Consider the following 144,179-nt stretch of genomic DNA (forward strand, 5'->3'; position numbering starts at 1 on the left):
TGTGTGCATTTCGACCGACGTAGAGATTCATGAGAACAAAATATGCGTTAATTAGGTGTAAATCTGATGCGTGGATACGGCATGGTTGCATGTCTGTCTTAGCAACGATGTGATTTAAACATGCAGGCGTTAATTTAAGTGCTGTGGCTGGATACTGGAGCGTCTGGAGTGAAGGGTACGCGGTTACGGATTAGCATTTTTTTGGCACTTAAATGCCCCAAAATCTCAAGTCGCCTTACATCACATTTCAACTCAATCATTCCGATGCCCAAGGAATATCGGGAGATAACATTGAAAAGGCACACTGAGGCCTATCACAACCCGGACTGACCGTACAGGCTCCTACAGGTGTCTCATTGTCGTGTTGGAGGGATCGCCGTGCAAGGCAGTGCATGGCCGCGGTGAACAGACGCGAGTCTCGAGAATCGGCGATCGTCGTCGGAGGCGAGGCAAATGCACGTGGACGTTACGGCGGTGACTTTCACCGACATTCGTACGCGCCGAATATAATTCATTCTCAATAGCGCCCCAACCCCACGCACTCCATTGCGCGGACACGCGCGCACGCCACGTTCCTAGGCGACTGTGCGTCAATGTCGTTTAAAAATATGCCGCGTGTCATTGTCCCCCGGGATGGGCTCTCACAACAGCCGGGCCGGCTACGGTTGCCGGCTTCGGGAGCCTCGCCGTGGGGAACTCCTTACAGGCACACGTCATTGAAGACGTTCCCCTCTCCCGCAAGTCCAACGGAGGCAGTGAAACGGGATCGCGTGTCAAGGCCCCCCGCCGTTAGAGTTAGACCCCCCCCCACCCCAACCCAACCGAAGGGGAATGGCTCTGCTCCGTTTTTGGCAATCGCACAGTCAAGTTGCTTCCAGGTTACGTTGGTTTTATATTTAAGCTCGTGCGATAGTAGATATATATATAATTATTTAACATCATTGGAGCGTGTTCAGCGGTCGTCACAAGCCACTGGTCCGGTGAAGATTTCAACTTTCCGTGGCTGGGACCAACCCCTTCCATTGGAGCAGCGGTGGCCAACTAGCGCCCCCCCCCCCCCCCCCCCCGAGTCACTCCACCACCCGCGGCTCTGTGGAAGGGGCGTAACGTAGAACGCACTATCACGGGGGCAAAAAGATCCATGGATGTCTCTCCTATGCCAAAAAAACTGTATATCAAGGGACTCCTCTACTTACGAATGAGTTCGGTTCCAGAGGTCTGTTCGTAAGTCGATTTGTTTACTCCTGTAGATTCCAAACATGTCGTAACTTCGTGTACACTGAACACGGGGAATAGCTTCACAAATTGTATAATCTCCTGTAGATGCCACTGGCTCTTCATGTTCTGCAGATGTTGATGCCACCACCGCGGGATGGTTGAACTTACGACCCTCGGTTCGAACAGGCAGCTGGACATATGGAGAGGTTTGTTCGTATCTCTGAAAGTTCGTAAGTCGACTGTTCGTAAGTAGAGGAGTCTCTGTATCCACTTATATATACACTTGGCTATTTTCTGAACTCATGGATACTTTTTGGATCTTGGTCTGTTACAGATTGACCACCCCTGCATTTTTATTCTTCGATTCTAAGCTTTCGTGAAAGTCACGTAGAAGGAAAATAATAAAAATAAAACAATAAAATTCTCACTACGTTTCGATTGCAACACAAGCAATCATCATCAGGTGTGAAAACCACAGCAAGAAAATGTTCTTGCTGTGTTGCAATCGAAACGTCGTGAGAATTGTATTGTTTTATTTTTATTAGTTTATGTTTTCCCTTCTACGTGACTTTACCGAAAGAATCAATAATATGGACACCTGCATTGTTGAATTCCTATTAAATGTTTCGAAGCTCACACAGTAGGTCCTCATGCATCATCATCATCTTGGTTTACATGAGGTGTAGCGATACACGTCTGTGATATAGAAATTTAGTGGCAGGGTTGGCGGTTCATACAGAGATGGGGCCATAAAGTGGTTGCGTCATCCGCTCCACGGGGGCGAATGGTTGCCTGTATGTGGCAGCACAGCAAGTAGATTATTGACCAATTTGCGTGGACTTTGAGAGTCTAAATCTCCGTGTATCCGTAGGTAGTCTACAGGCACACTTTAGCTACATCTTTAAGTCTAATTTGTGCAGTTTGAAACAGCCTAAATCGAATTCTTCTTTTGCACCGTACAACCGGCCATTGCTAGCAGCCAGCCCGGCTATGGAAACTCCAGGTTGTCTTTCCAATCCAGAACCCACGCAGCACCGCTGATTTCAGACACAACAAATCAAATATTGAACCCCGCCCCTGGCCCTGCTTGGCCCCGAGCCAGAGTGTGATGTCTTGTGAGGCCAGCTAATAACGGTTCGGTTCTGGCTCAGCTTGGTTAGTAGACAGTGGAAAACCACTCGTGCCATGAGGACCCCGACGCGAGCGCGGTTCGGATGTGGGAAAAGAATCATCCACGTAATGCACATTCTTAATCGTAAACTCCCACGCTCTGGATGTGATCCAAAGTCACAACGCCCTAATGTATCCGATTCTACGAACTGCACTCACATGTAGCCTTCGTGTCACCGACGTTGACTTACTTCTCTTGGCGGCAGCTCTAGCGGAATCTCAAGGAATGTTTTGTTGCTGTTGAGAACGCGGACCTCTGAGGCTCGGTTGTGGCTTCCTGACCCCACTTCCTCAAAGTGCACAATGGCACGAAGCCAACCCGACATGAGGAAACTCAGCTGCAATGGAAACCACATCGTTATTGACTAATCGTTTATTTAAAACTCTCGTTAGGGTCTTCAATGGCACGTTAGATAACATCGAACTGTCCGATACCATATGTTTTATTCTTCCAGCTCTTGCGACATCCACCTAATTACTTTTGTACATTATTTTCGTTGTAGTTTTAGTTGCAAGGATAACTCATTTGTCAACATTCAGCCATTTGTGTAAGAGCAGAAACAGCCCCATACGGCATGGGTCTTAAAAACATGACTTTACCACGTCTGCATGCTGGTAATTTCATGGCAGGGTCGGCTGAGCTAACGTTGACGTTCAGAGCAGAACGTGCTGAGAGAGCGTGGCAAACGTAACCGGAAATAGGAGGTTTTGCGATGGTTCGAACACGTGAGCAGGATGGAGGAGGGCAGACAAAGAGGAAGAAGACTTGAAGCGGTGAGGTGGGGCACTGTGAGAGGGGACCTTGGGAGTCGCGTGTGGTGCAACATTTGCAGGATCTAACGGGAGATGTGAAGCGATGGCCAAATGTGGTGTCATTCTTGGCAATGGCTGTGATGACCTCTCAACCTTGAGAAGCCGCAATCGGTTACACATTTTATAAACATTTACCAAATGAAGGTACTGTTAGCGTGGTGTAATGGTGAGCACACTGGACTTGCAATGCGGAGGTAGCCTGGCTCGAACTATTTCTATGGGCACAATCTCAAATCCCTCCGCCTCTCTCCACCCGGCATGCCACGTGTGGTCGGGTAAAGTGTGGGTATTCCAAGGCGTCTGGTCAACTTGGAAGAGTAGGACACGCTGGAGGGTTCCTCCAGAGCTCCTTCACGTCAAAGGCCTTCGTGCCAGCTGTGGCATGAGCAAGTAATTGCATGGCTGCACCCTACCTTCAACTTACCGTGTAAAGGCCATTCCAAAAATCTTGCAGTTATTATTCCGATTCTTCTTTTTTCGTATGGTTGATATCGATGCAGAACAAAAAACACAATTTCGCAATCAGGTGGTCAAGCCAGACGACCGCGTGAGGAGCAGCGGAGTGTGTCACTGTGATGTCTCATTATTTGTGGATCGGGCATTGCGTCATTATACGTTGTAAGGTCTGTTCTGGATGACCACAGTCGCACTCTGGAGAGTTTAACATGTTACATTTGTGCATCAGGTATCCGCATCTGCCATGGTTTATATGGATACGGTTGAGGGAGAACCATGAGCTTCGCGGAAGATCAAAACCATGGACTTTCTGTGTTGGGTCTCTCACATTATTCCAATTAACTGTGAGTAACGATAATGCCCTTAATTTACTCTGAAAAGCCTCACTCAGGCTCAAGACTCCTTTCCGAGAGGGCCCTCCATTGAATTTCTTGGCCGATTCCATTAATAAGTACCCCCATATTGAAGGACACTAGATAACCCAGAGAAAGCCCCCACATATGAAAGGGTTACACTCAAAGCTGCGTAATGATATATTAATACATCTATCGATTTAAAGCTTTCGTGACTGCAGGGATTCATCTTCTTGGTTCTTTCGGTAAAGTCACGTAGAAGGGAAATAATACAATAAGTATATTTTTCTTATTTGTACTTTTTTTACTTTATTATTTCCCTTCTACGTGACTTTACCGAAAGATCCAAGAAGATTAATACATCTATTGCTGTAATGCCATCTCATGACCACCTTGCAGGCTGGTACATCATGATGCAATATTGCAGTTCACTATACTGGCTTATGAGGAAGAAAATAAATTAGAGTTACATTATGACCTACATTTCGTTTTACTGTTCTCTGTTTTACTTGGAATTTGACGACAGCAGAGACTTGTGTGACAGGTCAAAATGAACATCTATGCCTGCCAAACCCCCGAAACAAAGTGTTCGTCATTTAGAGACAAAGAAAAATTTATTTCTCCTGGCTCGTAATATGGCTTTCACAGAGCATGTCTAGACAATATGCAATAACTTTCTGAACGTCAATCGTTCATTTCAACAGTTTTCGAAAACATAAATAAATCAGGATATTTTGCGCCGATGGAATTTGGATTTGTTTAACCTGCGGTATTGTAGCTGAATGGAACTACGACCAGGATGTTTGACTCACAATCAGGAGGCATGGGTTAAAATAATTCCAGTTATAGTAGACTCGGCTCGTCACCTCTCTTGGGGACAATTAAACGACTGCTACTTTGTGGAAAGTTAAACATTTTAGGTTAACGTAAAGACCGGTCTTTGCCATAAACATAAGGAATGTCCACCACTGGCTCAGTAGTAACAATGGAATTGAGTAGCACAGAATACTGATGACTTATTGGGTCATGGAGACACTGACTTTAATCGAGTTCACAAAAATACATTCAGCAGAATGGAACATTTTACTCAGAACCAATACATTCGTGTGGTCAGTGTTAGTATTCAAGCTGTCATCTGCCGTAGTCTCATTCTTTTGGACGAAAGACCATCACGGAGTGCGCTGGATTAGTGCACTGGAAAATATGATATGCAGTGAAGCAATAATGTAAATAAAACGCTTTGATTATCTTTAAAGAGATGGTGCCACACGTCTGTCAGCCAACTGTGTTCAGGCGAGGGATGGTGGGTCGCACAAATGTTGCGAAACTCAATTCCAGATTTAATAAGCAGACAATACACGTGTCTTTTCATATGGCATAAGAATTTTAGTAGGAAGAAAAACAACCTGTATTGCATAGTTTATTTACAAATGGCTTCAGGCTTTTTTTTTTATCAATTTGGTCCTGTACTATTTATATACACTATATATAAACCATTACAAAACGTAAACTAATTTAAATGTGATTACGTATATATAGGAGGTACAGCGCTGCAATCTATCACAACACCGTTGCCAGAAGGGCCTCCAATATAGACGGCACTCTATGGAGCCCCTCTGGAGGGTATATGGCCTACTCTTCCACACTGGTCAGACGTAGATCTTTGCAGAGGTGGGAACATCCACACTTTTCCCCGTCACACACGACCCGCCTATCGCCTATCAAACAGCGGAGTACCTACTGGACATCTGTGAAACATTTTTACTTTTTAGCTCATCGGATTTCTCCCGTACAATTAAATATTATGAGACTGCTGGGTGGATCGAGGCAGGGGGGGTTTAATAAACGTGTTCATTGTTTCGGCTGCCACGCTGGGAGATAAAACCGGCGACCCCTGGATTACAAGCCCAGCGGTGTGCGAACCATCACACCCACGGCAGCACCCTTACGGCGAACACACACAGTCCACGCGAATATCTACTTGGGCACGGCGTGTTTAGCAATTCGTGAACGGCGCGAGTCGGGTGTGCGGCCTTCATTGTCTCGACGCCAGCAGGGGAAGACGCGAACTGTGGGAGGCGGTGGGTTTTGTGTGAGGTTGTCCTAACAAAAGAAAGGGGGTGGAGGCATACCAAGCAGATGGCTGAGGACAAAACAACATTATTCGTGCACGCTCGCACGTGTCTGTGTGTGTGTGCGTGTGGGGAGCGATAGTGTAGAGGTTAGCGCGCTGCGCTATGAACCTGGCGACCCGTGTTCGATTCCAGCTCACGGCCAACACCAGTGACGATTATCTGAACCGGTTCCTGGGCCTCCCCTAGGTCGACTCAGCCTCAAATTAGTACCTGGTGCGGTGTGTAAACATTGCCACTAGGGAGACAAAGGCGGTCGGGCGTGGTGCTGGCCCACCCACCTCCTCGTGTACCGTTCCGACCTTCATAGGTGCGCGCTAACAGGACTTGCCCCTACAGTCTGTTAAGGCTATATGGGGGATCTTTGTCCATATCCCGTCCTTGGCCGGTGCGAGCGAATAGCGTTCGCTCCTCCAGTCTAATCGGCTGAGAGGGGCGAGTGCCTTCCTCTCTCGGTGTGCGCATGTGATCTTACAGATTGTAGGCAGACAGATCTCTTGTGGGTGTGTGTTGTTTTAGTGGTTGTACCGGGCGCGTCGTTCGGCATGATGTCTGACGTTTCTTCGTTTCCACGTGCTCGGGGACTTTGTGCTCAGTTGCTGAACACTCTTCATTTTCAGAAGAAGCTCCCAAGCAAGTGGAGCGAAGCTTCAGGCATCATGCCGAACGACAGCCCAATAACACATTGGGGCGCTGTAGAGCACAACTGTGAAAACTTAGACCGAAATGTTGCAGACAAATATGTGAAAATCACAGTGCCACATCCAACCTGCGATTGTTTATTGAACTGTGGGTGTTCGTGCGTGCGTGGATTCAATTTAATTTATAATCTTTACCAAGGAAATCAGGAAGACTGCTCGGAATGTGAAACCGATGTTTCAATATTCCCCATGTAAATACGCGCTTGAGTCTTGATTATGTACATGTATGTATTGATATATGAGAAGGGAATTATGGCGCAGTGGTTTCTGCACTCTGCTCAGAGGCCGGTGACCTGTCCTTAATGCCCGGCCATAGCTATCGTTAGCAAGGTGCTTATTTGTACGTAAGTATGTATATATGTTTAACTTATTTCATGAATCGTCAATAATCGTGACGTTCATGATTCCTTTATTATCTCAATCAATGAAAGCATGGTGAGAGCCCTCGAGACAATGTGTTTAACATCACCTGTAGAATACACAATTGGCAATAGGCAAACGCAGAAGCGGTGAAGACACGTGTGTTTATTGTGTAAGTCTCCGTGTCTGTGTGCGAGAGTCTATATTTTGTGCGCGCGTGTCCGTGCAAAATACGTAGGCACATTGTCGCGATAAGGCACAATACAAACGAAGGCCACCCCATGACATGGCATGTCAGTATGTCAGTTGTGGGGGCGGGTGTTGGACCATAACTCATCACCCCGTTCGGGGTGGGCTGGTGAAGGCGACGTCGTTGCGGTAGAGGAGGCCAGCTCCAGTTGGGTAACATCCCTCGCCACTGATCTTATCCGTGACCGAGATTCAGACTCGGGTTGCCGGGTTCATTGTGCAGTGCGCTAACCATTTTATTCGGTATGCCTCCATGTTGCTGTCTCTGTCTGACGGTTTCATATTCCGTGCGGATGGAAATCAAAGTTATAAAATAACGACAGGAGGACCTAGACTCTACTTTGAAGGAGCAACACACTCAGTTAAATTTCCACTGCAGCCCCGACACGCGAATTGTGATCTACAATCTTTTCGCTGCCCGTCACAGCCATTCTCATAGGCGTTTGCATCTCCTCTGAGTGGCCTGTTCACGTGAAACAGTTCTTCTGCCAGTACGTCACCATGTGAAATCTCTCCGATGCTCTCACGCACTCACCTAGCCCCCTGAATGTCCCACTCCACTGCTCTATATTTAGATGCACACGATTTTGGTGTGATATTTAGCACCCTTGACTTGTAATCCAGAGGTCACCGGTTCGATTAAACTTTCTGTCAATTTTTTTGACGGAATAAAAAAATGTCTCCTGTTATTTTGGTTGCCAACCCCTGGCCTAGGTTACAAAAAAGCAACAACGATCCCTGGCTCTCTAACGATGGACTTTTAAGTTGCAATGCGAGGCTGGATGATGGCTGTTTGCTGCGAGGGCATATTTACTGTTGCACAGAAACATGGAGAAATGCATTCTTGAAATGAAAGAGGAAACACGTGGGTAAAGAACATGCATATTGACTACGGTCAAAAGCACGTGGGCTCGAGACATGACACATTGCTAAAAGAATGATGACTTAGAATGGAAATAGAATGGCAGCCGAAGGAGGTCACATTGCCTATAAGATGAATACCTCAGCTTGTTCAGTGTGCGGGGGTGGGAAAGTGGGATGAATAAGTGTTTTTAAGTGTCATTCTTTCGTGATGTGATGCACGTCCCACTGCTTTGTAAATCATCTCGAGACACAGTTGCATATTATAAGCTATTGACAGCTAATCCAAACAATTTTGAAAGCCTTCATTTATCACGCAATATTTAAGCTAACCTATTAAATTTCATATTTTTATTTTACCAGGTAAGGTCCACTGAGCTGTATAGCTCTTCTTAGAAGCGACCTGGCCACAAATGATAGCTCAACGAAGTGGCTTATCACGTGGAAACGTATAGCAGCCGAATACTCTAAACGCATGCCGATTGTCAATGTGGAGGGAGAAAACAACGGGAGGAGCTGGAGACAAATCCACGTGATCACGAGGAGTGGGTAAACGAAGGAGGATGGGGGAGGGGGTGTTGTATTTTCCGTAGCTCAGCCCCGGACAGCTCCGGCTGAAATGAATCAATCTCGGTTCATGTAATCGATGATGACCACGATAATCCCAGATGAAGATCCACCCACCGCACCGCATCGCAGGAGCCCGCCACCACCACCACCAGCCGCTCCATCGACCCCACACACACACAAAGCCGCTCCTCTCCCGGCTGGCTCCAGCCAAATCCCCATCCCCCCCCGCCAGGCAGCCTCCCAAGCACAGAGAGCCCAAAGCCACGCCTCCCCAAGCCCCATGCGTCCCCTCTTGTCTCTCCGTTAATAATAACCCGGATAGCCAGCCGTGAGTACAGCACTCCCTCTCTCCCCCCTTCCTCCACCCACCCGCCGGCCGGTCTACCCGCCCGCCCGCACTCTCTCCCTGCCAGCAACAGCGAGACGCACCGGGCAAGGCACCTCCATATACAGTCGGCGTCTCACCATCATCACCACCACCACCACCATCATCATCATCCCGCACTGCTTCGCCGTCTCCGCTTTCTCGTCGTCTTCCCGAAGCCGCGCGTCTCGGCTCGCCTGACAGAGACCTCCGCCTTTGTTAGGAGGACGGGGAGAAGCAACGCAGCAGCCCAAGGGAGGCGCTAGTGGCGGTGTAAGTTTGCACAGCGCAAGAAGAAGAGGCTGTGGCGTGATGCTGCGAGGGGCTGCCTTTGATTGAATAACCAAAGAGGGGTGCGTGGGGGTGCAAGGAGTTTGTTCCAGCATCGAGTTTAGAGGAACCTTCTTTTTTCGGTGTGTGTGTGTGTATTTGTCGGTGTGTGTGTGTGTGTTTGTCGGTGTGTGTGTATTTGTCGGTGTGTGTGTGTGTTGTGTCTCTCTGTAAGTCTGGTCGCAAATAGCCGCATTGCGATTGTAAGCGGCTCCACCGCCACCACCATTCACGTGCAAGGCGCGCATTGAGTGTGAGGAGCGAGAGACCGCGAGGGATTATTAGGCGCCTCTTCTCCTTGCCCGACGATGTGGCCATTCAGTTTCATCCAGAAGGAGAAGAACTCGAACCAGAACAATAAGTCGCTGGCGTTGCAGGAGCAGCAGCAGCAGCAGCGAAACCAGCAGCAGCAGCAGTGCACGGTGAGCTACAGCAGCAAGGATGTGCCGAGGAAACACAGCAGCGACGCGTCCAAGAACAGCAACGGGAATCTGCCCCTGCCGCAAACCCAGGCGGTGACCACATCCCAGCCCGTCCCGCAGAAAACCGCCGCCGCAACTACCAACACCGCCCATCTTCTGGTGAACCCTCAACCCCAGGCGGGCACCACCACGCAGTCGTCCGTCCAGAACCAGCAGCAGCAGCCGCCGCCTCTGCCGCTGCTGCTCCCGCCGGGAGCTCAGCTCCTCCTGTCCAACGCCCATCCGCTGGCCGCCGTGCCACTGTCGCTCCCCGGGCTGCCGGCTCCTGCCTCGTGCGGGGCTGCCACCCGCGCCGTGCTGCAGCCGAGGAAGAACGCCGTGACGGACGACTTCAGGATCACGGGGCAGGTGCTCGGGCTGGGCATCAACGGCAAGGTGGTGGAGTGCTACAACAAGAAGACGGCGGAGAAGTTCGCTCTCAAGGTAAACGATGGCAACCCCCTCTCCCCCGCCCACCCATACACACACACCAAAGATAAAGATCCCCTCTTCCCCACCCCCTTCCCCGTATAGTTTCGACAGACTGTTGGGGCAAGTGCTGTTAGCGAGCACCTACGCAGGCCGGAACGGTACACGAGGGGGTGGGTGGCCTTTATCTCCCTGTTTGCGATGTTTAATTACACACCGCACCAGGTACTGTCATTTGAGACTGTGTCGACCTAGAGGACCGGTTCAAATAATCGTCACCGGTGTTGGCCGTGAACGGGAATCGAACTCGATTGAGCCGAGTTTATAGTGTCGCGTGCGCTAACCGCTACCCCTCCATCTTCGCCCCAGTGACAGGCATCTCACTCACCCCAACGACCCTGTCTATGATGCAATCTGGCGAGACGTTAACTGCCTCCCTAGGTATACAGGAGGTCGTGGGTTCGATCCACACCCTGACGCCTGCTGTATATTTGGAGTTTGCGTGTCCTCTCTCCCCGTGGTCGCGTGAATTTGTTTTCCTCCGGGTCCTCCGGTTTTTCTATCCACATTTAGAAACGTGTGTTTAGAGTATTTGTCTGATATACATGTCCACGTGAAAATCCACTTCGTTCAGTTATCATTTGTGGCCATGTCGCTTCTGAAAAAAGAGCTCTATAGATCAGTGGGGCCTTACCTGGTAAAATAAAAACCCTTCAGTTTGTTCGGTCTTGAGCTGCAGTATACATACAGTACTTCACACCTTTGCAGTTTGTATTACACGGATTACTTTTTGTGTTACGCAGACGCCCCCCAGCACGATTTATTTAACATAACTAACTGACTCTGATAATTATGAGACTCCAGAAGGTGGCTTGCTTTGCTTGCTTAAACAAATGCTGCCGGGATAATATGTTGGTCTGGAATGCCAGTAGGCCGATTGACTATTTTTTTTTCTCTGTGTGTGGAGACACATGTATGAGCTTTTACTCTACCAGTGGTCGGGTATTCGCTTTATGTATGAATGAACATGTGAAGTGTCTTGTATACAGTCATGCAAGAGCCTACAATGTATATGGGCGTGGAGCTGCATTCTAGGATTGCATTGCATGTGTCTCAAGGATATCTGTGATGCTGAGAAATATCAGTGGCCGGGATTCAAACCGAGCTCACTGACTGCATGGAATGAAAGCCAACAGCTGTGCCCACCGCTCCCCATAATGTGCTAGTGAGCAGTGGGGACAGTGGTAGTCTCCGTTAACAGGCCTGAGTCAGTGGTGGCAATTCCAGGTTCATATTGAGGGGGGGGGGGGGTGACTATTTTCCATCAGACGTCCTCACTGTTGACTTCACGTTTGTATTAACTTCATTGGCCCTGGAGGGATGGTGGTAGGCTGATTTGACCCCTGACCAGAATTTGTCACCGTCTAATAGTGAGATAAATTAGGTCGTTGTAATTAAAGGCATTTGTTAAAGTATTTACCATGACATTGCTCATCTTTCTTGTTGGCCCTGAGCCATTGGTGGAAATTCCATATCCTACAGAAATACCATATCCTACCGAAGAATATAATGATAACTCACGTCAGCATTTATATTTGTTTGGTGTTAGTGAACAAAAACGATTTGGCGGTATTTTTACTGCCGACGAGTGATTGCATTAATTACTATTATTCTTGAATAAAAGTAAACAAAGAATGTTTTCCAAAGAAACCTATTTGGCAGCATTGGCTAAAAAGGGAATAAATGTTGACCCCAAAGACTTAACAAGAGGCACATTTGCGTGATCGAAGTGTCAGAGTGCGCGCACATTAGCTCGCCTTACCCTTGTACATTTGGCTTGTTGGGTCATTAAGCTACCCCCATGATACAGAATTCTCCACGAACATTGCCAAATCGACATAATGCCTGCTAATAGTTCATGTCGATGATAAGGATTCGATTACAATGTTAGCATGGTTAGCCCATTGCAGCACTTTTTATTTGCAGATAATTCCAACAGCCTCGTTTACTTCACAAATGAAAAGGTCGGGAGTTCAAATCCTGGTCGGGGGGTGGGGACTCGGGTTCAACGTCCCTGGGATCCTTTGAGAACATGACGAGGACTCTGTGAGCCACCACCAGCCTCTGAGCCATCAGACTCTGAGAGCCGCTACTCTCTCTGAGCCACCAGACTGTGAGCCACCACCAGACTCTGTGAGCCACCCAGACTCTGTGAGCCACCACCAGACTCTGTGAGCCACCACCAGACTCTGTGAGCCACTACCAGACTCACTCTGTGAGCCACTACCAGACTCACTCTGTGAGCCACCCAGACTCTGTGAGCCACCCAGACTCTGTGAGCCACCCAGACTCTGTGAGCCACCCAGACTCTGTGAGCTACTACCAGACTCACTCTGTGAGCCACCAGACTCTGTGAGCCACCACCAGACTCACTCTGTGAGCCACCCAGACTCTGTGAGCCACCACCAGACTCACTGTGAGCCACCCAGACTCTGTGAGCCACCCAGACTCACTCTGTGAGCCACCCAGACTCTGCACAAAGGGTGAATGTCATAGGCAGCTCTCGAGCAACCTCTGCGCATCTCACGCACGCACCACGCCGTTATCATGACGCAATGTTGTAGTGCCACAGGGCAACGCGGTGGGTAGCAACATCAGCTGTTGTCCTGTACTGTGCTTCTATGCTCCCTGTCTTCACCCAACACGCACTGACCAGCACGGTGAAGTATGGTCAAATAACCCCCACGAACTAGCGTGTCATTGAGAGGTCCTCATCCAGCAGAGGATCGACAACAGGGCTGTGTGTGTGTTGTTACATTGTCCCTTTAACTCTGCAGTGCCCTGCTTTACACGGGAACACCTCTTTTTTGTTGGGAAGGTCAAAAGTGATTGTTTTGTAGAGAGAATGATCCTCGGGGAAAGGAATGTGGAGTTTTCACTCTTGGCTCGGCACCACTATTGGAGATGAGCAGCGTCCGATGTGTGGTTGCGTAGAGAGACGGACTATTTAAAATTCACCCGTCACGTGTGTATGTTGAACTTCTTTCGCACTGTACGTAGCCAACCGTGCAAATCGGAGGTGCGGGGGGAAGGATAACAATCTAAACACAAAAATCAGTTCTAAAGAAATTCGAATTAGATTGATAATGGTGATGATGATTGATGATCGATTATTATGAAGATGATGAAGACACTGCTGTTCGTCATCACGTTGATTTAGTGACAAGTCGATTTTTCTACTCGTGTTCAGACAGTTAAAATTAGCAATCATTTAACTCTCTGTAATGCTACCGATGCTTGAAGGCATAGAAAAGAATGGTCATTTAAATGTTTTCAAGTGTCGAAAACAATTAAAATCGGTGTCGACCACTTTTGCGCACCGAATACGCTTCAGAAGCGTGGTCATTGCCATGGGGGGGGGGAAAAAAGCCCCCCAACAAACTGAGAAGTGTACCACAAAAGCGTGCAGAGACACAGAAGAGGCGCACACGTGGATTAGAGGGCATGTGCAGGTTACAAGGCACAATTGAAGCTGTTAAAAACGCAGTGGGGGACTTGGGCGAGAGAGATGTCACTGGAGGGGGATGATGGCGCACGGTTAAGAATAGTCACCGAGTGACACCAAGGAATGTAACGCGCCAGAGGGCACGCTTATCGAGGAGATGGAGCCGTGGAATCGGCTCGTGGCGCAGATGCTCGGCGGATGGTCATCGCGCGGAACCGTGAGGCTCGTGGAGGTCTCTCATCCAGCGGTGGATTGCCCATCGGCTGAAGACGATGTGCGGGAAGGGGCCTTGCTTGGGTGTGCGTGTCAGACTGCGCCTGCGGTGAATGTGTTTAGAGTGCCAGCATGGGAGGAGGAAATCTCCACATCTCCACACCCTCGGGCTTTAAAACCACAGGGTGTATGTATTTATTTAGTTGCCGATTTTTTTTCTCTCTCTTTCCTTCCCTTTAACTTGATGCCTTTTCTCCACAATTCACGAATGCAAGAATGGCATTGTGCGGGAAGCTTTGGTGGAATTCTTCACATTTTTTTTTGCTGCCTTTGAATGGATTAGGCGATCGCAATCGAGGGTATTGGTGTCTCGGTCAAGATCAACACCGTAAATAGGGCCTCATTGGATGGTGTTAGCTATATATGGTGGTGGGGACGATGATTGCAGATGCAATTATTAAAATAGAAAAAAAATAGGTCGTAATTATCAGAAGCTGCGTATGCAGTGCGGGTTCGGCAATTGGATATTCACAATGGTGTAGTACAAGGTGTTAATGTAGACCGTGTGAAGAATGAGTTGGGTAATTATGGCTAGAAATAATTAAATAATGAAAACTGATCTTAAATATTAATGACCTCTTGCCTGGTTAATTAAAGGATATCAATAACTCATTAAATCTTGGGTAGTCTACAATTTTATTTTATTTATATATATTCATTTTAAGTTACCTTCCTGGGAACATGTTGACCCAACCATTATTGGTCGACACATTTTAACGGTTATGGATTACTACTGTAAAACATTTTTATGACAATTGTAGAGTTTGCATATACGATGATAGGCAAAACAGTATTTAAAGGGGAAGGCAACCCCACATTTTCCATTCGTGCTCATTTCGAAATCATCTGACTGGGTGATACTATGCTTGAAGGCTAGAAGTTGGGATCTCCAATTAAGTTTTGTTTGGCCCATCATTCGCCTGGGTTAAGTAACATGAATACCGCTTTGTGGGTAGTTGATAGCCACTATCCAATAGAGTTATTGACACTCCTCATGGGAATGTTACACTTCCACCATTGGCTCTGGGCCACCAAATGAGGTGATTGCCTGCCTCGTTGCTTTATTGTTTGGACATGAAGCGACAGTTTCACGTTGACACACAACGTCGCGTTGATTAGCGCTGTGCAACCTCGACACAGCCAAACAATGATCGGAGGCATTTGTTTTTCATAGATTTTTACGTTAATCGATTTGTCGAGTAATCAAACCGATTCATCAGCAGAGTTATAGATTACAAAATAAAAACAATCGGGGAACCCTGCAATGTTTTTTGCACCGTTCTGTGCTCACTGCATTCTCAGCTTCTAAGATAAAATGTTCGTATACAAATGGCACGTGACCTTATTGTCCATATGAAAGTGATAACAGATGGGTTACTGTGGCTTGAGAATGGTCTACAGACAGCTGGCTGCATGCTGCGGTCTATTGGCAACTGGCCACTCACCAAAAGAAAATGATTTTCTGGGTTGTGCCAGCCGGTTCTGCTATGAATGTAAACATGAACCACATCAATGTGCCACACACAGACGTGTTGAAACAAAGATTTTTTACGATGATTTGCAGGTTTCAGCTGTTACATTTGAATAATAAGCATGTAATTTGCAACGAGCGCAATACATTTTGTAATTTAAATACGACTGCACAGAAATATGTTTTAGTCATCCAGAGAATCTCGTGCCTCGAGATTTCATTTTTCTAGATGTACATGCATGAGATGTTTGGCCCGTTACTTATTTATTGATATGATAGCAAACCACAGCACCCAGAGAATGCCCACACACATGAAGGTATAACACCCAACGACCCACACAAGACGAACCGGCAACCTACCTGCTGTACTGTCAGCTTTTGGCCAATTTGCAGCCCAGAATTCACAGCACACGATCTCTCCGTGATCCACAAGTCCCATCGCTACAGAGCCAGATGGTCACCGTGGCTGGATCCCCGCCTACCTTTGCGAAACATCACGTTTGTTTATTATTATTCCTCAGCGTTTCAGCTCTGGGCCGGGCGTCATTGCTGTTGCCGGTGACGGATGTGCTTGGCCATGGCATCCTTAATCGACGGCCAGGCACTGAGTGCCTGAAGTTTTAAACAACGGGACTCGGATCGCCCTCTGCCCGATGCAGTTTCGGGATGCATCGCACGTTGTTTGGCCATCGTCCGACGTTTCGCTCCACGTGCCACAAACAACACGCGGCACGCCTACGGAAACGCACCAGAGGAGTTGCGCGGCCCAACTCTCTTCTCGTAATGGGTCTCAGAAACCACAAACTCTGTGCAGCGTGCTTGTATTAGCATATCTGTGGGCTTCCCAATGGAACCCGTAGGGCCTTTGAACTGTGTGTTGCCTCATTGGCCATCCCCACATTAAAGATTAGTAAAATAATTGCGTGTTGGCTAATCCTACCCCCTCAGGGGGTCTCTACACAGCTACTGCTCGCAGCGTGTGTGCGTGCGTGTGTGCGTGTGTTTGCGGGAGACAAAGGCAGTCGGGCATGGCGCTCGCCACCCACTCCCTTGTGTGCCGTGTTGGCCTTCATAACTGCACGCTAACGGCACTTGCCCCAACGGTCAGTTGAAGGCTATACGGCAGATCTTTGTTTTTGTGAGTGTGTGACCGCATGCTTTCCTGATGGGGCCGCCCACAGAGGCGTGTGTTTGATTTAAACTTTGGGAACTCGATAATGAGAAGCTGTTCAGGATGAGGAAATGTAGAGGGGTGCGGTTTTGAGTGCAAAAAAGGGAAGAACACATTTTCAACATCATTCTGTCCGACATGGACACAAATGGAAGAACATGTACCAGACATGTCCTTGTTTCACATTTGCAAGCAAGTGACGATGGGCTGTCGTGGTGAAACGGTGAAGGCAGCTGGCTGAGTCCAAGAGAATTGGAAGGGAAAGTTACCGGACGAGGTTCACGGTGGCCTGACGAGACCAATTCTGGCTGCACAGTCATTCCCGTACTGTGCTCAATCTCGTGATTGTCATCGATGCCGCTAGAGTTACACGTGTACACCATAAGAGGGACGTGTGACACAACGCACTGACATTCCTTGTTGGCATTAACATTTATGAAATCGCACGCAAATGCTATGTTTTTAAACCTGTTTCCTTATCAGATTCGACTCGTACAAGTCGTATCTGTTACGTTTGTAGGGGTTCCCGAATTTACCGCCAAAAGGCGGTTTATTGTAACTTTTTCAGCGCGTATAATTTTACATCTTTGCTATTTATGCACCGAAATAGATTCCAAGCACACAGGATGAGATGTTACTATCCTTTGTGCAAGCACTTCCAAGAGTTCCTGAACAGTGAGCCTGGTGAAGTTTGGGGAGCGCATCGTCAGTAGTGAACCTTTGGTTCCTAGGGTGTTTCGGCCTTTCACACTATACACCCTCCCCAAAGGCGGCCAGCGACAGGGTGATCAATTCTACGCTTGCGTCCCATTCCCAATTAGTCATAGAAGTTGCCTTGTTCTTGATAGCCAAATAAAATTAGGCGTCGTAGAGAAAAAATGCCCCACAAAAATGCAAAAATGTTCCCTCCATGAGCACCAAAGCCACAGGTTCAGCCCTGCAATTGCTTGCTCATCCCACTGCTGGCAGACAGGCCTCCACTGTAGCTGGAGCTCTAAGAGGGTTCTTTGGGCCCTACTCTTTTAACGCCGGACAGACATTTGAATAGATGGGAGTACCCCACGCGTCAACCACGCCACACACACGCGGCCTGACGTAGCCGTTTACGCTGCTTGGCGGACAGAGGCAGGGGCGGATTTAAGAAACTCGCCGATTGATCAGACTGGCGACCACTGGTTTGCAAGCGGAGGGTGATACGTGTCTTTGTCTCGGGTGGGCAGCGATTCCTGCGTACGCGGTGTACGCACGTTCTTGACGGTAAATGATGATGATAATTATTTTATATTGCGTGATTCATGCTAATTGCATCCCATTCATGTGGGTTGTTGTCACACACCCCGTTGCAGTGCGTGGTACTGCAGGGAAACAGCGTCTTCTTACCTGACGTCTATCCATGGAAATGGTGCACTGGCTAAGTGACTGGAAGAATCAGACCCTCGGTTGTTAGAGGCATCATAACTAACTTAAGCTGCTACCCAATGGTGCAGAAGATGTTCAATATATTTGCATACCTTAACAGGAATTTCAATTTCGATTTAAAGCTTTCGTGACTGGAGGGATTCATCTTCTTGGTTCTTTCGGTAAAGTCGCGTAGAAGGGAAATAATAAAATAATAAAAATAAAACATAATAAAATACAATTCTCACGACAACGCAAGCAGCCGTCCTCAGGTGAAGAACAAGCATGTCGGAAAGACAGCGTCTGAATGAACTGAAATATTATTCTGCTAGGCAACTGCATAAAATTGTGGCTATATACTGCACATATAGAAGCAAAAAAAAATGAAAATTTTAATTGTAAGTATAATAATAAAAATAAATTAACGGACATCCCTTTGTCATATCAGTGCTGGGTGATGAATACCTCCCCACTCCGGGTGAGTGAAGGGGGCCACTTGACCATACTTCACCACGCTGGTCCGTGTGTGCCGGTGAAGGGATTTGAGATGCATTTCGCCACTGATGTTTGCAGTGGCTGGGAATTTAACTCGGGTTGATGGGGTCATGGCACTATGCGCCCACCGATGTGCCACTGCTTCTTAAGTGAACGCACTTTCGTGCTATACTGTGTATAAAAAAAGAGTGATAAAAATAGAACCGTTTCCAACAACAATTGTATGGATTATAATCATGAGGAATGTTTCATTTGTTGAGCTTACGTTTCCACACGAGTGTGTGTGTGTGCGCGTTTACAGTTTCTCAATAAAAAGGGCAGTGAATATATTACACAACCTTGGGAAAACAATTAGCAATATGCACATTGACTGTTACGTCGAACTCCTTTCGCGCCGTACGTAGCCAGCCGTGCTAATCGGAGGTGCGAAGTGTGCCGCGTGACAATAAAATTTCGATTCACACGCGTGTTGTTTCATGGAGGTGGCCATGGTGTAATGGTTTGCACACTGGACTTCCACAATCATCCAGCAGTTGCCTGTTACTGGAAGGAACCTCCTGGTTACACCAGCCCACAGGGGATTATTGTGTCCGTCCGTCGTGCATGGAGGGGCTAGGTGGGCAGGGAGGGGCTGGGTGGGGAGGAGAGGGGGGAAAGGAGCTGGGTGGGGAGGGTGGGGCTGGGTGGGGGGTGGGAGGGGTGGGGTTGGGTGGGGAGGGGCTGGTCACCCCGTGGTGCACTTATAAAACTCAACGTTTAACCTACTCACGCCGGCTTGTGCCCGCCCTCACAGTCGGGCATGTTTGCGGAATACACCACGCCGCCGTTGACCCTGGCCATTGACCGAGCAACCCAACGTTCCTACCAGCTCCTTCCGCAGGAATGTGTTTAAACTCTCGGTGCAGCCGTGGAAACTTCGGGATAGTTTCTTAAAGCCCGGCCCCCAACTTTGGCCACCCAGCAGCATAAGTGTGGGCAGGATGGGGGGGTACAGCACCAGGTCGCGTATGGTGGGATAAAGTGTGGGTACTCGCGCCTCTTCCAAGATGTGCGGTCAGCGTGGAAGAGTAGGCCAACATACCCTCGAGAGGGGGCTCGAGAGCTGCCTGTCAACCAGTAAGTGTCATGCGAGTAGCAATGACAGGGGCTGCTTGCTTTTAACATTTACAAATGTGTGGAACAGTTTCTCCAAATGTGAATCCGGATTTGTTGCTACCCGTTGCTCATTGTACCAGGGCAGAATCGTCGAATACAAATAGCTTTTAGATTACAGCATTGTACGTCATAACAATGCAATAAAAACTAATACAATATATCCCTTCTCACAGCCATTTTTAGAAAACAAATGCCTTTTTTAAAATGATCGTACAATTGGCCAGAAGAAAATTTAGTGCGCGTAATAAAACAAAACACAAACGTGCTTAGTCGTGGGAAGTGGTCGGGCACAAACGAAGGAAGGAAGATGGGTCCCGTCTGGGCAGGTCTGCACGATCCACACGAGCCCTGGCTTCGCCCCGATTCATTTCACGTGCAAAACCCCAACGGCGAACTCCAACTCTGAGCGCCCCTATAAACACAGCGCGGCCTGCCGCCACTGCCCATATAGACGCAAGCAGGAAGCGCAGATTCGCAAAGCCCACCACTTTCTCCCTTTACCTACCTCCCATTCCCTCACCTACCTCCCTCACCTCACCTCCCCTCACCTCCCTCCCCTCACCAACCATCCCTCCCCTCACCTCCCTCACCTCACCTACCTCCCCTCCCCTCACCAACCATCCCTCCCCTCACCTCCCTCACCTCACCTACCTCCCCTCCCCTCACCAACCTCCCTCCCTTCACCTACTCCCCTCACCTCCCTCCCCTCCCCTCACCTACCTCCCTCCCCTCACCAACCTACCTCCCTCCTACCCCTCCCTCTCTCCAGTTCTCACCCCCTCCCACATCCCATCCCCGTAACGGGAAGAGTTCCGATCACACGTGGTTATTTTGGTTATTTGGCTGCTGTACATTTCCACGTGACAAGCCACTTTGTTGCGCTATCATTTGTGGCCAGGTCGCTTCTGAAAAACAGAGCTATACAGCTCAAGTGGGCCTTAGCTGGTGAAATAAACAAAATGATAACGTTGCATTTGTATATATTTTTTGTGATTTGCTCGCCTTTCCTATACTTTGCACTCCTATCGTGTTTTTGTGCTGTTTGTTGTAGCGTTCTGACCCTGTGCCCCTACTGGACATCTGTGAAAAAGAGCTTTATAGCTCATCGGATTCCTCCAGTCTCAATACTTATTCTGATTATTCAGACGGCAGAATGCAAATCGGAGTGATGGTCTGTCAGGATTAAAGCAATTTAGGAACGTGAAGTGGAGCACCAGAAATTAGTGTAGTTTTTTTTTGTTGTAAACCATTTGGTCGTGCTTAATTACAGGTTGCGGTCTGTGAGGATGATGATGTGTCAGTGGTTTAACTAATTAAAGCTAAAGCGGTAAAGTTACGGGTGTTAATTGTACACGCTGTAAATTATAGATTCACTTCATTGTTGCAAAGATATGGCACGGTTGGCTACGTACGGTGCGAAAGAAGTTCAACGTACACACATGTATAGGTTATCATACAAGTTAAGATACTGTGGCCATAGGTGTAAAGACAAAAACTACATTATACACGGTCCAAACACACCAATCCACCATCATTATTAACACTGTATTAAATCAGGAAATTTCTTGTGGGTTAATGTGTCATGCAATGGCGCTGTTTCGTGAGCTCTATCAAGAAGGGTAGTTTACTGAACAGTAAATATATTAATATATCGTGGTATTAATTCGGTTGGTACTAAGATGCCCTTTACTTCATTAGGTATCTGCAAAGTGGATCGTTATTATTATTATAGTTATTGATGTTGTTTTGGTCATGAAAATGATGCAATTGCATAGCACGGCAAAGCACGGTCGCCGTGTCTTCAACAACTGTTTAAAGCGCACAGCAATCTTAGATAATTGCGTGCAGAAATGACCGGGCGGAGGCGGGATTTGACCTCCTGACCTTCCACACGCTCTGGCTGGCTTATCGTGGCAGCCTGCTCTAACCTCTTGTCAATCGGAGGCGTCCCACGTCATTGGGAGCATTCGCCGATGTTATTTCTGTGTGTGTGTGTGCGAGTGGCAAGGCTACAATGCCGCGGTGATTGCGGGCTCTTGGGGTCAAGTGCTGCCTCCGCCAGCGTTTTCGTGCGAATGGTCGACAATCACCGTCGTTTCGGAACCGATAAAAAAATAAGTGCATTTTCAACTGTAGATTTCAAGAGGCAGCGATAACAATGCGCAATAATGATGACCTGGATTTAGTTGAGGGGTGCGCAATCTATTGAGGGCTAATGACAATTTTTGTTGTTTTGTTAGCTCGTATTCATGAATGATGATCACACTGAGCAGTTTTCAGCTTGTGTATAATTTAATTATTTACCAGTTTGTTATCGAGTCACAGGTGGAGCAGTGGTACAGTGCTTCGTGAGGTGTTCCTTGACACAAGAGAGCAGCAGGCAGTCGGCACAATAAGCAGTTTATTTTGTGCTGTGGTCCAAGTCTAATAATAACACGCGTACACAATAAGCTGTTTGGAAAAAAAAGTGCTGTTAGCGGAAACTCATTAAAGCTGGCCTGACGCAAAGAGTGGCTCAAATCACGCCTGGCTGATTTTTAGCTCAAGTGCTGATGTCTGTACACTACACCACGTGCCCATGTGAGGCCGAGTCTATTGAGAGGAGGCCCATGGCTCGTTCAGATACTGCTCTTCCAGACACGTGTGTGTGTGTCGAGAAAATGGATCATCAGTTTAATGACGCAAATTATTTTGTGCACAAGTAACGAACAAAACTCGGCACGGTCATCAAATAGCATTGCCTTAGAGAAAGAAACATGTACAATAGGCAACGTTTCAGGCAATGATCCTCCTTCTTAGTACATTAATAGAGAGGTGGCGTGGATGTGATTTGGAAACTGCATTTTACACCATGGGGCCTGATAAGATTTACATTTGAAGAGTTTTCTGATAACAGTTTATAAATTTGCATATCAATAATTACCGAGTAATGGCGATTGAGTCACAAACAACCCCTTCCATAGATTGTGCACACGCACACACTTCCACTGGACTTTCCAAAGTATAGCGGTGGACTTGTGAAGAGTTAAGTAGTACTAATCACATACCTGCATTTCCCATAAATATGCTAAATTCCTCTTGATATGCAAGGCGCCCTTCCCCCCCCTTCCAGCCCAGCTTAAATATACGCACCAAGCATGGTGGTGTTTCATTCAGACGCTGTCTCCTCGACAGACCTGGTCTTCACCTGAGGACGGCTGCTTGCGTTGTGGCCGAAACGTCGTGAGAATTATTTTATTATGTTTTATTTTTATTATTTTATTACTTCCCTTCTAGGTGACTTTACCGAAAGAACCAAGAAGAGTTAATGTTTTATTTTAATGTTTTTGTCACTTTCCCCCCAAATTTATTCCAATTGAGCAATTGGCTTTATGTAATTAGAGACAAAGAATACATTAAATCTCACAGCGGTGTAACCACGTGTGTAATACAACAGTTTGGGACAAAATTGACTTTTTACACTTTCCACGGTGGCCCAAGAGTGAGGATACACAGGGTTATTTAATTTATTTTGACGCTGACACGAACACATTTTAATTGCTTATTTTTAAGTTAATATTGTATATATTATCATGATAAATATCTATTTTTATTTTTGGGGTCACCTCAAATCTGTCGTTTGCAAAACTCGCCCAAGAATCATTAATTGAGACCAAACGTAATTGATCAATAAGATTACACTTGTAATCTTAAAAACCAAATCCTATATTCATTTAAAAAGATAATGAATGGATGCATTCATGATAATGGGAGTCGGTGTGAACATTTGTAAAACATAAATACCCTTTGTGATTTGTTAAAATAAATGTAATAACCCTATGTGTCCTGAATTTTCGGCCACCCTGTCGATCATAGGTGGCACGCTTTCGATTAAGCTCGGCTATGATAATGGTCACAAATCGGTGTTGTGACTTGAAACAAAATGTCACTTTGCTATACGAGTTCGTGTGACAATGTCAGAGCCTAGAGCACTTAATGAATGGAGCTGATGTTAAGTTACATTGTTTTTGTGCATTATCTACGCGGAAATATTACGTGTGCTTTAAATAAATGTAACATAATTTCCTCAAACATTTAATCAAGTCATCTGTGCGTCAGTATTGAGTAATCGGGAAAGTTTCCTTTCAACTGGCAGCTGTTGATGACTATTCAATTCAGTTGCACACACAGGCGCACCGACCCACAAATGCACGCATGCACACGCAGATGCAGATCTGGTTTGACCGACTTAGATTTGTCATATTATTTACCAACACTGACTATATTATGGAGAACAACGATATTGCGTTTAATCCATTGGCAATTCTACATACCGAGTTATTTGACCCGAGTCGTGTTTATTCCAACAAGGCGAATGCTGGACTGGTTTTGACTTCACCGATTTTCATGTTAAGTTAAATCCAAGTGCGTTATGGGTGGGAGCCGTTGACACATATATTCCGTACACTGTATAAAATGTATGTTTGAGGTACGATTCAACCGTATGTCTCATATAACTTGAACTCGGGTATCTTGAGAGTTGAGCCCTTAGCATTTCCGAGATGAATACAAACGAACACCACTTGTGTGGGATGTCCAAAGTGGGTCATCCCCCCGGTCAATAGGCTGGCCTCCACTGTGAGAATATGGAACCTCTTTCCAACCTCTCGGGGGCTATCCATAGAGACGGCCACGAGACACTTTGTCTTGACTGAGACAGACTTGAATCTGGGCTAAGGGGCGGTCCATAAATGACGTAATGCACCTGGGGGGGGGGGGGGTCAGACATTTGTGACGAGGGGGGGGGGGGGTTGAGAAATGTGACATCACATCAAAATGCGCAACTTTAAATAAATATAGACAACACGTTCTACTTAATTAAATATACTTTTTAATAAATGTTTTCTCCAACATCAGAGTGCAGCGCCACATTAAATACGCACTACAATGACAATAGTTTAAAGCGATTTGAAGCATGTTTTATTTTTTTGGGGTGGAGTGGGGGGGCAGAGCTTTGTGCCGTCATTTGAGGGGGGTCTGCTTTTTTGTGACGCCGTGTGACGAGGGGGGGGGGGTCAAAAATCGTCCAAATCGCGTGACGTCATTTATGGACGGCCCCAAAGGCGCCATCGCATAACGAGACCCACCCCCCACCTTGCGATTGACCCTCGCCGACTCTTCGGCAGGGTTGCCGTGATCCAACGACGCGGCCTCCGGGCAAATCGAGCCATCGGACGACCGACAAAATTGTCGAATTTGCCGTCACTTGGAGCGTCGGTGGGAAGCTGCGGAGCGAGAGAGCCGTGCTGCGACGAGCCCCCCGGGTTTGACGTCACAGAGGGTGCTTGCGATTAGCCCCCCCCCCGCCCCCTTTGACGCGCGGTCTCTTGGCTTGTGTCGCGTCCACTGCCTTGGGCGTGAGGGCCCCTCGGATGGGGATTTTATACCGCAACTGCGCGTGTGCATGCACCCACACAGTGGGGAGCGGTGGTGTAGCGGTTAGCGCGCTGCACTACGAACCTGGCGTCCCCGGGTTCGATTACCGCTCACGGCCAACACCAGTGACGGTTATCTGAGCTGGGCCTGCGCCTCCCCTAGGTCGACTCGGCCTCAAAATTAGTACCTCGTGCGATTTGTAAACATTGCCACTGGGGAGACAAAGGCGGCCGGGCGTGGTGTTGGCCATCCCACCCCATCGTGTGCCGTGCCGGACTTCATAGGTGCTCGCTAACAACACTTGCCCCAACAGTCTGTTACAGGCTATACGGGGGACATTTTTATTTGTCTTTCTTTGCATGCACACAAAGACAAAAATCCCCCGTATAGCTTCACCAGACTGTTGGGGCAAGTGCTGTTAGCGAGTAGCACCTATGAAGGCCGACACGGCACACGAGGTTTGGATTTGCCAGCACCACGCCCGGCCTCCTTTGTCTCCCCAGTGGCGATGTTTACTACACACCGCACCAGGTAACCATTTGAGGCCAAGTCGACCTAGGGGAGGCCAAGGAAAGGTTCAGAAACTCGTCGCTGGCATTGTGCGGTAATCGACCACACGGTCGTCGGGTTCACAGCGCAGTGCGCTGACCTTTACACTGCCGCTCCCCCACGACCGCTCGCACACAACAACAACCGTCATTCGCCACTAAGTGGCGGTGACGTCACCACGACGCTTGTGCCAGGCCATGTGCACCTTGAGGCCACGTGAAGTGTCGAACGCCCGCTGGCAGGAGGTCACGGGGCAGAGCCAGGTGCCATGGGTCGACTTAGATGACTGGCTGATGCACCACCTGTGCCCCCTACTGTGCCAACTCACACACAATACCACACACACACCACACACACCGCACACACACCGCACACACACGCAACACACACACAGCACACACACACGTCTGCGCAGGCTAATCAAGTCATTGGCAAGACGGATGTTGGTAATGGGCTCATTTGGCTTCATTGCGTTCCGTTTACAACCACTCATTCACATTCATTTATCCACTCTCACACGGACTCTTCATTCATTGTCCCAGAGATAGAAGATTAAGTTTAGCTTCATCGCAGTACATAACTGCTTCACTCCTACTCATTTACCTAATGGAATCCTTGCCGACAATGACAATATCATTCATTATTTCGATTTAATTTTAGTTGACAATCTTATTTCCACGAGACCCAAACCTGCTTACACGCAGTAATGTGTAGAGCTATGGTTGGTGGATCACACAGAGATTGAACCATCATTTGAATTACCCATTTATCTGCAGTGTGGTGCATAGTGAAGGCAGTACAGAAGTAGGTTTCAAACCATGCAGGTGTTGTGTTATTTCCTCACCTAGGACAATATCACATTGATTGATTTTACCCCGTAGTCCTCCGTTTTTTTCCCTCCACATTTAAAATTCACATTTGGCCGCTCTAGATATTCACGTGATTAAGCCACTTCACTGGGCTACCATTTGTGACCAGGCCGCTTCTGAAAACGAGCTGTGTGGCTCAGTGGGCCTTACCTGGTCAAATAAAAATAGCTGAATAGCTAAATAGAACCACGCTCGCCGGTGAAGTGGCATGGAGGCTGGGCTGGTTTTTAGACATCGGTCTTCCACTGATGATAGCTGATGGGTCAAGTCGATGGGTTCGTAATACAAAGTGTAAACCATTGTGCCATCACTGCCCTTCTAGGGCATGAGATATACGCTACTCTCACGATGGGGTGGTGTGGTGGGTGCAGCACTTATCTATAACTACGTGCAGAATTATTGGATGCCTTTCAAGTGACGTTTCTCTATGCATCCCATTGTTTCTCATTTACAGGAGGAAGGGGGGGGGGCCCCCTTCGCTCTGGCAGTTGTTGGCTAGGAGACGGGGAATGAATACCATGTATCTGTGACGCCAGCACAGCGATCGGTGCATTTCCACACCGCTGGCTTCAGTGGCCATCGGTGCAAATCCAATCTCGGCCTCGTGATAGCAAGGCGACGCTCCCCATTTGACCGCTATCGATCTTCTGCGCCATCTGACGTTGGTTTGCTTGGTCACGATATCCCAAGGTGCCGTGCGTGAGAGTGGTCCCAAAGTGTGCCGATGTTGTGGTCAAAATTGCAAAGTCGCCAAGAGTTGCTATTGAAGTTGTTCCTTGGTGTCTTGTGGCGAGCATTACCAACATGACGCAACGCCAGAACAGCGGTGTGTTGTTTACTAATCGCTGAAGTGTGACTTTTAGTGGACTTCCCCATAGGTTGATTCGGCATGAAACGAGTACCTGGTCTTGTGTATAAGCATCAGCACCGCTCCAGCTTCTATAAGTACTCTCAAACACCACTCAACTATTACAGACATCTTTGTCTATAATTATAGTCACTCGTGTTATATAGTTATATATCTGAAGGAGAGAAAGGCACATTCTTGGAATAAGGCACCTGATGAAATAAAATTGTAATGACGTCATCACACATGCATGATGGAGGAGATGATGTCATTGTGTTACCTGCTCGAATGTCGTCACGTAGAGATTGTGTTAAGCTCTGCGGTGCTAAATGTGCAGACGGGTTTTATTTTTTTCTTGTTAAAACAGCAAATCCAGCCCTTGGGGTGAAAGAATAAAAAAAACAATCTCAATCTTGCAACCAAATACGAATCTTGTATTTGTTGCAAACAGTTATTTGGTGAAAGGGCGAAATTCAGCACTGGCATCTACAATGTGTACGAATTGTGACACACTTTTTGAAAATGCAAAATGTGTCAAGGCTGTCTCGTGAGTCATTTGTTCGGCACAAAGAAAATTTCTCTCTTTTAAAAATACTGCCCCATACACATCTGCCTGCTCTCTGTGCGTCAGTGGCAAGGAACCGCCTGTTGGCAAACGATAAGCAAATGCATCATTTAAATGGGATGCATTGTTTTGACTTGAAGCTTTCGTGACTGCAAAAATTAATATTCTTTGGGTCTTTCGGCGTTTCGATCGCAACACAAGCGGTCGAAACGTCGTAGTTTTTTGTTATTTTCTTTTGAACCTATCTACGTGACTTTACGGAAAGACCCAAAGTATATACGTTGTTTTACTTGCCGTTGAGGTGAAGGATCAATTAATTGTTGCATGGGATTTATACTTTATGAAAACATTTGAATAAGCGCCTTTGTAATACTGCGGGAATTGTATTGCTATTGTAGATGTAAGAGCGAGAGAAAAAAATCTATGAAAGGTCCTATTGTCATTTTTTTATTTGTGCACGGGAAAATATGATGTGGATAGAATTTGTAATTTCCGTGCTTTTGCAATGGTATGGAAAGAACATTAACTGTTGTGTTGGTTTTAGGCTGTATATAAATGTCAAATGACATTTATTATTCATGTTAATGTGTGCTTCAGTCTGACATTGCATAGCGCATACATCAAGCAAACAAGTGCGCAGATCTCCTGCTTGGCTTTTAATAGACCACAGAGCCACAAGCAGACTGCAGGCACCTATAAAGACCAGCATAGCACATAAATGGTGGTGTCATCTGCAGCATGGCCTCGCCACCTTTGTCTCCCCAGTGCTGATGTTCACACACGACATTTAAGGCTGAATTGACCTTGGGAAGGCCCAGGACAGGTATGTTGTATACCGCTCTATGTTGTTCAGCAGTGGATTGCCTGAAGGCTCTGCATTATTTTTTTTACAGCTCATGAATAATGGATGCATGGACGATTCATGTCAGGATTGATGGCACAGTGGTGGATAAGAGATGCATAAGAGATGCATAAGAGATGGATTAGAGATGGATTAGAGATGGATCAGAGATGGATCAGAGATGGATAAGAGATGAATAAGTAAGCGATTAAATGGCACGGCATTTTTTCTCTCTCTCTCTCAAATCAATCAATCTTTATGGACATTTTGAACTGGGTCCTAGTTTTTCTTCTTGCGCGCCTCTCGCATCTCCGCAAGTTACATGCGCACGACAGGGGCAGAGTTGCTATTATTAATGCCCGGTGGATTACGTAACGAATGTAATAAAACACGCGCTTCCCGACAGACGCGCTGTAACGGGATATAATGAATCCGCGGCGGAATGATCACGCACGGATCGAGCCGTGGTATTTTGAACACCTGTTTCTGTGTGCTCCAGCATGGGCTAAGCAGTGTTGGAGATTTTGTTTGGTAAAAAAAGAAATCGGTCGATTCCCCGTTTATTTGAAGATTGTTGGGTCGTTAAAATACGTCGATTCCCGTCGCGGTATTCCTCACGTGGGTAAAGCCACGCGCCTGGATTATTCCATACGTGGGCCTAAAACGTTGACCGTAATTTATCATTCATTCTGTCGCGGATTCATTTCGTCCTGTCAGAGCACTTTTTCCGAGGCAGTGGCGCTGGTCGTGCTTGCTAATGTGTTCTCCTCGGGGGCATTGGAGGCGTGAGCATTCATGCGACAGCAAGCTCGAGGAGTGCTGTGGCACTGGAACACGAGATTGATTTTCTGTTAGCGGCAAGTGCACTAATGCACGGTCCTCTGTGCCATTTGTCAATGAGGGATTTCCGGTATAAAAAAATATTAATACAGTGTGTGCCTGGTAGGAAGGCCACATTAATAAACGTGCATGTTGTCGTTGCGCATTGGCTCACTTGTATCTTTGCGTATAAATGTGCAACCTTCCGCTCTACTTTCCATTCACGTTTTGTTCTACATTTAGTTTTTTATCCAGTTGAGTGCGCGCCGTGGTAAGAGCGTTTCACTCGCAATCGTGAGATTCGCGGTGGACTCGGGGGCACGCTTCCAGCGTAGACGAAGTTGAGTAATGTACCAATGTTGTGCGAAGTCAGAGCGGGTGGACATTTGCAAGGAAGGAGTGGGGACCGCAGTCAGAAAGTGGAGTTTCCACCACTGGAACATTCCCCGCGTGCAAGTTTCTGAGCACCAGCCTCTTGCTCGTTTGAGCATAGGACGAGGTTTTACTTTTGGTGGGAATTTGTCGTGCTTTTGCTGTCTCCACTCCCGCTATCTCCACTCCCATGCATGCTCCAAGGCATTCACTTTAAATCTCTTGAAGCCCAAGGTTGGCACAATTGCGCCGAAACGACTCTACTTTTGCGACACATCCAATCTGTGGCTCTTGATGAATCGCAACGAATCAAAACCTACCAAACTCGCTCCCCTGCGTTGTTTCCGCCTCATAAGCTTAACGCTTGCATTTGATGAAACGAGTGTGAACCAGAGGACCATCTACTTGATATTAAACAGGGTACTACCGGTAGCTGCTGAGGTCTTTTGGACAATAATAGCCTGGGGCTGGGTTGGTGGATCAGTGCAGGAGAATAAACGTTTGTGAATACATTTCCTGGGCCTTGAGTAGTATACCACATTGTGCGTGGGGTTTCTCGGTGATTTGCTTTGATCCCACACGCAAAAAATATTTTAGAAAATGTTGAGCATCATTTGCATGGGTTTTTTTTTCACGTACGTCCATTCAGTACCGTTATTGTATCATTTGTCCAGTTAATACGTCAAGAGGTGAACTTTATACCGGGATTATTTGTTTCCGCCGACCTTATTCACCTCGAATAACGTACGTTGTTGTCTACATTACATTTTAATTCAGTTAGGTTAAGAGTATCGGGACCTACAGATCTGTATCTAACTAATCCTGGGATTTTCAGTTGAGCCACCTGCCAGTAAGATTATACAGATGGTTTGGAAGGACTGAGATTTTGAGCAAGGCTTAAAACTTTACCTAATTTACAATGTAAGACGATTATATCCACAACTCGAGGCCTGTGCATTGTGTTCTCGTAAACCTTGACTGTGTACCGGATTAGAATAACAATGTAACAATGGTTAATGCATAGAGTGTAGAGCACGTTATTCACCAATTCAGAGGTACAGTAGTAATAATATTGATGATTAGTTAAAAACTAAATTGTTAATCCACTGCTGGAATAAGACCCAATTCGTACTGTGTCAGTCAAAGTGAAGTTGTTTTTTGGTATCATACTTCACCGTGCCGGTCAGGGCATGGTTGGTAGTGGGGGGGGGATTGAAAGCAGGAGTCTGTTCAGGAATCGCGAACTGCCACTTGATTCATGCGAGCCAGATCCAGGATCCAAACTCGTTGTGGTTTGGCTCGGTGCACGGACAACTAAAGTGCATGAGAACCAAGTGTCAAATTCTGCAAATTCTTTTTCGCATTTAGACACAAGTGGGTTGTTGTTGTTCCCCGGCCTGACCCGAGCTTATGCAAATCGCATTAGCATACTTGCAAGTGCGAATATAAACGCACACAGACGATTGCTTTGTTACGACCTGCTGCTTGATCTGTATACCTCTTGTCGCTGCTTCGCCCACCCCCCACCAGAGCCCAGGCAACACAACAGCATTGTTGTCATAAGTTTCGCACCAAGTGTGGACATGCGCCATTTGATTTGGAGTTCATTCCGTGGTTGCTTTTAGAAGTTATCCCAAAAACGTGCAAAACACACGTTGATATTTGCATACACTGTATATATAAACTACATATTTAGAATCGGGGCAAGCGCCCCACAGGAGATACGTATCTGGCAAAGGAAACATGTGGTGCTGAAATGCAAATCATTTCTAATAAAAATGTGACGGTCAAGGTGCTGCCCTGCAACGACCTGCCCATGCCCCTGCTGGCAGAAGGGTCTCCAATAGAGAGGGGGGGGGGTTCTAGAGCCCCCTTCTCGCGGGTATTTTGGCCTACTCTTTCACTAACTGTGGTTGTACTGATGCTGTGTGGACAGAGGCGGCGCGTGGGGATTTAAAACACACGTGCAGTTCCGTCGTTTCAACTGCCGCATCGGGAAAACGAACCAGTTTACCCCTCGATACGAGCGGTGTGCCAAAAATGAACCATAGCATCGAATGCAAAGTAGGAGCGACGTTAAGCAAAACGACAATTGTGCACCACGTCGAGCTGATTTGTGTGTGTTTAGTCCGTCGTCCTGCCCCGCACGTCCGAGGAGCGAGCAGGGTTGGCTCCGCACGGTGCGAAAGACGCTGAGCGTGCACACGGCGTGCAACGGTGCGCGGTGGGGAGGCGGTGGTTCGCATGAATTGCATCTGTCCTCAAAGCAGCTTTTTAATGAATGAAGCGCTTGCTGCCAGCCCTGTGCAGCAGCATCCCCCCCCCCTCGTCCAGCTAAGCCGCTCTTAATCCCTTTATCTATGCCAGACAGCTGGCCACTGACTTCCCAAAGAGATAAATAAATAAGTACATGAATAAACTAAGTTTAAATCGGTAGAAAACTTACGTTTGTGTAATTTCAGCGGTGTGTGTGTATAAATATACGTATCTGGCTGAATAGCATGGTAGATAGAGGAGTCGACCTACAATCAACAAACACGCTCAACACGTGACTCAATATAACTGCCCTGAAGATAAAATATATACATCATAAGCTACGTGTCAGGCCATGGCCCGTGCTCATGTCATTGGTGTGTGCCGTTCCCCGACCATTCGGACTTGAAGATGGTTGGGGAGAAAAAGTCTCACCTCAGTTCTGTCATGAACCTGCTGGGTCTCTCACGATGGCGAGGCACCATGAGGGGGTTGCCACCATAATCTAAGGGGCCAGAGGCTTCTTCTCCTTCAGATTTACTGCATCAACTGGCTGTGACGGTCCCACCTGATGACGGAGACTTGTGTTGCCTCCGAAACGTCGTGATTTTATTATTTTATTTTTATTAATTTTTATTTCATTTTTTTACCTACATGACTTTACCGAAAGAACTAAGAGTATGAATCCTTGCAGTCACGAAAGCTTCAAATCTAGAATTCTTCTCCTTCGTAGGGCCGACGTTGGTGTAGATCAACAAACTTTAATTTTATACCGAGGTGGTCGAGCTGGGTAATTGGGTCAGGAGCAGCGGAGTGGTGAATCATCGCTGTGATGACGACGATGCCTCCTCCTCCTCTTCCGTGTTTGTGAATCGGGGCACTCAGTTCCAGGTTCCGTGGTTATTCTGTTCTGGGTGGTGACTACAGTCGCCGCACACTGCCGGAAATTTAACTTGGGGCTCGAGTAATCGACTTTCAAAATATTTAGTCGATTGCAATTTTTCGGCGATTAATCACCTTCATGGACTTATCGTCCCCAGCTCCTAATTGTAATATGCAATCCACTGCTGGATGAAGGCCTCCCCTAAGCCGCCCTCGTTTCTCGTGATCCTCCTGCGGCGTAACAATGAACATCTTTGCATCTCCACAGTATTTTACTTTGAGCTGCAACTCGCAGAATCCTGTGTTCCCGGTGGGGGGGGGGGAGCCAAAAACACATCACGCGTGGAAATCTGTGCATTCCTAACCCTGGAAGAAAACAAAATCTGATGAGCAGATAGGAAGGACCATCAGTCCCCCTGCACCTGTGAATGCGTTTAGAGTGTTTAGAGAAACGTGCGTTCAGAGTATTTGGCTGCTATAAAACTCCACGTGATTAGCCACTTCGTTGAGCTATCATTTGTGGCCAGGTCGCTTCTGAAATAGAACGATACAGCTCAGTGGGCCTTACCTGGGAAAATAAAAATTGTAGTAAAATGTCATACTAAAGTATATGGGATCCTGCCATGGTGTCATGGTTCGCACACCGGACTTGCAATCTAGAGGTCACCGGTGGCCCAGTGTTGGGTTCCAAGTGGGATTACCGCTTTGCGACTATACTACGATAGATCGCGCGATATAAGATCCGCGATCGTCATCGCGGATACAATTAAAATGGTTTCGTTTTCCTTTGGAATTAAAACTTCATGGCAGGGTTGAGAAAAGGCTGTATTTGCCGTACACTCTTACTTTTGTGAGCTTATGTCGATGTGGCGAACGCTCTAAAGCGGCGTTTGCGTATGAATTTAGTTCACCCGTGTCAACCTGAAAGGGGTTCAAATCCGCGAGACCCCGAATGGGAAAACAAAACTTTGGGGAAAGCCCAAGAACTTGAGAGGGAGAGAGAGTCCCTATGAACTGAGAGAAACTCGAGAAACCGAGGCACAGAGATAGTTAACTGTCATGTGGGCAAGGGCTCGTCTCATTGAATTTGTGTAGCAGCAATAGGCGAATGTAACTGAACCACTTAGTGCATGCGCCCAGAGTTACATGATAATCGCCTTGGATAGGTGTGGTTTAGTCTTGTTTTGAAGCTTTCGTGACTGCAGGAATCTATACTTTTTGATTCTTTCACGTATGTATTCTCACCTGATGACGGATGCTTGTGTTGCGCCCGAAACGTCTTGATTTATTTAATTTTATTCCTACGTGACTTTACCGAAAGAACCAAAGAGTATAGGTGTGATTTCGTTTTTCAGGGTTTATTCTCTGAGAGAGGCTGTGAGTTAAGACACGACTTTTGGGGCAAACCCTTATTACACGACCTTTACCATCGCCATCAGCTGCTGGTGAGACCAGTGCACTAAACAGGGCTGCACGAATTATTATCAGGTGAACGATATAAAAACACGAGAATCCATTGCGCGGCCGTGAGACACCCGACCCTGAAAAATCGTGAGTCTCAAGGGTGATGAAAGATTACTTTATAATTTTTGCATACCTTGTACATATTTGTGGGAAGCGCACTGTGCTCTTAACCGGGCTATCTGAATGTGAGTTGCGTCCATGCCTAGCGTCTGTGGCGAGCGATGATTGAGCCGGTTCCCCCCCTGTGTTCTCCCCTTTGCCAACCCGCACTGGCCAACGCGGTGAAGTATGGTAAACTTCTTGACCAGCAGACGATTATAACCAGGATTAAAGGAATTGCACCAAAACAAAAAAAATAGCTATTGCGATGTTATTTTGCGAAAGAACGTACAACCTTTTTTTCTCTAAACATAAGCGCTCGCAAAACCGGTTGGTTTAACTTTGGCAAAATTTGAAACGTTCACGAATAAAAGAGAACCCTTATCACATCTGATGTTCTTTATTCTGCCTTAAACCCCAGAGGTTGTGAGAATTTCTTTAAGACAGGAAATTAATTCTTAAAAAAATGTATACCATGTTTCACACTAAAGAAGTCACAAGCTTATGCTTCTTTTGTGTTGGAAAGCGATCGTACAAACACACAATGTTATAACAAACTGGGATATTTAGTAGTTGTATCGTTATGGTGCAAAGCTATATTTTTATTTTTAAAATCTAAGCATGGATTATCCTAATGAGGTGAATAGGCAGAACATATTTTTTTAAGTTATCAAGGTCTTCTTTGAACAAGAAACTCGTTGTCCAATTGGGATAACGCCTGGTCGAATTAGTCTATCGGTCAGTTGAACAACGAATAAAAATGGGCACTACTGTGTGGTTAGTCTTTTGGAGTGACTTGGTCCCACCATGGCAATGGGCAATTTCCACCGCTGGCTCTGTACCACCAGTGGAGTTGAGCATTGTTCCGAAGCTTATCGGAACAAGAAGTTGGTTTCATGGGTTTACTTGGATTACTTGTAGTAAAACTGTTTAGGTTGGAAATTATAATTGAAGACCACACATCATTACAGTCCAATCAGACGCTTGCGGTGCCACTTATGTTTATATTCAGTTGATGCCACTTTTTTTCATTAGGCATTCGGTGCATGCATTTTGTAAGTAAGGTCAGTCGACTGAAGTTAAATTTTTTTGTACTATTTGGAAATTGTTGTATAGAAAAATATCTGTGCGTTGTGATGTCGCATAGTGAGAAATATTTTTTTGGTTTATAAATAATGAAGCAGTGCAAGCCTCTAGTTTTAATGACATTCTCAACGCTTTTTTTTACTTTAACCTTGCAGAGAGATGAGGCTTCGACATATCATCTACCATTTTAACAACCCATACGAATGCACAATTTAGTGACCTCAGAGCCAAGCAAAGCCAAGACAACCACGAGTTGTAACAACAATTTCTCACCTTTCCACGATACCACCAGAAAACATCGATGCCAGCTCACTGCATACACATGTTCCACTGGCTGTATTAGTATATTTTGGAGCTCAGTCCACCACCCCTACTCCTAACCCCCCTTTTCCTCATTCTATTTCTTGGTCGGAGCGTGTTACGTGTTCAATGCACACCACCATTGCCCCATTTAACCGCCTCCATCTGCCGTTCTTTACAAATTCAGCTTCTCTGAATAAGGCTTCTTGATGAGAGTGGCAGGCCCGGCAGCTGCCGTTAAACACACATTGTGCAGGGCCTTCCAATCTGCGAGTTATTACGGTCAAGATAAATGCTGGATGCTGGTGACCTCTTTCTCTCTGTTTTATCTGTGTTTATTCTATTTGCACTCCCTAACGTTTGCCGCTTGCAGAGTGTGCAAGCGCATCTGTTTTAGAGCTGCCTTTATTAGTTTACATCCTTCAATAAAAGTGAAATCAGCATATAAACAGGTGGGAGTAAAGTTAAAGCAAAGTTTATAGCGGTGTGATGGTTTAAACTAGATATAACCGTTCCTTAGAAAATAATTAAAGTTGAGCAACTTGTTATTTTTAAATTATAAATTGCTGTAATGTATGTTAAGTTTGTCTATTGAGATCTATGAATTGTATTCATAGCCACGTGAAATCCACACAACACACACGATTATCATTTTTATTAACATTGACATGGAACATTTGAGTAATTTGGGTCTCATTTGGCATTTTAATTGGCATTTTGCCAGCAAATTTTTCCAAAATGTTAAGTAGTTGTTTTCATTCAAAAGCATTTTACAATAAAATCCAAACATGCAATTATTATTTAATTGTGTATAAATGATACATTACCTAGATCAGGACTCATGTTTTCAAAATCAGTGCATGGAATAAAAATTGCACACCACAAACTAATATTTTGAATGTAGTTTAAGAAAGATGCCATTAATGTTTAGCATTGCAATGCAATTCTGGCCTTACCCAATCTTTTCTTAAACCTACATTAGGATTTCTAGACAATTATTTAACGGCTGTTTAATTTTTCACTTACATTCTCTACACATTAAATATACGCTCACAATTATTTTGTAACGAAATCGATGTATTTTTTTTCAAATGTATCAATTAAAGACGGAAAGTAAAATCGAGCCAAAGTACACGCAAAAGTCATGGACAGACTGTCATTGTTTGCCTACGGCATGCATTGCCGCAATCCATAATACGCAAGGGATTGTCAAATAATGTATTCTTTCCGCTGGGTTTGAGACTGTGCGTCACTGGATGATGTAGACGATGAAGGGCATGCACAGTTATTGACATTGAGAATGCCAGCCTCCTGCGTTGCCCACTCGCTCGTGTGACGGACAACGGTGAGCCATCACCGTCTAAATCCTCGCAACCTTTCCCGATGTATTAATTTCCGGCCAATGGAGGGGACATCACCTGTTGTGATTTGCACGTGGAAATCTCTACCCACGGATGACCCGAGAGTGATGGGATCCGTGGCACGTGACCGCTCGACGTGGTAGAATGTGGAAGATGAGAGAGCCTTGTGTGCGAGATTGTGTGCGGTGTGGTGGGTGGCCTGCATAATGTGTGTGCACGTGGGTACATGCGCGTGTGTGTTGTGTGTGTGCCTGCGTGTACAACAGGTGTGGGGAACGGTCGTGTTAGCACGTTGCGCTGCGAATCCGGCGAACCGAGTTCGATTCCCACACACGGTCACCACCAGTAACGATTATCTGAACCGGTCTGCCCCCCCCCAGGTCGACTCGGTCTCAAATGAGTACCTAGTGCAATATGTAAACATCGCTAGAACTGGGGGAGACAAAGGCGGCTGGGCGTGGTGCTGGCCACCCACCCCCACGTGTGCCATGCCGGCCTTCATAGGTGCTCGCTAACAGCACTTGCCCCAACAGTATGCTAAGGCTATAAAGAGGGGGGGTGATCTTTGTCTTTGTCCAAGAGGTGGTCTCGTTTGCTCCTACAATTGCTTTTGATGTGTCAGACGTCTGCGCATTCGCAGGCAGGCAACCGTGTCGCCCCTTGTCCACGTCTTTAGGTCTTGTATTTGCCTCCACGTATGCACGCAAAAAGCTGAATTAATTGTCGTCCATCAGAGAAGGGTGCTGTCCTGTGCACTGCTGCATCTGCTGTAGATTTTACGGAAAGAGGTGGTCAACGGGTCTACGTTGTAGATATCCGGCTGAAGTTATCGTGTTCAAGCAGGGGCGGCCCATCCATGAAGGCAAACCAGGTGGTCGCCTAGAGTGCCAAGTTAAGTGGGGTCCCAAATTAGAGAAAAAAAATACAAACAATATAACGATGATGTAATTATTTAAATTCCCGTGTGCGTAGAGAGGGAATATGAATTATAATTCATTTCTCAACATTTCTAAGAATGTATTGGTTGGACGGACGGACGGACAAACCGAATGATTATGTCTTTGTTTAAAAAACATGCACATAAGAACATTAAACGGAAATTAGGGGCAAAGCGTTCTCCAGTTTACCAAAAACCCCAGCCTAGATCTGCCCTTGGGGTTTGAGGGTTGGGGGGGTGCCAGTTGCTGGCAGCTAGTGGAGGGTCATTCACATCTTAAATCATTTCGATATTAATGATGTATTGCATTACAGATGACTGCACTCCTTTCAATGGCTGGCACACACGGAAGTGATGATGTACATCAATTATTCCTGGTCTTAAACCTATTGTAATATTTTATACTATAATATATTCATATTACATAGACTTAAGAAAATAGATAAAAATAAACCTCAGCGCTGTGTGTCAATCCTCTGCTGGACAAAGGCCTTTCAACGACATGTTGGACATGGGGGTTGTTTGACCATACTTCACCACATTGGTCAGTGCGGATAGGTGCAGAGGGTGGCCCAGGACTGGATAACATGTCACTTGCTACTGATGCTAGCCGTGGTTGGGAATGCAGCTCTGGTTGCCTGCTCCATCACGCATTGTGCTGACCACTGCGTTAGCTTTTCCCCTGCTGCTACACACACACACATGTATATAGTATCAAGACATCGAACACAATGTTGTTTCACACCTAGTTTTCATAAATTCACTCGTAACTGTATTGCATCTAGAGATATGGGAGGGAATGATTGTCTTTTGGGCCTGAAATTAAACACAAACTGAACACGACTGGTCATGCCATATACGGATGAAACCAGATTGTATTGTGCTGCCAAATATACGGCGTTCGGTTTAAAACAAATCCCTCTGCCACGAATTATTTTTTGCGCATGGGGATTTTTTTTGATAGTGACGCTGAATGACTCGAGTTTTTTTTTCGCACGAGATTATGAAAGCGCTCTCTGTTGCGGTGAGAAAACGGAGCAGATGCGTGGAACAAGGGAAGGTAATTCAGCCTATGTGAGAGCAAGCACGTGGCATATTCTTATTTAACTACACGTGAAGTGTGTGATACCAGCGTGATCAGAGAAGAGAGTTATCAATCATTGCATCATATAATTTTCTATGACCGTAAGGGTCAAAAAAACATGGACACTGAAAAACTTAAATCAAAGTTGAAACGTACCCAAAGCAGCATTGACAGCCACATTCTGGGAATTACGCTGAGAAGTAGAAATAGACAAACATAAATCAGGGAACATGCACATCATAGATGTCATATCATCGCCCGTTAAAGGATGTAATTGGGCTTGAGCAGGACACAATGCAATCGAGGCGATGGCCTTTGGATGAGACTGGTGACAGTGGCAGCAAAAGGAGAGAGAGAACTACTGCAGACACGGAGCGATGAGGTCTGCTCGACGTGTTGGAGTGAACTGAAGGTTTGCGTCGCTACGATTGCAACAAGGAGAGACAACACTTCGATACGAGGAGCATGATAATTGTATCAAAATGTCACGAAATTGCGATTATCCTTGCCCGTTGTATTTTTCATTACTTTTTATATTCCTGAGTAATTAGGTCGTACTCCATAAATGAGCACTTTGCAAAACGTTACCAGAGTAATTGATGACATGACTGTAGTATGAAATCATAATTTTCCGAGTCCACCTAATTATTTAATGGTTTCTTGTGTAAGTGATAACTGGTGCATTATGGGAAACTGATATCGCGATGCTCTTCTTATCAAGCACAATGACGGTGGCAACCCTAGCCATTGCCGGAACGTGGGATATTTTTAAAAAGTATGGGGGAAACCTTCATCGAGCAGCGGATAGAAAATGGTTGATAATGATAATGCAATTTTAAAACCATAAGAAGAAGACTCCATAGACAGAGATGACGGTGGATGGACGGACGACACATGCTCAAGGTTTCGGCTACTTTTATTGGGAATTGAACACAGACATTCTGGATAGAGGCCGTTGTGCTGGTAAATACGGATCCTCTTTATGTGATGTTGAAAAATCTGAGTGAAACCACTGGGATATTAGGAAGCCACTGGAGCTATGCACTGTTAAATCTAGATGGGAAGATAATTCCTTTAGAACTGCTTTTCGTGTTTAGTTTGTCCTCCCCACACCTCCGATTCGCACGGTTGGCTTCGTTCAGTGCGAAAGAAGTTCAACTTGCATCCAGCAATGGACCTCTTTACTAATATGATGATCCATTAGCTACTGACTGCGACGGCTCCGTTTCGGGCAAAGTTTGCAGACCCCATGATGCCAGGGTCGATTGACGGGACAGGCACAGTGACACACTTGCACATTTCTTTCCCATTTCTGTTTATCCTTTTCAGTGACAGAATCCAGGATATGTTTGAGCAGTGGCTGATATTATGGGTTAAAAGTCTCGGGTGAAGGTTAACTATGGGACCTTTGTCAAAGATGTTTAATGCTGCTGGTGCCCTGCTGGAATGCTTGAGATGCCATTGCCAAGTTGTCTCCTTGATTTAAAAAGTGCAGTGCTGTAAGTACTAAGTAGGTGGACTCGCACAGAGCACATTAGAATAGAACGACGAACAGCAAGAATTCCTGTCCATCGATCCTGCAGCGCCCTCCAAACATGCGTTTGTCCTTGCAGGTATTTATCACATATTGCATTTCAAGCCGTACAACGAGATGATGTCACCGCGGCGCATGATGGCGTGACATTGCAAGTAGACGTGGCATGCAATAACGTCTCGCTGAAGAGGGTGGCGGTGGGGGCGTTTTATCGAGGTTTTGAAACCCTCCGTTCGGTTCAATTCGGCTAGTTTTTTAAAAGGGGCAAGTTCCCTATAGCGACGCAACAGAGCGACGGAAGGAACGCATTAAATGTGGCCTTCATGCGCTAAAGGGGCAATTGGGCACTTTTCGATCCCCATTTGGTGACCCTGAGCCAGCGATGGATTTTCCACGTTCGCGTGCCGAGGGCCAGTCTCCCCACACGCAGGACGCGCAATGTTCACTTGTCACGGGGTGGTATTTTTTTTTTCATTTCATCAAGCTGAGACTGATTTCAACTCGTGACCTTCTGACGGTGAGTCAAGTGGTCTAGCCACAGAACCACCCAGATGGATTCACTTCCCCCCCCCCCCGACAACAATACGACCTCTGTCCGGCTTTGAATCATACAACAAATGACACTGGCAAGTCTCACTCTCACCAATGATGCTCAATGTTTCAGCCGACTATGGCTTCAGGAAAGGGCATTGGGCAACACTAAAGAATTGGAGAAAAGTAGCAATATGTCAGCAAGTAAATATTACCGGTTATACACTGAACGATCGTATACCAATGCCACAACACGAACAACAGTGTATACTCGTATTGCTATATAATGCACGGCACCTACTTGTGCATGCTTTGATAGAACACATCAACAGGCTAAAGAAAGAAACTGAAAGCGGGACTGTATGCCACAAAACTACAAATTCATATTTGCAGGTCGTGCGAAAAATAATCGTGTAAGAAAAGAGGAGGGGGGGGTGCAAAAACTTTTTCATCTGTTGAATTGACAAAAAAAAATGTGCTGTCGAATTTACTGGGATAGGAGCCAAATGTGGTGAGCGTCCTTGCTTTAAAAGCCGCTGCATTTCGTTTACTTGCCGCTGCTGGACAATCAATTTCACATTAATACTGAGAACCTGCAGCTTATTGACGTTCATTCGACATGCTTCTGAAACAGCCGCAGGACCCAGTGGAGTATGAAATCAGTGTGTATTCGATCACCTGTTACTGACTTTTTGGTAGGTGGGGAGATGATGAAATTGTATTGTGCACCCCTCTCGTGTCCACTGATACTATTAAAGCGAGTGGTCATGAGCTTGGAGGTATATCTCATTTACAATTTGCCCACGTGCACACTGAATTTAATACAGTGTAATTTTTTATCTTGATATTTCAAATACCAAAACAATTCACGCTTGCAGACACCAGTTGCATAGGAAACGTACTCATGCAAAGACTAACGTAATGCTTGCAAATAAGACAAATTTATTTTGGACTCTTCAGGAATAATAATCTGTATGCTGTTTAATGAAAGTGAAAGGAATTGCTCATCGTCATTGGATTGGCAGGGGGTGGCACAGTGGTGACGCTTGTGACTCATGCCAACGAGTTCCTGGGTTCGACTTCTGACTGGTGCCTTTCTGAGTGGAGTTTGCCGGTTCTCACTCTGTGCCGCTTCCTCTGTGTATCCGGCTTCCTCCCATAGCTCAAAAAAAGAAATAAAAACGGCAATGTAATTGGTAATTGGGCAAAACATCTCAATGCTGAAAAATGTTCTGCAAATTACTCTATTTGGATTACACACAGCAATGTCCCCCCCCCCAGCCCCATAGTGAAAGCATTTAGTCTCCAAGTGCATTCATTCTTGCTTCCGTTCGGTCCTCTTCGTTAGCGTCCGATACTTGAGGTTTTCCTCCCCTTGGCCAATGGTCCATTCGTTTTATTTACGTGTTGCGCAGCGCTTTGAGTACCTTGTAGAAAGGCGCCTCATCAATGCAATGTATTATCATCGTCTCTCGCCCAGCACAAACAAAAGACAAAGATCCCCCGTGAAACCTGTAAACAGACTGTCGGGGCAAGTGCTGTCAGCGAGCACCTATGAAGGCCGGCACGGCACACGAGGGCGTGGGTGACCAGCCCCACTCCCGACCGCCTTTGTCTCCCCAGCGGCGATGTTTACACACCGCACCAGGTACTCATTGGAGGCAGAGTCGACCCAGGGGATGTCCAGGACCGGTTTCAGATAATGATCACTGGTGATGGCCATGAGCGAGAATGGAACTTGGGTCGCTGGGTTCACAACGCAGCACGCTAACCGTTACACCACCACTCTCCACAGCACACACACGCGCGCGCGCAGCGTTGCTGTGTTCTGCATTGAGTATGAGGATAGGCGAACAGGGCAGCAGATGACGTCAGCATTTGTACAGATGGCCCTGGGATGAGAAGAGGCTTGGCTGGCTGAAACCACTCCAGCTCCACATTTCCGGAGTGGCGCTATCAAAGGGTTCACGGGGCCGTTTTATGCGGTTGAGTTTCGCTCCCATTGCGCACAGCTCTCTCGCCTTGTTTACTGAATGACCGGAAGGTGACTCACAGCAGAGGCTGCTTGCTGCATTTGGCCAAATCCTGGACTTCAAACGTGTAAAAAAAATAAAACCCCGCTTCTTCTACACGCAGGGTTATGCGGTTGACGTATGCTTCTTCCCGTGTAAGTTACAAAAAAAATTTCCGCTGTTTGTTATGCGAGGAGCTTAAATAAAGCTGTGCTTCCCTTCTCGATGTTGGGTCATGAAAGCATTACGCCATTGCTCAGAGTTGTGTTGGGAACGGTGTTGAAAGACAACGGCGCAAAGTTCATATTTGTAACCACAGCCCGGCCGCTAGGCTTGTTGCCAGTGGGTGATTTATTCAACCACGAGAAACATTTAGCGTCAGTGTCGGTATGAGTGAGATTCTTAAAATTCATTCGTTCAACTAAAACAGAAGCTGCTAATGGTTACATATTGTAGAGACCGTCACGCTTTCTAGATTTTAAGTTTTCGTGACTGCAAGGATTCATACTTTTTGTGTTTTTCGGTAAAGTCACGTAGGTAATAAATTAAAATAAATTAAATCACGACGTTTCGGAGGCAACACGCTTGCACTGCAGGTCGAATGCGAATCGTACATCGCTGCAATAAAGTGATTGTGTGTGGCACACCCACTACTCCTGGATCTAAGCTACACTGCACACCTGGCCAATGGAATTATCACAATACACTTTCCGCCCCCCCCGCCTTCATATTTACATTATAGAGCACGCGTGTTTATGTTGGCCGATGCATTGTCGCGATTCAGCGTTTCAAATCAAGAATCCGTTCTTTTTGACATCGTGATGAATCTTAGCACCTCTAGTGGCTGCAGGGGGTCACGTGAACTCATTGCACAAAAACAAAACATTGTTTGGAAAACGTGAAGTCTTGCGCGTACGTGCCGTTGTGACGTTAAGCCTCGAAACGAATCAACGGATCGATGTATCGTTCCACTCGTCGTGCTCACCTTACGTCTCACGTGACCGTTTCATTTCGTCTGATTCGTTGCTTGACTTTCTATGTTCTTCATCTTTTTTGGTGACCCAGTTTTTAAGTAGTGCAAAATGAGAGGATCAAAATAAAAGTTTCATTTGAAGCCTTTTTAAGGAGACTGATGACCGCCATAGGCATGTGGAATTTCCACCAGTAGGTCTGGACTGCCTAATTGGGATGCGTGCCACCCTTGTCCTCCAACGAGCCTGGAGACACTTAGGACTGACTGGATGCACCCAACAGCATCACCTGCAGTATAAGGTTGCATTTTGGTGGATGTTTGTTTTCTTGTTAACTTACTCAATGTGATAGCTCTTTTGTCTTTGCCAAGACGTCGTCTTTTCTTCTTGAAAAACAATTCCTTTCAGTTGAAACACTGAAACTTAAAATGTTCTTAGTCCTCCAGTCATTAACGTTTTGAAAGGCACAGAAGCTAAAAAAAACATTCCTGAAAGAATCTGAGCTTGATGCAGAGAGCTACAACCGAGGACTGGCAGCCGATGTGGTTTTTGGGTCTCTGAATACAAACAGGCTGTGAGGCTGCCACTGGGTTAATTCACTTGCCATCTGCTCTCCAAAACAAAGGGGGTTCATGGCTTGAAAAAGGCATCTGGGAAAATGGTGCGTGTCAAGAACAATTAACAAAAGTAATTCGTTTACAGATCGTACGCATTTTTTGCTTTGTAAATGATCACCAGAGGCTGCTTGGGGGAAACCTTTTTGGTTTCATTTACGATCGAGCCTTGGAACAAATACGTAAAATCCAACGAATCCAATCGCTGTTATTGCGTAGATGATGTTCCTGCAACGCGTCTCAGGTTTGTGTGACGTGAGCTGGATGTTCTGACGATGAGGAAATGAAGTTTAAAAACCCACCGTCAAGATTGCTCTCATGATATCACTGCAGTGTCTGTCTTGTGCTCTCAATGTAGAGGACCACGTCACGTATCTGACTCGCTGGGGACTGAGTGTAGGCAGATGTGTGACAAGATCGGATATGAGAACCTGTATGGGAAATCACTTTTACACCGTGCACAAATGAATACTACACTGGATAAGAGTGGTTAATTGTTCAGGCTTAATTGTGACGGTCGGATATGCGATATTGTAGTACATTAGTTAGTGAATCGGTCCCAAAATTCAATTCTTGTGAGTTGAAATCCTAGTTATGGTGAACTTGAAGCTTTATCAAGCTGGGATGCAAGAATTGATAATCGTCTGTTCAGCACCGTTTATATTTGTACTTGGTATAAACTGATCACTGCCATAGCCATGTGGAATTGCCAACACTTGCCTGGGACAAATATAGTAAACTAGCCTTTTGCCCGTCCAAGGACCGGTGTATTTCAGCAAATCTGAAACTTGCAAGCAAAGAGCAGACCGCAACGTGATATTCATTGCATCCATTCGTGTGCGATTTGTAAGGCCGCGGTGACACAGACCTATTTCATTTAAAGGTTATAATCCCTTGTTCATCACGACGTTTTTTTACTTCTATGTCTCAACAGCGTTACGGAGATCGCGTGACGTGAGGGTTCTGCCTTTGTAGTGAGGGTAGTGAGTTGACGCCGAGGAGGGGGGAGAAGGCACCTCGCCCCCCCATGTGGAGTGACGTCACCCGTTCATGATTATTAATGAGGGGGGGTGCTACATGTGGAGTGACGTCACCTGCTCATGATTATTAATGAGGGGGGCTGGCCGACGTGGAGCGACGTCACGCGCGGGACACACTGACATTCTTGGCTCATTATCGTAGTAAATAACTTGGGCACAATTGAGAATTAGTACACTTAGGTCTCAGGCCGTATATTACTCCGTTGCTCAAGTGAGCAAGAGGAGATTGCCCAAGTTGATTGGCAGCCCTCAGCCAGCGGTGGAAGTTCGACATTTGCGTATCCACAAAACTACCGAGTACCCTCCCTGCAGACGGCACCTATTTTACCGAGCGAAAAAAGTGATACTTTTAAATCTCTTCAACTGCAGTTTCATTAAAATACCTCCATTTGTGTCAACTATGAGAGCTCACCCACACGACACATTGACGGATGAGTGATGAGAGCAAAAGTTATTGAAGTCTCTGCCGTTTGTAAACGTGACAGACCACTCCAGATGCCACAGACGAACGGAAATGTCACCCCCGCCCCCCCTCCCCCACTAGCACCCCGGGCCAGAGGGCAGCGGTGATGCGAATACCAGACAATCCAGACCTTAACCGCTCAGTCACGGAGGCCCCTGGCTCCCTTAATGCATTAATAGGCGCTTACCTCACCCTGGGGCTGCATTCAGCTCGACCATCCGTGGGGGTGATGCTCGCGCGCTCATCGCCCGCTGGGTAAGGGGCAATGCGATTTGAACGCCGTTGCGATTGGTTAGTTGGCACAGTTTTTTGTTAATGTTGAGATGCACATGAGGTTTTTTTTGGGGGGGGGGGGTTATATCGCAAGAATATATAAATGTGTCGTTAAAACCCGTCACCGCCCGACACAGCCAACTAGTAAGGGTTGTCACGTAAACAGAAGTGGGCAATTCGTCACTAGTACAGCACTAACCGGTGTGTTGGAGAGCCAAGCCACAGCATTTACAATCTGAGTACTCGGATTGTAATCTGTTTACGTGACAACCATTACTCACCACCCGGCTGTGCCGGGTGGTGGCGGGTTTAACGACACATTTATATATTTACGCGATCTAACCCACAAACAACCTCTTATGGGATGATATTGGTCGCGAAAGCCTCCTACTTGGTGTTAAACAGAATGTTGGGATGCATAGGGTTGGCATCTGCTGCTTAAGGGTAACACAAAAAAAAACAACCGGGACATGTCGTGAAAAGAAACATATCTCGCAGCGCCGGAATTGGGGGAGGAAAATTGTCCCGAGCGGTGAGTTATCGTGAAAACTGACAAAAGCCCACCCGGCTGTTAACGTCCCTGGGAGACGTGACCTTAGCCAGGACAGCTGCCTCAACAAGAGGGGCAGTGCTGTGAAAGCCAGGACAGGTGGCAACCCTGTGGACGCGCAGTTACGGAGCCAGGAAACTCACCGGGGTGGCACGCCCGCAAACGTGATGCGGTGGTAACTATCGATCGTTTATAGCTGTATATTTTTGTTGTTTACAAATAACGTGCAAAAATGCATACTTTGACTAATCGAAGGAATAATCGATAGACACATTGGTTACTTCGGTAGTCGATGGTCACAGCTCTGATTATCTCAGACACTTCCAGTTAATGGAGATACCCCCTCCCCCCCCATAATAAACAATAGGGACACGCCCCATCCCCCCATATAACAGCAGTGCCTGCCCCCTCCACTGTGACCCCCCCCCCGCCATTCAGAGGCGGTTGAAGCTAATGAGGTTCATCGTGGTCATTTCCTTGGATGCTACCAAACCTTGAAATCGCTTCGTAACATTTTGGCCAACTCTCACATCAGTGGCATGGTTCACAGCGGACCTCCTACGTTTTATTCTGGCAGTCTTATCGGACTTGAGGAGTATTTGGGAATTTACGTTGTGCCTGGGGATATGGGCACTAGACCCACCATCGCTCACTCTTCCCAATTTACAAGGTCCTAAAATCGTCACTGTGTCCATCATGCTCACAATTGCTTGCAAAAGTTAAACTCGAATCAAAACCGCAATAGGGCAATAGTTGACTCCTTGAGAAATTGTGGTGGAAATTCCAGATTCTGTGGCATGGAGAGGCCAGTTTCTCCATGCCATGGCAAATGTTGACTTTCCACAGAGCGGTCATAATTTTTTTTATCGACCTGGCAAGAACGATGGACTGAGTCGAACCCCCAGCTGGGATTGGAACGTTGGTCACGGAGTCGCTTTGACATTGACCGTAACGAACCCAATCGACGCTGGCCCCCGTGCTCACAAATTGTTTCTTCGTGACCGAGTGAAATGACTTCAGCCCAGGTGTTGGCAAGAAAAAAACTGATGCCGCAGGGCACTGTGGGATGGTGACCCCCTCCACCCCCACCGTGACCCTCAAGTGCCGCCGTTATTTATTCTGGCAGAAAATGTCCCCCTCCCCTCCCTGCCCGCCACCTCCGGGCGTGACTCTCGTAGGCCGAGTGGGAGCGGTGTTTTGTTGGCACGCTGTTTGCGGGTCACACAGAGGCTGCGTGTATAATCTTGGCCCTCACCTGGTGCTTGGAGAGTGGCGTCATGGTCACCGCAGGTGGTGTGCTGTGAACGCCTTGATCACTGTAACCGAGCGCGTCTCAAGAGCTGGTATCGGTTTGCGTGGACGGGGGGGGGGGGCGTGAGAACAACAACATTTGTAAATGAGCAGTAAGTAGTCTTTTGCAGGTGGGTGCATTTTCAATGAGTGGCTAAATAGTTGTGGGCTGCGTTCATTGGCATTACTGCCTCTAGGTGACACAATTCACAACATTGCACATTGGTAATAAGAGCGTACAATTGCTTGGGTGCTAGCATACGTCGTTACAAATTCCGATTTAGTTGAATCGCTGCACTTGAATACGTTTTTTTTCTGCGAGGGTTCTGCTCGTGAAGTTTAGCAAATGACGTAATGGAGTTATTTTCTTTTTAAGATGTCGATGAGACACCAAGTTCCTGGAGAAAACCTAAACGCAAGAGAAGGGTGAGGGTAGCACTTTCAAGATTTCGTACACTTAAATCGGCAACCTACTTGCTGTGATGCCATCACCCTAACCTATTGATAGATGTCAAGGAGAAATATGCATGATCCACAAACCCACCGACCACCACATGTTTATATTTTTCACCCACGGTGGCTAGATGTTACCCTCCTCGCCTGTTATGCAGGAGGTCGTGGGTTCCATTCTGACACTGATGCCTGTATTTGTGGAGTTTGCGTGTCTCTCTCCCCTTGGTCACATGGATTTTTCTTCGGGTCCTCCACATTTAGAATCAACGTGCGTTTAGAGTAGCTGGCTGCTATAAATGTCCACTTGGTAAGCCACTTCGTTGAGCTAGCATTTAACAACCATAAACTATTTAATCATCGTTTATAGTTGTTAAAGATGTGCTCTTACCACGCCAGACAAGATGCTAATTAATTAAGTCTGCCGGAACTTTTCTGGCTCAATGTTTATACTGAGGGCATGTGGGAAAGATTTTCATTTAATAACAATTATAATTTTACAGCCATTTATTGTCAATCACCGACTGTCTGAAGGCCTCCCCCATGTCATGTCAGACAGGGGAGGTATGTTTGACCATACTTCACCACGCTGATGTACCCAAGACCTGTTCAGAAACCGCTTGCCACTGATATTAACCGAGGCCTGGAATTGATCTTAGATTGCACGGATAGCAGCTTGAATCGAAGTGCCCGTCACTCCCCCAAAGGGGTCTCATTGGCCCTGCGGCCGTGTCTTAGTGTTGCTCTCTTGCCTCTCCCTCACTCGTGCCCCTAACCCACTCGCCATCCCGTTACCGTCTCCCAGAACGGGAGTAATCTTTTGAGATGCAGTCGCATTGAGATGCAATGTTTAATTGAAATTGGTGACTTGCTGTAATGTCAAATGATTGTACATAATGGCCTAACGTTTTGGGCAATGGCCCTTCTTAAGAGGAGCAGCCCAATAGAATGAACCCACAGGCATGGGGAGTGCTTCCTGCTTCTCGAGCAAGCTGTGAATTTCATCCTTTCATCTCTCTTGGCCTGATTTGTTTCAATAATTCAAAGCATTTTTTTCTGATGGTTCTCGGTCTGTACCTGGTAGTTTTTTTTTAAATTAGGTTTTGAAAAGGAGTAGCAGGAAAATAGACATTTGATGGAAGAAGAGATGGTCAAAAAACACATTTCATTTTACAGTTACCTTTGGGGGGGGGGGTGCATGTTCACCTTCAGAAGGAAGAAAAAAGTTCCACAATTTTTCTATTGAAATTGAAATGGAACATTGAGGATTGCATTTCCATCGGTGAATACGCTCACAAGCATAATTGCGTACGTTGCGAACAATTCCTTTCAACGGCATATCTACAAAGGGATGACATTCAAGGCATGTGCCATGTGATCTGCTCAAGCCGCCGCTGCTCGACACTCTGTGTGCTAATTTCCAAGGAGAATATGTAGGTCACTGAACATTTGGTCAAATTGAGGGAGAAAGGGTTGGAAGTTACAGATGGGGAAGGGAGCGGTATCGGAGCGGTTAACGCTCTGCGCTACACGCCCAGTGACTCGAGCTCAATTCTCGCTCACGGCACACACCAGTGATAATTATCGGAGCTAGTCCTGGGCCTCCCCTAGGTCGACTCCGCCTCAAATTAGTACCTGGTGCGGTGTGTGTAAAATTCATCGGCGCTCGGGAGACGAAGGCGGCCGGGCGTGGTGCTGGCCACACCACGCCCTCGTGTGCCGTGCCGTACCGGTCTTCATAGGTGCTCGCTAACAGCACTTGCCCCAAGAGTATGTTGAGGCTATATGGGGGATATTTGTCTGTGTGTATGTACACATGATGTAATTTTCTACTTTAGCTATGTAGTAATCTCTGACACATACTTTTTTGATTTTTCCCACGTAATCGAGATGGGGAATTCTTCCCATTCTTTCCCTATGAAGGCACTGGGACATTATCGTGAGCCATCGGAGCCGCTCCAAATTCTCAGTTAACGCAACTGCAAACTGCATGCACACATTTGTTCTCACTGGTTACTAAGCTACATGTGCGCATGCACAAACCGCATTACAGACTGGAGGGGCAAGGTATGTTAGTGAGCAACCTCTGATTCACCACCGTGTATACCACGGTGGCAAATGTTACCTACCTCGCCAGGTATGTAGGAGGTCTTCTGGCCTGAAGACGTACCGGTCACGTTTTTTTAATTTTAGTTTTTTCTTCCGATTCCGTTCCGATGACGTAAACGTACGTTGTCTTCCAATGACGTGCGTGTACATCGTCGGAATGGGAATGGGTTAATGGGCCTTACCTGCTGAAATATAGACCGAGTCTGAACACAGACATCCATAGGTATGCACGCAGCCACACTCACTCGCACACATCTCGCACTAGTGCGGACACACCCGCATCGTCGCACACGCAGCACCCGGGGGGGGGGGGGGGGGAACAGTAATCGTAACGTTTGACAAACAAAATCCCAGCGCTTGTGAAAAGTCACGGGGTTCCCGATGGCGAGGACTTCTTATGAAATCCCAATCTTTATTAAAACAATTGAAGGACAGGGTGAGCACATTGACGTTTGGAGTTTCCTCTGTTGACAAAACTAACCAAGTGTGCATCCTCGTACATTCGCTGTGCCATTCCCAAAACACCCACTCGCATAAAGCATGCGTCGCACTGATTGGAAACGTCATGGTACGCATTCTCCATCACCGGGCCATACGGCGATAGAGACTGTGGGTCACTGATGCTTATCCAAGTGAAAATATTTTTTTTAAAATGCTCGTTAAAAGGTAATCATTAATCACTGTCTACCAGCCCTTAATGTAATTGAGCGCTGCAGGTTTCCATTGCCTTGGTTCTTGAATCAAGATATGATTCGGTGACACTTTGACTTCCTTCCCTGCATGCTTTCAATTCTCTTTGGCCTCCAGCCCAGATGATGCACTATTTAACACAACCCAAGCTGAAACCGAGTTGTTGGGGCTTTGTGGGAGCGGAACTTGTAAGTTTGGCACCGACGCCGCGACACTTCCTCGATCGAGTGGGACAGGCACAAGCGATGGCAAGGTGCGGCGACAATGATAGCATTGGTCGCAAACGAGTTTTGATTCTTTACCCGTACCCGGCCACACCAGGGTCGTAAATGGATACCCGTACCCAGCCGGGTACAGGTAGCCGTATTATACCCGTACCCATACCCTACCCGAAATGAGTGACAAACGGTTACTCACCAGTGACTCACGGCCTACCCGTACCCGTACCCAGCCACACCAGGGTCGCAAACGGGTAGCCAGGTATCGGGTAGGGTACGGGTATCGGGTACCCGATTGCGACCTCTGATTGGTCGTGATGAGCTGTTGACCTTCACCGCATGCTCTGATAGAAAGTGATACTATTAATATGACGTCAGGTCATCGGACCCTCCAGATATATTCGGGGCCCACGCAGACCACATCCGACCGGAGGCTTCATTTCGAGGGCCTGCCAATTCGAAACGGCTGGCAAACAAACGAGAGACATTACTACTATAATGAGCCAAGAATCAGAGGTGTGGACTCGAGTCATGTGACTTGGACTCGAGTCAGACTCGAGTCATGAATTTGATGACTTGCGACTCGACTTGGACTTGCATAACAATGACTTTGTCCCACCTCTGCCAAGAATGTCTGTTTGTGTGTAACGCGTGTGACGTCACTACACGTGACGCACCCCCCCCCACCCCCCCGTCATTAATATTCATGAGCGGGTGGATTTTAACACTCACGCAGAAGAAGCTCGAGCGGAAATATTTTTTCTTTGCAAATTCGCTTTGAGTTTGACGATTCTTTATTGAAAGTGAATCTAATAAATAATTCTACACAGCAACAAAGTGGATTTGGTGTCTTTATTTAAGTCTAATTTATGCTTCTACATTATGGTAAAATAGACATTTCTGGGTGATTTTCCAGATATTGTGTGATTTTTCCAGATATTGTATCGATTTCCAATTTATTTCAACCCCCTGCGACTGAAAGCAGAAGAGAATAAAGTATCAGAGCAGTCCATTTGAACAAATTTAAGGTCATATACAGTGCTACAGTGAACTTCAGTGAAGTGTTTGATGACTTCGTTTTGTGGCAGATTCACTGCCATTAAATTTACACAAGATACAATTTTACGCTGCTCAATTTTTTCGTAAATATTACAGCTTCCGACGGGCAAACAAGCTAGTCCCCTAATAATTGACCGTGTCGGCGTGGTGGCGGGTTTAACGACACATTTATATTCACGCGATCAAACACAAAAAAAAACCTGTACGTGTTTAACTGAGAGATATCCCTCACTGCAAGCGTCTTGGCCACGCCGATTGACCTGGCAACGCTGGTTTCTAGTTTGGTCGTTCTCTGTCACTCCTGCCACTGCAAGGGCCTCTTGGAGTGACGGTCTTGGCCGAGGTTGCGTTAATTTGTTCAAAGCCATCTTCGGCTCCAGGCAACACTCGCAAATGAGACTCATCCTGGGCATCTTGAGTTCTCAGCCGGTTAAACAAATATACTTGAACTTGGCTGTCGGTAATGAACATTCCCAGCCCCCCAATGTTTTGTTGGTTGATCTATTTGCTCTTTTCCAATCACAAGACCAGCACACCCCTGGACACGGTAATTAGTGAATGGGCTTGCCCCGCATCGCAGCAAATAATAATTAACAAGCGCCAAAACGGCTGTTACCCATCATTCGGAACTCATCACGATCGCTGTTGACCCAGCGACTGGGGCTGTTTTCCTGGGGTGCTGGAGAGATGTCCCTCATTGTGTGCGGACATCAGCTCGTGTCAACATGGGGAAAGGGTGGCTTGACAAATACAAGGAGTTGGGGGGGGATGAGTTTTTTAATGGAATCATTAATCATATCTCTCTCCACGTGTTGCGATGCCTCATTAGTGTTTGTGCGCACGCCCTTTAGGGCGTTCCACTCACTGCTAACAATTCCTTACAACAGAATATCTACAAAAGTAAGACATTCCGGGCATGTTGCCATGTGTTCTGCTCAAGCCGCCGTTGCTCTGAACTCGGTGTGCTAATTTGCAGTCGACATGTTAGGTCATTTGTTTGTTTGTCAAAACTGTGGTGGGGAAAGCGTTGGAACTATAGATAGCGAAAGGAGCATTAGTGAAGCGGTTAGCGCATTACGCTACGAACCCAGCGACCCAAGTTCTATTCTCGCTCGTGGCCATCACCAGTGATCATTATCTGAACCGGTCCTGGACCTGCCCTGGGGCAACTCTGCCTCAAATGAGTATCTGGTGCAATGTGTACATGTCGCCACTAGGGAGACAAAGGCGGCCGGGCATGGTGGTGGGTCTTCATACGTGTTCGCTGACAGCACTTGCTGACGTAGGAAGCAGTTCTCCTGCTGTGTTTGTTTCACCTGATGACGGCTGCTTGTGTTGTGACCGAAACGTCGTGATCTATTAATTTCTATCTACGTGACTTTACCGAAAGAACCAAAGAATATACTACGTATACTTGTTAAACATACACTTTGTCCATCCAGTGTTGGATTGAAGGGCTCTCGTCATTGTGTGTTGGTCATGGGGATTGTCTGACCATACTTCACCACTCTGGTCCGTGCACATCGTGGAAGGTGGAGGTACTGGATCTGTTCACGTATCACTCGCCTCTGACGTTTGGCTGTGGCCAGGAATTACTTCTCAGCGCAATGTTGAGCAGATATTCACTTTGAATGTTTTCACATTCTGAACATTGAAATTTACGGCGAATAATTTGCAGTAATTGATAACACGCCTGCCGTTTCCACACGAGGTTTAATTTAAAATTCCCGCTGAGTTGCCACTGTGAAAATGTAATATTTATTATGAAATGTAAAAATTGACGGTGTACTATTCCATAATGGCATGCAGTAAATTGGAAATGCTTTCAAGTGGAATTGTCTAAAATTATATGAGTCATAGCAATATTCGATGCGCTTTTTTTGTTTTGAATGTCTAATGCTATTGCAGTGATTCACATGGGGAGATAATGGAAGGGGGTGGAGTACTTTGACGAAACACACATGGACATATTCAAGTGCACCATGAATGAGAATCCCTTTTTTCATCTCGGGCAATTCACAACTTAGCCATACACTGCCATAAAGCAGTGAAAGGCACACGTGAAATTATTGAATGCTGTTAACACGTAGGCTTTCGTGACCAATATCATCCATAGTACAGTTTTTTTTGGGTTAGCTCGCGTAAATATGTAAAGGTGTCGTTAAACCCGCCACCACCCGACACAGCCAATTAGTAAGGTTTGTCACTTAAACAGAACGTGACAATTCGTTACTAGTACAGCACACCGGTGTGTTAGAGAGCCAAGCCACAACATTTTAAATCTGAGTACAACGTTTCGCCACTAATTACAACTAGCTTCATCAGGCGACAGCCAGATTTGTGGAGAAATCCTCCTGTTTCGTTCCTTAAATAGAGGGGATGTGATGCCATCAATTGTGTGCTCTTCTTGCGCGAAGTTGGGTGGGGGGATTAGTGAATGCATATAAATGACTATGGGTATCCATTGCTGTAAATGATTGCATTTTCATTTCACCGTTTGTCCCGAATTCCACATTCTCATGGCAGGGACCAGCCTCTCCATGAAACAGCTGCTCTTGACTTACCATAAGATGGGTGCAGCCTCTGCAGGTTGTGCTCATTTCACTGACCCCTGGAGGCGATTGATGATTATTTGCATGAATGACGCTATATACAATTATATTATTATTATTTGTATTAGACCTTGAATGGGATTTTCTTTAAAGTACAATACTAACATGACCGCATCATTACAACGCATGTCATAATTAGTTTTGTTGAGCAACACTGTCCCCCGTTAGCCAGGCCCAACAGGAAGCCTGTAGCTGCACCAGCTAACTGTGTTGTTTTATACTCTTCGGTTCTTTCGGTAAAGTCACGGAGATGAAAATAATAATAATAATAAAATGAAAATAACTAAATGAAATCACGACGTTTCGGAGGCAACACAAGCTTCCGTCATCAGGTGGAACAGCCACAGCAAAATTACTACAGTAATTTATTTTCATTTTCTTATTATTATTTTTCATCTACGTGACTTTACCGAAAGAACCAAAGAGTATGGATCCTTGCAGTCACGAAAACATAAAATCTGTGTTGTTTTACTTCACTTGCAAGGGAGTCACTGAGTGGTGGAGTTACATTGCTTCGGTGCCAGTACATTGACGAAAATTCCCTTCCCATTTCCCTCCCGTGTAACCGCAATGGTGCCTCGGCATGCATTGCTTGGTGGTTTCATGATAACGGCCTTATCGATCAGCACTGCAAAAGCTGATATCGAAAATTTGGTCGGAGGCTAAAGATCCGAGTGTTATTAAGGGAGATAGTGATCTTCAGTTGCTATTCGAGGCGCACAATTTATATTTACACTATCAGCTGCCCTTATATGTGTGCATAAATACAGATGTGAACATACATGCATAGATATGTTTGTTTTGAATATGAAAAGTTAGTTATATAAACTGTTGTGTTTATCGGGAATAAAAAAAAACTAAAATTTCTAGGTGATGGTATCTTCTTAGGCATCAGCTTGGCTCTAAACATTTAATACATTTGTTAAAATTTAAGTCACGTTAAAGCTCTAAGGATAGCGAGACGGTGATTATCTCTCTTGGTGGTCCTGAACCAGTCATTCAAATTCCACATTTGCATGGCAGGGACTAGTCTCTCCATAGTACAACCAGTATAGTTTGACTCCCCACTAAGTAGTGCTCATTTTATTAAACTCAAGAGGGATGATTGGCTCAGTTGCCCCCAACTAGGATTGTGAACTATGAGTCGAGAGATTTGATCGCTGTGAAACCAAATAATATCTCCTCCCATTCACATTCATCTCCATTTATTACGTATAACCTGTTTTGTATGTTTGTTCATTGGCTCATTTAATAGTCTGAATAATTACGCGTGTGTTGTCTTCCCTGTTTACGTCCTGGGTTTATTTTCCATTCGTCTATTGCGAGATATACGTCACCTCTTTACGTAAGTAATCGAAATTCAGAGTGCATGCGCACACACGAAAAAAAGAGACCCCCGGTGTGATTTTTTTTTATGTGTTAGGTAACCCCATTCATCCCAGCTGTCTTTGTTTGGCAATGGCGTAGGCACAGAGTGCTGTGTCCTTGCGGCATTGCAGAATCTCGGGCATCTCGAACATCTGCAGATGGACGAGTGATGGCGTGATGATTTGGCACCACCGCTAGTCGGCAGGGGCAGAGGCACGAATTCAAAAAAACTAAAAAAAATCGGTCCCGGATTGGAGCCGAGGTGCGTCACGTCCTTAAGTGCGCTTACGCACAACGATCGCTTTCACTCGTTACTCGGTCCCTCCTGTGGCGAGCGGCACGGACCGGGCAAACACGAGCTTTGCCACAACTTGCGAATCGTCTGCCAGCTGAGCGCGCTTCTTCATCCCGTGTTGTTCCGATACATTTAAAATTGCTTCCGACGGTGCCTTTCCAATTTTGTCTTGGTCTCTCTGTTTTCATTGCTCTCCGAAATCCCAGTGCATTCCTCATTTTTGCAATCCGGGTTCCTGTTGGTACGAAGGAGATGCCCCACCATCTTTGCCATCTTTTCCTGATATTTCCCAACACACACAACTTGATGGACTCGGAGACAATGGGTTGGGCAGGATTTGGGGTGAAGAAGTCAAAGGTGGTATACAGGAGGTCATGCGTTCGTTCCCAGCCCTGAACCCGATATATTTGGAGTTTGTATGTGTCTCTCTCTCTACCCGTGGTCACGTGGATTTTTATCCGTGGTCCTCTGGTTTTTCCAATCCACATTTAGAATCGACATCATGCGTTTAGATTATTTGACTGCTATAGATCTTCACGTGATAAGCCAGGTCGTTTCTGAAAAAACCCATATAGCTCAGTGGGCCTTATCTGGTAATATAAAAAAAAGTTATTATTTTTAGTCTTAGCTTATACCCTGTGTAAACCATGAATATGTCTGCCTGTCTCGGGCAGGTTACTGAGATGGGTGGTGCAGTGCAGCCAGAAATTGGCGACCAAAGAGAAGGCCTGAAGAGTGATGGCGGTAAATTGTGAGAGCACGAATGAGAGTGGTCACGTATTGGGGGTGGTTGCAGCAGCCGCGGGAGGAATTCTCGGCGAGTTGTGGAGGCATCGGCGGCACAATCCGCGGCTCCACCTCGACTTGAGAGGCGTGAAGACCGAGTCTGGTGGTGCTCCGGCTTTTCTTCTGCTTCTTTCATACGGCTGACATAGATGCAGAGATACAACTACAATTTCACTTTTAAGGCGGTCAAGCCGGAGTGGAAGGTGGCAGCCTTCACGCGGCCCGACATCTGTTAAGTGAGAGATCACGGCGAATGCCATGATTCGTCGTGATTTTGGAACGCACGCAGTTTCTGAGCGGTCAGCGACAAACTACTTTCTTGAGCTCGCGGCTGAGCGGTATGGAAATTCTGAGTGCACGCGCGGAGTGATACGGTACGCGGCGGCGTACCCTCATCTCAGTTCTTTGTCCTGCCATGGGAGGGCTGCAGGCTCATTTTATAGTGCAAATGTGATTTAAATTAGCATCTATTTATTTATTTATTCCCTGTAATGCATAGACAAGTAATTAATCGCTTTATGCGGGACGAGGAATTGCTTGCACCACTTTTGGGGAAATCGACAGAGATCCCTTGGAATAGACTGGACCCTGCCATAGAAATGTGGAATTTTAACCACTAGTTCAAGACGGCTAATGCAGATGCCACTGCACTATGCACTTATGAGCAGCAGGTTGTAGCCTTGATTGTACGGTTTTAAGCGCAAATGTGTTCAAAGTTGCTGTAATCTGTTTTTAGTGGTCGCATTGAGACGCTCTGTAGCTCCAAGGGTCTTGTACAGATCATAGGAACACGTGACAGAAAGGTATTTTCCACATCAAAGAGGAACATGGCGTGTCTTCAAAGTAACCCCCGTTGTAAAGTTACCCTATAGATGCGATGCTAGGATAAATACATCCTTTTCCACTGCTCACACAAAGGGCCACACCTGTTGAAAAAACACAAGCATTTGATAGCTGTGTTAATATCCAAGGAGCATTTCTTTATTGAGACAATTTGCAGAGCTTTTGGAAATTGTACATTGTGTGCATAATTTTGGCTTTTAAACATGCGCGCCAACAACTTTAAAAGTAAATTCCCATGCATTTCTATGCGGCATTTGAGGACGCAAAGTAATGAATTTGGTTTTAAAGTAATGCATGTTTGAGATCTTACTGAGATAGTAAAACTCTTATACATTCTTCACTTAAAAATCGGACAAGCGATAATGCGGTGGCCCATGGGAATGAGAAAAGCCACTGTACTGAACCCAGCCCACCCGAGTTCGATTCCAGGCCATGGCCAGGATTAGTGACGAGTTAACTGGTCCTGCTCCCCACCCAGCCCCCTTCACTGTTTCGTATTGCATGGTGAAGTATGGTAGAACAAAGCCCATGCCCGACAGTGCGGGGAGGCCTTCATCTCGTGGTGGATTGTCTAAGTGTTACTTATTGGTATAAGGTGTGTGTCTTTGTGCGCATGCATGTCGATGCAGTGCGCCCACGTGCACACGGGCAATACTCAAACACGAATGTCGTCAAGAAGTATTTGTGTGACTCAGAGTTGTAATTGAATATCAAAAACATAAGGAAATCCATTCAGTGTCAGCATTTCTAAATATTTTATTGCAACGCAATAAATATTTGATCTGGCGGAAAAACAAACAATAACAACACCAGGTAAAGCACACCAACTTCCCCCAAATACTCACACCCCGTGTGATTGTTTAGAGGCGAGCGCTTTGGCCCACGTGACTTCTTTACAACATAACGGTGCAGCCCTGCAATTGCTTTCACCATCGCTGGCGGCAATGACCTTCACTTTATTTATTTATCTATTTGACCATCCAAGAGCCGCTGCTGAGGATGATGGAGTCCTGCGTAAGTGTTCTGTGCTCACTAGTCGTGCCCGTACTGCTGCGTCTTGCATAACCACGGTAACCACGGCTCTGTTTCCCGTGCAGCTGCTCCAGGACTGCCCGAAGGCTCGGAGGGAGGTGGACCTGCACTGGCGCGCGTCCACCTGCCCGCACGTGGTGCGCATCGTGGACGTGTATGAAAACCTGCACCAGGGGAAGCGCTGCCTGCTCATAGTCATGGAGATGTGAGTTCTCCTTGCTCACCCAACCACTGACCCAACCACTCAATCACATGACCACTCACTCACTTAATCACGCGATCAACTACGAGCCCACCGAACCACTCGCATGACCACTCACTCATCCTCTTGCCTACTCACTCGCCATGGATGGAGATTTTAAAAGGGGAATTGCCGTTAAAAGCAGCATTATTGTCATGCATTAATCATGTCGGGTTTCATGTTAGGAATCTCATGCAATGCCTAAAGGGATTTCCATTTCTAATTCAGACCTAGGCTTATTCCCATAAGAACACCACCATTATTATCATCACCATCATCCACTTCGATTTAAACTCTCCTGTTCACTTATCCGTGTTCCCCAAAACTTGTCAAATGTGATTATACAATCTGACTATCTATTTTAGGAAGAGCCAAATTTAAGCACGCAGTGGCACATTATTCACAGCTCTGCAAACTGCAGCAATAACACGCTCGCCGCCGCATCAAAGTCAGGCTGCAGCGCGTCTCTCTGAGTTTTAAACTTTTACGCAAACCATAATCAGCAGGGATGCACCGACATCCCTGCCGCGTGTGGACCGGCATGAAAACTCAATATTGCTGCGGCCGCAAGCACTTATCATTTTACGGGGCCCAGTGTTTACGATGTATTGTGTCGGCGGAAGGCGATGAGGATGTCTTGTGTCGCAATGCTCTCCTTTGGTGGGGTGTGGAGGGCAATTCTGCACAACGTGTTCCTTGCGTTTGTGTTGGCGCATTGTTTTGACATGCAGGGGGTGGGAGGGGGCATGGTCGAAATGGGCAATTGGACACATGACGTTGAACTACTGTTATATTGTTCCAAGACTCCTCTTGACAGCGTGTGCTCCGATAGGGTAAATAGCTGAATAAGTGAGAGATGACACGACGCGTGTTGATTATATTTACTCTTGAAGGTGCCCGGTAGAAGCTGTGGGGAATTACTAGGGCGGCCGTGATGTACCCTTTCACAATATGATATAAAATTTCGCGATACAACGATTATCGCAAAATCACTTTCACACAAATCTGTAGATGCGTTTGACGTTTTTAGTGTCTTGTTTTGGTGCTTTGACGCACTTCCAGTATGACCAAATGTTGTTGCTCAATGCATGACGAATCGATTTGAGCACAACAGAAGTGTGCAATGTCAATATAAGACTGTGCTTGGGGGCGCCGTGGCGAGATGTTAACTCCCTCACCTGGTGTGCAGGAGGTCGTGGGTTCTATCCCGACCCTGACGCCTGCTGCTGTATATTTCAAATTTGTGTATTCTAGCAGTGGTCTCGCGGATTTTTCTCCAGATCCTACGGGTTTTTCCCTCCACATTTATAACCAACGCGCTATAATTTTCCGCATAAGCCGCTTAGTTAAGCTATCAATTGTGGCCTGGTCGCTTATGAAAAAGAGCTACAGTATATAGCTCAGTGGGCCTTGCCTGGTAACATAAAAGTTTAAATTTAATAGTTCATGCGGTAGTTTAATAGCCTTGAGTTTTACCGTTAGTTGTGTGTTCCTGCCACCTTGTGGCTGGACAGCAGCACTATCATGCACTACCGGTTAGGACATTAATCTCAGTGAATGAAGTTCATCGAGTTCCATACACACATGGTCACATGAATATGACAGTGCACAGTAAACCTGTTTGTACCATCAGCAAAGTGTTTCTCAAAGAACCCTTGCACAATGTCCCCACTCCGCATTGAAATGTGTGCATGTACCGCCATCGCATACACGCTATATCTAAGTAGTAAGTGATGTTGGACAGGCAATGAATGTTCGTGATAAGTACTGGCACATCGTATTCATCCAATTCTGGCTCGGCGTGTCAATCGAGTTGTCGCGGTAATGACGGCGTGTCAATCAGAATCTCTATTTATCCTGGAGGAATTCTCCAATGAGCTATATAAAGCTTTTTTTACACAGATGTTCAGTGAAAATTATAGGAAAGGTAGGCAAATCGCTAAAATAAAAATGCAATTAAATTTTACTATTTTACCAGGGCAAGCTCACTGATCTATTGGTTCTTTTTCAGAAGTGACCTGGCCACAAATGGTAGCTCAACTCAGTGGCTTATCACGTGGACATTTCTAGTACCAGCCCAATAATCAAAACGCACGTTTCTAAATGTGGAGTCAAACACTGGAAGACCCGGAGAAAAAAATCCCCGCGACGATGAAGAGAACATGCAAACTCCAAATATACAGCTGCTGTTGGGTTGGGATCGAACCCACGACCTCCTGTATACCAGGCAAGAGTTAACATCTCCTAGCCACCGTGAAAACCCAATGACTTTATGGCCACTGCAGACTATGGTAGCTTTGTGTATTGAGAATGATGTCGCCGTCAAAATTGCGCTTGCTATTTATTTTTTTCTTCTTTCCTTGTTTTTTTTATTGTTTTCTGGACATGTCTCAGTACAGCATGTTCGAATATTTTTTTTGCATTTCGACACGACATATGGGGGAAGGGTGTACACGGTTTACCTCGCTCTTGCTCGCAGCAAATTGAATTGTCACGATGCAGAGACACATTTCATTTCAAGGATAATTTCTGGTTTGTTCCAGCGCTCTATTGGCCTATGTTACATTTTGCAGGCGCATATCACTTTTTTATAAAAAGACGCAACTAAATGCCATGTATTACAAACATAAAAATGATTGAAGCAAATTCATGCATCATTACATGCCTGGTACAAATTAATATTATTCTTATTGTTATATTTGATCATAATTGTTCCATGCCCGCTGTGTGCAGAATGCAGGGTGGGGAGCTCTTCAGTCGGATTCAGGACCGGGGGGACCAGGCATTCACCGAGCGAGGCGAGTGGTGGTGGTTGGGTGACAGAGAGTCTGACAGAGATAACAAAGATCCCCCGTGTAGCCTTAACAGACTAGGAGCAAGTGCTGTGAGCGAGCACCTGTGAAAGCTGGCACTGCACACGAGGGGGTTGGTGGCTAGCACCATGACCGACCGCCTTCATCTCCCCAGTGGCGATGTTTACTACACACCACACCAGGTATCCATTTGAGGCCGAGTCGACCTAGGGGAGGCCCAAGACTGCTTCAGATAATTATCACTGTTGGTTGGAGGTGAGGGTTAGTTGATCATACAGAGATCATAATTTGTTCGACTCTGATCTTTGTAGGTATTGGATGTTTTACATGAGGCAGGACAGCAAGTGGGTTGATGATTATCTATGTGTGTAGCGTTCTCATTTTTTTTTTCTTCACGAGTTTACTTTAGGTTTTCACCCAGATAAAAAAAAATACAAAAAAACACATTCAAGCAGGACCCTCCTGAAAATGATCTTGAGACTGATTTAGGCTTGTTGGTAAAACAGATGTATTATCACCTATATAATAATATCTCAGACGGATAGGCGAGTGGTTATTCTGCTTATGCTTGTGGACTAAATAGTTAAGTATATGCGACCACTTTGTAATTTTGATGGTAAAAAGCATGAGCTGTCATTCAAATAAGCAGGCCATTGTGGCTTATGCCAATACTCCAAATGCCATGTTTTAGAATAACCTATAAAACAGCTCAATTAAATATGTATTCAATTGTTCAAAGAAATAACTACTTATATTTGACCTAATTCTGCCTTGAAACTACGGCAATGATTCTCAGTACGCTCTTTTCTTGGTTAGACGTGACTATTTCGTGAACGCATCTGTTTGTTCCAGCTGTTCTACGTGAATTAAGTGTCACTTACGGTGGTGTTTTTGTGCACAGAGGCCTCTGGGATCATGCGGGACATTGGCCAGGCTGTGCAATCGCTGCACGCAATGAATATCGCACACAGGGATGTCAAGGTGAGGGGTGTACACGCTTTAAAATGTTACACAAGACACAGTCACCAGGTTTTACACTTCCTCGTGTACAGATGTGGCTATAGCTATGTATGTTAAACTTATTTAGCCACCGTGTGGAGCCAACCGCACAGTTTTAAAGGAGTTTTAAATCTTGATTTAAACGTGCTTAGCTCCGGTGGCTTCCGAATATGGGAAGGAAGAGCGTTCCAGACGGCCGCAGATACACATCTGAAAACGCGCGATGAGGTGACCATCTTTGATCAATGGCCAGCCAAAAGCCGCTGCGAATATGATTGGAGTTCGCAAGTGAGTTTATGCTCTGTGACGAGATCAGAAAGGTATCGTGGTTCATTTGTGGCAAGCACTTTGCGTGTGACGAGTGCGACCTTCTAATGCATTCGTTCGGCAACCAGAAGCCAATGCAGCGACCACTGGGCAGACATGGTCCAGTGCTCGCCGATATGCCACGTGTGACCTCAATGCAGTACATGCACCCAAGTCTTCTGTGTGTGAAGAAATTACTCATTCTTATTGTGCTCCCACCTGGTTTCAATGAAGGCCTTTCAACCCACATATCAACTCCCTTTACCCGACGAACCTAAACACATATCCACTTATTCAGTCACTCACCCACATGGATACCAGTCAACACACCTGCCTACATGTGTCACCGGACTCTGAATTCTAAGCGAAGAGTTTGCTTACAGAGTAACTCGGAGCCGGTGATTCTGGTGTGCAGCAATCCACCCGCCCAACTACCCCACGTCGACCTGCCCCACCTGCATCTCTTGCCCGGCGCTAAAATCTAAAGTTTGTTTATTTTAATGACCCCTCCCCCCCGACCCCAGCCAGAGAACCTGCTTTACACGTCAAAGAAGCCCAATGCCTTGCTCAAGCTCACCGACTTTGGATTCGCAAAAGAGACCACCAGATGCAACTCATTGGCCACCCCATGTTACACACCGTACTATGTCGGTAAGGATGCTACACACACACACACGTGGCGACTATTATTATTGTCTTTTGATTTTGTTTTGCCTTTTGGGGGGAAATGCTGCACCCGCGTGTCCGATGTAAAGTCCGCGTGTTGCACCCGTGCCGCTTTGATTCACTGGGACGTTAAACACGGGGAAGGCGTGCGAAGGTTCCCCACTTTTAATGTCACGTGCATTCCCAGCAGCTGAGTGTTTATTTAGGCTCGTGTGCGTCACTTCGATGGTTTAATATACGGCTCCACTTCATCATCTTAATGTTAAACAACCTGCGCTAACTTTCAAATAAGCAGGCTACCGTATGCCATTCTATGACACCAAGTTACATCTTTGATGTTCTATAACCCAGAAAGTTACACTAAATGTCCACAGTCTACTAAATCGTCTAAAGGAATAACGACAGAATGCAGATCAAAGTCTGCCGCCTTCAGAAGGCGGCAATGATTTCCAATGGACGTTTGCCTGGATACATGGATGGCAAATGGGACGGATGCAAAAGCAATCTCATGGTGTAGATGGGGGGTGGACAACCAGGAGGTTCTCGAGTTAAACGCGGCAGGAGGGCACTGCGGATTCAAAGAGGAGAACGACTGCTGCCACAGGTGGGGGGTGGGGGGGGAGACGTTTGCGGGACGGAGGAGGGACGGGTTACAAAGACCGCCACTGGAGTGGTGGCTTACAGATAAATTTCGATTTAAAGCTTTCCTGACTGCAGGGATTCATCGTCTTGGTTCTTTCGGTAAAGTCACGTAGAAGGGAAATAATATAATAATGCAAATAAAACATAATAAAATAAAATTCTCACGACTTTTCGGCCACAGCGCAAGCAGCCGTCTTCAAGTGAAGAACAGGGCTGTCGGAAAGACAGCGTCCAAGCTTAGGTGGTGTTCATTGGGACAGTTTTTTTTTAAATATTACTTATTTCTCATCATTTTGTAACTAAGTTTGACGCCACAGGGTGGCGCTGCTTCCCCACTACGCATTCTGGTGGCACGCAGCAGTGCCCGAGTGCGAGGCAATTGAAAGCGCGCGTCCTGTTTTTTTAATTTGTGATGTTTTTGTTTTGCAGCGCCGGAGGTCTTGGGCTCTGTGAAATACGACAAGTCCTGCGACATGTGGTCACTGGGAGTCATCATGTACATTCTGTAAGTGATGCAATTCCTGGGCTCAGCGTCTCTCTCCCTTGATCGCAATGGCTACTTGGTGGGGGAGGGTCACTAATTACGGTGTGAAAGAAGTTCAACCTGCAGACATGCCTTGGGCGTCTGCTCTCTCCACATTTGACTTGAGCGTCGCTGCCTTTGCCAGGCGTTGCGCCTAAATAGAATGGCAGCATTAAATCTGAGCTCGCAGCATTCATCCTAAGCAAAAGACGACCACATTGTGGTGAACGTACACAAGGGGCTTGTCCGTCTAAGGTCTGTGTGCGCGGAGCGGTAATGTAGCGGTTAGTGCGCTGCGCTATGAACCCCGCAATCTGAGGAGTTAAATTCCTGCTCACGGCCAACACCAGTGACATTTATCTGAACCGGTTCTGGGTCTCCCCGAGGTCTATTCAGTCTCAAATGAGTACCTGGTGCGATGAGTAAACATCGCCACTCGGGAGACAAAGGCGGCGGTGGCGTGGTGTTGGCTACTCGCTCCCTAATGTGCCGTGCCGGCCTTCATAGGTGCTCGCTAACAGCGCCTGCCCCAACAGTCTGTGAAGGCTATACGGGGGGAATCTGTTTTTGTGCGTGTGTGCGCATGCAGTTTGTGTGGCTTTCCTCCCTTCTACTCGAATCACGGGTTGGCCATTTCGCCAGGGATGAAGAAACGCATCCGCATGGGCCAGTACGAGTTCCCCAACCCCGAGTGGGCTGACGTCTCCGAAGAAGGTAACGGAGCGGCCGTGGGGCGTCTTCATCGGTCATGCACAGTGCACCGAGCATAACGGCATCTCCATGTAGGGCGGCTTTCCCCTACTTCCCCCGGTCCCAAAGTGATTTCATTGCTCCATCTCCTCGGTGTGCGCCCTTGAATAATATTGTTGACCGTCGAGTCATTATCCTTTCTAGCGGACATGTCCTGCCCAAGCAATGCTTGATTTGATTTAAGTTTGTGTTGTACCACTGATGTTGTATAGGAAGTTAACGATTGGTTGTGTTATTTTGGAAACCGAGCGAAGGAAATGCTGTGCGTTTTATGCCCGACCCCAGCAAAGCAGCTGATCCGTCATCTTCTGAAGACGGACCCAACTGCACGGATGACAATCACCGAATTCATGAATCATCCATGGATAAATGTAAGTTAAAAGCCAACTACCGTATATGCCTTACACCCAATGCCTTCACCACAAGTCTGATTTATAGCGCGTACCAAGTTTGCAAAGCGAGTAGCTAAAGAAGGCTCAGGAGCTGATGTAAGTACCCAAAATACACAGTCGCTTTTCAAAAGGAATGTGGAGCATTCTGATAATGTGCATGCCCACAGAGGGGGTGACAGTATTGAATGGGAGTCGTGATTGATTTGCAAGTCTCACTTGGTAAAAATAACTTTGCTATTCATAATATGCCATGAATTTGGGAGTTGCCCTCTAGAAATGCTGATGACAACTAATATTGTTTCTTCATCTATGCCGCCGTCCATGGGACTCCTCTTGACATCTTTAATATCAGTGATTCCTGGCACTTTGTGTATGAATGTAGAACTTCTTTAGCACCCTACGGAGCTAACCGTGCCAATCGGAGATCACGAATGCGTGCGGAGGCTTCTTGGCGGTCCCTACGTGACCTATCCCACTCTCTACCCATGACCACCCCACTTTTATCTCTGCACCGTGGACTGGTGCAGGATTGGCCATCGCCAACTTAATTTAAACTACATTAATAGGGTAAATTCGGCGTACAATAGATAGCCAAATTTTTATCCGTCTCGTGTCAATCAAGTACGCTGGAAAATAATTTGATGAAGCTTCCTTTCTCACTCCGATTGTGGATTTGTCTCCGGGTCGCTTTTGAAAAAGAGCTATATATAGCTCAAGTGGGCCTTACGTGGTAACACTAAAAATAGTTTATAGCCGGCGCGGTCGTAAGCTCCGGCGAGTAGTGACAGACGCTGATCTTGCGCGACGCCACGCCAGGATCCCCGGCGGTCTCCGCTTCCGAAAAAGGAAGTAAATAAAACACATTGGACGATTCCTCTCCATCGGGGTTTTTCGTCTGTTCCAATAGGTTAACATTCTGGACGTCCAACCTAGCGGGTGCCAGTTCTCGGTCTCGGCCTGGCAGTGTAAACAATAGGAAAGCTTCTTCAATCTCTCCGCCTCTGTCTGCTCGGCAGTATCAATGGGTCAAGTGCAGCTCGTTGATTGGCAGGATGCGTGCGATGGGGGAGGGGGGGGACTTAAGTGCGAATACTCCCACCTCTTCCAAGACTTCTGGCCAGCAAAGCAAGGAAGAGTAGGCCAAATATACCCTCCAGGGAGGGCTACTGTAGCGGAGGCCCTTCTGCCGGCAGTGACGTGAGCAAGCAATTGGTGGGGCTGCTTCTTCACCGCCTTGTTTCTTATTGCAGCAATCCATGGAGGTGCCCCAGACACCTCTCCACACCAGCCGTGTCCTCATGGAGGACAAAGACCTGTGGGAAGAGGTGAAGGTAAGCGATGGGGAGTGATCAATGCCTACGTCACCTGGTCAAGAAAGCGATGACCGATTGTGATGGTGCTGTTATTGTTCAGCGTCATTATCATCATCACCACGATCCATGGGCAGATAGCCCAGTAGGTGTCCACTGCAACATCTCGTCATTTGTTTCCACTTTCCTCGGTCTCGTGCCAACATGCTTCAAGTAGTGCCACATCTTTCAGGCACCAATCTCTTGTGTCGTCGTTGTTGAGTCATTCTCTGTTAGGTCTTTCCTCTCCTTCCCCATTCCTTCATTTTTCCAAACACACTTTAAATGTTCCTGTTGTTCTCCACACTACATGTGTGTCCAAACAGTGCCAGTTTCCTTATACTCACCATATTTTCCTTGAATTGCAATGGTCTTGGTTATGAGGTGTTAACCCCTGCTCCCTCAAAGCACCCATTAACCAGCAAACTACATTGTCGCCTATATATTGTTTTCTCAAGTGTTTTTTTTTACTTTGGAAACCTGTGGGAAGGCACTGGGAGCCAGGTTTTGACCACTGTGGATATTCTGACATTGGCTGCGCCTTTTGATTTCCCTTCTTGAGAGAGGGGACAAATATAAGCAGGCTTTCATACACCTGTAAAATGTAGTGATCCTGAATATAATGTGCCTCTTACTGACAATTCACCTTGTGATGTAGCAACCGCTCCTTCTGTAGAATAACATGGACCTTGAAAACACTTGTCATATCAGCGTGATTATACAAGCACTTATAGCAGGTGCCCGCAGGACTTCCACGTGAAAGGATGGCGAATATACACACGTACATTTTATCAGCACTGGCTCTCCTTTACCTCGCCAACGTCCCATGACATCACCCCCCCCCCTCTCCTCACAACATCACACCAATCTTGCATAACGTGGAGATAACTCCCTTCCCCAACAGCCCAGCGTCTCCCCGCCGCCTGAGCCCAATCGTCCCCTTCCCTCCATCTCACCAGCGTGGCACATGAAACCCACACCACTCCCCACCCGGCCAAAATGGTTTTTATTTTCCCGTGCCCCAATGCCTTAGACGAATAAGCGTAGTAGTATTACATAGGGAAGATTCACCAGGAGCAAGAGTAACAGGATTGCGGGTGTATATATAACCGAGCCAGCGCAAGATTAAAATTTTATTTTTATGGTGTGTTTTAGTATTTGATGAACACGCATTATGTTTGAAACTTGTCATTAAATCGGTTAATTAAATCACAATATGAAAGTGGACTTTTTATCTTGCAACCACTGTGTCTCTTTGCTATGAAGAAGAGCCATTTCCTGAATTGTCGCCAATTACCTACTTTTTACTTTTAAGGCAGTGTTGTTGACGGACTTGTGAAGTTTTAATGTTTATCTACAACTAGGCCTTCTATACAAGCATTTTCACACGGAATTAATCAAGTGTCATCAGCAGGATGGCCCCTTCTCAACCAATGTTATTGTAAAGTGCTCTTTCATATTTGCCTGATGAGTTATACTTACCCACAATCCACCAAGGTATGGCATTCTCCTACTATTGATAACATCCTTACCTTGGTCAGTCCACTGCTGGATGAAGGCCTCCCCCACACCATGGCAGACGTCAGTGCTTGGGTGCCCATACTCCTGATCACTGTGGGTTGGTGAAGTTCAGTGGTTTAACCACAATTAAACGGTCGGTTATCTGCACAGCTCTGGAGAATGCAGTCAAGTAAAATAGGTATGACAGGCAATTGAATAATGAGGGAAAAGGACTGTGTGGTAGAGTGTAGTGGTTTGGTGGGGCGCGCTACGAACCTGCCGATCCAGATTCAATTCCTGCTCAGTCAACACCAGTGATGATCATATTAATTGGTCCTACCCTCCCCTAGGTCGACTCGGACTCAAATTAGTATCTGGTGCAGTGTGTAAACATCGCCACTCGGGAGACAAAGATGCCCGGGCGTGGTGCTGGCCACCCACCCCATCACGTGCCTGTTGACCTTCACTAGGTGCACGTGATTATAACCACTTGCCCCGCAAGTTTAAGGCTGTGCTCGGTGGATCTTTGTCTGTGTCCACGCAGGATGAAATGACAAGTGCGCTGGCGTCTCTGCGGGTCGACTACGAACAAGTGAGGATAAAGAACGTGGCCGAGTCGAGCAATCCCCTGCTCAACAAACGCCGCAAGAAACAGGAACAGCCAAAGAATGCCAACAAAAGCTGAACTCGCTAGGGGAAGCGTAACGCCCCTGGCATGTCGCGGCCACAGCGTGGCACACTCACTCACACGTACGTGCCAAGTCCAGACCGTCAACATCGCGCTCTCGTGCGCAAGGCTGTCCCCCTCCCAAGATATTTCAGGTTCAAGAGTGCGAAACCGTACTGAAGTCTCGAACTTTTTTGAGAGGTTGCTTAAAAACACCTCCTTTCAGACTTGTGGAAAATTATTGGGATGTTTCAAACTGACGGGAGAGCCTTAAAACGTCTTTCTTCGTGTTGCGAGACCCTCAGAAGTCTTCACTCCTGTGTGAGGGGAGGTCTCTTAAGGTGCACAAGAGCAGCACCGTTACAGAAATGTTTGCAACAGCGGTTACTTTGTTTTGTATTCTGTCTGCACGTGTGGTATGGCTGGCAGGGGACATTGACTCGAAGTAAAAAATGTAGGCTTGGTTATTTTTTTTTAGGCTTGCGCTGTCAGAAAATGACACCTATGAGGGCACGTTCGTGCCAGTCTCAGAAAAAAACCACGTGTTTTATCTGACGATAGTTCCTTGCCTTGTCGTTGCGCCCTTCACAAGGGGTAATGTAGCCCAGTGTTTTGGCCCAGTGCTGGTCATAATGTGGTGGCAATGGCAAATGTTGCAGCCTTACAAACAGTGAGCTAATCTAACACAACTGCCTCGCTCAATCCGCAAGTGAAAAGTGAAGAGATGCCCAACTGCATCCCAGAAACCTATATACCTTAGTGGTGAAGCCAGACTTTCAATCGTGCCCACCTTCCCCCGTGGATGCATCCTGGTCGTTTGATCGTTTTTCATGTTCTGTCGTTGAGGATGGCGAAATTCAGGCAAGCCTGTTCATGGCCACGTGTGCTTTAAAAGAGCGTTCAATTTCCTCCTGCATCTTGGATGCAGTGCTAACTTGCAGGCACGGTCGTGGACCGTGTCTCACTGTCCGCGGCGGCACCGCGCATGATCATTTTACAGATGAGAAAAAAAGAATCCCATAATTATTTAAACACGTCTTTGGCACAACAGGTATTGTCCAGATTGTGCCAAAGTGCAAGCGAACGTGCAAATGCAAGATGGCTTGCAAATCGTTGTGGGGGTTTTTTTTGACAATATAATGCTTACAAGGGAATTTGCCTGTTCTAAACCCAGATGGTTGGCTACGTACGGTGCAAAAGAAGTTCACGCAAGTGTATGTGGCTTTAAGCATCGCATAATGTGTCCGAAAGGCTGCATCTTTTGTTACACTAAAAAGTGAAAAAATAAGGTTACACTGAATGGCTGTGAAATAACACCGACCATTATTTGTGTGTTTGCATTCATTGGCATATGACCGCAGCAAATTCAACTTTATCCACAGTAATTGTGTTATCCATACCCATTGCCTAATAAATTAACGTAATTAGCTACATTTGGATACATTGTACATATTTTAATAAGCTGAGAATTAATTTTAGAAATGTTAAACCTATAAAGTGTTTTATGACTGCAAACTTAAAGTATGTCGTCTCTTGAATATAAGATTTAAACATTTCATGCTTGTGTAAAATTCGTGTTAATCGTGCACAAACATTACAATAGTACTGCGAGAAATGTAGATAAACAATCGTAGAGTATAATATAGTTTAAAGTTACTGTATTTAGCGATATAGTCGTTCTATTTCAAAGACAAATGCCCTACATAGTTTGCATTGTAGACTGCAAAGTATGAATGTAATGTTTCTCCAAACAGCTTGAAAAACCAGCAAGCCCACTGTGCAGTTTTTCAATGCAAGTCACACTTAAGACCATTCACGTAATTTCATTCACTGAAAAAAAAATGGCCCGATTCATAAAGATATTTTAGCCATAATTCAACCACTCTGGAGAGATGATTATGGGTTCGTTTGTTTTTTTCCCCCTACATAAAATTTGACCCATTCCAAACATTGCAATTCACGTGGGGTCGATTCCGCTCAAACGACACCCGTTCTGCAGAGTGCGAAGGGGGGATATAGGGCAGGGTTGAGGAGGTGCGAAATCACACTCAGGGGGGGGGGGTGACCCCATTGTGCACAACTCCACGTGCAGACTTCTACGCGAACCGTCGACGCAAACATTCGTAGCCGCCTTGCGTTGCTCTCAAACTGTGTGGAACGTGGCGGAATGGGGGTCGTGCACACGCGTGAAGAAGATCGGTGCGGCGATGAAGATCGGGATGACGTGGATGATGGTTCCTATGCATTAGAATCGGCCAAATTGAGTTCGATTCCTGGCCACGGCAAACATCAGTGGCACCTGTTCTGAGCCTCCGAGGCCATAAAAAGCTTTAACCTGTTACAGTGCGAACATGGGCGCTCATCTGTAATCCAGCTCATTGGATGCAACGGTTTGTGGATTGCTAAAGGATCCGGTGGTTGCTGTGGGTTTATAGATTGGGATTTAATCACAATCGGTGACCACAGTGGCATCATCATTGTCTGATTACTATCTCAATACAGTCTGATCACCATTATAGTTTATTTTTTTAAGGATTTCTAAATCATTTGGGGCTTCGTGTTACACTTCTCCACCTTGGTGGTGGGCAGAGCGCACATGGACCCAATTCCCTTTGGCACTCTCCTAATTGGTGGCAGCAGTTATGGGGGCCGCAGCAGCGAGATGTTAACTACCTCGCCTGGTTTACAGGTCGTGGGTTCGATCGCGATCCTGACTGACGCCTGTATATTTGGAGCTTGCATGTTCTCCCCGTGATTGTGTGGATTTTTCCCCGGGTCCTCTGGTTTTCCTCTCCACATTTAGAATCAACATGTGTTTAGATTGTGGCTGTTATAAATTTCAATGTGATAAGCCACTTCGTTGAGCTATCATTGGTGGCCAGGTCGCTTCTGAAAAAAAGAGCTCTGTAGCTCAGTGGGTCTTACCTGGTATAATAAAAAAAAGTTTAGTTTGTCACCATTAATGTCTCATCCTTGGAATTTGGCTACTAATCAGCTGGCTGAGAGTGGTTAAAGAAATCGATTCACAAATCAGAAGCACGCAAGTTCAAATCACTGGAAGGGATTGACTTAACGCATCGTTCTGAGTTTGTAAAGTGAATGCCACTTTAATGGAGGTCAATGGTAGGCACCCTATGGACAGTCTGCCCTGCCATGGAAATATCGTGACGAGTTCCACCACCACTCATTTGAGGCAAATCGCTGATTATGCAACGGTAGAAGCATAGAGGAGATATGGAGTAGATGCGTTTTTCCTGGTATTGAGCAGAATATGCAGTTGGGAAGTTGAGATGTCGCGGTTCATAACTGGGGGGTCTGCAGTTCGATTTGCAATGCAGTCTTGTGGGCATTACCAACATGTGGTGGTGTCTGCATTGGCTTGGCATTCATTAAAAAAATCAATACAACAGGACTTGAAATGTTGAGGCTCCCGGTGTTAAAAAACAATCTCGGTTATAAATTGTCAAAAATGGGCCAGTGCTTTAAAAGGGTTCCCCCCCTATGCTCTCATGACTGCAGTTAAGAATGCACTCTTATTTGGAAAGTGTTCAACGTTTACAAATGAGTACCACATGCGGTTTATCGTGAACTGTTGGAAAATACAACTAACCCACTTCAAGATTATCTTGAAAAGTCGTAAAAATGTGCACCCTTTTTTACTCATGCAAATGCCAGACATTTGTATTCTACATTCAGAATAGCAAAAATGTGAGCAGGTTACATAAATGGCAGTGTACATTTTAAAAACTGTCAAGTGTCTTGGCATCTATGAACATACTTCAATTTCAACAACATCCTTACTTTAGTGCTTCTATTGTTATTGTTGGAGGAAGACGTATGCAGTTATTCATAACACAGGTAAAAGTTTATTTTACAAAGTACTTGATATTAATTCACCAGCCTCGTTGACATTGAAGTGAGCTGAATGTTAACAAAATAGTTCCCTTACAAAGTCGATGCCAAAGGAAATTACGTAACAATTAAAATGATGAAACTGTGATTAGGTTTAATGTGCGGGTCCGTAGCTTATTGCTTATTTTCACAATGATTTGGTGGTTGCTCCCTGCCTTTATGGAATTAGCACAGTTCAGTTAATAGCATTGTTCAACTTTAAGCACGGACTCTATGCAATGAATTAACTTGGGATTGATGCACTAAAAAAAAAAACTATATTTGCTATCTTTGTAAGAACACTCTGGTGTCAACCAAAGTACCAAAATCTTGGGCAGTGCCGTTACAATGTTGCTCACGGAGCCAATGCCCTCTGATCATCCCCGACCCAGTGAACATTCCCGTTCTGGGAATCTGTACCTGTAATTCCATTTCACCGAGGAAAGTTTCTTCTTCATTCAAGGTATTGCTGCGAGTAAGTTGAATGTTCACACGTGACTGGGCCAACACTGATAAGACCATGGGCTTCGAGATCTCCAATCCCATCCACATCCACATTTATTTAGTCTATGGGGGCGGGTCGTGTCTGGTGGATTCGAGGCTGGGTGCTCCCACCACTTCCAAAATGTGTGTCCAATATGGAAGAGTAGGCCAAAATATCCTCGAGTGGTAGCCCTTCTGCTGCCAGCAGTGGTGTAAGCAAGTATTTGTTCGTTACCTCTAGGAGTAAAATCGCAGCTTACCCAGAGTCTGAACTTTGGTGAAATCATTGCCAAGAGAATAGACCGTCTTGAGTACCCCATTATTTATGAATAACTGGTAAGAAATAGATAAATACTGAACATTATTCACGAAAATGTACAAGAATGCCTCACTGAGGCTCCAGACTGGTGCTCCATTGTGTTTGGTCAATTCATTTGCAAGGAGTTTGGAGGTGTACGGATATTTTTTCCCTCTAAACCTTAAACTCGACCTGGTGCAGTGGGTAGGGGGGGGAAAGGTGGTTGCTTTTGCCATTCAACTCATTCGGTGAACAAGCACAAAACCCCAGGGTCTGTCCTGCCACCTGCCAGCGTCATGTGGCCTCAAAATGTACCTAACCTGGCACAAGCACCGTGCAGACATCGGATGACGAATAGTGGTTGTTGCTGTGCATTTGTTTGTATGCGATGGAGTTGCACTTAGCGCAATGCGCTTGTCTCAGTTGCCTGGGTTAGATTCGCAACCAGGGAGAGTTGGTTTTTAGTACACGTCCTTGGCAACCCTTAGGTGGACTCCACTTGAACAGGAGTACCTGGTGCAGAGTGCACGACACTCATCACCACTGGAGACCGATGGCTGGACGTCGTGTTGGTCACACCACGTTACGTGCCATGCTCGCCTTAATTTGGTGCTCGTGACCAGCATTCATTCTGACAACCGATGACGTTAAACAGGGGATCTTTGTTCGTGTGTTCATTGCGGTTGTGTGCGCGTGTGTGGCAGAATACATTTAAGTGCAAACAATCCTGGATTTACATGCCAGACTTTGTAAACAAGGGGTTGTTGTACTCATGTGTGTGTGCCCATTTAGTGCGGGAAAAGACCCTAAGATGTGAATAACTCTTGCGTGCTTTCGGAGACCACACACGTTGGCGAATTTTGATTCATGTGTGATATTGTCCGTACAACTGCAAGTGAGTTTCAACAGTGTGTGTATATCTAGACTCGTATTTTGTTACTGGCCTTGAAAAACACTTAGTCAATAAAAACAAGGTTTTTGTTTTCAACTAATGTGTGAGCACTTATTGCGTACATGCTGCTCAGAGACAAACACGTACACGGGTTGTATATCTGGACACATGCTGTGCACTTCAGGGGCTGCAATACATTCATTATTTCTTTCCTTTTTTAAATGTCAAATTTTACAGCTTTGTTCGTCATATTAAACAGCGCAATATGTGCATGAAAAACACCAATTCCTACCACTGGAATTTGAGAGCATTGAGAGTTTTAACAAATCGATTATAATCCACACGTTGGGGGTTCGATCTCCCGGCACGGCAGCTAAAATCAATCAAGAGGGCACGTTCCTTATTGGCCCCCCTCCCCCCGCCCCTGCTCTTGATGTTGGATCCGTGTGTGTCCCGGTGTAGAACTGGCACACAAAACACTTTGCTGTGAAAGAGCCAACGCAGGCGATCCCCTGGGGTTTTAATCTTCCAAGGAGCGCATGGTCTTCAGCCCCTAAATCGTATCCACTGCACACACACCATGGCAGTCGATACGGATACCCGATGCACAAATGGGCAATTAAAACGTCCTAGATTTGAAGCTTTCGTGACTGCAAGGATTCACACTCTTAGGTTTTTTCGGTAAAGTCACGAAGGTAAACATAAAAATAAATAATAAAAATTATAATAGAAATAAAATAAATCACGACGTTTCGGAGGCAACACAAGCCTCCGTCATCAGGTGGAACCGTCACAGCTAAATTTACTGTATCAAGTGACGAAAAAATCCAAGAGGCAAGCTCTTAAATACAAGTTAAGTGGGAGGGGGGGCCTTATGTGAATGGAACAGTGGGGGGCGGTGCTTGGAGTTGCGGCCGATTGTTGGCTGACAACTAAAAAATACCGCGGTGATCCAGAACAAACCGGAACGACGCAATGCCCCTGATCCACAAATACGAATGAGGAGACATCGCAGCGATGATGCAGCTCCTGATGCGGTTGTCTGGGCATGACCACCTGAATGTGACATTGTAGCGGTTAAATTTCGATTTAAAGCTTTCGTGACTGCAGGGATTCATCTTCTTGGTTCTTTCGGTAAAGTCACATAGAATGGAAATAATAAAATAAAAATAAAACATAATAAAATAATTCTCACGACGTTTCGGCCACAACACACGCAGCCGTCCTCAGGTGAAGAACAACCAAGAAGATATGCAAATTATTTTGTCAAGGCGCTCTTCCTCCTCCAACCCAGCTTAAATATACGCTCCAAGCCTGGGGTGTTTCATTCAGACGCTGTCTTACCGACAGACCTGTTCTTCACCTGAGGACGGCTGCTTGCGTTGTGGCCGAAACGTCGTGAGAATTATTTTATTATGTTTCATTTCTATTATTTTATTATTTCCATTCTACGTGACTTTACCGAAAGAACCAAGAAGATTGTAGCGGTTGCTCTGCATCTACGCCATCAGCAGCCGTGCGTCGAGAAGACGGCGAACCCTGGGGGAGGTCGTCTCGAGCCACTCAGCTGCTGCAATTAAAGTTGACGTCCACCAGGAGGCGCCACGGCACCGAGCTTGCGACATGCGCGATTTGGGGAAAATATCGAACTGCGATTTTTTTTTTACAGACGTTGCGATTAAAATGTTTTTAAGTCAAGCTTCAGTTCAATATTCACTGTGTAATAGATTTTAAAACACGACGGAACAGTACCACATGATACCAACAAAATATGAACTGCTCTATATATTATAATGCAAAGATGAGAACTTAAAATATACGACTGGCTTCCAACATGTATTTATTAAAAATGTTTGAATTGAAATATAACAATCAAACACGCAACAATTGTTAAGTTAAATAAAGTAAAAATAATATAAAATAAAACAATTCCAACAAGTAATAGGACTTTGAAAATCGCAGCCTTTGCGACTTGCTAACAGCATCGTTTCAAATTGCGATTTCGATTTGAAATCGATTAATCGTTCAGCCCGAGTTAGCACGCCGCTTTGTCGCCTTTAAAATACTGTTTGGGCCAAACACCACGCCCGGCCGCCTTTGTCTCCCGAGTGGCGATGTTTACACATCGCACCAGGCACTTGTTTGAGGCTGCGTTCGACCTTGGCGAGGGCACAGGACCCGGTTCAAATAATCGCCACGAGTCCGAATCCCAGAACGGGGTTCGTAGCGCAGAGCGCTAATCGCCGCTCTAATAATTATAATTCAATTTCGATTTAAAGCTTTTGTGACTGCAGGGATTTATCTTCTTGGTTCTTTCGGTAAAGTCATGTAGAATGCAAACAAAAAAAAATTAAAAAATATATAATAAAATAATTCTCACGACGTTTCGGCCACAACGCAAGCAGCCGTCATCAGGTGAAGACGCTGTCTCCCCGACAGACCTGGTCTTCACCTGATGACGGCTGCTTGCGTTGTGGCCGAAACGTCGTGAGAATTATTTTATTATGTTTTATTTCATTATTTTTATTGTTTCCATTCTACGTGACTTTACCGAAAGAACCAAGAAGAATTATAATTCACTCACACACACCAAAACAAGGACAGCCTTGCCCCAATAGGGAGTGGGGAAAGTACCGTTAGCGAGCAACGAATAAAGCCGGCACTGCACACGACGGCTTGGAGTGGCGCGCACCACGCCCGACCGCCTTTGTCTCCCTTCTCCAGCACGCGTTTGAAGCGCAAGCGGGAATCCGCAAACGTCCCCGCTGCGGATAGTCGCGGATAAGAGGAGTCACCGCCCCCTACTAAATATCCTCCTCATTATCCGCGCGTCGTGTTGGCCGGTCCCCTTTTCCCGCGACCCACTTTTCGTCGTTACTCCGGTAAGGAAAAAAACTGATTAAAATCAAAAGGGTTTTCTGATTAAAATCACAAGCATTTTTTCTCTTTTCCTGCCACAGATGGGATGATCCGCTCGGCAAATACATTTGCTTATCTGCATTTTTCAAAAAACTTAGTTTTATCTGCAGTTAAGGGTAACTAAAACACTTTCTTTTATTTTACCAGGTAAAGCCCATTGACCTGTATGTAGCTCTTTATTTTCAGAAGCGACCTGGCTATCACAAATGAATAGCTCGACGAAGTGGCCTATTACACTGTGCAACAATTAGTTTTTGTCCCTGGGTATGTAAGTGTTATTTCCTCATTGCTTATGCCTCAAAAGTGCAGAAAAATTGCTATTATTCCCCACAAACTTTTTGTGACCAGGACAGTGATATTTTGAAATGTACCCATTTTCAATGAGAAAACGGGCAAATTTGTGTCTTTTCGTTCACGTAAAGTCAGATAAAACTAAAATGAATAAAAATTAGCATGTATTTATACTGAATTAATACAAAAATTGCTACAAAAGATTTAGACACCAAGGCGCACTACCACAGGCGGGACTGGCCACAGCGGACCGAGTTCTCTGTGGTGCGGAACAACGTAAAGTGGGAGCCACTGGTGGACCCCCGGAAGGTGCTGATACCACCACTGCACATGAAATTGGGCCTTATGAAACAATTTGTCAGAGCTGTAGGTAAGGAGTCGGCAGCCTTCAAGTACCTTCAAGACTTCTTCCCTAAGCTGTCTGAGACAAAGGTCAAAGCCAGTGTCTTTATTGGACCACAGATAAAGAGGATCCTGGAGTGCAATGGATTTCCCAAAAAAGCTCACTAGTATGGAATGACAGACATTAACAAAAATTACAATTCATTATAACATTGAGTGCAAATTTATTCAGTGCACAGGAATACAGCCCACACTTGTTAATTATTGTTTAATGATTGTATGAAGTGTAAACTAAGTATTAGGAATATTCTAATTTAAGAAGTCTACACATGTTTCTCTCTCCCATATCTCCTCAGGCATCAACTAGACCACGCACGCTTATCCAACAGAAATTGTGATGTCATATGGTAACGGTGGGTGGTTTTCCGATGCCCATGCCACCAAAGAACACGTAATGACGCATGCGATGTAGCCTCTATGACAATATGCATCAGAAGTGGGCAAATTACTCAACAAATTATGGAATGTGAAATATACTTTCATTTTACGGAAGATTGTAATGTTACGCGTCACAAGCAGCTTTATCAAGTGGGATTTCCCAAACTCGACTGCAAACCACGCTTTTAGGATCAGAAAATGAAACCTCAATCCAAGCACAACCCACTAATAACCAATTTCACAACCCCAAAGTGTGTAGGCGAGAACACGCATATAATGAGCAGATCAGCCTCAGAAAATCATGAACAAAGCTCCAAAGGTTCTGCAGGTGAGAGGCATCCCTGGCTCATGTAGCCATTGCTGTTATACGAGTGTCTCAGGGTGATGATAATTGTCAGAATAATGTTTTTTGGTTTAAAATGTCAGGTCTTGTGCCGATATGGGCATGTTAATTGCTGTAATTTTTGGTGCCAGATTAAACTTTTTAATCGTTCGACCGATTTGTGATGAATGGATGTTTAGAAAATATAGTTTTAAAGTTATGTTTGGTACATTATTACACCATTTTTATTCTTTATTAGAAATCAGTCTTCAACATGTTGCGTAAAATTGTAGTTACATTTCTATATCAAAGCATTTCTATTTTCACGAGTCTCAGAGTTATAAATAGCTATACTACCAAAAAAATGTATTTTTAAGCTGATTTGACCTGTTCATTAATATGATACTATGCTAGATTTAACGTATTATATGTTCATAAAAGTGTGTGTTTTGGGTTGGATCGCGTAAATATGCGTCGTTAAATCTGCCACCATCCGACAGCCAATTTCTCCACAAATCTGGCTGTCGCCTGATGATGCTAGTTGTAATTACTGGCGAAATGTCATACTTAGATTATAAATGTTGCAGAGTTACTCTCCAACACACCGGCGTGCTGTACTAGTAACGAATTGGCATGTTATGCTAACGTGACAAACCTTACTAAATTGTCTGTGTCGCGTGGTGGCGGGTTTAACCACACATTTATATTTATGTCATCTAACGAAAAAAATACCTGAATTATGAATATTTGTCGCGAAAGCCTATTACGTGTTAAACGTATGATACATCGATCGGGATGAAACTACTATAAAATATGCAAATTTGGTTTCGAAAATAAATGTAAGGTTTTTTTTATAGATCATTTTTGGTCGCAAAAGTTTAGCATTCAATTGTACAGAAATATTATTTACGAGTAAAGCGTTAATAATGATAAGGTACACACGCAATAATTGTGGTTAATAATAAAAGTAATAATGTCCTTGTAGAAAGTATACGAATTGACCAATGTATATACAAACAGTATACCTTCATTAAATTTAAAAACACATTTACCGAAAGAACCAAAGAGTAATTCTTGCCGTCACGAAAGCGCCAAATCAAGTTTTTATAGCCCTAAATCTACCACAAAATAACAACATAAATAACGCGTACATTTTCGTGGAATTTCTGTGTCAATAATAATAGGCAATACATCATTGGCCTAAGAAGTCCCCCAAAGACTACGCGACAACAATGACGCTTGAAACATTTTTCTTTTGTTTACTGTTAAATGACAGTCATAATTAACGCTTACACTGTCTGTGTCCATGAACTTTATGCTTCGTAGGTTTCAGAGGAAAGATGGCCAACCTCGTGCAGATGCTCCAGAGAGTGCTGTTGCTGTGTGTCGTGATCATGACATCAGGGGTATTGGACAGCTTGGCCCAAGGCAATGCGTGTCCAAAGCATGCTGGCCTCAACATGGAAAAGGCCAAGTATTTGCACGCTCGACTCCAAGCGCTACAGCTGTCTTGTGACCAGGTTTGCCTATTTATTGTTTTTTTATTGAACATTTTCATCTTCAAATTAGGCACGCGCCAGGCAACTTGGCACACTGTCCCACGATGCATACGTCACAATTAATTTTCTGACACGATTATGACAACCAGGATGAAATACCTAGATTAAATATTGTATTTTGACACCGATTAAATAATAATTCAAAGCGGCAGTATAATTGGCTACACCAGTCGATCGACAGGTCGACTGTGTGTGGTGGGGTAAATTGTGGGTACCCGGACTTCTTCAAAGAGGTCTGGCCAGGGTCAAAGATACGGCCGAAATACCATCATCAGCGGCTCGAGAGAGACAGAGGGAGACTCCTCTGTTGGAAGCCCTTCCTCCGGCAGTGGCATGAGCAAGAAATTGCAGGGCTGCAGCCTTGAATAATTATTTAGTCGGTGTCAAAAAACAATTTAATCTAGGTATTTCATCCTGGTTATCATAATCTTCTCACTTCAAGATGACAAAAGTATGTTGTGAAATGGCTATTTTCCCAGTCTGTCATTCTTTGAAAAAAAAAGACTGCAAAAAATGTATTATATTCTCTAAAGTGTTGTATGGTCGCCATTGTGTGTATTGACATTTTTTTAATTGTTTTTTTTTTAAGAATAACGCCCCCAACATCGTGCTGGCGAATAAAGACTTTAAGAAGATGAAGGTACTATCACACAATGACAAAATCACAGAACTGCAATGAATGGCTTGGCGAGGTGTTAGCACTGAATACGACTTCGCCACCACTCAATTAAACCGACTGTTAAAACCGCATGGCTCAGCGCGTCGCGAGGGACATGTTTAACACTCAGCAGGGGGCGTGCAGCGTGAAACGAGTTAATTTGTAATTGAAGGGGGAGAGTAGATTGGTAAACCGTGGAAAGATATAGCGTGGCGGAGGGTCGTGATGTCTGGAGTTTTGGAATCCCTCCCACGACAAAACAAGAGCTGCTCGACCCTGAGATACCGCGAACACAAGGGCATTCTGGCGAACGCTTTGAGTTCTGCTGAGGTTCCGAATAGTAGCCTTGTCGAGGGCCCCACCACCACCGCTATACACGCAAAGACAAAGATCCCCCTGTGTAGCCTGTAACAGATTGTCGATGGCGAGTGCCGTTAGCGAGCACCGATGAAGGCTGGAACGGCACACGAGGGGGTGGGTGGCCAGCACCACGCCCGGCCGCCTTTGTCTCCCCAGTGGCGATGTTTACACACGGCACCAGGGTACTCATTCGAGGCCGAAGTCGACCTGGGGAATGCCCAGGGAGAGTTCAAGTGATCGTCACTGGTCTTGGCCGTAAGCGGGAATCGAACTCGGGTCGCCGGGTTCGAATCGCAGTGCGCTAACCGCTGCTCCACCGCCCCCCTTGCTCCACCACCAACAACCACCCACACACACACCACACATAATAAATACGAACAAATCATACGCACCTCCGATTATCACGGTAGTCTACGTACGGTGCGAAAGAAGTTCAACGTAAATGCGTACGACTGCTCGCTGCCTCGCACACCTCTTCAACGAGTGGGATATTAAAGATGATCCCAAAGTTGGGCGATTGTGGTCACCGGAACAACGCAATGGGCCCTCATCTTGAACGAAACTGCATTCTGTGCGCGACCTCCGGCGGCCAGAGCAGCACGAGTCGCGCTCCTCCAGAAGCGATCACACGGCTCACAAACTTAAGCGTGGACGTAGATACTCTCTTAGGTTTGTTCGGTAAAGTCACGTAGTTAAAAAATAAAATAAAAATTAAAAGTAAAATAAAATCACGACGTTTCGGATTTTTTAGTATTTTATTTTTATTAATTTTAATTTTATATTTTACCTACGTGACTTTACCGAGAAAACCTAAGAGTATGAATCCTTGCAGTCACGAAAGCTTCAAATCTAGAACGTGGACGTATAATTTAGATGTACACTTGCCATCCGCCAGAATAAATAACTTAATAATCTGCTCTTGTATTCTTGTGAAATCCACAGAAATGTTTTTTCTTTCTGTGGATGTCACACCTGATGATGATTGCTTGTGTTGCAGTCGAAACGTCGTGAAAATTTGTATTGTTTAATGTTAATATTATTTTATTATTTCCCTTCTACGTGACTTTACCGAAAGAACCAAGAATATGAATCCCCGCAGTCACGAAAGCTTTAAATCAAAATCCGCTCTTGGTTAATACCGTCACACGCGCCCGGATATGTTTTTCAAACTTAAAATCACGTGTAATTGATTATGTTAATTGTACGTGTCTTGGCAGGGCAAGAGTCTCTGTACTCTGTTGAAGACTTATTTTACTTTATACATTGGGATTCCACGAGGAAAATTCTCCGCGCACAACTTGGCAGCCAGGAGTCAGCTCATGAACACGATGAACCACACCATCAGCACGTTTGAATCTTGCGTAAGTATTCACAGTAAAAACAGATATTATTAAATGCATATTGGACTGGCACCTGCACACATGTCTGACATGCTTTTAAAAAGGTATGGGGAACTCGGTAATATCCCTCACGTCCACTGGTACTGGTCTCCTGGGTGTGCCAAAGGCCAGGACCAAGACTGAAGGGGCAGGCAGCCTCCACCTGATGTGGTCCTCGCCTTTAACAACAGCCTGCCTGAGGATCTGAGTGCATCAGAATTGGTTGAATGTTTTTAAACGAAATCTTAAAACGTACCTTTTTAGACTGGCTTTTGACTTAGGATGCTTTGTGTGTTTAGTATGCATTCTGTTTAATACCTTTCGTGGATCATGTGTCGCCATTTTCGTTACGTATCATTCTTATTGTTGTTTATAGAGCGCCAGTCGCAACATGTAGTAGTCATGTAAAGAACTTGGTATTGCATTGATAATTGATTTTTTTACTCTTTTATCTGGCAACAAAACTGACACTTTTTTTTACAAGGAGTCATGCTTGCATTAACCACAATACCTGCGGTCGGAATGCAAACAAAAAACACAACTCTGATAATGTATGCACTGTCCTTGTAAAAAAAGTGTCAGTTTGGTTGCCAGATAAAAAGGGTAAAAAAAACAATGATCATATTTTGCTCCTGGCCAAGGAGGTTCCAATGGTGTTGGTATTGCATTGTTTGCACGAATTGTGGTACGACGTAAAGTTTGATTGATTGACATTAATCTCCCACATCTCTATTTTAGAAGTTAAGTCAATTATATAAATTACATTAATGTTGAAAATGCATTTATTTGTTCGTGGCTAATGGGATGTACATATCCGTATATTATTTATTGAAATATTGTTATTAGAGCTGTACAAAAAGGAAATTGTATTTTTTTTTAGAATAACATCATTTTAAAAATGTAAACCCATACTTTAGTTTATGGCCACCATTTAATTTTCTGGGTGTTTTTTATCATTAGCTAGAGAAAAGTGCTTCAATTTGGACATGTATTTGTTTTAAAGTCGGAGACCACAATTTTTGCATTGAAGTCTACAGTCGGTTTAATCGCAAGGTCTTTAATTTTAGGCCATAGCATTAAAAACAGATTCAATACGGAAGTAGCAACATCACATCACAGAGCAGTATGACTCTTGTTGAAGAATCAGCAATTAGCGAATTAGATACGGAGACGTCATATTTTAAGAAAAACCTAATACATTTCTAATTCGTTGTCTTTACTCTAGGAGGTAAGCTGTGGACGTAAAAAAATACAATCATCGGCAAAGAAGCAAATTGAGAAGATCGAGAGAATTAAGCAGCAGGTGAGTTTTTTTGTCATGTGCAATGCTTACGTAAATTCGTGTTTTATAAAAGTAGCTTATATATCGATCAAACATTCATACAAGTTAAGTAGTATTACCATCATATGCATTATAAGGAAAATATGAAAGACACCGACATGAATGCAAGAGCTGAAATCATAACCCAAACCTAACTTTTTTAAGATGCATGCAACGCAAAATAATAACTGCTCATCTTGAGCTGGTGGCGATCATAAGGCTGTGTGAAAATTCACAAGAATAGTGATTTCATCTTGACGTTCAAGCTTAAATGGGATCCCTGTTATGTTTTGCTGTCCAGTGCTTTTTGAACTGATCCTAACGCTGCATCTCTGCAATGGTCGTGCCATCTCAGACCGTCACTAGTCATTGTCCTTTGCCCATCATCGCATCTAAAATGACGCATTCTGCCCAAACCCCATGTACTTTTCAAAATTATCAATAAGATATTTGATTTGGGTGTTTAGTGATCAATGTGTAAATTTTTCCCCATCTCCTGGTGTCGTATACATTTCTATCTATGCCTGTTATTTGTCAGTACAGTATTCATGTTTCTAATTCATATCAAAGCTGGGAGCATGCGATGGTTCAAAAACTTTTCTTCTTGAGACACATTGGTATCCTACTTTTAATGATCACTTTCATTGTTTGGGTTTATCCTTGACAGCAGTCGCTCATTTGACTTTCAAAGAGATACGTAACTGTTCTTCACCTGAGGACGGCTGCTTGCGTTGTGGCCGAAACGTCGTGAGAATTATTTTATTATGTTTTATTTTTATTATTTTATTACTTCCCTTCTACGTGACTTTATCGAAAGAACCAAGAAGATGAATCTCTGCAGTCACGAAAGCTTTAATTCGAAAAAAAATACTTAATACACAACCGCTTTGATGTTTGTTGTGGCTAACGTACATTTAAAAATATTTTAAGAATCGTGATTTCACGTGCATAAATGTACACGTTTAAACGTTTAAGTCGCAACATTGTTCTTGACTTGCATGCATTGCTTTTGTCTAACGTTTTGGAAAATCGAACTAAAGAATGATCTTGTCAATTTGCTTAATTGCATTTACAGGAAATGGATGAAAATGCTCTATGTGGACTGAAAGATCTATTTAATCACATTTCATTGATGTTTAAAAAGAAAACATCACCGACAACCCAATCTCGAAAGAAAACTGCATGAAACACATGCGACTCGTTGATCCTCAAGAACATCTACATTTCCCCATTCCTGGCGGTGGAGATATCTGCATGTCCGTCCCCCCCATCAATCTATATTTTCAAGAATATGCAGGTTAAAATTAACTCTGCATGGGAAGGTTACTTTTAGACGGCAAGGTTAATTTAAAATCGAGCACTTACAAGCCATTTGATATAAATGAAAAGCAGACTACAAATGAAATTGAGACGTATTTTTGTTAAATTATTTAAGCTTTTTTACTATTAATGCAGAACATGTAACGTTTATTATGCTAATACAGTAATTTATTTCGGGAATACTACAATATACGTATTATTATAATTTAACTTATAAGTAAGCAGATACATTATTTTTTATACAAAATGTATGTTTGAGAAACAATAATATAACTATTAAAATCGGTACTTGAAATTTTTAAGCATTAGACTGCAGATGAAGGAAAGTGTTGTGCGTGTTCGGTACGAAATTCGCAATTAAAATGTTATCTTGATAAAATTTGGTTTATGTAAATACATTTTACTTTACTGGCAGATACATTTGGTGAAGTACATTCGCAAAGCCATAAATCATCCCAAGCAATGCATTCGTATATAGATGCCAGCAAGGGAAGAGAATCATCATCATAGAAATGCCTCCCTTTATTTGCATATCGTCTTGAGATTAACTTCACCCATACTAAACACGATAAATTTAAGTGTCAAAAAAATGGAAATTGCATTATGGATGATGCTGATGATTGATAAAACTACACAATCGATCCCGAGTTCATGCTCTCTCATGGAAATATTTCCATGAAAGTCATCACCCGGACATTGTAGGAGTGGTGGTGCAGTGATTTGTGCATTATGTTCTGAATTGGGCAACCCGAGTTTTATTTCTAGCAATTTAATCCAGCAGCCTGACTGGCAAAGGCTGTAAACAATGAAAGTATTTACTCGTCTCAACATTCATTGCAATATGTTTCAAAAAAGGATAACACAATGGAGTGAGAGTTAGGCTCCGACATCCAGTATAAATATGCTCAACTGCACATTGCAAAAGGTCACATTAGACTGTAAATAAAATGTAATGTGCATATCTCTCTAATATACACTTTACAATAATGGTTGTAATATCATCGGCCATGATCTATCCACTGTCCATAGACTCAGCACTGACCATAGACTCAGCACTGCCCATAGACTCAGCACTGCCTAGACACGCAACACTGCATGCCCATAGACGCAGCACTACCCATAGACGCAACACTGCATGCCCATAGACGCAGCACTGCCTATAGGCTTAACACTGCCCCTATATATAACAGCAGCCTCCCCCCCCCCTCTTCAACCTATTTTCATTACTCTATTAAAGCCTCACCTCTTCTATATTTCCCATTCTCGTCTTCTTCCCTCCTCCCCCCCTCCACTGCCCCTAAGTGCCCTCTATCGTTGACACTCATTCAATCCTCACACGTCCCGGCCATCTAAATCATTCCATTCTGTCACCGTGCATCAAAATGTGTCAAGCACTTTGAGCGAAGTCGCTCTGTCAATATGAAAGAGGAGATTAGAAAGAGATAAAACGAGGCGTTCATTATTTTGCTGGCTGTGAACATTCATAGACGCTCACCGTTCACCACCCCCACTCCAACGCGACACCTACCAATCATGTTCTTGTCTGCACACCCTTCGCCGAGTTTTGCAGTCCTGTACTGAAATGAAGTCTCATAGTTGCCCTCAACTCAGCCACACATTTTGGTTTCGTTTTGTTCACTTAGAGCAACTATTTACGAGCTGCCAATCGACAAATTCCTTTGCTACTGTCTCCACATTAGCTTCGTTGTTATGATTAGTTCATTCACTTTTATTTCAGGTCACTTCAATGCAAACATGTTAAAGATGGGGTGAAGCAGAATGTGTATTTATACTGGGACGAATCCGATGAGCTATAAAGCGCCTTTCACGGATGTCCAGTAGGAGCGGTTCAAAACGGTACAATACAAAAACACGATAGCGGTGTCGACAGTTGTATACGCTCAATTGATTGTGATAATGTTGAAGTTCTGTGCAAAACTAGTTACTACTGGCCAAGACTAATTACATGATCTATAGAAATTGAGAGGAATTAAACATACATGATTTTAACCCGTTCTGATAGCTACAGGCTTCGTGCTGCTTGGAAGCGAATTAATCAAGCACGTCTATTCAAGTCACCATACGTCAGTGGTAATTAACTGTGAGCAGACAATCATCGGGTATTACGATTTCTTGCACCGACAAAACGGCAGGAAGTACATGCACGGTGTGCATGCATAGCGTGTGTTGATTACCCTATGAACAACCCAACCGATAGTGGATATCCATTGTAATGTATTTGCAGAGTAAACACCCCCCGGCCTTCACATCCCATTGGCTCACATTTACCGCTCTACAATATTTAAGACCGAAACAGGAGGAGATTTCTCCACAACGCTGGCTGTCGCCAAATGATGATGCTGGTTGTAATTACTCGCGAAACGTCTTACGCGAATCGTACATGTTGTGCGTTTACTCTCCAACACACCGGTGTGCTGAACTAGTAACGAATTGGCCCGTTTTGTTTACGTGACAAAACGTACTAATTGGCTGTGTCGGGTGGTGGCGGGTTTAACGACACATTTATATTTACGCGATCTAACCCAACAAACCTCTATTATTGATAACATTGATTCGGCACCTTTTAAAGCCTCCAGATACAAAACTCCTTAAGGCTAAGTTCAAAACGAAAACCTATTGGTTTAATTATCGTTTTAGTTTTAGGTATAGGCTGAAATTAACCAAACTTTAGTTTTATGGCCATTCCAGACTGTTATTAGATCTAGATTTGAAGCTTTCGTGACTGCACGAATCCACACTCTTTGGTTCTTTCGGTAAAGTCACGTAGTTAGAAATATTAATTCGAATCAACATCATGCACTACTTGCTATATATTTATTATACATTAAATTACACCTTGACCGAAATCATGTTTGGTGGTTTTTTTTCTTTATGAAGCAGACTGACTATACAAATACAATTATTATAAATATGTACCAGTATTACACGGGAGCTGTAGTCCTCCAAGGGTTCACATACCGCACTTACATTTCCGTACGTCGCCGGTGTAATTCCATCTCCTGGCGTGGCATTGCAAAGTCTCCCGGCCCAGTCCACTCAGCGGCAAGAATGGGTAACACCACAGTTATAGACCAATCGGAAGTTGGCGTGTCTTTGGGGTAAAGGGGCCCTCCATAAATGACGTCACGCGATTTTGGACGATTTTTGACCCCCCCCCTCGTCACACGGCGCCACAAAAAGTCAGACCCCCCCTCAAATATGAAGTCACAAAGCTCTGCCCCGCAAAAATATATATAAAACATGCTTCAAATCGCTTTAAACTTTTGTTATTGTAGTGCGTATTTAATGTGGCGCTGCACTCTGATGTTGTAGGAGAAAACATTTATGAAAAAGTCTATTTAATTAAGTAGAACGTTTCGATTTAAAGCTTTCGTGACTGCAGGGATTCATCTTCTTGGTTCTTTCGGTAAAGTCACGTAGAAGGGAAGTAATCAAATAATAATAAAAAAACATAATAAAATTATTCTCACGACGTTTCGGCCACAACGCAAGCAGCCGTCCTCAGGTGCTGCTTGCATTGTGGCCGAAACGTCGTGAGAATAATTTTATTATGTTTTATTTTTATTATTTTATTACTTCCCTTCTACGTGACTTTACCGAAAGAACCAAGATGATAAGTAGAACGTGTTGTCTATATTTATTTAAAGTTGCGCATTTTGATGTGACGTCACATTTCTCAACCCCCCCCCCCCCCTCGTCACACATCGTCACAAATGTCTGACCCCCCCCCCCCCCCAGGTGCTTGACGTCTTTTATGGACGGCCCCTAAAGTGTGGGTTATGCTCACCTCTTCTTCCAACATGTTTAATCAATGTGGAAAGCCAAGTCGAACAGCCTCTAGAGTTTGCCCTTTGACGGGCCTATCAAGCAGCAGTGGTTACGAGAAAGCCATTTCATGAGAACGCCACGACTTCTAATACTTGTGTATATTTACGTTTAAACTTCTTTCGCACCGTGCGTAACCAACCGTGCTCATCTTGAAGTGACACCAGCATGCAACACTGTTGACCAAACATTGGCATTTAAAACTTTTCTATGGAGATGCAAAGTAAAAAAAAACCACGCATATCTGTAAAGGTCTATAAATGTAAACGTAGAATGTCACAATACCATTTTTTTCTGCTGCCCACTATATTTTTACCTGTGTAAGATGCAAAACAATATAGCAAAATATTTAAAAATACACTAAGGATTTTCCATTTGTAAAAATATCCCAGACCGTTTAGCTTGCATCTTCCATCATTTGCCATAAATATAACATGAATGTTTTATTAGCACTTCAGTAAAAAAAAAAATCATATTATGCTCTCCATCTATTTCTACAAGCATATTCATTTTCGGATTGGCTAACAGTTTCAAATATTTATTCCATATCAAGAAGGATTGTTTTTTGTTTACTTCATATTGGAATAATGTTATTATGACCTCATGTAACATGATATGATGCTACAGGCATACAGAGCTAATACATTAATGTGTTCAACCAGAGTTGGAATCATTATCAAGACAGTCTGCAGCTATCCAGATCAAGGCTTCTCGCCTAATACGAATGTCACGATGTTTTACATTAGATGACACTGGATGTCTGTAAGTGGTTAACATTTTTTTTTAAGAACCACTGTTCGATTTTAAACCGAGCAGTAAAAGTTATCTTGACTTTAAAGAAAGTGTTAAAGAACAAATGAAATAATTATTTTGATATAAAACGCATCCTCTTCATGCCTTAAAATAAATTATTCCGAGCCGGATAAAATAAGAATGACCCTTTCGGTTTACACTACTACCACCCATTCTTAGTAACATGTTATGTATATTGGTTTAACGGATGTCAAATCAGGTTGCAATAATATAAACATCTTAAGGTCACACTGCATATAATTCCAACTGATAGTTGGGGTTTCCCAAAGCATTACAAAAAGCGACAACCCCTCAAAATGTCACAGACCACGGTTCACTTCCAGGTAAAATTGTTTAACCCCAGATCGTGTAGGCGAGAACACGCATATAATGAGCAGATCAGCCTCAGAGTGTCATGAACAAAGCTCCAAAGAAGGTTCAGCAGCTCAGTCAAACAGGTGAGAGAGGCAACCCTGGCCCATGCAGCCATTGCCGGCACAAGAGTGTCACAGGGGTGATGATAATTCTGTCAGAATGTTTTATCTGTAAAAAATGTCAAGTGTTGTGCCGACACATGTTAATTGTTGTACTTTTTGGTGCTAGATTAAACCTATGAATTGCACTTTGTTGATTTGTACAGAATGGATGTTTTTATACATAGTTTTAAATTTAAGTTTGGTAAATGTTGGGTTTTTTGCACATTTTTGTTCGTCAGAAATCAGTCTTAAAAGTGTTGCATACACTTGTACTTACAATTACATAATGAATTGAAACATAAAAAGTTACAATATTTTTTTAATGGATAATATCAATAATGCAATGATCTTCAAGAAAGTATAAATTGATACATGAATACTCTAGTAGTACATCTAACTGAACATGTTTCCCGCACCTCCAATTCGCACGGTTGGCTACGTACTGTGGGAAAAAAGTTCAACATGTGTGTGTCGAATGCATAGTAAATTTACTGTTAAATAACAGTAATTATTCATGCTTATAGTTAAGCGTGCAAATTTCTGTGTTTGTGGACTACGCTTCGTAGGATTCAGAGGGAAGATGGCCAACTTCGTGCAGATGCTGCAGAGCGTGCTGCTGCTGTTTGTGGTGATCGTGACATCAGGGATAACGGACAGCGTGGCCGAGGCAGAAAAGTGTCCAATGCATGCCGGCCTCATGGAGGCCAAAGCCATGTCCTTGCAAAAAGAAGCAGTCCATCTAACGAAATATTGTGAACAGGTTTGCCGATATTTTTCATTGGACGTTTTCATCTTAAAATGCAAAACTCACCGCAGTGTCGACAAGGCAAATGTGACATATGGCATGTAAAAAAATAACAACCAGGATGAAATAGTTCCACAATTAAACACTGTTATTTTAGCACGAGGAGTACATAGCCGTCGTTCAGCAGACGGTGGGGTCAAATGTGGCTATACCTACCTCTTCCAGGATGTCTGGCCTGTATGGAAGAGTAGACCAAATACCCTCTCGAACATCTAATTGAGGTTCTAGATTTGAAGCTTTCGTGACTGCAAGGATTCGGTAAAGTCACGTAGGTAAAAAATATCTAATTATTTTAGTCATAATATTACTTTAATACATTTTTATTTTATTTTTTACCTACATGACTTTACCGAAAAAAACCTAAAAGTATCTAATTGAGGCCCTTCAGCTAGAAGTGGCCCGAGCATTGCATTATAGGGCTGCACTTTAACATAACTATTTTCTCGTGAAATGTAAAAAAAAAAATCACTCCGCGTTCAGCCATCTAATGTGCTAGATTGGTCTCTAGGCATGCAACAGTACCGTTGTTGCAACGGCATGGCAGTGCATGGCCCAGGTGCCGTTTTGCTGTGTGCCGACAGCGTTCAAAGAGGAAATGCGCCACAGGTGTCGGGGGCCAATCACACGCCACTTCTGGGTGCACCCAAGAAGTGCGTCACAAGGCCCCCCGCGCGCGTGTGAATTCGGCACGGTATTTGTCGATCTGGAAAATGTTGGCGCCCGTGTGTGAAACGGGGGCTATTTTTGTCCTTTTAAAAATAAGTGTCGAAAGTATGCGTTTGCGTTTTCTCCGATAAGGATGCGTGGGTGTGTGTTTATCTTTGGTAGTGGGGGGGAGTTAGTGTAGTGGTTAGCGCTCCCGCTCACGGCCAACACCCGGGACGATTATTTGAATACCCTCGTTTACCGTTCTGGCCTTCATAGGTGCTCGCTAAAAGCACTTGCCCCAACAGTCTGCTCGAGGCTATAAGGGGGATCTGTCTTTTTAATATTTCCTTGATAATAAAAATTGTGCGTCATGTATCATTGACAAGCGAACTCAGAGTTTTAACAGGGATTTACATTTTACGAAGTGTTTATGGAAAGACTGAATAATGTTTTTCAATGTATACAAGTCAGTTATTTAGTTAGAATTGAAATTGTAAAATTAAACAAAAGTGTGTTCTTCTGTTGTTATATACACAGGTTAACATGAACAATATGCTGACAAGCAAAGACTTCAAGATAATTAAGGTAATCTTACATTTACGGTATATATTAAAGGGCCAACTTCACAACTTGACAAAATATCTGAAATGTAATTTCGTTTGGCTATTCGTCCCATTGTCAGACAATATAAGTGTAAGGAGAAACAGAGTTTGTCTGGCTGGCGGGACAGATAGACACGTCCAACGGTCTGCTCGGTACGACACGTGCACACGTTTCCTGAAGACATCCGATTGCAAAACACGTACATACAGTTGACACTGTTCGGTTACAACTAAAAACATATATACGGTACTTTTAAAAGTAAACAAAATAAAGCCCTTCGTGTGCTTAAATTAAATGTCTTGAATGATGTTATCCGAATGTAATTATTAAATCTCTTAATCTTATACTGCGATTGATCTTAACAATACTGTATTGGCAACACGCTATAAGTGAAAATGCAGCTGAATGTGCTGTAATATAAAAGCAAATGCATGGGCATTCATACATTGGCATTACAACGCAATTTTGAATTGGCAAATGCGTTTGTATTCGTTCAGTATGCTCATTGTCACCACCAGTAGCAGTACTGAAATTAACAAGCCAACCCAGCTTATAAAGATCTAAAAAGATATGATAATATAAACGAGATTTAGTTATTGCCATCACTACAAACCAATGAAGACCCAATACATGCAGGGAACGTTTCTCAAATGTAACCATGCGCGTGTTGTTCATTCATGTGTTGGCAGAACAAAGATCGCTGTACATTGTTGAAGACCTATTTTCAATTTTACATGTCTCTTCCAAGAAGCAATTACCCAAAGCAAAGAGCCTGGAGGAGTAAGCTCATGAACACAATGAACTCTAGCATACACATGTTTAAAATTTGCGTAAGTATGCACAGCAAGTACATGTCATTAAAACACATTGATATTAATCGATGTATTTCCATTTGTTTGGAAAGAGTTCATGAAATAATTGTGCAATGCCTTGATGTTGTGCTTACGCTTCTGATTCTGAATTTCGAATGTATTTCCACGAATTAATTAGTTAAATAATGATGTCGTAACTCAAATACAAAAAATACATTTTTATAACATTATTCTCCAGTATTATATTGTCATTTGTGAAATATATATTTGTTCTGCCCAGCATGCATTTTTCTGCCTGATGGGGTTTCTCTCATTAGCTCGAGAAAGCTGTCGAGTTCTGCACGTACTATTGTTCGTTGAAAGTCCGAGACCAATTGCATTGAAGTCTACAGTCAGTTTGATTCTTTGAAAGGCCACAGCATAAAACAAATTCAATACGATAGCAGCATCATCATCGAGCAATGTGACTGTTGTTGAAGCATCAGCCAAGGGACATCATATATACTTAGGTACAGTAATATGTAATTAAAAAATATCACATTTTAAGTTGTTGTCTTTACTCCAGGAGGAAAACTGCAATCATGGCAATGGAAGGTCGCAGCAATTATTGAAGAAGCAGATTGCGAAGATTGAAAAATTACAACACGAGGCAAGTTTTTGCCATTGTAATATTAACAATAAGAGGTACAAATGTATTACACGTTTTTAAAGCTTTCGTGACTGCAGGGATTCATCTTCTTGGTTCTTTCGGTAAAGTCACGTAGAAGGGACTTCCCTTCTACGTGACTTTACCGAAAGAACCAAGAAGATGTATTACACGTGTTTATTAATGGGTACCTTATTCTAAAAAAACATGATAACATAAATATAATTTAGGATTATTACCACCATTGCATTTTAAGTAATGTTATGACAATAATCACAAGAGCTGAATAATCAACCAAAACGCGTCTCTTTTTAAAAGATACATTCAACAAAAAACAATTAATCCTCTCTTTGATACCTATCCAATGAATCTTGCATAAGTATTTACAGTGTATATTTTTTTTATGAAGTGCACATTCAAATTCAGTGTTATTGCTCTTGCTTGGAAAATTAGTTAAGAAATAAATATTAAATGTTGGTGATTAAGTAGGACACATTGCCTCACGTTCTTTATTTAAATGTGTAATTTTGCACGTTGGATTGTTGAAAGTCAAAGGCCACTTTTGCATTGAAATCTGCGTTCGCGGTTAGATCACCATGTTCTTCTTGATTTTAAGCTTTCGTGACTGCAGTAATTCATACTCTTTGGTTCTTTAGGTAAAGTAGTTGTTGCGATCGAAACGTCATGATCTATTATTTTTTTCTATCTACTTGACTTTACCGAAAGAACCAAGGAGCATGTTATTCTTCTTAAAAGACCAGGTTCAATAGTCGCAGCAATATCATACATAGCAAAGGGACTGCCGTCCGAAACGTCGGCCATTCGCGAATTATATACTTAAAAGTGTGGTCACCGTTTTACTTACGTAAAAAAAAGGGATATATTTTAATACCTTGTTACCTTTTGAAGGAAATAAGCGGTGACGGCAGGAGGTCGACACGATTGGCAATGAAGAATAACGGGAATGTGGGGACAAAACACAACAAGGTGAGTGTCGCGTTCACGTGCGTCACACATGCACGCACCGTGTTGCTATTGTGGTAACGGCACCTTATTAAGGACCGATGATAGCATGTCATACAAGTCGAGGATAGTTAACATTGCGACGTAGATTTTTAAAACACAGACATGAAATGCAAGCCATTAAATTTTAACCAAATTCCAGTATTTTAAAGGAAAATTAAACCAATTATAACTGGCTCCCATGCGCAGCAATTTTTGAAGCTTGCATAAGTAATAACAACTTGTAATGTAAATGATTCACCGTTCCTTGAAAACGGAGCTCAGGAATACCATTTAAATGTTGAATATGCAGTGGCGTGTTTTTGCCCAAGTTAGATGTATTTCATGAAATGTTGTATTATTACGGACCTTGCAAATCCACTGCACGCTGATACGACTTTAAAAAGTTGTGCTTATTAAAAAAAAAAATCTACATTTTTGTAGACGTTATTGTACTGTAATATTTGGAGATTAAAAAAGTTACACACTGTATTTTAATTCGGCGTTTGACTTCACTTTCAGCAGAGAAACGGTAGACGTGGGCACAAAAAGGCTAAGCGATTGGTCAGAGACACATTGAAAAATAAGGTGAATTTCTGTCACTCACATCAATAATTACAACATACCTATTGCTGTAGTTTGATAAATGATACCTTTTTCAGAATTAATAAAAAAAACATGGATAGACGTTCAGGATTGTTGCTGTCATCACCACAATAATCTATATTCCATTAATTAGTAGATTTTATGCAAAATCATCAAGCACTATCCAATTGCTTGTTGGCTTTATAGACTACATTTTGACAAATGCGTTTGTCTTCATGCGTCTACCGGCTGGGAACTCCAACAGGGGTCTCGCTTCCTCCTGTGTTGTTTTTTTAAATGCTTGCCAAATGTAGCAACCATTCTCTAATGTGTATATATGACACTGAAAATAACTACATGCAATGTAAATTATTAATTTCTTCGCACGCATTCTCTTTGGAAACACGATGATGCATCTAACTTAAAAGACATTTCTATCGGAGTGTCCCTCCTAGGTGACACACGCATGCAATTTTGTTTTAAAACACTGCTATTTATACTTCCAAATGCAATGTACTGTATACTAAAAACATCCACGTTTGTTTGAAGTAGTACAAGGCAATGTAAACATACTGTCGTGAGAACACATGTTAACGTCATGCTAACACATTGTGCCATGTAAAACCACCGCAGATTGTTTATAGCGTGCATCACCAGCCTTGCATCGAAAATTGTTAAATATTTTGGCACAACAGTTTTAACAAAACGAAAGTGACTCTAAGAAGTAATAAATCAGCCATATATGTCTAAAAGCACATTCATGTTTGGAGTTAGTTTCAAATGTTGTAATAATTGTTATTTAGCAAAAATGTACAGATTTTAATGTTTAATTCTCAACAGTTTTGACCGGGCATTGTTTATCTTCATTGTGTTAATTGCTTTGTTTTCATCTTAAGAAAGGCATTTGATGAATCTCACAAGCGATTACCTTGTATGTTTCGTTTCCTTTTCTAGGCAACCGTTGAAAATGCTCTGTGCGAACTGAAACTACTCTTGAATCACATTTCAATTATGTTTAAGAGTGAAAAATAAATCAAGACCCTCGCATACGAATAACCAGTCCTGGGTCTACGGTCATGAAACTCCGTCTTGTCGTCCAAATTACTCTCACCGCGGGAATATGTACACAACAAAATGTGAATCGGTCTACATTTAAAAATAAAAATAAATCATTAGGTTGGTTAAATACAAGTTGATCAGTTATGGGTGATAGGCTCAGCCTTTCTGTATATACAAATAACAAGCAGACACACCAACACACCGTTGCGTTATACAAGAAACAATTTTTGCACATCTACAGAATTTTTTACGTGGAATAATGCAATAAGAATATTGAATGTCGGGGGAGGGAGTGGTGGGACACTGCTTGGCGCATTACACAATGAACTACCAGAGTTCGATTGCTGGTGACATTAGTTGTGAGATACATTTTAACCAGATCTGGACCACCCCCCTCACCAACTTTACCAAACACATACCGAACAGTCTGTATATTTTGGTCAAACCTCAGTTGTTAATGGACACATTTAGATTGTTGTTGAAATATTGCATAATATATTTTGAGGGAAAGAAAATGTTACGTCAATAAATATGATTATTTTTATTATTTAAGAAATGTTCACGTTACAGCCTAACACAGAAAACGCACTTGGGAATACAAGTGGCTGTGATAATGTACACGTTGAATTATATTATTGCGTAATTTACAAGTGTAAATATTTGTTGAAATATTGCAGATTTATATTTTTAGAGAAAAAAATCGTATATAATGTAAGCATGTAAAGCAGTACTTGAAAATGTATGCCTCAGATTGTTGTGAATGAAGTTGTTATGCCTCTTCTTAAATGAAATAAGCAAGTAAAATGGTCTTTTGAAAAACGATGGTCTTTGAAAATAAAATGTTACATTACTCAGGCATTTGGTCGAGGATTACATTCGGAAGCAATGCGTGGTTATGCAGAGTATAGGTGAAGGAATACAATCAGCAGCATTGTTTCAGGTCATCGAGCAAAGGAAAATGTATCCAATTAATTGGACATCATCTTGAGATTAACTTCCATTGACACACTATATATAAATACAGGTTGTACGACAGATGGTGCATGGATGATGATTGATGGAACCACACGGATCCAGAATAAGGTTGATCATGGAAACTTGACCGAATAGCACCTGGATATTGTACAAGTGGTGGCCTAGTGGTTTGTACTCCGGGCAACTAGAGTTTTGATTCCCAGCTATGGATAGCTTCAGTGGTGATATCCAAACGGGTACTGAGCACTCTTATACTCATCAGCACGGATGAAGTACGCATCCAATCAAACCACTCCCATAACGAACACAGCAGGGGCTGGCTCTTATCACGTAGTGGAATGACAAAGGCTGAAGATGTTTTAATATAAACAGACTAGGCCCATGGTTGGCCATCACAGCCAGCAGAGAGACATTTAATTTTGTAATGCACAAAGATGTTGGCCTTAAAATGTTTAGAACTTTGTAGTTTACCCGAGTTTTTTTTCCACTCCAATAAAGCGACAGGCAAAGATTGTGTGTGTGTGGGGGGGGGGGAAGGAGTTGTTTGCACATCTAGAGATGGCACTTTCCATCGATACCAAATTTGTAGATGCATCTTCGAAAATGTGTATGTGTACAACGTTTGTTCAAAGTGGGACATACCCACAAACACAGAAAACGGGAAGATTTATAGATAATGTAATTTGTTTTATACAGTTGTTTTTTTTGCAAAATGTAAAAAATATGACATGAACGTATGTGTGAGCTTTTTTTGTTTAAATTAGTGAAAAATTGAAGCATTCAAGTCAGGTGTTTGGACTGTTGCATGACATTCCATTTCCCAATTAATAAAATGCTCTTGAAAAACACATCTATATTCAAATGACTGGCTTCTTTCACGATAGATATGTGATTTAGAGATAAATTGGGCCTACGTTTCTTTGCCGACCAGACATCTTAACCCCACCACACGTGACTCACGACCGACGATCGTGTACACATTCCTACTGCTGGGTAAACAGACGAGGGATACATTTCGATTTAAAGCTTTCGTGAATGCAGGGATTCATCTTCTTGGTTCTTTCGGTAAAGTCACGTAGAATCGAAATAATAAAATAATAAAAATAAAACATAATACAATAATTTTCACGACCTTTCGGCCACAACACAAGCAGCCGTCCTCAGGTGAAGAACACGTCTGTCGGAAAGGACGGCGTCTTTTCAAGAAGACGAGGGATAATTTTTAAAAAAATCGCATTTTTTAAATGATATACAAATGCAAAAGTAGGTTTTCGCCAACTACCACACTAGAAGATTGAAACCGTGACATCTGGGTCGCAAGTCCACTGTGCGAACCATTCCACCCGAGCAGCAGCAGCAAATAATCTCCACGTGTAAAAAAAGTTTTTTTTTTATTCCAACAAACAACATTGATTGTGTAAGTGTGAGGCTCGCAAATTAAGCATGATGTCCTTCAAATAATACATTCAAGTGTAAAATGCGCATTCCATCATATGGTCCTAATGCGCAATGCATGAAAAGCAGGAAACAAAAACAGAACAAGGTGACCAACCGACCAAATTGAAGAGAGAAGGCCGCTTTAAAGAGATGGGTTTTCGAAGCGGACTTAAATATATCGATCAACTCCGATTGCCCTGCTTCCAAGAGTTTGGGTGCCGCGCTGAAAAACCCACCAAAGAGTGCAAACCTAGACCTGTCAGTGCTGCGCAGTTGGAGATCAGAATATCTTAACGCCCTTGTTGGCAAATATAAATGTAGTAGTTCCTGCAAGTAATGTGGTGCGAGCCATTTTAAAGCCTTATTAGGTTAATAGCAGTGTCTTTTTGGTAATAACACATATAATAATAAATCAACTTGAAAGCAAAGGCTCCTACCAAAGGGATATCACCAACTTTGTTTTGTATATTCAAGATCATGTTATTGGTTGGTTACAGTAACAATTTGAAATGCAGATGCATCGGTATGAAAGGCAATAAAATGACGATACTACCTCAAATAGCTATAAACTAATTTGTCCCATACGTTTACGCCATTGGGGATGAAATAGGACTACGTTGTCCGTTAGTTTTATCGGTGGTTCTTCGTTAAGGCTGGTGGATAGAGATATGTTGCTGTGACATGGAGTGTTACAAGTAATTGAACCACAAACATCAAAATCCTTCGAGATGTAGTTCTCAGAACTAGTCACTGATTTGGTGCACATGTGAAAAGGGCACAATATAACCAGCAGAAGGAAATCATTCTGATAACATGGGCTGACTCATAATTACAAGCCACCCTACTTTTGTTTATACTGTGGAACGTACTTTAACGTTATCCTGCAATATTGTGCTTGGCCTCTAAATCTTGAATGTATTTTAACAAAAATAATTTACAGCCCAGTGGCAATCCACTTCAGTATCATCCATGGAGTTTTCTTTTGACCATAATTGGACAAGCTAGTCCAGTTCAGACGTTTAAGGCATCAAGGGGTGTTCATGGGTATTCTTAAATGACAAAAACTTGCTCTACCGAGTGATTTCTGAGCCACTGAACACAATTTCGCAGTCAAATGGTAGGAGTCAGTCTGTCCATAGGAAAATCACTGCTGACTATCAACTTATGCTAATTTCCATGGACTCTAATGCAGGGAAATAAGTATTCAGAAGACATTAATTATGACCACATTTATATATATAACTACTGTGTGTCTATCTTGTACATGATGGTAGTTTTGTTCATATTTATCTTATATACCACTCTCGTATCAGCTCTCATTGTGTTTTTATGTAATTTCATGCATTTCATTGTCATGTAAATGTAATCAGAAAATAAGATTGTTATTTTCTGATTACATATACTATGAATGGCTCTGACAAAAGTGTCCGTCTCACTTCTAATATATAATTTTGTTACTCATGAAATCGAAGGGAGCGATTGCATTGTAGTAGATGCATTTTTTCATTCGTTTCCATCTCATCCTTTAGTTTATTCGAACTTGTAATACTGCATATCTACCGGGTCAAATAGATGTTCATCGTGGACATCGGCTATGCAAAATAGGCTTTCATTCGTCTCTGCAGATTCTAAATGATTGTATTGTGGTCCACGGTAGAAAATCCACTTTTTAAAACCCGATTTGATTGGGTACATTTGGTTGGCCTCTACATTTTTTTCTTCATCATTCTATTCATAAATGATCGCCATCAACAACGTTTTGCGTGCATTTAAAAGCGGCTAATTTGGTCTGTCATTTTTAGAAGTCAGTTTTATCACGATAATTTTAGTTTTATGTAACACTTACCAGTGGTGGTGGACCCACACACAGTGGTGGTGTTGGACCCCCTTTGGAGAGTGGTGGCATGGACGAGGCATTGCAGAGCTGGACCTCTAGAAGCGGCACACTAACCCCCACGTTGTAATATTAAAACACACGTAGGCTTGCGTGGACATTGGTATTCATAGCTTTAACCTTCGAAATCGCTTGCGAAATTTTGGCGAGGGAAATACCATATACAACATGTACGTTTGCCAGCCCAAGCATAATTTGAAGAGAACATTTATATTCAGGTATTGTGTTTTATTGTATTCGTAGAAACAAAGTGCAAAAGCGGTGCCGGCTTGATGTAAACATGTTTTACGAGTTGTTAAATGCCTTTTATACAAAAAGGTTTTACATTACCGTTTAGGATCACGTTGTTTTGGTTAGGTCACTAAAGTAAAGTCTCGTAAACCCACCTCCACCCGACACATGTGAGGATTGTCACAGTAAGATTTACACCATTGGAACCTTATTTGCCAGTTGCAAAAAAAAGGGTTAAAAACAAATTATCATATTCATATTTATATATGATAATAGTTTTTTACCCTTTTTAACCAGATAAAAAGGGTAAAAAACCAAGCATCATATTTTGCTACTGGCAAATGAGGTTCCAATGGTGTCTTTGAGTTGTGCCCCTTTTGGCGTCATCTGGTCCAACACCATGTGAGACTAGGCTCTAAGGAAAGCCATCTCGGGTGTGGACCAATCAATTTCAAGGACAGTGCATACAGAGTTGTGTTTTTTGTTTGCAGTCCGACTCCAGGTATTGTGGTCAATGCAAACATGACTCCTTGTTTAAAAGGTGTCAGTTTTGTTGCCAGATAAAGGGTAAAAAAATAATTAACAGTAAGATTTGACACAGCAAGAGGTCGGTCAGATCCCACTGTGGGTCGACCCCCGGTAAGGTTTGCCAAACTTGCAATCACCGCAGTACGGTTCTCGTCACACCGTGGGGGAGAGAAATACGTTTGTCAAACCTTACTGCGCGGCGAATTGCAAGCAGCAACATTAGACGGTGACCATAATTGTGCAGGTGGGCTTGCGATACATTTACGCGATCTAAGCCAACTAAATCTTGAACTTACATGGAAATGTAAAACTAGCAACTACGCAAGACATGTAGACGACACCGATTTGGCACAGTTCCCATGAATGCAAATAAACAATACATGTCAATTTTACTTTTCAAAGTACGCTTAAGCTGGAAAACGTAAATGAATACGATATTTCCTCCACCGACATTTGGAAAACGTTTCAAAAGGTTAAGCTAAGCACCGTGATTTACATAAGCACGCACATGATGCAACAGCAAACCAAAAAAAGCGAACACGGTATTCACGTGAAACTTAAAAGGGGGCAAGCAGTGGAGGGTAATTTGGGGGAGAAAGAGTTCTTGGGTTTTCCAACGTCAGATTTTCTGCTGACAGGCGTTTCATTTGGTATTATGAAGAGGCAATGTGTTGTAGTGATAATACATAACACAATTCGTGCAGTCTGAACCAATTGTCAGAATTTACGATTCACAATTTGATCATTTGTAGAAAATAGAATGCAGTTATGTCGTACGTAGGATATATTGTAAATGGCACTGTAATGGGGACTTTGTTTAATACAGCCTAGAACCTGAGTGATCCAATTCTTTTATATATATTAAAACAAGATGACTTGCTGCTCCCGCTGCTGCATTTGCAGTAGTCCATAAATAACAAAAATAACTGGAGGCAATAATGGATTTCTTAAGTCAACTTTAAGTGCTCCAACATTTGTTTAAAATTGCTTCAGCATCAGAATTGAAAACCTCATACATTTGCTCTTAACTGGGCTGTTTATTTCATCCAGTCGTGCTTAAAGCACCTACATTTGCATGGCAGTGCAGAATCTAAATATCACTAGTGTACACTTCGGCACACATTCTAAAAATGGTGTAATGTATATAGCCTATCCAGGCTTCACATTCGTTATATTTTTTGTTGTTGTTTATGTATGAACCTATGAAAAAGACACTTCAGTTTTGTACCCACACATTTACCGAAGCACCACAAAGTATAGCTCTCGGACCCCACTAAATACAGGAACTTTACAGGAGTTTGTGGTACTGTGGTAACTTGACGGTCCTTAGTAGGACCACAATTTACACGTACAGAAATTACGGATTCAAGTAAATCAAACATATGGATGATATTTTGTGCTACCTGCTGAAATGTTACACATGTTCACCCCTCCATATTATTATATAAAGCATCTAGTGGGCATTTGTTACCCACTCGTGATAATAGTTTGTGAATGGAAGCCTTTTCCCATTATTTCAATAATCTTTGGCCAAAATAAACCGAGCAGCTACAATGATGGAGAATATTGGTCACAATTAGAAATTTTACATCAATTTCTGAAATGACGCGAGGCCAAATGGGAATCGAGTTTGTGTAAACTGCATATCCGTTTTGGCAGATTCCATAGAATGGTCTCTGATTGTATTGTGCTGAACATATTTTGGAGGTAAACTCTGGGTCGAGTGGCGTTGTAAAGAGATCGGATTACCATTATGGTCACGCTTGTGAACACGAGTACGCCGTAGTATAACCGGTTTTCGGGGCACCGTGATATTTCCATAATGCTTATAATTTATACAATCTCTCTTGGAAACATACGTCAACACGTCTAATGCAGATGCAGAGATATAACCCCGCGTTTTTACATTCAGGTGGGGTCAAGCCGGAAAACCGAGTCAGGAGCAGAGGTGTGTATCGCCGTGATGAGTCGAGTGCACGTCACTGAACGGAAACGGTAAACGATCAGTCACTGACCTTGGCACGTAGAACATCTAGAACTTCGTTCGGACCGTACCATAGCCAACCGCGCTAATAGACGAGACATCTAAAATGTATATTAAATTCGAAAATATATTTTTGCACACTGTATACTTTGGAATGTGACGTAATATTAAAACACACAATTGCATGCACTCAAACGTGAACACAAATGCAACGAATGGGGAAAGTCAACCCAGACTCGAAATGTGTTTTTACAACTTTTGTTTTACACACGAGACAGAATGTAAAAACGGCTAAAAACAAATATCCATCAGAGTAATGTGAAGAAACACCAGGTCACAGACGTATTTCCCAAACAATCACCTCGAACATTTGACAAGTTGGGGCATTTCTTAAGAATTGTAAAAGTAGAAAACAGTGAGATATGCACGTTATGGAGAAAAAAACCCAGCAATGTGTCAATACTATAACTTATTTAGCATGACGTACATTTCTTTTGTAGATTTGGTGTACTTGGTTTGTTGTTGGACTCTATACTTGAATGACGCTTAATAAGTCGTCTTTCTAGATCCATTGTGTAAGCTGGTAAACTCTCCAATGAAATATGTAACCATTAAACTGCACGCGATTCCCAGAGAGGCCAAGTACCCTACTCCACATTAACTGTTAACGCTCCACAATCTATCGGTGGGTTGATCATGCCCAGTGATGATGAAACGACTGGATGATTTTGGGTTTGTATCAGCATATGCTTTCAATGCGTTTAATAATTAATGTGTGCATCGTACAACTCGATTATATATCATCGCAAGTTCCTCCACCGGTATTCTCAGAAATGATTCACTGCCTATTACACAATAGTTCATGTCTGTTTATTTATAAGGGCGTGTTAATTCGCTTGGGTGCCACGGTGGCCACGAGATGTTAACTCCCTCGCCTCGTATGCAAGATGTCGTGGGTTCGATCCCGACCCCGACGCAGACGCCTGCTCCTGTATATTTAGAGTTTGCGTGTCTCTCTCCTTGCTCGTGTGGATTTTTCTCCGGGTCCTCAGTTTCCCTCCCGCCCGACATTTAGATACATGCGCCGACTATTCAGCTGCTCTACATTTCCACCCTATAAGCCCCTTCGTCGAGTGATCATTTGTGGCCAGATTGCTTCAAAAAAAAGAGTTATATAGTTCAGTGGGCCTTACAAGGTAGAATAAAAAATAAATGTTTAATAGTTTTCACCACACTCGTATTATATTTCCACCTCTGGCATAGGGCCATCAACAGATGATCACCACATAGTGCTCAAGAATAATGGCTTAACCGGTGGTAAAATTGGCGTTTTAGTGCACTGCACTATGAACCTTGGTCACCCGAGTTCAATTCCCGACCATTTAGAAGATCTGGCCGAAATGTTGAAGTATCAAACAATCTGTCAGGACCGTCACGGTGTGTAAAGGCCAGCATTGGATAGACAAAGGTTATACAGATACTGGCGAAACGTCGTACTCAGATTGTAAGTGTTGTGGCTTTGCTCTCCTACACACCAGTGTGCTGTACGAATAACGAGTGATGGATTTAACGACACATTTGTATATTTGCGATATAACCCAAAACACCTCTATTATGGTCATACAATTTTTTTCATTAAGTAAATGAAAGCCTTCCCTCTATACATTATTATACTTCCTCTCTAGAAAACACACACACACACGCATAGGATTTCTCCGACGCCACTCTTTGCACATCAATTTACAGCAACACCACGGGGCCGTGCATCTCTCTCGCGAACTTGCAAGCCGGTGGAATAGCCCACGCAGGTGGAATGCTGCACGCAAACGTCACAATGCAGCGCTTTTACTTTCTCTTTGAGGCTCACACACCCACCCACCCATCCCCCGCCCGGCAGCAGAGGGCATTGCGCCGCGTCACACGGAGTGGCTACGCCTCGAGCAACGAGAACCCACTTTGGGCGGCGTTGGCCAAAGAGGCGCGTGCACATGTATACATACTGTAGTCACTGCACTGGGGAGGAGTGGAGGGGGAAGCTTTGACACAGAGAACCCCACCCCCCCCATGCGGTTTTACGAAGCAGGAAACACCCAACCCCCACACACCCCCTTGCCCGGTGGCATTATTGCGTTATTACACGTGACGAACGTGAAGGAAATCTTAACACGGGTGACACCTGAAAGTGGGATTTTACTCGAGGGCCAGGGCCATAGGAAGGAATGCTAAATATGAAGCGCTTCTGCCGATTGGCACGGTTGGTTACGTACGGTGCGGAAGAAGTTCAGCATACATACATCATTGGAAATAAAGTTTTTCGGGTTAGATAACATACGTACAGATGTGTCGTAACCCTCCAACACCTGATACAGGCAAGCAGAAAGGTTTGGTCACGTAAACAAAACCACTTCAGCCCACTGGTTTGTTGGCGAGTACATCCACAACATTGACAATTTGAGTACGACGTTTCGCTGGTAATTAACATCCAGCTTCATCAGGCGATTTGCCATAATTCTGGCGACACATGTATACTTACGCGATCAAACCGAAACTTTTATTACATCACCACGATCCATGGGCAAACAGCCCAGGAGGTGTCCACTGCACACTTCGTAATTTGTTGTTTCCACTTTCGACTTGTGTGCCAACATGCTCAATTAGTGGCCAACATTTCTGGCAACAATCTCGTGTCGTCATCAAGCCATTCTCTTTCCCGTTCCTAACGCTGGGGATCCGGAAAAGCCCTCCACCAGCGTGGACGGCACCCTCGTGTTCACCTTCTGAAGCGCTCGCTCGTCACCGTGGCATGCGCGATGACCATCACCACCACGTGACTTTGCTTTCGTGTTGTGCGTGGTGCTTTTAGCGCCACACAGCGCGTGGAATTGTAGCGTTTATTCATTTGTTTGCTGGTGACTGTATTTCATATCGAAATTGCCTCCAGTGCTTTTTGCTGTTGGTGGCAATAAAAGTTGTTCAAAAGTCAAAAAGTCTTTCCCGTTTCTTCCATTTTTCCTGAACAACACCACACCTACTTTGCGTGTTCGTCCATCCTACATATATATCCCAAGTGACAGTTTCCTTATCACTGCCTGCATCAGATTCTTCTTCGATGTGCAAACTTTTACTCCTACGTTCTTACTCCTACGCCATTTGCCTGCCGCTGTCGGCCCACGTGTCGCTTGCCGAGGAGCGCTCTTGGAGACGAAACAACAATTACTCGACTTCTGAGTTCATTTCTCAGGCGTGCGGGGGGAGGGGTAGACATTCCTGAATACGTGGTTTAAATGTGAACAGTTTTTTTTAAGACACCCCACTGTTGGGGCTTGCCATGAAGTCGGTATCATTTTATTGAACACGAAGCAATTGGATGGGCAAAAATCAAGCCAGACCAGAAAAAACGAAAAAAAAAACATATAACAATACCACATTTACATGATGGATTGGCAAGATTAAAGTGTAAAAACTAATATACATGAATGAAACGCAAAAGTCAATGCAAACGGATGGCCAAAAGCAGACGGAAAAAACGCACCTAAACTAGAACTGCATTTTTTTTTACAAAGAACAAGTATAACCCGTAAAAACAACGTTTTTCACTATAAATCCTTTATATGCGTGGCGGCTAGAGTCCTCTCGTCCTCTGGCTTGATGGCTGCCACCTATGGGTCAGATGATTGCATGGCAGCATTAAGCAATTGGTAATAAAATATAATATTTTTGTCCTAAAAAGTGTAAAATTTTGGTTAAAATTTTCACGAACATTAATTGTCACGCACAACGAGTCTGTGTGGAAAATGTCAGCTCGATTGGATCACGGGAAGTGGGTTAAAAAACGACCGAAAGATTTGCACGGTCCTAAGCAAGCAAGCAAGTGAACTTAATATAAATGATTTAAAAAAGGTCACTGCCGAGGACAGCACTGTGCTACGTGCACGCGTGTTCATGCCCCGAATTCTGGGAGCCAACTATGCGCCAATTGCTTGCGCCGGCAGTGGCGTGCGGTCCCCGTGGTACAACCAGCCATCTTCCCTCACTTTACACGCTTTCGGTTTGTGCAATTTCGCATATATATGCGGCCAATCATATTTCTACTCAAAATGCCTGTACGTTACACCGTTTGTCTACACGCAGTCGGAGGTGGTGCAACATTGTCTGTGGACGCTGCGTGTACCGTGTGCGCTATTTGGCAGGCAGCAGTCTCGTGCAGTTCCGATTTTTGAGCCCTTTTTTTGGACACATCGATTACCACATAAAGCTAAGGAAACCTTTCCGCGTCAGCACTAATTACAAAATTTTACACCCAAAAATAAACGAATGTATAGGACTTCTTTCACACCGTACACAGCCAACCGTAGGCGCTAATAAAACCCAACTATTATTTACGGGAATCAAGAACAAAATACCATTCAGATGACACGCAGCATTGCATAACAAAAGGTGTGTGGGCTCATCATCGTCAGCCATGGCCCATGCACTGCTGGATTAAGTCCTTGCCAAGTCAGGGCCACGTCGAACTCTCCCGATGCAACAATACATCTTGCTCCCGCACTTGAGCCGATTTCGTTTCTCCATCAGCAAACAGTGAACACCCTCTCTGTTGTGTTTTCGTCCTTGTCCGTCACTCCATTATTAGTCTCGACCGCCAGTCGTCACCCTATCAGCGAGTCCTGCACAAGCCCACCTTACATTGATTAACACTCAAGATGAAGCCTCCAAGTGGCGGTTACTTAATAATAATATTGGTGAAGCATGCCCGTAATCAAGCACTGCGGGCATGAGGATTGGTGGAGAGCTCAGGGGTTGAGAAACTCCCTTGTCGCGTCGGCACCATGGAGGTGGTGGCACACAGCAAGTGAACTCGGCACATCTGGGCGCCATGGTGGCGAGATGTCAACTCCCTCGCCTGGTATACATAAAGTCTTGATAGTTTTTTTTCTATCTATGTGGCTTTACCGAAAGACCAAAATAATATGCTACACTACCGGATCATGTGTTCAGATTCCGTACAAAACCTGGTCATACAAAACGGTAGTTTCAGTTTTGCTACTTTATATTACCCAGGGATATTGGCTGTTAAGAGCACTGGGATGTGGTTAAACATGCCCGAAACACAACTCTCAGACTACAAAAGTTACACGTGTGCTTTCATTTCCCACTTGGCGAAAGTGAATCCTGCATATATATCTAAAAAAAAATCCGCTCTTGATAGCGAAAGCGTGATTTGACCCTTGTCCAAGGAAACCAATGAATAACTTTCCATATTTAACCATTTACAGTCAAAAGTTAACTTGTGGGAGTTTGTTGTTGCAAGCACAAGGCACACTCCACTTGGCAACGCATTACACGGCCCAAGTACAATTTCAATGTTAGTTGAAATTACCGACACGTTATGCTGATAGTTTGCATGTAATACAGTTTGAACATCCTACACTCAGTCGTATCTCTTGCCCGTAATAATTTATACAGGCTGGTGCATTCAGAGTCTGTATGAAAACCCCGGCTCTTCATAATGAAGCGTGAATTGACCCTTGCAAAAGGAAAACAAGGAATAACTTTCCACAATACAGGTTTGGTTAGATCGCATAAATGTGTCGTTAAACCCGCCACCAACCGACACAGCCAATTGGTAAGGTTTGTTACGTAAAACAGAACGTGCCAATTCGTTACTAGTACAGCACACGGGTGTGTTGGAGAGAAAATCCACAACATTTGCAAGCGGAGTACCGCACCAGGTACTCATTTGAGGCCGAGTCGACCTAGGCATTATCAGGCGGCAGTCAGGAAGAATTTTCCTGCCAATGCTCCTTAAAATGGAAAGCAATTTACCTGCAGAAGTGGACAAGGGCACAATGTTTAGTCTGTTAGAGGGCAGAAATATTCCGGCTTCACTAATTGCACTTCACACTCGACATTTCGTCACAGATGTTGGTTTCATCGATGTAATGAGAAATGTCGCAATACGGCACCGGTTTCTTATGGTAGGCAATAAACGAAGAACAGTGCTGCTGAAATTTGCTACGTTGTTTCCCGAGTTTTTACTTGTAAACACGTACAAGTTTACTGTTCTTTTGTCTTCGAATTATTCAGTTCAACTAATCTTCATCCTTTGATCAAACCGCTGCTGATGCAAGGCTTTCCCCCCTATACCGCGTCTGTCAGGGGGGCCCGTCTGTCCATACTTGACCAGACTGGTCAGTCTTCTTCGTTCGTACAGCTGATGTAGATGCAGCGCTACATCTACGAATTCACACTCGGGTGGTCAAGATAGCATTGCTGCGATGTCGCCTTCGTGGATCGGGCATTGTGTCGTTTACGTTGCACGGTCCGTTCTGGATGACCACAGGCCGCACATTACTGGAGTTTTTTTTATTTTAAATTTGTGCATCGGGTGTCTGCATCTGCCATGGTTTTTGCGGATGCGGTTTAGGGTCGAACACGAGCTTCGTGGAAGATAAAATCCAGGGATCTTCCGAGGAATTTGTTGCGAGTTCTTTTGAACTCCATTCAGCTCTCAAAGCCTTAACATCGGGGTTGAACTCGCGTTGTTGCAAGTACTAATCGGTGCGAGTTCGTGAAGGCTGGAATGCAAACTCCGCTTCCAATTTCCAGGTTAAGTGTAATTCGCAAACCACTGGGTCATTCCTCCACCCCTTGGTGCAACTACTGGAAAGTAATGTTTTTCTAATTTGTCATTAGGTTTCCATTAATCAAATTTGAACTGAGAGGAAATGTGGTGTCATACATTTTTACATAAACTATTATCACTGGTTCCCGAGTATCATATAGCTGCTCGGTAATATAAAAAGCAACCCATGCATATTACAACAAACATACACAGCGACAAGCCGGGTGAAAATGAAAAGATCGAGGAATGGAATTCTGCGGGTTTCAGTTCAACTTACCGCTGTATCTGTATGACTAATGCTATATTTCATAGAACAGAAGAGGTCCGTACGTCGTGTTTCTCTACTGATACGTGCACATTCACACCCCACTTTTTGGAATTTAAGATAATACATGTGGCAGTAGAATTCTAAGAAAACTGTGTCACAGTGCTCAGAGATATCATTACCACTTGAAGCGTTTATGCCAACACACCCCACGCACACTACCTGCCAGCAGTAAAAGAGATGTACTTTCACAAACAGTATTGTGCAATGGTTTGGAATCAGAATCGTTATTTAGACTTGAGGAATCCGATGCGCTATGAAGCTTTTTTTTTACACAGATGTGCAATAGGGGTGGTTTGGTTCCGCTTATAAAACGCTATCAGATGGTTTCCAAATACGAGGCGGAACATGCCGTTTTCACACTTAAAATATTAATAATGCACAAAACAGAAAAAAATCGAAGCACTTAGTAACCATCATACACGGAGATGCATACAATACACCCACAGATTTCAAATGACCCTCTTACTTCATTCTCAAAACAGACGATTTAATAGATGTCGTGAGTGTATCAAGTGTTATAATGTTGAATAAGTGTCATTGAGATTAGTGGGGGGGGGGGGGGGGGACAAGGGGATTTGAATGACACGTTTTATTTTCTCCGTCCTTTTAATGTCTCCAAAATCACGTAGTATGACATCTATAATGTATGCGTGTACATCTAATTGTAGGTGCAAAGGTTAGCTAATCCATGCCGTGACATACGTATCGTGGTGCTAATATCCATATTAAACATTATTCAATATCCTGCGTCAATAGGCCGCCACTGCACACCTTTCTTCAAGATATTGTAACACAACGCAAAATGTAATTGAATCTACATCATTTTTTCAATCCTTGACTGGATAAAGGCGTCACCACACAGTGTCTATAATGAGGGTTCGTGGCCACGCTTCCCCAGTATGGGTTGTTGAAGGCAGGCAGGTGGGAGGGCCTGGAATCAAACGCAACTCACTGGGTTCACATAACGCAATTTACTACCAACTGTGCCACTGATCTGTATGTATACAACTGATTAAATTGCGATATGCATAATTGTGTTATTGTTTGTAGTTTTGTTTATATCATTAAATGTAGGGAGAAGAGGCGAAGTGATGGGTCCGTGGTTTGCTCACTGCACTATGAACCTGGAACACGAGTTTGCTTTCTGCCCATGGCAAATGGAATAATATCAAAATTGGTCTTGGACCCTCTACAGTCTACACCAATTCACAATGAACAGCGTTTAGTAGTATGGTCAAACAACCCTCCTTGACCAAAAGGACTGTTATCCTCAGTGTTCTCGGCCTTATGTCACGAGACGGATCCTTTCACACAATTCTCACAGAGAAGTGCGTCCCCCCATGCTTGAGAAGAGTCCGAGGAAGTAGCTATCACTGAACTATGCTTGAGATCCCCTTTTAAAGTGACCTGTTAGTCACAACAGGGTGCAGTACTTTTTTCCACCCACCTTGCTACAGTTTTTAATGCCACCGTTTTTCATTTTCAGGGCTAGAATTTAGTGAAAAAAATGCAATGGTGTCTTGTGCAGTCAAAGGCGATTGCACTTGGACCATAAACTCATGGGGCCGAATTCAAACCCAGGATCTCCGATCGTTCTGGCCCCTAAGCAATCACGTCTGTCCCACCACCGCCCTCCCCATGAAACTTCATTATCACTACCTTTTGGATATTTTCCAAACTAAAACTGGCCATTGGTGTGCCACAAGTTATGGATTCTGTTGCTCGTCATGCAGAACGTGAATGCACCCATTTGAAGCGTAATAAAAACGTTTAGAAACTCACACTGGTTACTGAATGCTACAGTGAACTTTGGAAGAACAATGGCAATTGTCGCATGCACTTTGTGCCCTGGCAGTGAAACATAAACAGGATGTGAAATTCAGAGGGTATCTGTATATTTTCGACTGCTGGGGCTACACGTGTTCAGGTTTCCCTTGTCAAAACGCAATCGGTCAAATTCCATGGGCTTCCCCAATGATTATAGTCGGGGGTGGGGGGACACGAGTAGCGCTTCCCCAGTCAGACCACAGCTCACACAAGGCTCAACACGCACACACACACTCATTGTCAAAGTCAGACGCGTTAAATTGTATGCCTGTTGAACTTAGTTTGCACCGTACGTAGCCAACCGTGCTACTAATCGGCAATGGAATAAAACAAGTGACAAACTTTGACACGAATAACTATTTCACATTTACATGCACAATGAACTTTCAAATTTAAATACGACACCATTAATAACGTCTCAAGTCTACGAATTCAGTCCACGATTCAAAAGGCAATGCTTTTCTTATTCTTATATGCAGAGTGGGCTACTCGCCGATATTTGTTCACAATGTGCGTTGCAAGTTAATTTGCTAACCATTGCACCACGTTGACTCTGTACACATACACGCAGTCCGCATAATGAGGCATGTCGACATTTGAGGTAATCTCGATTTCTGAAAGCAATTGAACAATTGAGGCACCTCAAAATGGTGCCACACACCCCAGAGAAACACAACCACAAAGCCAAATGAATAAGGTATAACAAATGAATAAGGTATCAGAACTTCACGCCAATGGCGCTATGTAATCCTGACACACAGACACACAGTCCACCGACTATGTCTGCACAGCAGAGGTCGCAAACGGGGTTTGATTCCTTACCCATACCCGGGTCGCAAACGGGTACCTGTACCCGACCGTACCCGTACCCGGCCGTACCCTACCCCCGTACCCGGCCGGGTACGGGTATCGGGTACCTGATTGCGACCTCTGGGGATGAAGCCATGTTGCAGGCGTGGGTGGGTTGATTCTAGGAACTTGAATTGTGAGAAGAGACAAGACGTTGGGAAATGAGTGACAGTTACTCACCAGTGACTCACGGCCTACCCGTACCCGTACCCGGCCGCACCAGGGTCGCAAACGGGTACCCGTACCCGGCCGGGTACGGGTAGCCGGGTATCGGGTAACCGGTTGCGACCTCTGCTGCACAGCACATCTGCTCCACTGAACTTCAGCTGGGAGGCCATCACTCAAGCTTCAGCCGACGGTCTTGGTGAGGGTAGAGGCCTGGACTGGATCCTCACTCCAGTCCACTCCCTCGAGTAACCTCAAGACGCCACTGGATGCGTTACCTCTGGCTTCTGCGGCTACCACGTCTTAAAAAATATATATATTTATTTATTTTGGCAGGTAAGGCCCACAGAGCTGTACAACTTTTTTTCAGAAGCGACCTGGCCACAAATGATAGGTCAACGAAGTTGCATATCATGTGGAAATGTAAAGCAGCCAAATACTCGAGAAAGCATGTTTTTAAATGTGGAGGGGGAAAACCGGAGGACCCGGGAGAAAAAGACCCACACAACCACGGGGAGAGAGACACGCAAACTCGGGATATACAGGCATCAGGCACCCGACCACATACATATTTATAGTTTACAATGTATTTTGTTAGAGTGCCGTCCAAAAATGGCATTTTCTGACATGTAGAGAGACATGTCTAGGCGTCATCTTTCAGCTATGGAATTGTAGCCTGGTGAAAAATTACGCAACACACGGGAGGTGCCATTGCTTGGGAAAATTATAGGAGGAGAGGGGGGGGGGTGTTGTTGCGTGTGATTATGAGTTGACAGTTTAATGATTGTGATGACAGAGCACAGACGAGAGGTACTGGTCTGTCGTGACGAGGGGCAGCGCTCGGATCCGTGTGCAGCTCTTCCCACCGCGTACCTCCAGTGCCGTGTGACAGCCTCCGTGTGTCCGCAGGGTGTGTGCAGCACCGGGGTTGCCCCTCACCTTGCTTGACAGTCCGTGAGGGGAGCCGCCGACGCCAAAGGGCGATTCGGTGCCCGGCTCCGTCAACTTACCAATATCGTGAAGAAGGGCAGCAGCCCCCCCCCCACCCCGCGTGCTTTGTCAAAAGCCCCCTGGGCCATTTGTGGTGGCCGTGAGCAGAGGCCACCACGTGTGTAGCGGTGCATTGACCGGCGTGGTGAAAGATGGATAACACTGGTCACACTTTTTCTGACATGAGGTATTCCAACGGTTGTAAGGTAATTTTGGGGTGCCGATTCCAAATCTGGCATCAGATTTTGTCTATCACATCAGGTTTTTGAGATATCAAATATTGAATTTGCAATAAAAACTGCAGAAAAAAAATATTAAATAAATGTGGATATTTACATAAAATGATATTTTAAAACACACCATCCAAAAAATACAGCACCATATTTTAACACTAAAGTAGTCACTGACTCGCAACAACTTGTAATCATAAGTGACAGAGTTAATTTTGGGTAAAATCAATGAAAATGGGGTATGCCGATAGCATAAAAATGAGATGTGATAGAGCAAATCTGAGATCAGATATGGAATCAGCACCCTATTCAATTGTGGATAGTCTGGCTGATGATTATCATATTGAATTAGAGGGGGGTGTAGGGGGGAGAAAACTAGGAGAGGGAGGCATTCATTCAGCAGTGGCTAGACCCTGACTGCTGATACTGATGGTGAATTCGAGAGGGGGATGATTAGAATATTTATTTATACTGGAGGAATCCGAGGAGCCAGACAGCCCTTTCTCAAAATTCCAGTAGGGGCAGGTCAGAACGTGACAAGAAACAATACAAAACTACGATAGGAGCGCAACGTATAGGAAACAAAATCACTTAAATGTACGAATACAACTATTTCCGAAGCGACCTGGCCACAAATGATAGCGCATTGAAGTGGCTTATCATGTGGATATTTATAGCAGGCAGATCCTCTAAGCGCATGTCGATTCTAAATGTAGAGGGAAAAATCCGGAAAACCTGGCTAAAAAATCCACGCGACCACGATGGGAGACGCAAACTCAAAATCTACAGGTGACCTCCTTCATACCAGGCGAGGAAAATAACATCATGCCACCGTGGTCTCTCTTGAATAAATAACAAAAAACTAAGCATATAAGTTCAAAGTGCACGAGTACATTAATTTCCAAGCTTGACAAATGTCTTGGTGTCCCAGACGACACCAAGACAGTCCCCTCAATAAAATTGAACGATGAGATACATTAAGAATCAAATGTACAAATCACGTGAGAGAATGTGGCTGTATCCAGCACGAATATTCTGCTTCAGAATGTGTTTTTTTTATATAAAGGACAAGTTACGATGTTATGGGAGGAAAACCAGGTCGTTGCAAAACGTTGGTGTTGCAACGATACGTTTATCCAGCAGTAGATGTACAAGAGTTCTGGTTTTTAATATGCATATACAGAAGTATATATATTATTGGGCCTTTCGGTAAAGTCACGTAGATAGGTTGAAAGAAAATAACAAAAACTACGACGTTTCGATCAATACAAACGATCATTATTAGGAGAAAAAAACCTATATTATAAGTTAATTCACAGAATCAATTTCAATATACAATCAGACGTAAGAGTACAATTGCTGTGTGTGCACTCGCTGAATAAAGCGCAATGTGAAATGGGACACTGGGAATCAAGTTCAAGCTAACAACGGACATCTCAACGCAATTGTCTTCGGTTTAAACATAAAACTTGCATAACATCAACAGTCAAATATATACCGTAGGATTAATCAATGAACGGCTCCAATTGCTGGTTCATCGTCGTGTCGAATCGTTGCCAATCGATCCATAGGGGTGGAGTGAATCCCATTGAGCGGGGAAAATCTCCGCACGATCGGTCGAGTTGAGTCGCGTTCGGTTTTTTGTTGCACCACAGCGCCACCACCCGGTGACCACAGAGAGCGTGACGCCTCCTCGGGAACTCTTGCAAGAATCACGGAGATATCGTCAATGGGATTGAATGTTGCTTTAATTCGTGGTTAAAGGTAGCGTCTCGTGGTTGGAGGAGGGGGTCAAGCTGTTACGTAGAGGATGGGCTTGTATAGCAAGGCGATTGAGTTAACGTTTATGTAGGGTCCTGCCCACGATTCAAGATGCCGAACTTGTGTTTTGTCATCGAATGTATGTGTTGTTCACATGCAAGTGCTGTTCATGTCTATACAGATCCTTGGGCATGTTATCATCAGCCATGCGATACCCACTGCCGAGTGAAAGCCCTATATCCACGTTTTTCAACGTTCCTGTGAGGTTCTGATCAAGGGCTAACACCTCCGAAAGGCCACACATTGGGAGTGTTTCTAAAAAGACCAAAACCCAAATACGAGTGTAAACCAAACAGCCACGGCTGGACAATAGAGATGGAGACCAACTGGCTGAATTATCTCCATTCCAAAACATAAACCACAAAAGGCTCGGTTGGTTTATTCTTGAGCCTGCCAAAATAAACCGATTTCAAGGATAAAGGTCCCGGGGCCAAATAGAAAACAAGTGACCTGGGGCTCGCACAAGGAATCGTGCAATCGTTTACACTGTACACTGTTACGTGGCACAATCAACACACAGGCGAAACTCTGATACAAACTCACGTCTTTCTATAGGTACGATGTAAACGTACTTGCACAGTTGAGAGTGGAGTGCGTCGGGCGGGGGCTCGTAACCGAGCCCAGGAAACGCAGCTTTTGTGAGCAATTAAACCGAGCTTTATGTAGGCGGGCAATTCATTATTGGCACGGCATTCCACTTCGAGTTGATTAATCAACAGTGAATCCACGTGCAGCGGTGTGTTAATTTGCAAAGTGTGCAGTGCTATATTAATCCAGACAGGGTATAGGGGCTTAATTATATGAATAAATTAATCAATTTTAGCAAAGCCAACCCAGCCCAGAGTTCGTATACTGATAAAGAACCCACTCAAACACAGAAGGGAGATGGCTGGGAGAGATTACAGCAGAAGGACATCAGCCATGAGCAGCTCCACCGGTGCAAACGTTGCAACTGAGCTCACACACGCCATGAATCTGCTGTTGTTGGCTGACCCATGTCTCAAATATTGTGACATTGCACTGCCGAGTGTGATTGTTGCGGTAGATGTGGCGGAGAAGTTGATCATCTGCGATTTGGGCGTTTTTGCATCGCAAGAAAACTAATTCGTGGCGAGGTAGCATAAGGCCACACGCTCGAATACGCCAGAGAATCAAATGGTGATGAGGTGGTGTACATCGCCATCTCGTGGAGACTGCTGGGACGGCAAACCGTGCCTGTTAAATTCCCGTTTTAGATTAAAATTGGTTTCGTGATGTCGAGGAGGTCCATCCATTTGTTAGAGGGCAGGGGTGACGAAGTCACTGAACGCTGAGTGTGAGGACTGTGGTGTAAGGGGTGTCGGACTAACAAGATGTGACTACTTGACCCATCTATACTGGATGTCTGTGAAAAAAGCTTCGCAGCTTAGCGGATTCCTCCACCTGTAGTCTAAATAAAGATTCTGATTCTAAGTCGTCACAACAACAATCCCCTGAATCCCGGGGAAGATCCGAGATCGGAGTAAAAGTGTGACATATCGTGTTACTCGTCATACTTTTGTGGATAATGAGAATATCCCCATATGCAGAAGGATAGGCAAAGCAGCTTTAATGCCCAGCAGTGGCTCGGCTTGACTTAGCTAAGCGTGTGTGTTGGGAACGCACTAGAACATAGGTGTGAGTGTGTATTCGAGTTTGTGCATTGTATGCTTTGAGTGCAACTCGCTGTCCACAAGTTGGACTACCATGTGGACACTTTGTAGGGTGGCTTGCCCTCACATTAAAGACGGACAATCCCTGTTGACAAGACGCTTCAGGTGAGAGGTTGCCCCGCACTCACCTGACTTAAACTATGAAACTAAACTATTGTTTCTTCTAGATTTGAAGTTTTCGTGACTGCAGGAATCCATACTCTTTGGTTCTTTTGGTAAAGTCACGTAGGTAGAAAATATAATAAATAAAATCACGACGTTTCGGGCGCAACACAAGCGTCCGTCATTCGTTGTTGTCATTGGTTGTCCCACCTGATGACGGATGCTTGTGTTGTGCCCGAAACGTCGTGATTTTATTTATTTTATACCTACGTGACTTTACCGAAAGAACCAAAGAGTATTTGTTTTTTTTTATTTGACCAGGTAAGGCCCACCGATCTATATCGCGCCTTTTCAGAAGCGACATGGCCACAAATGACAGCTCAACGAAGTGACTCATGCGTGGACATTTATATTAGCTAAATAATCTAAACGGACGTTGATTCTAAATGTGGAGGGAAAAACCGGAGGACCCTAAGAAAAATCCACGTGACCACAGGGAGAACATGAGAACTCCAAATGCTCATAATAAAGGTTTTTGGGTCAGATCGCGTTATTTATAAATGTGTCGTAACCCTCCACCACCCGACACGGCCAAATAGTAAAAAAATGTGTCACGTTTTTCAAAGGACAAAATAATTCACTTCTTTAGCCCACTGGTGTGTTGAAGAGGGAATCAACAGCATTTTTAATTTTAGTACGACGTTTCGCTGATAGTTACAATCAGCTTCATCGGGCAAGAATGGTGAAGCTCTCCTGTTGCTTCCGGTCTTAAATAGAGCAGCATCAGGGTGACGTCATCATTTAATTCAATTCAATCTGGTGCAGTGATTCGAGGCAAAGAGGGGGAGGGTATTGTAATTATATATATATTGGTAATCATTCAATTGTTATTCATTGGCGTTTGTTTCCTTTATAAGGAATTGTAATTGTATTTATTTGTTGTATACAGCAGGTATCAGGGTCGGGATAGAACCCACGACCGCCTGTATACCAGGCGAGGTCGTTAACATCTCCAGGCCACCGACTTGACCCACAAAACACAACACAGGTGACCTGGCTAACCACAAACATCATCGTGACGCCGGTAGAGGTTTATACTGCATGAAAGGCACGTCACGTACACAAATCAATGAGACAACACAAGTCAAATAAATAAGAACAATGTTAACGGCTGTAGAAAGTACTTCATTATACTTTGATAATAAATCTGACCAATTGCTAACCTAAGGCAATTGTACGACACATCAAAGGCAAGTTTGACCCTCCCACAACATTGTTTCCTTGAATTATTTCCTCACTAATTGATCATCCAACAAATTCCAAGGCTCAAGATGAGAACGCGCATTTCTTGATATTGATTCTGCCAGTCACGAGCCTCCCAGTGAGAGTGGTCATAATTCATACTGGTTACGTTATCGAGGCGTTTTTTCTCTCTCTCTCCCCCCCTTTTCCTTCACTCCGCAGCAAATCGATGGCACCCTGAGCCATTCCTCATTCACAGCTGCGACTACTGACATGAACTCCAGCCCTGGTCACCAAAGTGACCTTTCCCCCATGCCAGCGCCATTGCGTTTGCGTTGAGCAACGGGACGCATGCGCCGCAAGGGGTAATGGGAAATGATGATTAATTCGATGGGAATGCGGCGGTATTGCTGTGTTATGCATGCTGAACTTCTTTCGCGCCGTACGTCGCCAGCCGTGTTAATCAGAGGATTTGTCACCTCCGCACTTAGGGCTGCACTTGTCTCCTGGAACCAAGGCCTTAGCCATGGAGTCAACATTGGGGGGGACCACATCTTCCAGGGTGTCTGGGGGGTCCAAACCCAGAAAAATATCTAAATTAGAAAACAAATTTTCTGCCTAAAATATACAAAAAATTCACGAACACATGGGATGGACTTTAAATTTTTTACAATAATGTCTAATAGTGTATTGTATTACATTGCTCTGTTTGTACTTTTTTACCCTTTCTTGTTTCATTGTATGTAATGGCAGAGATTATAAACATAAATATACGCGTTGACGGGGAGTAGTGGTGCAATGGTTAGCACACTGCCCTCTGAACCTGGCAAACTCAGTTTGACCAATGTGAAGAAGCCTTCATCCCATATCAGAATTGACAAAGGGATTTAAACTATTACAAGGTATTTTGTTTTTAGTAAATTACATATTCTACACGTAAAATTACAATAACAATGATTCTGTGTACTCGTTATGACAACGGTCTCCCTGCTGAAATGCAATATTTTGCTGTCTTTTCTTGGATTTTCTGTTTGCACATAGTCACATTTAAGATGTTTTCTTGTTCATGTTTTTTTGTTGTTGCGGTTGCACCCGATTCAAGAGCCGAATGGCTCACAGGACTATACCTAGTAAATTAACTTCAACCATGGCGCGATGTTTTCACCTCCGACGAGAACCTCGCTCTCCGTAGAACCCCCACTCTTGCCTTGCCCCCACACAGATAGTGCAGCAACCTGCTTGCTGCACTGCCTCCCGCGTGGAAAGGATTGTACTGCTACTGCAGGCGTGCCTTCAATTCACGTTATCTCGGCACGGTTCACGAGCCCTGTCTCCAAGTCGATTGAGTTAAGTGGCGAGCTATGCAGTCACCATCACGTCAACATCACGTTGCGAGAGAAACCGTCACATTGATAGCTAAATGACACCAGTAATGCAATTGTGATGGTTTATCAATATAATTAGAATTGCTTGAGATAGGTACACAGTTCGTACATGCTACAGAATACAAAATTATTTCCTACATGCCATCAAATCTCACAAGTAAAAAAGTAAATGCTTGTAATCCCAAAGTGTTTCAGCAGGTGTCAGAATTGCGCTGTGAAAATCAGTTATCGTATTAACCCAAGATATGTTCGAGATTTGAAGTTTTCGTGACTGCAAGGATCCATACTTTTTATTCCGGTAAAGTCACGTAGGTAAAAAACTAAGTAGATTAAAATGAAAACAACTAAATTAAATCACGACGTTTCGGGCGCAACACAAGCATCCGTCTTCAGGTGGGGACAGACACAGCGAAAGAACAACCGGTTGTTCTCAAGTGGTTGTTCTTTCACTGTGTCTGTCGTGATTTAATTTAGTTCTTTTCATTTAAATTTATTTTGTTTTTTACCTACGTGACTTTACCGAAAAAAAAACAAAACGCCAAGATATGTTCTTGGGATAATACGAATTCTGTGCTGTATATACTGGCAGTATTATCTGAAAAGGCTTAAACGGCACAAAAATGCATTTCTCCGTTCATCACGGTGGCGAGATGTTAACTACCTCGCCTGGCGTACAGGCGGTCGTGGGTTCGATCCCGACCACGGACGCCTGTATAATTGGAGTTTGCATGTCTCTCTCTCTCCCTGTGGTCGCGTGGATTTTTCTCTGGGTCCTCCAATTTTTCCCTCCACATTTAGAACATTCGTTTAGAATATCTGGCTGCTGTGAATTTCCACTTGATCAGCCACTTTGTTGGGCTATCATTTGTGGCCAGGTCGCTTCTGAAAAAGAGCTACATAGCTCAGTGAGCCTTACCTGGTAAAAAAAAATCAGAAATCCAGCTATTCTCATTTTCTTCCATTTCACTCTGTAATAGAGTACAACACACTACATGTTGCAGTGTTACGCCTCTGGAATGTCTAGACGTTCCCTGCTCAATTGTGTGTATGGGTGATGGTGCTGCTCGTCCGCATGCAGATCCCTGAGCCCGTGTTAAAAATACCACACAACCATACGTATCGCACGGTGTAGTGCATTCAAATTCGGCGTCTCAGAATCAGAGCCGGGATCACGCGTGGTCCGCAACTTTGTGCCGGGAATGTCTGGGTGGGACTGCAACGATGCGACCAGCAGATGGTTGTGCTGAATGTCATCCCTCTCGTCGTGCTCGGCGTTCTTTTCTTCTTTCCAATTTGATCAAACGTTCGTGACATTTGGGAAACATCCCATTGCTGAACCTCCGACAATAAGTAATTCAACTTAAAATTTGATTTAAAGCTTTTGTGACTGCAGGGATTCGTATTCTTGGTTCTTTCGGTAAAGCCACGTAGAAGGGAAATAATAAAATTATAAAAATATAAAACAATAAAATTCTCACGACGTTTCGACTGCAACACAAGCAATCATCATCAGGTGTGAAAACCACAGCAAGAAAAGAAAGAACCAATAATATAATTAAACTTAGTGAGGATTGCTATGTATAACTGTCGAATTGATGTAATTGTGCTCATGATGGTATATGAAGGCTCGAAACTGTATAATAGGATACGACATCCCATGAGAATGCATTTACAGGATTTGTTTACCAAGGAAAGCCAGTTAGTATCATGAGTATTGAGTGAAAAACTTTGTTTGAGAAAACAAGCACAAGGATAAAAGCCACACATGTGGAAAGAACATGCAAACATCTGCATAACATGGGTCGGCAACTCATTTGCCATGCTTTCCTCTTAAACATCCTTGTGCATGCACATATAATCATCTCAGTAGAATCCACTTAACCCTATTCTACTAATCTATTGAAACCTATGGACGTTAAACAAAATTAAAACGGTAATTGTAAAGCCTTTTCCTAAATTGGATGCATTTTTTTTCTGTTGGGATTTCATTTCGGAGCAATCGACAAAAATCAATGCCAGGCAGGCTTTGGTTATTGTTGTGCTATGAGCATCGTTAGAGGTTCAGCTGAGGCCGTGAGTGGCTGGTGAACCCGTTTCCTTTATGAACAACAAACAAGAGAGACTGAATGCGTGGCGAAACAGTGCGTACGTAAATCCGTCAGAGCTCATGGGGTTACGCGGGTTGTTTTTCGGCATACATGTGGGGGTCAAACAATTACTGAACCAAATAAGTTTCAGCCAAGCAGTACAAATGAAAGCTACGACCTCTCAAAGCCTCCGAGCGCTCTAACAAGCTTCCAGAATATCAAATCTATAAGCATAAACAGATGGCCACACATTGGGAGGAAAGGAGTATTGATCCCGTGAATTTGCTTGCAATGGTGAGACTAATGAGGCTTGTTTAATAGTGCTAGACCAGAACCATCATGGAAGGTTCCAGATAATGATTTGGATGAGTTTGACCGAAGGATGAACCATTACACTGCTTATCTCTGCAATGCGATTGCTGGCAGCAATTTGATCGAAATCGATGCCGATAAAATATTCACAATTTTCATATTTGCACAAGTTTGTCCACAGCGGCTCTAAGCGTGCAGAATTAACATTTTAAAATAATGTACAGCCCTTAGTCAATCTACTCTTGGGTAATGCCCTCCTGAAGCTGGGTCAAACGTGGCGTTTTAACCATCATTGTGAAGGGGGGTGGGGGGATTTATTCAATAATCGCTCGTTTCTAAGATTATCCATTGCCAGGAGTCAAACTCATATCGCCGAGTTCGTAGCAGTCCGTTAATCATTGCTCCACTGCTCCACCCGAATTAACAATCAATCGATAATTAATGGATATATATGAAAGCATGTCTGTGCACGTATATAATTCATTTAAAAATAGGAGAATGATATGCAAATGTGTATCCAGTTGCATAATGGAATTAATAGTCTTTTTAGTTACAGTTAGGTAAGTGGATCAGTAAATAACAGGGTATGCCTTCAACTTTATATGCATAATCTACGTTAATTTTCGTTTTTATCCACGTGTACTATTTAAATGTATATATGAGTTATGCCACAACACCAAATGGCTTTTTTTGTAAAGAATTACACAGTGCCTCAGTGTATTTTAATTTCCACTAAACATTAGCTTTCGTACATTCCTATTGCCCTTGGGGAGCACGCCAGGAGTGGTGGCATCGTGGTTAGCACACTACGCTCCAAACTCAGAACCTTCGAACGTTAGTTCCTTGCCACAGCCGACATCGGTGGTGATTGACATCTGAACCAGTCCTGAGCGCTCCCTCCAACCCAGCATTACTGATCAGTGTGGAGAAGTATTGGCTAGTATGGTCACGCAACCCAAGCTAATCTTCTTGGATCTTTCGGTAAAGTCACGTGGAAGGGAAGTAATAAAATCATAAAAATAAAACATAATACGTGACTTTACCGAAAGAACCAAGAAGATGAATCCCTGCAGTCACGAAAGCTTAAAATCGCAACCCAAGCTAACTTAATTCCAACGAAAACTTGTATGCCAAGCTTTGAAGCCACGATGTTATTGTACGGAACGTTGTGTGAAATGCACAATTACGGGTGCCATTTCATGGACACGTTATCATACTCTTTGGTTCTTTCGGTAAAGTCACGTAGGTAGAAAAATAATAGATCACGATGTTTCGATTGCAACACAGGGCAATCGTCATCAGGTTATATAAGCCTATATAACATCGTGCCACGTCAGATATATCGCCTACTTCAGCAGTTTTTTCTCTTGCTGTGGTTGTCCCACCTGATGACGATTGCTTGTGTTGCGATCGAAACGTCGTGATCTATTAATTTTTCTACCTACGTGACTTTACCGAAAGAACCAAAAAGTACGGATTCCTGCAGTCACGAAAGCTTCAAATCAAGATTGTATACGTTATGGTTAACCTCATGGCACAATGATTAATACTATTCCCACTTAGAGCAAAAGCAACCGTCTTTTGAAATCCATTTCAGGGAAAGCCTCAATCCAGTGATCACGGGCGATTGTCTTGGAGTCATAAGCAAAAAATAGGTTTACAATATTTTTATATTTATTGGGGGAATACTGTGTTTAGTATTCCTCACTCACTCACACACGAATAATTCAATAACATTGATTTGCATCTCATATCTTGATTTCTCTTGGAACGGTGAATTGAGGAGGCAAAGATGAGATGCATAACTCACAATATCCACATGGCTTGGTATCGACAGCCAACATTGGCACTTGAATTGATTGTTTTAAAATAATAAGGCCAATTTTCCTGTGTTCTTAATGGACCGATGTTCGAACGACATTGAGCATGCTGATGTGTGGGGCTGTACGTTGGCGGCATATCAGAATGCCAATGTAGGCTGGGACGCGTTGTCAAAGATGCTTCAGTCGTAATGACTATGCACGAAATGCAGAAATGCCGTACATGCAATGCATTGAAAATTCACACAGGCGTGCACGCTCGCCATTGATCCACTTAAAAAGACGTAACAATGCCAATAATTTTGTACATTTTGTACTTGTGCCATTCTCAAAGCTGTCACCGCGAAGGGGGTAATACGTTCCATCGACGTAGGCTGGAGGAGTTTCACAATTGCGGGTTGACGTTGCTGTGGTGCAATTCCCAAATCAGTAATTTGCAGTATCATTTTAAAAATTGACAAATTTTGGACCATGACGCCAACACGCAATGGTCTAGAATGAGGGTGGATGTTTAACGTCAAATGTGATACGGTATTATGGTTAATGTATGTACAGGGTCTTGTCTACTCATGACAATTCGATTTACGAACTTTCAGAGATACGAACAAATCTGTCCGTATGTCCAGTTGCCTGTTCGAATCGAGAGTCGTAAGTTCAACCGCCGCACAATAGATGGCGGTGGTGGCATCTGCATCTGCATAACGCGAGGAACCAATGGCATCTAAATCTGCAGAACACGAAGAACCAGTGGCATCTACAGGAGATTATGCAACTTTTAAAGCCATTCCTTGTGTTTAGTGTACACGTCGTACAACATGTTGGGAATCGAAAGGAGTAAAGTTGCACTTAAGAACAAATCGACTTCCGAACAGACCTCTGGAAACTAACTCGTTCATAAGTAGAAGAGTCCCTGTATGTTGAACTTCTTTCGCACCGTACGTAGCCAATCATGTTAATCAGAGGTGCGGTTAATACATCCACTGTATTATTACTTTGTCAAAAATCAGTCCTAGGTTGTCTTTTTATGGAGCGTGGTCCCTGCCATAAAGTTATTTATTCCAGAGGAATGTGGAATTTCCACAACTAACTGACATTTGTGGACGTGTATTGCCCCATGCTCATTTGAAACGCTGATACATTTTTTTGACATTTCCTAGAACATGCACAGGGTATCTAATGCTGAGAAATGCTTAGTAGTCAGAAGCAAAGTCGAGGCTCCAGCTGTTGGTGCCAATGGGATAGTTGTGTGAGGAATTGGTGCTAATGGGTTTTGTAACTTTCAGGGCTGTGGATAATGGTTGGTGGGTAAGGCATTGTAATTCAGCACTTTTTCCTTTTTACCAGAGTCGCATTTATCCACCGCCAGTATTTCTGCTTCCCAACATGTGATCTTAAGTGAGTTTCATTATTCACTTGACATTCAGAGTAAGGTTCTTGAAGTTGAAACTTAGTTAATAAAAGGCGATGCATTCTTAAGTGCACTTTAAAAGATTTTCAGTAACTTATCATTCATTTAACTGCATACACACCAGATTTGGTATTTTTTCTGTGCTGCTACACAAATTATCCTGATGGCGGTACCCCGGGGTACCATAAAATACAAAATAGCCGAGGCAAATAAATATGTTATTTCTGGGACACTATTTTTCCCAGGGGTGTACTTAACTCCGCGACTGGGGTACCAATGAATCGGAAATCAGCGCCACTCCGCGATGTCGAAACGCAGCGAGGACGATTGCGCCGAAACCCTGAACGCTCGCGGTACGCACCGTAGTGGTGCATCGTGCACAGCTCGTCGAGATGAGTCGATTGCCGCATTGCCGACCATCAACAGACTGAAAATGACTGTATCACGGACATTATGCGAGAGCCTTGCTACTATGGAACCCCGGGGTACCGCCATTATGTTCATATGAAGGTCGTTACATTTCATATATTGAGATCGTTTTTTTTGCCTTTCGGTGACTCAAATATTTCAGGTTTAAATTGTTACGAGCACATATTCATTCTTTACAGCTGTACTATCATAGCATCGTGGGTGGAGCAGTGGTAAGCACGCTGTGCATTGCATGCCTATTTATTACTGTATGAGCATATTCCCCTCATGCCGAATGCATAACTGTTCGCATTTGCATTGCTGAATTGCCAAAAGCTAAACGTGATCATTCTAATTAATATACAAAGATCAGCTCATCGTATTTAATTAATTAAACACGGGTTATTTAAAGGCTCCAGTGGATTTTTGTGCCCCCTGAAGATAACCCCTAACCCAACAATTTTACTTCACTTGTAATCCAACAAAATATTTAACAGCTTTTGAAAGTAATAATTGAGATGTAATTACATGTAATTGCTACCCAACACAATAATGGCTTATAGCCGTGTATGTAATGAGTACTTACCGTGAAAATAGTTACATCGCTATTACAATGGTTTTGCATTCTGTAGCACACAAAAAAACACGTCATGTTTTTGAAATTGTTTGACCTTGTGGCTTTGTCCAATTAAAGCACAAAATGAGACTAACAATGCATCAATACTGCATTATAACTTTGAATGCATGCATTGAATGAGGTCATGAATGGTTTCAAGGCTGTATTGACTTCACTTGCATGGAAATGTGTGTGTTTTTCAAATGCTTTGTCCCGAAATACCTCCCTTTCCAGACTCGAATATGAACGCAAGATTGGTGAAGATGAAGAGAGAGCATCGCTAGCGAAGCCCTTGCACCACTGGTACCTCTGTAGAGATTTGTATCACAACCGACGATACCTGGCACGGTAGGCACGGCGTGACAGGGGCAGTCGGGAAGTAAAAACAAACCCTCTCGTCGGTGCGTAACTTGGCCTGAAAGGGCATTGATCAAAGACAGGGACATTGAAGGGGATTTGAGGAGAAATACAAAATGGAAAGAGCGTGAAACGGAGGATGATTGACGGGGATATCGGTTGGAATCGGTGCGGGGGAAAGGTGATTGGCTGGCGGGAGAAGGGGGTCAAGGAACGTTCGAGAAATGGGGCTTGAGGGATATATAAGTGGGGAAGAGACGCGAGAGCTCTGGACGCTTGCAAGACCGTGTCTCGTGCCTGAAGAATAAAAGACTTGGGCTGTTGAAGACTGCTTTGTCGGGTGTCGCTCCACCGTTATGCCTTGCCATCGCTGTTTGCCTTCTGCCAGATCCTGCAGGAATCTATCTATCCGCGACTTTACCGAAAGACACAAGAATATGAATTCCTGCAGTTACGAAAGCTTTAAGGCAAGATAATAAAACCGTGGCTTTGTGCAGCAGGGTAACACTTGACTTAGTTTTTTTTTATCATTGTACATACATTTGTTATGCCACCGTGTGTGTGCGCTTGTGTGTACCTCATTTGTATGTGCGTGCGTAGCACAAGTGTTTGTTCAATGTTGCAGTTCGTCAACAAATGGCCAGGTGGCACTCTCAGTTTTGTATTCCTGCTTGGCTTAACGTGTCCCCATAATTGCTCCTTAACTGATACAATGCGTAGGCCTCGGCTGTGGAAGAAAATAAACTGGTTCATTGCCATGGGGATATGGACTTCCCAGCATTGCCAACCAACCTCGTGGCTTCTTTTGAGCTGTGAAATGCTTATATACGACGTTTTAATCATCATTAAAAGCCATGGTTTATGTAGTTTTTATTTTATTATATTATAATAAAATGTGAACATCAGTTGTTGGTGGCACATGTTTACACATATTTTGATGTGCACTCTTCTTAAAATACACACCCAATGTAACGGTATGTTTCCATAAGTATTTATTTAACCAAGTTTTATGCTACATCAATATTACGCAGAACATTTTGAGCACAGTTTTCACTATACATAACGTACATTGCATAAACCGTACAATTTTTTGAACTACAATCCTCTCGGTTTGCTTGGTTACCCTTAAGATCAACTGAGGACTTTTTAAAATTTTCTTTGTCAGTCAGCCTTTTCCAATTACATCACTCACTCACGTTTAAAGTTTCCAAATCCATTACATTTCTCGGATCGTATATGTAAATATCATGTCCAATGCAATTTCCCATTTTTACTAAATAAGAGGTGCCAGGTGCTTAAAATTGCTTTCAAGTGGAATGCAGATGGCACAGGACTTGAAATATATAATTGATGCTCCGTATTTATGAAATCGAAAGGCATTTCAGGTGTTATTGACTTTGATGTCCAATGATGATGAGACAGGTCACTGACATTTTCTGTAAAGCAACATTTCAACTTAATGGAAAATTGATATGGTAATGTGTGTGTGTGTGTATATACGCAATTATGATGTGGTATGTGGTATTATTTTTAGAGACACCCACACACAATCGAACATGCTGTGTATCTCATTAATAACTGTGTATCTAAGGTTTATATATATATAGAATGTGATTACATTTTTCATGCAAGTGCATTGGATTTATTTTCCAATATTTTTACATTAGTGTCTCTGGGTTGAACAAGCGTCTCAGTCAAGGCTAATTTGAAAACGTTGCAAAATAAATGCCTTCAAGTGACGCTTTAATATAGTTTTATTTTGGCTGATTTTATCGTGGTTATCTTTAACACAGTAAGTCATGACCTTCATTTTATCCCGTAATTGGCTCCAGATACCATGAACCTTGCCAGTTTTCACAGCTGCCTGTGCTAAGTCCAAGATTACCCCCCCCCCCGCTGTACATATTTCAATACTTTGGTGTCTGTGACAAACAATTCTGATGCGTGGTTTCCTCGCGCTAATGGTAATCCCATTATTGCAAATCAGAGTGTAACTGTAAACAATTGCCTAAGTTTGCATTCGCCAGGGATAACCAAGCAAAGCCGAGTCGGATCGTGGCGTGCTTTGGCTAAATCCATTGCGGCGAGTCTATGCATGCGCATTCTATTTGGCTGCGTGGTGCAATGGTGGGCAGAGCGCTGGAACCGCGCATGGAAGATTGCGAGTTTCGTGTGCCGATCAAGGGAATGCGGACGGTCCTTCTTCCTCGTGGAATTGAAAAACAGAACGAATACCGCCTTGCGACGAGGCTGGCCATTCTACGGTGCAGATTGACTAACTGCCACGGGAAGGTTCTCAATGTCCACCGCTGGCTCGGGGGCCACGGATAGAGCCGAGTACACTTTTGAGCAGGGAGGCAGTTTCAGCTTTGTATTCTTCACGTCTCATTTAATACGGCTGAGAATGGCTTAAGCACCATTCAATTGAATGCGTAGGGTACGTACCGATTACAGCACGTATCTGGGACCCTGGACTGCCGTTTGGTAACGTTAGGGCTGCCACTTGTGGGAGCCTGTTTCCCCTCCGTCAGTAATGACAGCCGCATTGTCTCACCACAGTTTAGCATCGTCCTGGGCTACTACCCTCACGCGTAGCCAGTGCCTCTCTGTCACCCTCTGTTTAATGGTCACTGCATTGCCCCCCCCTCTTTCTAATGAGGTTCTTAAACAAAATGCTGCTCTCTCAGTTGCCCTGCACACCGTATTAATAATGGCCTAGATTAAGTCACGGCTGACTGACAAATGAGGTGGTTAACCCTCATGTGTAGCTTTATAATCCCTCGGTGCTTGGCTGTGCAGTCACTAACATATGGTGCTGGTTTGTGTGCAATTATACTCTTATGGCTGCATTATGTGTGTGTGACTTTTAGCGTTTCCTTCTTATACATAGTATGGCAACTAGCATTGTCACCTCCTTCAGGTACAAGAAAGTAAACTATTAAAACAATAACCAATTTTTCGATTTAAAGCTTTCGTGACTGCAGGGATTCATCTTCTTGGTTCTTTCGGTAAAGTCACGTAGAAGGGAAGTAATAAAATAATAAAAATAAAACATAATAAAATAATTCTCACGACGTTTCGGCCACAACGCAAGCAGCCGTCCTCACGTGAAAACCAGGTCTGTCGGACGGCTGCTTGCGTTGTGGCCGAAACGTCGTGAGAATTATTTTATTATGTTTTATTTTAATTATTTTATTACTTCCCTTCTACGTGACTTTACCGAAAGAACCAAGAAGAATAACCAATGTTTTCGTTACCAGGTAAAGTCCACTGAGCTATGTAGCTCTTATTCTTCAGCGACCTGGCACACAAATGAAAGCTCAACGAAGTGGCTTAGCATGTGCACATTTATAGCAGCCGATATAATCTAAATGCATGCTTCTAAATGTGGAGGGAAACGCTGGAGGACCCGTGGATATGCATCATTGCAAGATCACTGGCATTTTAACATCATCACACTCGCGCTAACCAGGCTCAAATTTGTTGAGCTTCTGAAATTTGTCAACTTTGGGTGCATCCAACCTGATGTGATTGCTCGTGGAACTTTCACGAGTGGCTAAAAAACACCTGATTTTAGACCCAAACATCGCACCATCTGCCTTTGATATTCCTTGAATACACTGGTGGAACCATCAACCGCATCGAACCATCAACAGGCCGATGCGCACATAAGCCACAGACTGACTATGCAACCAAAAGTAGGGACCATATCGTAAACCACCGTCGTCTGTGCTCCTTCAATTGATGAATTTCAAAACGACACGAACTCTCACCTGAAGCCCTCTCGTCGTGGCGAGCAGACCTCAACAATGGGCATCTCGCTTCTGAAGGCATTGCCATCATACGCAAGGACAGAAACGAACAATTGGCGAGTGGCTCTGAATGGATATGAGCACCACCACACACTTGATTGAGCAGGACACATTTTGACTTTAAAATGTATAACCTAGGCGACACGGGTGTAACGATACATTGATTTATCTTCTACTGGCTCTGGCTGCATCCGTCTTTCTCAGCAGCGACAATGGGTCTGAACGCGGTCCCTTCGCTTGTCGTCTGCTGTTTACCGATCTCACGGCCTCGTTCGTCGTCTTTCCCCACTGATCTGCGTCTTCCTTTCACCGTCGTCGGCCCGACTCAGTCTCTGTCTGCCGCTACTTTCTCAGTCGTGTTCCCACCGCTTGCACTCTGCTTACTTGCGTAGCGGGTTCGGTGGTGGTGGGGGCGGCGGGCGTTGAATCAGCGTCCGCGTATCGATAGACACCGTGGCGTCGGCGACCACTATCTATCTCCCTGTGTGTGTTTAACGTGCTCCCACAGAAAGTTTGCTCACTACGGCCCGTGCCGTCACGTTATGTTGTAGCGAACGGAGGGGAGTGTGGGCAGTCTGGGGCATGTGGGGGCGGAAATTCAAGTAGGGGAGAAGATCAATCAAGAGCTGTCTCACTCGTGGATTTCATTACACTTGGATCTGTCGCGACGGCGTTTTGTCTCGTCCGAGTTCTCTTCTGACATCTTCATTCCTCGATTTCTGAAGCCTCGAAACTCCCAATGATGAATGCATGTGTGTTGAACTTCTTTCGCACCGTACGTAGCCAATCGTGCGAATCGGAAGTGCAAGCATTTCTTAAGCTGCCCATAACAATTATTAGTAAAATAACCTTTTTTAAAAAATAACGAATATTATGTATGCAGTGGGTTAACATGACTCCTGCAGCCACAAGAGGCTGGTATATTCACTTTAAAAGCTATTCATTTCTTGACTCAAAGCACGATTTTTGAATGACAGAAATTACATAATCGAGCAGGGTGATTTGTTCCACCGCTACTAGGCAAACCATCGAACAAAGACGGCCACTGCATCGCACGCTTTCAGATGCACTTCTGTGGCCGTCTGGAAAGCTCTTCCTTTCGATATCAGGAAGTCACTGAAGCACTTTTAAATCTCGATTAAAAACGAATTTCTTCAGAACTGATTGTGTTTAGTTTGTGTTCCTCCCTCCGCACCTCCGATTAGCACGGTTGGCTACGTACGGTGTGAAAGAAGTTCAACATAGTCCAAACATTTAAAGTACAGTCCTGTCAAACGGTGACATGGATACCGCACAAGAACATCTTTGCCTTCAAATGTGTTAATTGCAGCAGCCTTTCAATATATAAGCTGGATGTTTGTAAAGCATCTCTTTACCTACATCCTTTGCTGATTGTAATCCCTTTTTTTTCTTTAAGGAGTGGAGTGCTGTGACATCAGATCCCCTGCTGCGATTGCGCCCCATTGCATCAACACTGATGTCAATGGCATCTCGGTGACTTTAAGTGCGTGGCAGTGGAAGGAAAAAATAAATAAGCTCCATTCGCTCTGCTGTGGTCTGGTTTGTTGGCAAAACAAATAATGTGGTTAAGCGGTCCCTTTATGGGCTGACTGTTAAGAAGCAAAAGTTACGAAGTTGCAGAACGCATTAAAGGGTTGTGTGGGCCTGCTTACGTAGGCCCACTGATTATATTATCTGTCTGTGTGTGCGGTGGATCAGTTCGATTGTTAACATTTCAAAACGCAGTGAACAGCTGTATGCACGGAGATGTTTTATGTAATTCCATTGCAACTGCGTTAGACATTTGTCTAAATACCTGGAGTAAAAATGTAACATACATTTTTTTTGCAAAACAATTAAAAATGACTATCCTGCAGTTACTATTTTTTTTCTACTTATTGCTCGATACATTATGTAAATTCCTTGACATTTTTGCGTTGTTTAACGTATTAATAATAAGTAGTAATTTGCACAGGAAAGTCACCCGGAGTTTTTTAAGGATCCTACTTGGATTGTACGGCTAACCCCTTGTCTTTCCCACCATATACAGGGTGCTTCAATGTGAACACTTCTGTGAATTTGCAACAACACCACAAGAAATGTGCCTCCGGGATCTGGAGACCACCTGGAGAAGATTCCAGGCACGTGTTGACAATGATGGCGAATAAGTGGCGACTCTTAGACTTTTTGAAGCTATTAACATCACATTTGTTACCGTGTTACAGTGCATTATCCGTTATTTTCCATTAAAAACTATAGTTCCATGTAAGTGTTACTATTTTTGTGAAGCAACCTGTACTGTATTGGGAGGGATCGGAGTGCCTGTAGAAAGCCCAGACAAATCGAGGGAATAACACTGGAACGTCGCACAGCTATCAACCTTCTTGCTGTATCGAGTCATGAAGCCACCTATAAAATGCAGCTTGTAATGGGGGGGGCTGTATGAGCACACGCCTGGCCTCCTGCTCGCGACCCGCCTATGTAATGCGCCACCCAGGCTACACGCGACATCGTGGTGTGTGTGCTTGTGTGAATGTGAATACGGTGAGTGGTAGGGGAGCGGTGGTGTAGTAGCGGTTAGCGCGTTGCAATATTAACCCGGCGACCCGAGTTCGATTTCCGCTGGCCCAAAGTGACAATTATTTGAACCGGTCCTGGGCCTCCCATAGGTCGACTCAGCCTCAAATTAGTACCTGGTGTGGTGTGCAAACATCACCACTAGGGAGACAAAGGCGGTAGTGCTGGCCACCCACCCCCTCGTGTACCGTGCCGAACTTCATAGGTGCTCGCTAACAGCACTTGCCCCAACAGTCTGCTGAGGCTATATGGGGGATCTTTGTATTTGTTTATGGCGAGTGGTATTTGTGCACGTCGCGCTATGAACCCAGTGACCAGTAATCGTTATTTCTACTGGTTCCGAGCCTCCCTTAGGTGGACTCAGCCTCAAATGAGTACCTGGTTTGATGCCCCACCCTTTCTAGGTGCTCGCTAATAGCACTTGCTCCAAAAGTCTGTGAAGCTATATGTGGGATCTTTGTATATGTGTGCACGTGTCCAAGTATACAAGTGAATATGCACGTGATCATCTGTGTGGGTCCATAATACAGGTTTGTTTGGTGAGATCGCGTAAATATATAAATTAAACCCACCACCACCTGACAAAGCCAATAAGGCAACAGCCAGATTTGTCTGATGAAGCTAGTTGTAATTACTGGCGAAACGTCGTACTCAAATTGTAAATGTTGTGGCTTGGCTCTCCAACACATCGGTTAGTGCTGAACTAGTGACGAATTGGCCACGTTCTGTTTACGTGACAACCCTTACTAGTTGGCTGTGTCGGGTGGTGGCGGGTTTAACGACACATAAATATATTTACGCGATCTAACCCAAAAAAAAACCTCTATTATGGATGATATTGGTCGCGGAAGCCTCGTAGGTGTTAAACTGATCTGTGTGGGTGTTTGTTCCGAGGCACGCTCAGTGGAGAGTCGTTTCGGAACCTGTCCCTGAATCTCCCCCAGGTTGACTCGGACTTAAAATGATTGCTTGGTGCGCACGTGACACTTTACAATCCATCACTGAAGGCACGGGTTCGGTGGCTCCGTGGGAAGACCACGCATGGTGTGGACACTTGGGTGTTACATCCTCTAAGCACGGGTGTTCTCTGGGTACTTGAGCGTCCTACGCGTAAGCCACTCAGCGTCGCTTTCCCAGGAACATGACCTTCTGTTGCTGCCATTATACTGCTGCAGCAGAAAGAATAGCAGCAGCGGTAGCAGCCGCAACAAAGGTAAAACGCATAATCGTCAAAGTTATTTAATCTACTTTAGGATTACTACAATCATCATTCACCGTTATCTTCATAGACTTCATCAACGTTGGTATAATTACAACTATTAACGTTATTCAATCATCGGCTACATCAGCATTAATGTAATCGTAACAAACATTTATTGTTCTTCATCAATGGCATCACGTAAACGTTATCCTCCAATCTGCCACTTTCCAAAGAGGAGAGGGCTTCAATGTACGTATGTATATTGAAATTATTTCGCACACAAAAAGCAGTTCTAAAGAAATTAATTTTCAATCTCGATTTAAAACTGCATAGCTCCAGCGGCTTCCTAATGTGAGAAGGAAGAGCGTTCCAGACGGCCGCAGAAGCGCATCTGAAAGCGCCACGCGATGCGGTGACCGTCCTTGTTTGGTGGTGAGCCAAAAGCCGCTGCGAGGAGTTCGCGTGATGGTTTATGCTCCTTGACGAAATCAATGACCTAGTTGTCTAAAATGTAAATACGAACGTTAGGGAACAAAGTTGCATATTTGAGGCACCAATATGCACGTACATTTTTGTAACATCGGCTATCATACGCCACTCAGTGATGCCTGCACAATGAGCCTCCCCTTAATGGCGATTGACACACTGCACCGTGATGGCAAGTTGTCACACAATTGAGAAAACCTCCCGCACCATTGCATCCACTGTGACCCGGCCCACTTCAAACCATTCTGCAATTTCGGCTCGAGAAGTGGCAGAATTGTCGGTGCATTTTGGAGTGTGATCCGCCAAATGTGAATGGCAAATTTCGGATGTTTTTACATTTTCTAACGAAAACGGTCATCATTCCAACCAAACTCGGTGGAATGATGGCCAGATTAGCTTCGCAAATGGGGTCCTTTATCTCAATTGCCCCTCACCTGGCTTAAATAAAAATCATATATCTCAACTATGAGATTCAATAGAAGACAGTCGTCGCAATATTTTAAAAAAATACATCTAATATGCGCGCGGTTTTTTTGTTGTTAAATGTAATGCCACTGGCGTTAATATTGGCACACAGAATGGAGCTGTAATCTATAGTGGAGCACGTTTTCTGCAATTGGTGGCTCCAGGGAAAAGGGCTTGTTCTAATACACATCGTGGGCAGCACAGCGGACCTAACACAATGCTGTTTACCATTCCACGAGCAGAGTTGTTTTAATTTACTGGAAACATAATTCATACTTTGGGCCAGCATTGCATATCTCTCTGTATTGAGAGGGCAAAGTGTGCAGATATAGCCACAGGCCACGTCAGTCTTGCATACAATCAAGCTTAGAAGCACACGAGAATGGCTTGACGGAGTGACTTGTAAACGAAAATTGATGGTGCTTATGGAGGGAATGCATGGGTTATTGTGTTTTATGCAAATTTTTCAACATCACTCTGCACTGCAATGTCTCCCATTTGCCATGTTTCACCCTTACAACTTTTTGTTTTAGCAATTGCTGCACGCAGCATGGGTACCATTGACCAATTTGAGGTTAAACATGCATTATATATATATATATATTTTTATCTACCGTGTGAGTGTATTAGGCAACAGGGGTGTAGTGACCTGGTCACAGTGGTAACATTTTGCGCATGACACTTGTATGCTTCTATTCGGTTAACCCGACCTAAAATTACTTTTCACTGTAGTTTGTTATCAGTTCTCGTGAGTTATACAGCTGGACACCTCCAATTAGCACGGCCGGCTACGTGCGATGTGGAAGAAGTTCAACATACATACATAAATATACTCATCACACTCCTGGTGCTGTACAGTTGCTGTTATAGTTGAACAAACGCGCTGGTAAGGAGGTCAGACGATGCATTTGCTTGTAAAGTAGGTCTCTGAAAGCGCGTGCGTGCGGTGCTCCTATCTGCACAACGCGTGCGCGCGTGTTCCTTCAAGTGACGGATTTTTTTGCCTCTTAATACTCGATGAAAGGGTTAAAAAACAAAATGGGTTGACGGGCAAGTGGTGGAGATAGGCGGAATTTGGTTGTGTTTTCTTAAGGTTTTTTAGCCCCCTCCAGGGGCAGAAATGCTGATAAAACAGGGCCCCGTCAGCCCCTGAGGTTGCTGGCTGCACATGATAATCTCATCACAGTCGTACCAGAAATAATTGAACGATCTTATCCATTTGTAGATAGTTCGTCTACAACCTTCCTTGAATCTTAAAACTCGGTGGTTGAATGCACCTGCAGTAAATGTGCTCTGTTAAAATTGGTGAGTAGGCGTGGGGGGGGGTAATGCCTGGTCTGCTTCGTAAAAAAATCGATAAAATAAATACATTATATTTCAGTAATTTCTGAAATTAAATTGCATGCTGTGTGAAATGCCCATAAAGTTAGCAACTTGTCCGTTTTAACAGTGAATGTGATTTTACCGTAAAATTTGCATGATAATAAAATGGCATATTTCACATCAGAAACTTCTTGGTCTTTAGATTTCAAAAATTTGTGGTGCATTGCCACTTGTCCTAGGACACTGTAAGATGGCGATTTTTTCCAAACACTCTCACTTGGCCACTGAAAATGCAAGCCAAAAACAAGTCCAAGAGTCATTTACTAATTGAATGATATCATTACACATTTATTTGTACAACTTGGTTTAAGTAAAAAAACTCGGTCAAAATCATTCTAGTTGAACACCGGTGTGCCATCAATGCTTCTTTGTAAAATAAAATAATATTTCGCTCACATTGCGTGCAAGAGTTCTTTGATATACCAATATTTTCTGTAGAGAAGGGCCGTTGCTTATAACGTTAACGTTGCGTATATATCTTTTTTTTACTTTGAGAATCAATGTGGCCAGTTTTTTTGATTCGTGGTCCTCAAATGATGGGATATAATAATAATAATATATTATTATTATATTTTCCAACTTTTTGCCAGTCCACTGTTTGAAGGTCTCCTCCTGCTCTGTTGCCTGTGGAGTTTGTTTGACCATTCTTCATCAAGTCAGCCAGGCCGGCTTCAGACATCACTCGTCACTGCTGTTAGCTGTCACCAGGAATCGCATTCTATTCGCCGGGGCTGGGAGCTGAGCACACTTACCAATATGACTCCGCTGGCCCTTTGCAGTGTATTGCATGGAGATATTTGCAGAGAGAAAGCGCAAAAAAAAAACAAATATACCGACTTTTAAATTTTACACCACACAGGCCAATCCAGTGGAATTGTTTAAAGGGTAATAATCTAATTTGTTTTGCTGTTAGCTGCCGATGATTATAGCGAAACAATGGGGCTTCCACGGTGCTGTTTTGTGATGCATATCATTTCACCATGCTCTGCTTAACAGTATAATCTCAATTAAATCCCAATTATGGACAAGAGACGGTGGGTGACATTTGCCCAGTGATGATCCGGCACAGTTCAATGCCGTGGGGACCGCGCTGGTATTGGGACGTTAACGAAAGTCCCGTCAGACTGGGAGCCCTATACACGTATAATTCTTCGTGATAACGACATTGGATTTGGAGGTAATTGTGCCATTGATTAGCTCTGGATGAGAAGTCAGTTAAGGTTAGGCGAATGATTGACTGGAATTTCCGAAAAAACCGGGATATTTACTCGTTTTCTTTGGTTTCAATAGATCATGTCGCTCTTTTTCAAATAATTTCTCTAATTACTTCCCTCAGCTGGCTACCCCCAAAACAAACGGCGTAATGAATTTACTATCGGCCTGCTGTAATGTACCGTGCAGCGCTCCATTGATCGCCAAGTGAATTATGGGCCTGATTTATTTGGCTGCTTGCATTAATTATGTGCTAACGGAACTAATTTGGGAGCCGTGAGTGCTACAGGGGCAAGGGGCTCTTCCCTGGGCCTGGTGCGGGGTGCTGATGCGGGATTGTGCTGATTAATCAACTTTCATTGCGGCTCCTTCTCCAAAGTGTTTGCGTGCGTATTTGGTTCATGAACTCGTGCAAATGTGTGTGCGTGTGTGTGCAGGTGTTCATGAACGTGTGTGTGTGTGTGCGGGGAGCGGTAGTGTAGTGCTTAGCAAGCTGCGCTACGAACCCGGTGACCTGAGTTTGAGTCCCACTCATGGCCCACACCAATGACGTTTATCAGAACCGGCCCTCGACCTCCCCTAGGTCGACTCAGCTTTAGATGAGTACCTGGTGCGGTGTGTATAAAAAAACTTCGCCAATAGGGAGACAAAGGCGGATATGCGTGGCGTTGGCTACTCACCCCCGCGTGTGCAGTGCCGGTCTCCAAAGGTGCTACTCACTAACAGCACTTGTCCTAACAATATGTTAAGGCTCTACGGGGGATATTTGTCTATGTTAATTAAATCCTGATTGAGGCCACTGTATTTCAGCAATGTTTTTTATCAACTACGTTGGTTTTCACAGCTGTGCTGTCGAGCCCTCTGATGTGCTCGACAGCACAGCTGTTCCACAAGATGATGAAGATGAAATGGTGCTGTACATAATGTATCATTCATTGCAATTAAACGAACCATGCCGGAGCCATGACAAGCCAGGCCGACACAGCTCAGATTGTTTTTTCCACTGCAAAATCCGAGCCACCACCACTCGCATCATGCGCGGTGAATATGCAATAGCAGCGTCGTACGTTCAAGCATACTGACTGACACACAGCATATAACAAAAAATGATGAACCTCACCCCTGGCCTTGCTTCGCCCCCCCCGAAGACGGTTGTGATGTCTTATAAGACCCATAGTTTTAATGTTTGGTTCTGGCTTGGCCTGGCAAATAGAGCAGTTGAAGATCCACCCATAGAGTGAGGGCCTTGTGCTGGCACGTCGAGGATGGTAAATGTAGCCAAAGAGTTCCTTTCGGTGGAGATCACAGACATTGGCATGTCAATGGACAAAGTGCAGGTCTATGGGGAAAAAATAGATTTTTTGTCTCGGTGGGTTTTTAACTCGTTATAAATAAAGCTATCCTACCAATAATTTTAATATATTTCTCAAGTTCCATGATGCATTTTAAATCTATCTGTGGATCTTTCGATCGACACTCAAGTTTTGCACAACACATGCGTTAGCACCCGAGTATATGAGCTTCCAAAATACATGTTAAATGATAAACAAATAGGTAAAGCGATTACTTTGAAATGCAGAACTTTTATGGCCAAGATATTACTTCTCCTGTGAGCAGAGATGGCAATATGTTGTTGTTTATATACATGCAAGTGTTCACCATATGTCTTTAATAGCCATACCCATACCCATACATTACCGCATAATCACCGTATAACTCATAGTTTTATTGACTCTTTTTCACTCTTTAATGTTCAGTTTGTACGCATGACGTATGTAACACAATTTAATATGACCAATTTGATTATGTAAATAATTTATCCTTATGTAAAGTGGGATAATTTAGTCTCCATTAAAGGAGAACAAGATTATACAATGATTTCTAAGCACTGCACAAATGGAAGCAGGACACTACACCATACATTGATTATATAATTATCGTTAGCATATACCTCGTAATGTCAAGTTTATCTGTTTTAATCTTCACCCCTGTGTTAATACGATGTTGTTTGCTTTATTTGTCTATTTGTCAGAAGTGAATTGGGGTTCAGGCATTTAAGTTCATGTTTTGGCACCACATTTGTAGGGTAAAAACCATACATCTCCAATTGAATATCATTACTCAGTTTTAAAAGAGGCACATGTTGAATTAACCACTTACTTGTCATCACCACCAAAACGAGGTTTTATTAATATTGCATATTATTGCATATTAATAAAAACTGCTGACACTTCACTGTGACAAGGCGAGGCATCGGGTTGCAGAATGTCAGTGACATGACACAGACTTAGTTTCTAAGTTTGCAAACGTACATAGTCATTATGACTAAGTGACAGCTTTATACCGCGAAAAAAATGGTCATAACACACTGACGTAATCATTTCCCCCATTGCTGCTTATGGAGACACGAGCACATTTTGACCTAAAAATCCGTTGAAAATAGCCAAGCCATGGATTTGCCTCTCCGTGATCCAGAGCGTCACTGTGCGGTTGAATGCAAAGGTGTTCTTATGTTTTGTAATAAACTGATGTGAGGAATAATATGTATGTTGAACTTCTTTTGCACCGTACTTAGCCAACCGTGCTAGTAGAATTCAACCACATCGCTGTTAGAGGAGTGTGTAATTAAACCATACGTTTGAAACTTAAAGGGAACGTTTTCAGTCCGTGCATATAACACATTCCTGCGGAGGGAGCTGGTAGGAACGTTGGGTTGCT

The 144,179-nt window shown here is 44.1% G+C and overlaps 1 protein-coding gene and 1 long non-coding RNA gene across 2 annotated transcripts; one reads left to right on the forward strand and one right to left on the reverse strand.

Annotated features, from left to right (window-relative positions):
* The first annotated feature begins 8,664 nt into the window (after positions 1-8,664).
* LOC144730022 (MAP kinase-activated protein kinase 2-like) lies at positions 8,665-76,926 on the forward strand. Its single transcript, XM_078610485.1, has 10 exons — positions 8,665-10,482; positions 60,484-60,623; positions 63,393-63,457; positions 64,374-64,453; positions 65,302-65,428; positions 66,515-66,590; positions 67,198-67,322; positions 67,644-67,729; positions 69,001-69,081; positions 71,144-76,926. The coding sequence occupies exons 1-10, from the start codon at positions 9,886-9,888 to the stop codon at positions 71,282-71,284; spliced, it is 1,518 nt and encodes a 505-aa protein (XP_078466611.1). The 5' UTR covers positions 8,665-9,885; the 3' UTR covers positions 71,285-76,926.
* LOC144730023 (uncharacterized) lies at positions 66,132-119,522 on the reverse strand. Its single transcript, XR_013587781.1, has 3 exons — positions 119,470-119,522; positions 70,632-70,711; positions 66,132-69,063 (listed from the first exon to the last, which is right to left on the reverse strand). It is a non-coding gene; the product is annotated as an uncharacterized LOC144730023 (long non-coding RNA).
* Between the last annotated feature and the right edge of the window lie 24,657 nt (positions 119,523-144,179).

This window comes from Lampetra planeri, chromosome 34 (genome assembly GCF_965212315.1).
Source record: "Lampetra planeri chromosome 34, kcLamPlan1.2.h2, whole genome shotgun sequence".
NCBI classification, from domain to species: domain Eukaryota; kingdom Metazoa; phylum Chordata; class Hyperoartia; order Petromyzontiformes; family Petromyzontidae; genus Lampetra; species Lampetra planeri.

Excerpts from the sequence above, each read along its gene's own strand:
- LOC144730022 (XM_078610485.1), top strand. The coding sequence starts at position 9,886 with ATGTGGCCATTCAGTTTCATCCAGAAGGAGAAGAACTCGAACCAGAAC. Across the intron at positions 64,454-65,301 it reads TCGCACACAGGGATGTCAAG|CCAGAGAACCTGCTTTACAC; the intron begins GTGAGGGGTGTA and ends CCCCGACCCCAG. Across the intron at positions 67,730-69,000 it reads TGAATCATCCATGGATAAAT|CAATCCATGGAGGTGCCCCA; the intron begins GTAAGTTAAAAG and ends TTCTTATTGCAG.